The following is a 112,942-nucleotide window of genomic DNA, read 5'->3' on the forward strand; positions in this document are numbered from 1 at the left end:
TCTGACCTCTGAGGGGTTGGGGGAGGGGTCAACGAAGGCGGAGAAAGAAGAGGAGTCTTTCACATCCCCTCGTCCCACTGAAATGTCCCCTCCTGTGTTTCTTATGTCGATCCATGCCTGCTTTGTTTGAAACTTCCCATCGACTCTCGGGATTGGAGGAAAAACCCCGCTTACTAAAACGAAAACAAGGTCAAGATTGAGTGGGACTCACTCGGTTTGGCAGGAGCTTCGTGTCAAACACACACTCCTCCATGCTAAATCTTACTCGTTTGCTTCACTCCAACACAATTCTGAAGGAAATCGGCCGAATCCTGAAGGATCTTGCCTCCTTCTTAAAGAGAACCCACTGGAGAAGCAATCGTTTATAATTATGTTTCCAGCCTAGCTCTGTCCAGGCCTGGTCGCTACGCTAACAGTTGGACTCTGACGCCAGCTTTTCTGGGCCAATCCAAACATTTACATTCCGATGAGGGCTCTTTCAGAAGATCAGCCTTGTATCTGCTTCTTTATTGGAGTGTTTGACCCTCTTTGTTTTTATTACACACAGACCCACATATTAATAAACGCTAAATCTTTTCAGTATCTCACTGGTCGTTTTGCTCTCCTGCTGACATGTATTGCTTCATTAAATGTTGCTTGTAGCTAAGCACGGACTACATTTGTCTTTTGTGTGGTTTTGGTTTCATAATTCGTACATTTAAAAAGTTAAATGCTCGGGTGTGAAACTCTCTTTTAAACGTTGCAGGGGGGGAGGTGAGATATGGCAGTTCATGTTCAAACTTTGGTGAAGTTTAGTGGTGTTCAAGTTATTATCTAGCAGAATTATCTTCCAGATAGAAGCAAATATAATTAATCGACAGCTTTTACAATCTAAAAATATCTGTCAAACTTTAAAACTCACTCCAGTCGAACAACAAGTTCCAAAATTAGAAAACCACCCGGGTTTGTCTGTCAGTTTGCCCAGTAACCAAGCAAGCTACTTAACTGTAAAAGCTAACGGCTAATAACATTTTGTACTTTAAACAATGCAGCATAATGTTCACTCCTGGAGGTTGTGTCTTGATGTGTGGCAAATTAATTAGATAACATTGTCAAAAGTTTAAAAAAATAAAATAATAAAAAAAACTAAAGTTAGGCGGCCATATTGGATTTTTAGTTTGGAGTTGGTAAGAAAACTTCAAGTCCAAGTCCTACTGTAGTATTATGGTACTTATGGTGCGTAAGAACAGTCATTCTGAACACCGCTCCTCTGACAGTCTGAGAAAACTGGATACATTTTAAGACAAATATTCAAAACACATATTAATCTTGGGTTTTGCAAAGAAACTCCTTGACTTTTTCTAAAAGAAGAGACCGTGCCTTCCTGGATGACATTTATTCAAATATTACTGTGCGTCCAAAGCCTAAATTTAAATGGATAATTTTTAAAAATCCTCAAGGAATCAAAGTTGTGTTGCTGCCCATAGATTTGTTTCTTAATTCAGCTGCCATTCGACACAAACGGCAACACACAGCTGGGCCGAACGAGGCAGTTACAGCGCAGAACAAATGCTGTGATTGCGGTCGGTTGTGCCCGACTTGGCGGCGTGCCAACTCGTAAACGTGGGGAGATTTCTTTTAGAGGGCATTGGAGGGCAAGAGGGAACAATGGGGGCGTGGGTGCCGCCTAGAGCTGGGCCCACCGGCCAAAGCTGCCAGAGCCACTCGTGTGCCAGATCGGCAGACAAAGAGGGCAAGTCGGTACTCATCTGGGCAAGGGTCCAGTCCAACTTGAGACGGCAGAGGATTGTTGAGAGGGGTGGGAGAGAATGTAGGCACACGTCTGACCAGAGCTTTTATGCGAGAAGGGGGGCCTCTAGGGACCAAAAGACACAGCGGCCAGCTGGCTCTCTGGAGAGGCATCTGGCATTCTTTTCACAAATGCTCAGTGTTGCAAAGTGGGGAAGTAATGGTATTGCAGGACGTACAACTCAAGCTGCATCATAAAATCATGGATCCTCTTTAGACTCTGTGATTGGTATCATGTGTAACTTCAGTCCCCCCTCACCTCCCCCTCGCACTTTGCTTATTTTCACAGGAAGTCGCAGCTACAACAAGCAGGCCTGCCGCCCTCAAACTTCCATAATTCATTAACCCGGAGCTCAGAACAAAGCGCTTTCACCTTTGATACTCACTTGGCAAAAGGGAGTGCAGCTGAGGCAAAGACTCGCACCCGAAAACAGGAAGAGCAATCACCTCCTTCGCTTCCTGGTGTGCTCACGGCAGCAGAAAACCTGCAAGCACAAACCCAGCTTCACTGCAACTTCATGATCCGTCTCAGACTGCACATTTGAGACTTTTTGGTATTTATACCCTTTAAGCTTCATTTAAATGTATTGAGGTTGTATGAAAAAGGCCAACCCAAGACAAAATTAAGGGCAACCAATTGCCTTCAAAAGTCACACAGCTAGAGTGTGGAAGAAGATGAAAACTTTTAGGCCTCCATGTAAAATGCTGGATATGACAGAAAAATCACACAATATTTCCACTATGAAACATGATGATGCAGTAAGAATCTAGTTCTATTGGAGAGACAACGGACAGAGCCAGCAGTTCTCCCTCTAGACGGACAAAATCAAGCAAAAGTAGCAAAGGAATGGTTGGTTCAAGGGTGTCCAACCTTAGTCTGAGTCTTTCTTCTTTGATTTTACTGGCGATTGGCAAACAGCTTTTGGTGCGCGTTACCGCCACCTTCTGAATTGGTCTGTGAACCAGAGTTGAAACCTTCTATTCTACTGTAAAGTTCTACTTATAATGCGATTTGACTTTAAACAACGTGGAGGACGATGGTACTGCATGTGCTGATGTCACGGAAAAAAACGTATTCACATGTGATTCTTACCTAATGGAAACACCGCAATTGCAAAGTTGTGTTTTTCCAACATTAGCGGAATATCGACAAGGTCTTGCGCACATTCGTAATGGAAACCAAGATCTTGTCCTGCACCTTTTAGATGCACCACAATTCAGAAACACCTGAATCTAACAAATTGCTGATCATCAATTGGCCTCATCAGAACCTGATGACATGTAGGAGGTGAAAATTCAGCCATTTGGTTGAGGTGTGTGTTGGTAAAGGTATCTCTAGACTACTGGAGTTGGAAACCATTCACTTAAATCAAACCTAGTCAATATCCAAACCTAAATCCAACCGAGGATCAGTGGCTAGTTCTCCATCCAAGATCATTGAGTATGAGCTAAAAAACCCAATAAAATACAATGAGGTTGAGGTGAAAACATAAAAAAGCATAAAATAGGTCTTGGGGTATGAATACTCAACCTGTTTGTTCGCTTGAAGAAAATCAGGTCTTCTTATCTTTATTGATTGGGTGTTGACCTCTGTTGCTCACACACTATCAGAGAGTCAGTCTGGGGTTATGTATGATTCAGTAGAAAGGACGATGTGTCTGCGGCAGTTATTTTTACAATGATCAAGCAGTAAACAGTTGGCCTGAGATGTGCAACACGCTCCGACAAACAGAAACTGAAGCTCAACCCATCACATCAGCTTCCCCTCTGACATTTATTTTCACCACAGGCCCCTAACGAGGAAGCATTAATGCTCTCTAGGCCGTAGCCCATAAAACCGAGACGTGTTTGTTGTTCAGTCTGAGCATCGTCCCTGCCATGTTTCATCGCTATTCAGACAGCTGGTTAGCACTTGTTGTCAAATCACGTCGCAACTTCTCTCCGTTTGTTGCCAGCTCCAAAAACCATTTTTAGTGCCACTTCTTATCGACGTCTAAAATAACTGGTGTTGTTTGTGGTTTGGAGCAGCCCGACTCGGATCGCTTGCCTCCAAAAACAGCGGCTACAGTATTAAGTGAGGGGAAGTGAAGTCCTTCTCCTTTTGAGGCGACCGAGAACACAAAAGGCCTTTTCATGAGCCACATGCGCTGAAAGGCCTGCTGGGGCATTCAGGAGGCCGGAGAAGGCAGGCTCCAAACTTAGCCGCGGTCAGAGCTGATGGGAGTCAACTTTTAAACTCTAGATCAATTTTCTGAATCCATATAAGGGTAATGAATCTCATGGTTATGTTGATCTCTGTTGGGAAGCGTAGCAAGGTCAAAGGTTGGCCGAAGAAAGTTTGAATAATTCAAAAGTTTTTAACTCAAGACCGCAATCTCTTTAGAGGTTCCTCAGGGCATGGAAGTTACTTTTTCAACTTTTTCTTCAAAACAAAAAAAAAAAGAAGACATATTTAATAGTTGTATAATCTGTGCTGAGCTCATTGAGACACAACAAAACTCCAAAAATGCCACAGGAACTGGTGAGGGGAGGTTCCTGATGTCTGGGTTGTCCTTGATGCTTAACCCAGAGTGAATCTGCTTTTACTTCACAAAACTTAAACTGTCTCATTCGCCGTCTGTAACTGTCAATGCAAAACTTTGCATCCCCTCAATCAGGCAACACACTGTCTAGGTCTAGGCAAAGGCTGTATTTAATTGCACACATTTTAGCATCGTGTTGTGATTAAAAAAAGCTTCATATATATAATATATGATGAGGTAAAACATTTCACCTACAAGTAAGAAAAAAAGTCACATTATTAAAATCTTTTGGCTCCTGTAATAATGTGCATACGAGTCTTCAGGGGGAAAAGATCAGGTTTATATATGTGTGTGTGTGTGTGTGTGTGTTTTCCATATTTATGTAGTCACTGGCTGAAATTAGCTGTTATAAGAGAGTAGCATACACTAGCTAGCTACTTAGCAATAGATTCGGATTTATTAGTTTGTCAAATCTGTTCGTTTTTCCTAGTCTTTGTCTTTATCACTTATCTTAAAAAAAAAACATTTTTAAAAGTTTGCTAGTAAATGTTAAGCTAATGCTAATGCTAAAGAACTAGAAAAAATGCTAACGATTACAAAAATGTATCCATCAAGTTTTTCGCCAACATATTTAGGCCCAAATAAATGCTTTGTTGACAATTTCTTACATTTTTGTATACGTTCTTGTTTTCATTACACATTACTTCATTATGATGAACGGATATGATTTGTTGGAGTCACAAATCCAGATTTTATTCTTTCAATCAAAGTCTATTTGTTGTTTTAAAATGGTTGGGAACAGTGTGGTCAAACAAATATGAGCTGCAGACTGATGAACAAGAGGATAACCTTTGTAAACAACTTCTTCATGTTTTCATTGAACTTCGTAGAGAAACCGTCGCTAAAAGCGACATGAGGCGATGACAGAAGGAGAATTTCTGGTCGTTGCCCTGCTTTATGCCACATAGTTGCTGTTGACCCTGTCCAGCTACCTTTGGCTCCTGGGTGACTCATCGCCATAAAAACGACCAACCTTGCCAACAAACACAATGCCAAACAAATATGAGTCTGGAGGTTAAGTGGAGAGTGGCGGCTGTCGATCTTTGCACACAAACACATTTCAAAGATCTGTTCACATGTCCTTTAGCATTTAGCATGAATTACTGAAGCGTGTGGCGACAACAGCCTAAGAAGGTGTTGTGAAACGGCTCTTTGAGAAACAATGTTTGAGTCATTTTCATATGATGTAACAAAAGGAGGAAGTTGAACCCAGAGTAACGCTAATCTCACAGTGTCAGACAGACAATAATTTGTGCTTTTTTTTGTGTGCAGTAATAAACGTTCCTTTAGGCCGTGAACAGAGAGGCGCTGTTAGAAACTAGCAGCAGGCGCTGGCAGTAAATTATCAGCGCTACTCCACCCTGATAACACAGACAGAAACTGGCAACTCTACTGAGAAACAGTTTTCATTCCTGGTTTAATGTGTAAGCAGCAGCAGCAGCAGCTTGAGTCAAGAGTCCTGCAGTTTCCTGTAATTACACCACAGGAATGTGCAGCTGAAATTACAAATAAATAAAGAAACGATACAGGCTCCTTTCCGAATCCAAATCATCAATCAGCGTCTGTGAAACAGCAACACTGTGAGATGAAAATGTGTCCCGAGGTGTTTCACCTGCAAATTTCAAAAACCACCCGGAAGATTGGAGTTATTAATCACTGATTCTGCAATAATCCATCTATCCATTCATTCCTTTTAGTTCAGCAAACCACAAAATCCACTAAACATGATCCATTTAAATCTAATTTTACCTCAGCCCAATATTTTTATAATCAGATTCTAATTCCTTAATAGTCCAACAAGACATAAAATTATGTTCATTAATCAGATGTAGTTAATTATAAAATCCCCACATTATCATCACTTTATGGCGCACTATTCCAGTGTGAACATTCAAATGCTTCCCCAGACTTGCCAAGAAAATAAAACTACTATTCTATTATAACAAGACATTTCTTCCATGTTGTAAGTAAAATCATTTCCCATCATGTAGCTACTACTTTTTCATCAATATAAAGGAATTGTTGACCATCTTGCTACAAATTCATGTGTAAGTCAGTTTTGTCTTTTTTCAAGCGTACTGAGATATTAGCACAAGAAACGAGACCAAAAGTTCTCGGTGATATTTTGTGTTCTTAAAGTGACGTTGATACATATTCCAGACTGTAATTTCCATAACTGTAATTTACAGTTAATGGAAAGCCATAACTCTGTTTCTCAGAAGAAAAGAAAAAAAGACAAATAATGTTGCATAGGATCATTAAAACAAGGATTCTGCAACTTTGTTTTACACCGGTTTTTCCTTCCACTCAACTTTTCATAACAATGCTTCCATGCAGCACTATGAAAAGACAGTTTTTTTACATTTCTGTGGCTATCCCTTCTAACTTTAAGATGTAAAAGGTAATCCATAAAAAATGAGGGCTAAAAATATTGCCTTACATCAGACAACAACTGGGGACTTTTGAGGAAATCCTCTCTTCCTCTCCTCTCCTCCCTCTGGAAATCTCTCCATCTAAACGCCATGTGGGTACCTGAATGTGTCTCCTGCTCCACGTCGCTGAGTAGGAAAGCCTGAATAAGGAGGTCACGGCATGGCAAAGCTTGTTATTACCGACAGGCAGTAATTAAGCAGCTCTCTCCTGGGATTACTCAAGTAATTAACGCTCATGATCAACATTCCTGCAGCCGGGGAGTCCAACTGCTCTGCCCGCCTGGACTTTCACAAAGCTCATGCGCGTTTCGTTCTGTTTGTGTTCATTTTTTGCTGGTAAGTGTCTTACAAACACAGGAAGAGTGCCAGGAAGATTCACGCTTGGCCTGTAATGCGCGTCAGCCTGCTAATGTGCAGATTTCTCCCAGTTTTGATCTGGACCCTGAACTTGTGAAAAGGAGACATTTGGCTGCAGAGTTGAAACACGTCTTGGGTTCTTAAAATGAGCAAAGCGCATTTAAAAAAATGAATATAATTATGAATTTGATTATATAATCCCTGGTGGTTGGCTCACAACTTAACTGTAGCTTCATTTCCATTAGATATATGTGTCAATATTTCACTAAAGTAAAAAAAAAATTAAAAATCACTATTGCGATGTTTCCATGAATAAGAAAGGCGATTAAAATCACACGTGAATAAGTTTGTTCAGACAATAAGTCATTAAAAACATGCAGCATCATCACTATTGGTTTGTGCTAGTGGCAACATCCGGTTGTTGATCACGTGACTCTTAATGCGGAAAAAAAAAAGTTTCCTTGCAGTTTTGCAAAGGCCAACAAAACCACGTTTTTATAATCAGAAAACGCGATTTTATTTTATTTTATTTTTTTCGAAATTGGCCTGTTTCCATTCAAATTTATTTTCTAAATGTCAATTATATGGTCAACGGAAACACAGTTTGTGATTAAAAACAGCTTACAGACAGGTGGACCTGCCTGACGACATGAAGTAGGCGAAACGATCTTAAAGAGCAGCCTTTTGACATTTATCATTCTGGAAAGATTTACAATGTCATTCCTGAGGCTTTGGGGCTCCAGTGAAGCACGATGACGACCATTTCCCACACACAGAGTCAGAGTTAATGATTCAACCACTGCAAAAAGACGGGGCAAAAAAAGGCCTCCCAGGAGAGAGAGAGAGAGAGAGAGAGAGAGAGAAATCGGCTGACCAAAAACGACACCAAAACACAGTTGAGTTAAAGCAATTCTGCAAAAAACAATGGGTCAAATTTGTCTAAAAGGATGTAAAAGACTAATTTAAATGAGACAAAAAGAAACATCACAGCACTGAAAGTGCTGAAAGAAATTATTCATCCATATATATATATATATATATATATATATATTACTATTACTATTATTATTTTTATTTATTTATTTATTTTGCAGAAATGTCCTGTGTGCAGTGCGGTGAAGACAGAAAGCAAAAGTGTGAAGCATTTCCAGCGGAGGAGCTGCAGCGAGGCCCGGATCGGCTGCTGCTGTGGGGGAGGAGGAGGCGTGGAGACGCTCAGCTCCGGTCGCCAGCAGCTCCTGCCGGTCTGAACTCGGCGGGTCCAACCAGGCGACGCGCACTCGTGTGACCCCTCCCCCCTCCCCCCTCGCCTTCACATCCCACGGCTCAGTCCAGCCGCACAATAAATAAATAAATAAATAAAACGTCTCCTTCTGCTCGTCGTCACTCCTGAGAGTTGATATTTTCCTCTCAACAAGTCAGAGTGAGTCAGGCTGACACAGGATGAGCTCTGCTGTCTCTGCAGCTGCATCGATTCCTGCGTTGGGTAATGCATTTAGAAGCAAATGGGGCGGGGGGTGTTGTTCAGACATCATCGATCAGAGCTCCACCTGGGGCCAGACTGGCAGAGCAGCTCAGTCTGAAACATGGGGGCGGGCGGCACACCTGCTTTGTTCTCACCCTGATAGCCAGGCTGCAGTTTAGCTGCTTGGTGTTGAAGTTGGTCTGCTGAACTGTGCAGCAGGCTTTCAACTAAACCCACAAAGATCTGATGTAATTGCTATTTATGCAACTGCATGCTATGCATGCAGTTTAAATTGACAGAGAAAGAGAGAGGGGGGATTTCTCGCTGCTTCTCTGCTTCCTGTCTGCTTTCTCACAGACATGAAAAAAAAGAAATAACAAAACGGCTTCTGTGAGTGGTTTTTGTTTTTTCTCACCTTTATTTTATGTCAGAGCAATTTGTCTCTTTGCTCAGGAATGCGCTGGTTTAAAAAAAACATTGAAATAAATAAAAGAGCAGTTCCTGCTTTCCTGCAAAGTCCGGATGGGGAACGACAGGTTGCTGTAAACACCTTGCACAAAAAAAGAAGAAAAAGTGTGACGAAACGTCGAGCAGGCCTGGTTTTTTTGGGGGGGGTTTTGTTGCAGGAAACATTTTGTAAACGGCTGATTTCAGAAATCCATAAATTCTCTCGTTGAAACCATTCTCTCATGCGGCAACCAGAAACTTTGGTGATTTAGGTCACAAAGTAGTTCCATAAAGTTAGAGGGGAAAGAAAAATGCATTCTACCCCTTGTACTCTGACACACCTGAATAAAATCCAATACAAGCAACCGAAAGTTTGAGTTCACCGAATTGATTAATCGGGTCAGGACAATTATCTGCAACTTGGCGTCGGCAGTATCATGCTGTGTTGTTGCATGATACTACAACAACACAGGAAGAAAACCTAAAACCAGGGTGAAAGTTCACCGTTCACCTAAACACACCACGAGAGCTACACCAGAATAGTACAAAACAACACATATTCAAGTGCCAGAATGGCCTAGTCAAAGTACAGACCTAGGTGAACTCAATAATGTGTGGTAAAAATGTGAAAATTGATGTTTACAGTCACTTTTCATCCAATATGATTGAGTTTGCTCATGGAGACATTCGCTAAAAAGCCGTAGCTAACTCGTTGACTGGGGTGGCTACAGCAAATGCATGCCACACTAATCAGATTGTATTGGTCTCTCATATGAAAATGGCAACAAACAAATTGAGGTTTTTGATTGACGTCGAACAAAATATGCGTAACTCCAGGAATAGTGTTGCAAAGCACTGCTGGTCTAAATAAAACATTATTTTTGATCATAAAAACTGTGGACGGTTCGTTTTACAATGTTTTTTTTTCCCCCTCGAGCTCAATTAAAAGATTACATCCAACTTCAGTTTCAGTGGGAGTCCCCATCTGCTTCAAGAATCATATCGCATGACAGTCCGAAGTCTCGGGCTGAACCCGACATCACCATGTGTCGTCTGAAAAAGAAGAGGAAGCAGCAGTGGGGGAGCAGCTGGTGACCTCTAACACAGCAGCCGGGCGAAGAACGGACAATCAGTCGCCTCTCTCTTTGTCAAGCTAGATGTCCAAAGACAGCAGCAGACACAGAAAACAAAAAAAATAATACATAGACAACAGACAGAACAAGGAGATATGCTTCAGACAGGAAGCTGAAATAATGGCACAAACATCCATTTCCTGTTTGGGTCTGTTTGCATGTCTCTGCGCCACACTGGTGGACAAAGACAGGCGAGGATATTATTAATGCCAATGGCCAGGTGTTAGCATGCAGTCAGACAGCAAACGCAGCTCCAGAATGGGCGGTTGCCATGGAAATCCACAGCAGACGCAGCGTTTTGTCTTTGTCAGAGAGGGATGGATAATGAAACTGAGTCCTGGAGGAAATGAGAGGAAGAGTCAGGGGGTTGTTTTTAGGGATGAAGGCCACTGCATGGAGCTATTTGTTACCATCTCAAGTTGGCCAAACTATTTTTTATATCATTAGCTTGGGAAAGCAAATGTCAATATGTCAAAATGACGAGGATTTTTTGTGGTTTATTCCAGCTTCAATATCTTTTTTAATCCTGTCTTGTCATCTCGAAAAACAATTTCTTTTTCAAGATTTACCTCTTTTAACCCCCTACAACTTAATAGCAGTATATAAAAGCACAGAAGACGCTTTTACACAAAGTTATCTCAAAATACAAAATTTGATGATTTCTCCAATTTTCAAGTGAAAGAACCTTTATTGAACGTAACTACTTAATCTCAAGATAAAGCACCTTATCTTAGAGAATTATTGGGCATTTTCACAAGATAGTATTTCGCTAATTTGACCTAGCAACACTTGTTAGCACCGGTCACGTTTGGAAATGTATTTTTATTATATTATGTCGAGGAAAATCATTATTAAGCCTTTATTATGGTTTAAATATCTTAATTTCTCAATAGAACATTTATTTTTGTCTGTGGTAAACTTGCTGCTAGCTTAGCGGCAATTTAAAGTTGACTTTACAGGTCAAAGATGAACATATCAAGGAATCTCAAGAAAACTATTTGTTAATAAGATTAACACATCATTAAAATATAGAGATATTTTAGACAGAAAAAGGCAGTCTTGCTTTAAAATGTATTTTCATAAAGTTATCTTGGAATAAAGCATAATTTATGCCAATATTTTTACATAAGGGAGATTATTTTAAAAAAATACCTATTCAGATTTCTAATCATCTTTAAATAATTGCCTGCTTTGGAGTTAACTGTCTCATCTCTGAGCTCTTATTTTGAAATATTTACTAGATTTAAGTGAAGAAGCATAACAACATAAATAGCTCCATCATCTCAGGATAAGGAGATAAATAATGTATCTTGAGATATTGATATGAAAATATATTTCTAAGCTTGTCCTTTCTAAGTGATTCAATCCAGCAGATGTTGGAATATTTTAGCATAACCAGCAACAACAACAACAACAAAAATGTCCCTTTTTTAGGATAAAATGTGGTCAAAGGAAAGTATTTTCAGTGTCCACTTCCTTTTTATAAGAGCTGAAAGACAAAGACGCTACATCCATTAGCTGCCTGGTAATGGAGCTGCATTAGTGGAAGACTTCCTGTCAGCGACCATTGATAAATCATGCTAGTAATAAAGAAATGCCTTCACTGGAGAAACAATGCTGGAGGGGCCAGATGGACAAAAGCATCTAAATATAGACAAAACATTCGTAATCTCCCGGGTGTTAGAACCGCGCCAGAGGAACAGGTTTGATGCTCGCCGGGGAGACCGAGCATCCGACCGCCCAACCCCAGCAAGGCGGTGACTCAGCAGCAGCTGTTGCTATGGGTTACCAGGCAGGAGAGGCGTGGGGATCGGCTCAGTGCTGACACATCCGACCCCCACCAAACACCACCTCCCTGCTCCGGCTCCACCCTATCAGCTGCTCCCCTTGAAATCCACTTTCTCTGGAAGGCTGAGGAGAGAGGAGGTAATCCCATCTGGGAGCGTGGAGCGGTCTGCCTCGTCCCTTCGCCACTTCCCCACTGACCTGCACGGCTACGCTGCTCTTCCCTCCCCCAGTGAGATTAATGCCTCATTAGGAGCATCTGATTTAACAGTAATCCACTTACACCAAGATTCGTTGACTAGCTAGTTTTCCAAGTTCAAATGTAGTTGAAGGGATTGAAACTACTGTGTACATTTGCGAGATTTTGACTTCAATACCGACATATTCTTGACAGTATTGGCAGTCATTACAAAAACAATTTGCTCTGCTGGAGCTCAGTCCTGTTAAAACACCCAGATGTACTAGTACCTCTTAAAGCAGTGATCTCAACCTGCAGTCCTCAGAGGCCAGAGTCCATAGTCTTACAAACTTGAATCAAATGGCTAAACTGCTTCACTGACATGCAGTCCAGCTCTACTAATGAGCTAATATTGGAGCCAGGTGTGCTGAAGCAGAGAGACATCTAACAGTTGCAGGACGTTGAGCTATGAGACCACCGTCTTAAAGCAATACCATGCTAATGTCATTAGACCTCATAGCAAGTGGCTAATTCAGGAGGAAGGCAGAGTTAAGCCCCTGCAGGAGACACCCTGCATTCTGGGTCAGGCCAGGATATAACGACCAGGTCAACAGGTGTTCAATGCAGAGTTGTCTTAAGGCCGGGTTCCTGAGACCTACTCTACCTCCACGACACCAAAAGCAAATTAATTCTTGTTGCAAAGCCTCTACAAAACCAAGGCATTGCAGACATTTGGTTCAAGTGTTGAAGGGATAACTCTGCAATTGCAAAAATGCTAGCCCTTGAGGATTGGACTTTGGCACCTTACGTTTAGCTTCATTAGCACTGGCATAGCATTTAGCCAACAAGATTTTTCGGGGCAGTGAATTTCCTTGATCCCAGGAAACAAGGCAGGCTTGGTAGATGTTACTCAACCTAATCATTTAGCAGTAAATTTGAAAGTCATGCAAGCATTTTGACAATGCAGGGAGAAACCTCGAGTGTGTGATGTAGCCAGAATGAGCAGTCAAGAGTTCATTTTAGTAACAAATTCTTTTTATTACAACATTTCACGGTTTTCCATTTTCTGGCAATGGTTTGTGGCAGAGTAACATGACTGCTGGGAAATTTACAAAACTCCAAAAGAAGTTTGATTAACAGTTCAAAGCAAACACAGAACCAGTTACCCAAACAATTTCCTCAACAGAGACAACTCGGGGAGATTGCAACACAAGCGCTTCCCTGAATCGCTCAGAAAACAAAGAGGGCCCAAGTATGTTACAATCGGACCGCGAGATAGGTCCATTTGAGCTTCTCCTAGATCAAGATGAAATCCGTTATTTTAATCTGTGTATGTATACATACAAAAAAAAAAAAAAAAAAAAAGTTGTGACAGTATCAATTTTTGGGCATTTACATTTTGGCCAGCGTACGAACAAAGTTGTGCATTTCCGAAAATTAGAAGACGAAAAAGAAAAAGAGCCCGACGCCTCGGCTTTGGCGCAAAAGCAGCCACACGGGATGCTGGGTGGTGATGAAGGTGCGACGATGATGAGCTTCCTGGAGCGCAGACCACGCCCCACAGCCCCACGGCCCCCCAACCTGCAGGTCAGCATTGGCAGTCTCGGTGGCGTTTGGACCAGATCAGAGCCCCCTCCTCCTCTGTTACAGGCCAACAGAACGGAGCACGAAGGTGGGAACTGGGTAGGGGGATGAGGCTGACAGAGGCATCATCCGTCCACATGGCTGTGCAGCTTGGTTATAGTCGTCGATTCATAATTTCGGTTAGAGTTATACAGCTAAAAGAAGTGACTGAAAACAAGGCAATGCAGGAGGAGAAGGGGGTGTACAGCGCATGACGGGAAGGGAGGGGCTTCATGATGCTTGCTTCTCCTGTTCAATGGCTGTCAAAGACAAAATAAAGAGATTTAGACAACCTTTCCTGGCAGCAAATCCTAGAAATCAAGAGTCCAAAGCTAGAGCTTACTCTCTTTCGTAGGCAGGGGGTTCTTCTCCTGCGTCTCTGTCTTCTTCAGCTTGGACTTGTCGAAGCTGGTCACCTCTGAGATGTCGGGCTTGTCACTCATTGTTGCAGTTAGTCTAAGAGAAGAGGAGCAAAAAAGAAAAAAAATATGGAGAGTTAATTTACAGCATATGCAAAAAACCTGAAGGGGGCGTGGGGGGGAAAGGAGCTTGTTGGACATTAATGACGTATTTTCAAAATCCTCCCAAGCATGCGGTCTTGTTTTTTTATCAGGAAGAGGGGGAGGGAAGAAAGGGCGTTGCCTGAAAAAAAAAATCTCAGCCAGCGAATATCACTTTCTCAGCTCGCTCCTTGTAATGTCCACGGAAATTGACCGCCTCCTTTTGTTCGCCTGCGGCTCAGCAAAGCCCGATTTCATCGGCATGCATCCCCGCTGCCCTGCGCACACAGCTCGGGGATGTTGCACCCAAAGGAGGCTGGGGAGGCTGGGGGGAGGGGGAGGCGCACAATGACACCGAAGCCAGTCTTAGTCTGGCATTTACATAACAATGGGAGTTCCTATGCTGCGTAGACTGGGAGGACTGACGGGGAGTAGAATGAAAAGCAGGGAATGCATGTCTTTTATTTAGAGTCCAATTTAAATTCAGAAGCGGTTTAATTTGAGCGCGGATGGCAGCTGTGCAACATCCGCAAATTCACCAATCACGTACTTCTGGCGTCGGGGTCGCAGTCTGAGGGAACCACCGCCCAGATTTTCATTCAGCTTCCCCTTAAATGAACAAAAAACAAAACAAAAAAAACTTCGACTTCACTTTCTGTCTTGGTTTTAACAGAGAAAGCTGGAGGGATTTCTAAACAGGAAATAGTCTGCCGCACAAGATAAAAGCAGCGGGTTGATAACGGGACTGAGCGCGTGCAGCTCACGCGCACACAGAGCAACAACAAAGAAAAGCAGACCGTGCGCAAGACAAAGCACGAATTAAGCTTTGATGTCATATCATGCCAAATGATTTTTACCGAATTAAAATGTAAAAGTGCAGCCAATTAAATACGTTTCCTTCCTAATCCAGTTGTATATTGCCTAAAAAAATTTTTTTTTTTAAATCCTTCCTCTGCGTCTTCATCAAATTCCAACATTAATCCCACCGCTTGGTTCCCCATAAACGCTGCTGGAACCACATAGCGGGGACAAAGATGGGCGAAACAAGCCGAGAAGAGGCGCTTACCGATGTGCTGGCTCACTGATGAGACTTCTGTGCTCGGTGGGTTGCAGTAGTGCTGGCGTCTTTGCGCAAGCCTCTCATATACTCAGAAATATGCTAATGACGTCTGACATCACCAGCTTTCCTCCCCGCTATTCGCTCGCCGTCGCCCTCCGCTGGACGAAAGGGACGCTCTCCAAAAAGGGAAGCAAAAGGGTAAAAGAATGAAATGAAAGTACGTGAATTTAATATTCAAAATGTGACCCAGAATGAGACAAGAGACACGCTCACTTTATGTCATCCGTTATACTGAGGTGACTTATTAGTGTCAAAATATAAGTGCTTAAAAATGTGACCTTCCTGATGTTTGGCTCTTTCTGCTAAATTGTGAACACTAGGCGCCACCTGGTGGCGATGAGGCGTACATTTCCGCTACACACCCTAACAGTTGGGGTCGCAGAAGAATTAAGAAATCTTAAGCAAAACGTTTATCCCCAAAACAATTTATTTATATATTCACACAATTATATATGTATAAATGAAAACTTTGTATTGTTAGTAGCCCACACTCCTTTTTAAAGCAGTTTTAGTGCTTGATGCCTCTAAACATCCCTCAGAGAAATACAGGCAGAACATGCATGTTCCTCATATATATATATATATATATATATATATATAAATAAATAATTCTTTTATGTGAGAATTATCAGATCAGTGTTAATAAGAAGTAGGTTTCAGATGTTCAAGAGGGATTTCAGTAAACTAGAAGGAACTTCAAGTGAAAATTAAGATAAATTCCAGGTGTGTATTTAATTGGTTTGTTAATCAAATATGAAAAAATGTTTGCAGTTCCACTAATTTCTAATCAGAGCCGATATAAAGGTTATAGAGCTTTTTTCAGTTTGATCATTTCCTGCAGTTTTTGACATTCTTGCAGACGCCAATCCATAATTGCAATCAGTTTTGCACCTTTATTAGTTTTGCACCGTGCAACGCCACTTTGATGCAAATATGTATTCAAACTCCACTTCCACACAGGTGCAAAACGAATTAGCCTAATTCATTTCATGTTTCGTAGACTTAAGGGAGGATTTACTTCTGCTGACTGCTCGTGTAAAAGAGAAAAATCAGACCCAGTCGGGATCAGTTTGCAATTTTCAGAACTTTATTATTAAAAGAAACAGCTTTTCCTGTGGTACATAAAAAATAAAATAAAATTAAAAAAAATCAGCACATTTCTTTCTTTTAAAAATCACCTTTCAAGCCGCTTTCAGGCACACTGTGAAACCTGCCTTTACTCACCAGAAGTGACCCGTTGCTGTGGCAGCAACGGCGATTTACAGCAAATAAGTCCCGGATTCTTAAACACTATTAAAAAAGCAAACAAACAACAAAACAAAAAAAAAAAAACAAAGCTTTGGGCTTCATCGCTTCTCATGACCTTTATTTGAAAGAGCAGGCAACTCGCCTGCCGCACCTCGCGTTAGTTAGGAGAGCATTTTAATACAATCAGAAGGATTAGATCAGAGAGGTCATGCTAACGTCATGACAGCAGCTTGCATTTGTTGTGGCTCGTAAAAAAGGATTAAAAAAAAAAAAACTGATGGCAGAATATGAATACCTAATTAAGTCAGACTGTTAGCGAGTTAAAAAGGTTAGAAGGAGACGCTTTTAAATGTTTGCGTCGCATGCCAGTGAGGAATGCACGACTGAAACTGGATTCAACAAGAAATAAAAAAAAAAAAAAAAGAAATAAGATGGACCACTTGGTTGAAGTGAAACTTAGAACTAACAGGGAAATCATAAATACAAACTTGGTCTTGTCTGCTGGGTGGAAATGTCACTGACGATGTGTGTGTGTGTGTGTGGGCGTGTGTGTGACCGTTTTGGGAGTCACACGAGCGAGGCCGTTCGGCCAGAAAGTGCCAGCCAGAGAGGCCTCGTGGGAGGAGAAACGCAGGAGGATGAGGAGGAGGAGGAGGGCGGGGTGGTTCTTCCTCACAGAGGCACGTGGCTGAAGAGATACGAAACCGATTCGCCGTTGTGGGTCCTCCTGATCGCCTCGGCCAGGATCATGGAGATGTCGATGACCTGGTGGGAAGCGCAGGAGAGCCAGCTCAGTTCTGCGTAACACTTTCTAAAAGCTTCACTTCCTCCTCTGATGTGTTCACTGGGGCTCCGAAAACTACAACGCTCTCAGTGACATTCAAGCACCGTTCAAGAATCCTCAAAGTAAGTATTGAAACGTTTCCAGCCCAACTTTGGAGATACAAACAACACGAATTAACTTGAGAAGACAGTTTGGATTCACCATTAATGTCTTCTACAACCCACAGCAGGGATGAAGTGAACTAAAATGTAACTAAATATGTTGTCTCTCTCAAAAAAAGCAAACAGTAATTTGATTTTAAAGAAAATACAAAAAGTTAAAAAAACAAACAAACTTTAAAATCACTAAAAAAATATATTCTCAGTATGTTTTCTGGCTTTTATCAAACAGACACAATTCTAACAAACCTAAAATGAGAAAGATTTAGTCTGATTTAACAGACAAAACTACATGTCTTTATTAGGTGTATAAAAATATCTGGTTTCAGCAGGAATTTACTCTTTCCAAACTTCCACATGAACCCAGGTTTCAGATATTTGCAAAAAATGTTGAAAAAGACACTGGTTGGTATGGGTAAGACAACGACGTTATTCACGGTGAAGCAAGTTCTGTAACGATATGGACTGAAACGCAGCTCAGAAAGGAAGAAGTCACGACTCCAAAAACTAAATTTGAACATTGCAGCCTGATTCCAGCTGGAAAATGGATGCAGACACAATGGTCCGGTTGTCTGATGAGAATAAAACTAAACTGTCTGACCTCAATGAACATCGTTACATTTGGAGGAAAAAACCTGGGAAGTACAGATGTTAAAATTGGTCTTCTAAAGGGAAAGAATGTCATCATACCTCCAATTTAGTTACAAAGTTGTTTAAGGACATAAAACAGCCAACTTTTGAGAGGTCATCATGAACCAAGAAGGGAGACTACAAACGAGTCTATGAGGAAGATTGGTGGCAAAAGTTCATCAAACGCAGAAAACTTGTGGAATGAAATCCAAATCGTTTGACTCAAGTCGAGGGAATCAGTAGGTGACGTTAAGAAAAAGCAGAAAAAAAAAAAAAGTAAAACGCCTACCTGTATCTTTGGGCACGCCTTCATCTTCTCCTCCTGTGGGATGGTGTTGGTCACCACCACGGCCTCGAACGGCGCGCTGTTGATGCGGGAGATGGCCGGGCCAGAGAAGATGCCGTGCGTGAGGATGGCGTAGACCTTGGTGGCGCCGGCGTCGATCAACCTGATGGACGACAAACCAACACGGCGCCTTTAAGAGAGACGTTCGGGGCAAGCGGCGAACGTCTTGAGGACCTGAATGGGAAGGGGGAGGGGGAAGGGGGGACCAACTTGTCGGCGGCGTGGCAGATGGTGCCACACGTGTCGGCCATGTCGTCCACCAGGATGGCCACGCGGTCCTTGACGTCCCCAACCAGAACCATGCGGTCCACTTCGTTGGCCTTCTTCCTCTCTTTGTGGATGAGGGCGAAGTCCACGTTGAGGCGGTCGGCGATGGACGTCACGCTGCACGAAACGCAACCAGAACCAAACAGAGCGACCCCCAGGGTCTGTTAATCAGCTGTGCTGACTCGGCGACGCCGCCCTTTGACCCTGATGTGTCTTATCAAATCTGCTCACCGCTTTGCTCCGCCAGCATCTGGAGACACGATGATGCAATTCTTCCACTCAGGAATGTTTTCTTTGATCCACTGCAGGACGGCGGGCTCTGCATACAGGTTGTCCACGGCGATGTCAAAGAATCCCTTCAGAACGCAAAAAACCCCGAAGATTATTGTAGAATTTAAAAATCTAAACTCATTTTCTAAGATGAGTAAAAAAAAATAAAATAAAAAGCTTTTTCATTTTGGAGGGTCTAAACTAGTGTTCAGCTGAACAGAAGGCAAAAATGACTCGCAGGGCTGAAAAGGTTGCTGACCTTTGACCCTAACCACTCTCTTTGCCACCCATTTATTTCAACAGGCACTATTACATCGTCACCTTTCTACAGATTCATTTTGTCACTCACTTATTTAGTATTTCTTCTATGTGTAATCTGAAATATTTTCTTTTAAGTAGAATATAAATGCAATGTATTTAACAAGTTATTGATTAAATTAAGGCCAGAATTGAGAACAAAGTCAACTTTTCTTTGTTTCTAGACCTTAAAATTTGAAGAAACCTGTGGAAAGAGTGAACACTTATAGAAAGTTAAAGAAGAAGAGGAAGAAGAGCTTTTTTCTTGTAAAAAGAGGCTGAGCAAACTATTCCATACGTGTTAATACAGATTTGAGTTCTGGAAGTCTTTTTAAACTGAGCTACAATTTAAAAAGTCTAAATTTTGTTCACATTTGCTCGTGTATTTTTTAGCTCTTTACACATGTTCACATGTTCATCTGGCAGGTTGAGCTCACACACCTGGATCTGTGAGGCGTGGAGGTCCATGGTGATGATGTGGTCAGCGCCGGCCACCGACAGCATGTTGGCGACCAGCTTGGCCGATATGGGCGCTCGACTCTGAATCGAGACAGGGAAAAAAAAAAGAAAAGAAAAACCGACGATCAGGCTGTGCAGACGCTCTGGGTTTTTGAAGCGTGCCAGCACCTGCACAACGTGCTGCACAACTTTTTTTTTCCTTTCTTTTGGGAGTCGCCACTTCGGCGCTGCGGGGGAATAACTCTCTCGGCTCTGCGGCTCGCCTGACCTTGTCCTTCTTGTCCTGCCGGGCGTACGGGAAGCAGGGGATGACGGCGGTGACGCGGGACGACGAGGCGATCTTACAGGCGTTGATCATGATGAGAAGCTCCATCAGGTTGTCGTTGATTTCGCCGCAGCCGCTTTGGATGATGTACACGTCCTCGCCGCGCACGCTTTCCCCGATTTCCACGCTGTCAGGAAATTAAAAAAAAAAAAAGTAAAAAATTACACATTAGCAGCATTGCTGTTTTCCAGGCTGTTTGAGTTGCCGGCGGCGCACAACCGGTGATTAATGTTGAACAACATTAAACATTGGCTGCAACAAAAAGCAAACAGAGGAATAATGTGCAAAATCATTTCCAGGAACTCCCTCCGTTCCGCCGCTTCGCTCCTTGACCTTTGGGGTCACCTGGTCAGACTGGCGCTGCAGCAGAGCGGAGCTGTGAGAAGGTAACAGCGCAATCTTTGTGTTTTAAGAGCAGCAACAAATTTAAAGTTTTGTAACTGTTTCCTAAATGGATTTAAGCTCAGACTTTGTCTAGGCCATTCTAACATGCTCAGACTCAAATCTCGTGCAGGTTTTCTTTCAGAATTCAGCTCTGCCTTGCCACGACAAAATTTCCCCATCTCCGCTTTAGGAAACATCGTCAACTTATTTTACTGTTTACCCTGAGACAACATGATCAACAAGTGACCCTGCGAACAAAAAAAAGCTACTCTAACTGCTTTGTTTGCCACAAGTCCATGCTGGAATGAACGCTGCAGTGGGGAAAACACTGCCACGGTGGAGCGCCACGAGGCCCAAAAAGGTCATCCTTCCCAGCAGCGTACAAGACCCGAAAGAACCGGGCTAAAGCCCGAGCAAGAATCAGAAAGGTTGGAAATTAATGAGCACGGATTGTGTGCATGTGAATCTGACCACAGTGGAGTTAAGAGTAATTAACCTCCCTGACGCAGAGAGGCAATGCAGCAGGGAGCTGCTGGGAGTTCTGTGATCTGCTCCCAACCGTAACCCAATCACACCTGAGCGCCTGGAAAAATGACTGTAAATGAATGATTACTGCACACGTTACTGGACTGAGCCTGCACCAGGTTTACGTGACAATTTCAGCGTCGGCTCCCGACGACTGAGGGGCAAATACAACTTAACAACTCTTAAAGTAATATTTGCTCCTAATAACTTCTAAAAATGTAAAGTTGACAAATTTTTATAAATTATTTTTGCATATTATTTTATTATGAAACATAGAAAAGCTAAATAGCTTAACTTACTGAATGTATTTTAAATGTCTTTTTTTATTAAACTAAAATTATATTAATTTCCCTTTGGGATCAATAAAGCACACATACATTTGCATATTGTCTAGTGAATAAATTATTTACTAATTTAAATAATTTCAGATATTTAAGCAAACAGTGTTTGCTTTGTGACAATTTTAATTGTTTTCATTTTGATTCATGACATTGCAGGAAATTATATTTCATTTTAAGGAATTATTTGGACATTTAAGGAATATTTAGTTCTGCATTTAACATACTACTGAATAAATTGTTGAACTACTTTAAATAATAACATAAACCTGTTTTCATATGATAAATATGGGCGTTTTCTATTTTATTTACGTATATCTTCTATGCTAACGACGTAAACGTGTACTGGGTTGTGTTATTTTTGTCTCCGAAATCTAAGAATAAAAAAGAACATTACAAAAACCCCGATATAAAGCAACAATTACATACATATGTACAACAGTACATGAAAAATACTGCAACACAAATCAGTCAGGCTAAACAGGAGAACGCCACACGGTGTTGTGTCCAAATTAGTACACCCCAAAAATCGAGTCCAGTGTCCCAAGTTGCAATGTTAGCTTCTTAGCTAACTGTGAGAACTTTAGCAAGACCGTGAAAAATGAGAGACAAAGTCTTGTCACAGGCAGCAGTGAATACGCCCAACTATTATTCAGAATCTAAAGTCAGACTTTCTGCTTCGTTTGAACTGCAGGCAGGTCAAAAACATAACAAAACACTTAAATATGGGCTTTTGTCCGAGTATAGGGACACTAGCATTAGCTTGCTCTGTTTACATGAGGCTACATGTTAGCCTTGAAGCTAAGCTACACACACGTGATAACGGTGATGGAGCACCGTGCGAGACCAACAGCTTGATTTTAACATGCAAAATGACTAAAACAAAGAGGGAAACACAGTGTTTGAATAAACCGCGGACCCACCACGTCTCCTGGTTACTAAACTTCTTGGTGATCACCTTCCCGAGCTCCAGTCCGAGCCGATCAGCCACTTTCTGGGACAGGTCATGATGGGAGCTCCCGCTGAAAAGCACGATGTTAGGCATGTCCTCAAAACTGAGGGATTCCGCTGCAGACGCGTTGAAAACAAAAAGGCGACGGAGATCGCGGAAGCAATGAGGGGTCTCTCCCCACAGGGTGATGAAGACGGGGGGAAGTAAAGAGTGCTAATGTTGCAGCTTGAGCATGGCACAGTCGCAGCGCTGAGGACAGACCGCAGAGAGGAAATATCAGGTCCGTATTTGCATGTAGAAAGGAAGAGCTCGCTCCTCATTGGACAGTCACTGATACACGCAGTCATTATTTACTATACATGTTATGGCAAGCTTTGTAACATATAATTAACCCACACCGCTGTCTGTAATTCATTTGACAGATAACATTAGCACGCTTAATCATTAACATTAGGTATTAACGAGATATATCGGGCTAAAAATATTACATTGCTGGCATGTGAACTGAAATAAATGTTGACCATATTGTATGGTAAGAAGTCTTATAATATTATAATTATAGGTAAACTCCCACTTTGTACTTACATGTTGCCATTTCGTCCTTTCAACTTCCATTTTGTACAAACCATTTCATCCCGGATTACTGTCAAATATTGTCTATCAGTTCAGTTTTCTTTTCACCAATTAAGTTTGTAATCATAAAAATGCAAAAATCTAATTCATAATTTAATTCAATATTACATCATGTTATAAATTCTTTGCATTACACTATTTCTTTTTTATAAGAAGGGATGTAATTAACAGATTTGCCAACTTGCACCATGACGACAGGCATTTTAAAACAGTTGTACAATAAGACATAGATTTGTGCAGTTTGCCGTATCATAACAGTGAAGCAAAGAAAAGGTAAATTTGTTTAATTGTAAATTGCGGTTTGGCTTGGAAGATGAAATTTCACATCGAAAGAAATTTATATATTAGAAAATACTTTGAAGCTAAAAATCCAAGTAGAAAAGTTTGAGATTTCTCTTTAGTACAGACCTCAAAATGTAACATGGCTGCCCAGTGTGTACAATCAAGTGACAGCTGCAGTAATTGTAATAATTTGACCGATATTTTTCTGCACAGCAAAGTGAAGTCCTATCCCATTTATGGAATAGTACCCAAAAATATCTGAAATATTGATTTTTGATAACAATTTTATCTGTTAAATGATAAAGGAGCTTACTTAGTGATTGAAATTGATCTAAATGTTTTTACTGACAGGTTAGCACTCGTTTTGTTTGTTATATTTTGATGCTATAGCATTTTTATTAATCAGTTAATTCTACATCACTAAAATGCCTTTTTGTATGTATTTTTTATGATCACTTCAAAAAAATAATGACTGCTTCCTTTATCAGCTGAAACAACTTTTCAGAGGAGACAACTTTTCCTGCAGAATTAGAGGAAAGTCACCAGACTGTGTTTTGTAATTAGGTTTTCCACTCAAAGAGAAGTCATCTGAGTCTTTTTTTGAAGTTGTCATGTGCTGGGAAGCTTCTTTTCTTTGTCACATTATCAGATCAACAGAAAAATCAGAAGTAGAAGATATACTGGAGTTATCCCACGGCAGGGATCGATTGCCCGACAGCATTTTGTGCTGTTGTGAACTTTGAGCAAAACTGGGAACAAGATAATTCAAAGTGTATCTCTTTAAATCAATTCTGCTCAGACTTCTTGCTGTCAATGCGCTGCATTCATGAAATAGCAAAAAGAAAGCTACTCAATCAAAACATTTATCTGGTTTCATAAAGAAAGAAAACGAACACACAAAAAAAACAACACAGGAAACATTCGTAATTTTCAGAAATATATTCTATAGATGATGTCAGAGATGAAATGTCTAAAGCGTAGGTCCCAAAGAAAGAGAACATTTTTCATCAATAGAGACAAACAAACAAAAAAATAACTTTTTTTTTCTCATCAATTTACATGTAAACCAAGATTTGCTCTTGAACCACAGTGGTTTATATATATATATATATGTCTATATATATATAAATATATATAGAACTGGTCGAGGTGGGTGTGACAATCAAATGGTGATGCCCTTGGTTTTCCCAAACTGCCTTCCAGACAACATCCGTCATTTGCAAAAATAAAAACGAAAAATAAAAAACCCTTTGAAACGAGAGCGTTCTTTGGGAGTCTCTTCTTGGAGTTGTGAATGTTGCGGAGGTTTGGCAGAGCACGTCTCTCTAAAACGCAGTCCATAAGTGCTGAATCGTGTGAAAAATATCAAATGCTTCTCAGCGTCAAAGTCTTTGTAAATCGTTCAGCCAGCGGAGGCTGGAGATAAGCCTCCCTCGCCCGGGAGGCTTCATCTTAAAAGTCCCTCCAGTGTTCTTCTGTTGTGCAAATACAATTTTCTTTCTTTTTTTTCTTTTCTTTTCATTACATAGACAAGCAGGCATGCTGACTCACAAACCATGCAAAGAGTTAAAGTTGGTGCGAGCAGACAGCAAAAAACGACGACGAAAAAATTGGGTTACTTAGGTTTCTACAAAAAAATAAAATAAAATAAAATAAAAATACTTAAGAGAAGTCAAATTAAACAGGTAACAAGTGGAATGTATTGTCAGGCTCGAAAAACATCAAATCAACTTCGAATCTTACAAGTTTATAAAATTATATCAGCTTAAACATGATGGGCGTCTTTAAATTACAGCTGAAACCGGATTTGTTTAAACTGTTTGAAAACCCATTTTTCCCTCATCGTTTGACATTAAATCAACCTAAACCTTTCTTGTTTTACGTCACAAGAGAGTAGCATTTTTAAATAACAAGCTAAATGCCAGACATAATCAAATATTTTGTTTTATTTTCTCAAAATTGAGACGCTTGCACACGAGTCAGGTTCAAGCTTTGGATGTAATTGGAGGAAACATTTCAAAAATCCTTGAGTGACCTCAACAAGTCGACCAAATATCAGGATATGGACCTTACCAAGCTCCGCCCACAACCGACCCACGTGACCGCAAGTCTCACAAACAAAGCCTCGCGCCCTTGTTTCTATGTAAACATGACTCCATTAATGCATCATTTCTACCGGATTTTCACAATATATCAGCTACTACATGGACAGAGGAACTAACCAGTTCATGTCATCATCTGGGAGGAGGTTACTGGTTTCTCAGTCACAAGCTGGTTGCAAACCTGAGACCAGCAGGTGTCAGTCAGTTATAGTAGATCTGAAATTTGGTTTGATGACGTCAATATGAGAAGCTACAGGCTGATAGGAGGAACCAAAGAGCTCTGAGAAGGTAAAGGCAAATCTTCTGAAGCTGGGATATAATTAATTTAATTTCACATAATTACCGCAGTAGAAGCCATTTGTTTGTTAAAATTTTATGAAATATATTTGTTCTATTTGATGTTTGTTGTGAATGACGTAAACTCACAAACGAACGAGGTAATTAGTCCAACGTTTAGAAACTACAGCGGCTGTAATGAGCCACAGCAAAGGTAAACAAAGGTAAAATAACCTGAACAGGTGATCAACACAACTCCATGACCACAGAGAATGGGCATCAACCAAAGAAAAGCGGCCCCTCTGGTAAGGTCCATTTTTGTTCATTTCAGAATTCAAACTAATAAAGTCAGTGTCATTATTCAGGCATTTAGCAAATGTAAGTAATTTAAAACAGAATAATTAGTCGGATTTAATGCCCAAAGGTGAGAAAAAAACAGCAACGTTTCCTTTTTTTTTATCCAGCGTATGTAAACGTCTGGTTAAAGCTGCAGCAAGTCGGTTTCTCCTTCTTTGCCGTTTTGTGCCGCGGGGAGCTACGTAAAAACGGCCTTGAAACGTCTGCGCGGACGGCGCGGTCACAGTCAAAAGGTGAACGTCGTCCGTGCGCGGGAGGAGGATGAACTGATGAGGCAACGAAGTGATGAAACGAGTCAAAAGTCAACTGCAGTGCCGTGCCGTGATTCGCCGGAGGGCCGCTTGAAAAACAGTGCAGTCGATGACGAGTTAAATACGCTGTTTATACACCGTACTAGGATTTTTTTGCTCACAATATCATAGCTGTCATTAGGTAAGAGTACATTTATAAAGTTTCCATATACAAATCTCCTATAAACAGTACATGTTATAAATACATAGTTGATGAAAATGCTGAAAAAGGCTTCGGGAGCCGTAGAAAGAAAGAAAGAAAGAAAGGAAGTGTTGCTCCTCGTTTTCCATAAATACAAGAAAGAATAAACAACAATAGCACTAAAAGTACATGAACGCAGAACTATATCTATCCAGAAAAAAAATGGATGAAAACAAAACACAACAAAACCTATGCATGAAAAAAAACAAGACGTTAGAAAAATAATCTTGCACGTTAAAAAAAAAAAACGGACTCGCTGAACCGAACACGTTTCTGATATCATAAGATCGACCACATCGATGCGGAAACTCAAACACGTAGATACAAACCGACAATACTTGGATTACGATCAAAATATATTCAGTTAAATTTACACGACTGATGTGAAGCTCACATTAAGGTAGTTGCCAACCTTTCGATCAGCACACGTAAAGAAATGCTCACCTGATCCGAGGCGGATTAAATCAGTAAACGTTGGACCGGGTATTGGGAGCTTTGCCGCCCCCCTCTATGGTACCATGTTGGCCTGCCAGAGCTCCGAAAGGCACCGCTTTACATGATGCAATACTTTAAAAACAGACAAACGACCATAAGGAACCAACAAGAGTGCTTTGATTTGCCAAATATCTTCTGGAAAAGCTCATTTCAAACTTATTTTGGGAGAATTTTTCATGTTAACTATTTTTATGCTGTGTGGGCAGGTGCCCAGGGCGGCAAAAGAAGGGGAGTGGAGCACCAAATGTAAAAAAAAAAAAAAACAAGAAATGAAAAAGTTTTGTATTGCTTTTGTTCATTGTTTCATGGTTCCAAACATCAAAATTATCTTTTAATTGTTGTAAGAATGCAAGCAGATTTATGATGACATTCACTTAATCAGAAACTGATATCATTTGCCTGTGTGATTTAAGATTAATAAAAAAAATTTTTAAAACTCCAGATATTTTTTTTCCCCTAACTGGCATCATAATGCATACCATAGAGGGTTAAAGGGCCAATACGTGAAATGTTGTGTGTCGACTCGCCCTTTCCATGTAAGAGAACGGTAAAAATGCAAACTCATGCTTTGGCTTCTTTTTTTTTTTTTTCCTTGCTCGCCTTTCTCTTTTGGGCAACATTCGTTAAAATCTGCTTAAAATGCATGCTCTGCAAATTGTTCTGCAAAAAGCATTGACTCTTAAAGGGAGGCTACATCAAAGGCTAAACTGCTGTGAGAGTTCGCGACCCGATTCCTTTTCTCAGTGTTTGCACCGTTGTCTAAAGAAGCTGGCAACTACCTTTTACAAAGCGGTTTCTTTCTCTCTCTCTCTCTCTTTAAACTTTTTTACAGAAAAATAGATCCATCAAAAAAGTAAAGTAACTCTTCAAGAGAGGCTGTCGGAGACATAAATGTCATCTCCGTCACTTTCAAAGTAAACATGCTGAAAGATTGTTAGCTTTTTTTTTTTTCGTCGTTCCTCCCTCCTTCCCCCGTCTGCTTTCTCGCACCAATTCCTTGGTGGGAGAAACGGTTAAACTTAAGGCAATCTTTTTCCTGAACAATCCTGAAAACAGGCGGACCCCCCCATCCCCCTCTCCAAGGCACTCCTCTGACTCATCAACCTTCGACGGTGGGCTGCTCCAGCGGGCGACCGTCTCAGCCGTCGAAATCTTTTGCAAAAGCCTTTCTCGAACGACGGCGAAACAGGAATCCACAGTGAGTGCGGCATGTTAAAAAAAAAAAGTCCTCCCAGATGCCGCGGCGTTCCCCTTGTTTAGTGGGGAATGAAGTTAAGAGAAGAAACAAACACCCTCACTACCCCCGCAACCCTCCCCACACCCCTCCCGAGCTGCTCCAGGACGGCCGCAAACGGCCGCTGTCCCTGCTTTCTCGACTGAATGCGGTCAGAGAGGGCAGCTGCGCAAAGCACCGGGTGTGACAGCACACCTTTCCTTTCTGCGACAAGATCCGATCTCGATCAGCTGCCGTGATCGCACAGTCGGCCGCTGTGGGCTGACGCCAAGGTGCGAAGACTGACAGAAAAAACAATGAGTGTCTCTAAACGAGTGCCGCTAAGCAACGCCGTTAAGTTTTGTTATTTTTTTCCCCCATTTCAGTTCAGTCCTCTGTCTTCTGATTGGCTCCCTACGCTGAGGCTGAGCACGCCCCTCTCCCCTTCCCTCGTTTTAGACCGAGAGATCGCCAATCAAGGTGACTGACGTAGTGAGTGGGGTCGAGGGCGACTAAATGAAGGGGTCAGCCGAGGCTCTTCTCCGGAGAGGTCAATGGCAAAACTGCAACGCCCTGACGCCTGCCTCAGTTACAGCGGAGCCTCCTCCTCCATGGGCTCCTCCTCAGTCCTGCTGGGAGAGAAAAAAGTCAGAAACTACACTCATATGCAGATGATCTCACGTTCTTCATCAAATTCATCCACTGACCAAGATACAGAGTTTAAATGTGTGTGAAGTCAGAAAATGTGCTTCTATGCATGATCTCATACTCTTCATGAAATTCATACACTGGATAAGATGTAGAATTTAAACAAGGATGAAAAGGACAGTAACTTCAGAAGGCGCTGTATGTTTAGATAATAAGACACAAATTCCACAAATGTCCAACTAAAAGCTATAAAAATAGCATTTTGTGATTTTCAAAGCTTATATTAAAAGGAATTTGTCTCCTAAGCTCTCTCAGGAAGCTGCACCTTTGATCCATTGTGTTGGTGTTGGCTACAGACAGAGACGCCATGGCGCTAACGGCCTCGGCCTCCTCCGAGTCGCCTCGCTTGGCCTCCAGCAGAGAGAGTCCCAGCCGCGATGAGTAACGATGCACCGAGCGCCAGTACTTGCCTGAGATGGAAGGGAAGGACAGGACAAAATAAGAAAAAGCGGGGAACGTGTCCCACGCATGTCCACTCTGGTGAAAGTCAATGTCCACATTGACTTTCACCAATGTGAAAACCAAAGAATAGTGCAGTTCTAGCAAATATACAGTCATAACACGGTTAAAAATATGAAAACTTTCCCACTCTATAACCTGAACCTTCAAAGTCCTACAAACCACTTCCATATCTGCACTTTCTAATTCTCCACTCAGAGTGAGAACTCTGTCCATCAGCAGCAGAGAATCTTGTGTGTAATCCTCCGTGTTTTGTAGCTAGAGAACATCTGTGTGTTTCCCGTGGCGGCGCTGTGTGTGTGTATGTGTTTACATGACCGAGGCCGAACTCACTGTGAGTCTCTATGACTTTCTCCAGAGAGCGCACTGCGTTGGGGTTGGGCCTCTGCTCCAGGACGGCCTTTGGAAGTGGATCTAGCTGCACGTGACAAAAACACACACAACATGAAAACAGAGCATGGAAACATGAGGATGGAGCGAGTTTCCACCAGGGGTCAGTCTGGACAGGAAAAGCACAAGGGAAAACCAGGCTTCGTCCATTCCCAGCAAATTCCCGCTGTTCTGTTTACTCCTGAAATGCTGCTCCAGAAATAAATCAACACTGCACGTTCAGTAAAATATGAGTATTAGCTTTCCAGCTAGGAAGAAATATTTTTTAACGCATTCAGAATAGCGCAAAGTGGTCGAATTTTTCTATACAGGATTTGATTTTAGTTGATAGTTTTTCTCACTTTCTTTTCTAAAAATAGAAATTAGAAATGACAGAAAGTGTTTTTTGAGACAGAGTGTTAGTGCCAGGCTGTGTTTAGTTATGTCATAGTTTTATTAGAATAAAGACTCAATTTTACTAGTACCTCTTAAAATTATAAGAAAGTTGCTTTGATTTGAAAAAACCTAGAATTGTTCATTTTTTGTAGTAGTTTGACCCTTATGTTTCGTCATAGAGTCGACCTAAATTCAAAGTCCAAATAAATAGGAGCAATAAAATAAGACGGCGTCTCTGGAGAGCATTGGAGAAAAAAACAGATCCAGATTTTCCATAAATCAACTATTCAAAAACCAAGAATAATCAAAAATCAATAAAACTGATCTAATGTCCAGCCCCAGTTCAGAATCAAAACTAGATGCTAAATTTAGGAACTTCTTACCTCTTGTCCAAGCAGGGCGGCCACGCAGGCCTCAGAGGCATCACAGATCGCAGTGAGGTCGTGACCTCCCTCCAGCGCCAGGACCACCCGGCCTCCAGCGAGGGTCATCAGCTGTCTGGTCAGATACCCAAAACCTGAGCGGCAGAACCTTTAGTCAAATATGCGCATATTGAGGGTTTCTGCAGGTTCATTAACTTAAGTTAAGACTTTTTAAGAACATAATGAATGGAATTTAAGACCTGCATCTCCATCGAAATGTAGAGACTTTGTCCATCCAACTGGCAATAAAATTATGCTTACCATGACAGACAAAAAAAAAGCCAGCTAGCTGTGTATGTTAGCAGTGAGTTAGCGTTAGCTTCAATCGTCTCGAGTCAGAAAAATACTACATAGAATAGTTCTGTCAAGACATTCTGACATTTAAGGCCAACTTACCTTTTTTAAAATATACTTTAGACATTTTTAAACTTTATATTTACATACATTATTTTAAGACTCCTTAAGGGTTTGCACACACCCTGATATTTATCAGTCACATGCCAAAAAAAAAAAAAAAAAGAAAAATTGGATGCCGCTGCACATTATCCTACTGGTGGGTGCAGCTGGTGTTTGAGATAAAAAAAAGGATTCAAACAATCTTTTGCTCACATTTGGAGGTCAGGGTGTAGCCGCCCAGCGGTGGGGGGTGTCCCTCCACGGCGTCGAAGCCAGAGGAGACCAGCACGATGTCTGGAGCGAACTCGTCGGCTATTGGCATCACCACAGACCTGGGAGAAGGGCGGGGTTGCGGGGGGATTATCAAGCTGCACAGCTCACACTTCAAGGTCAATAATCGAAACAGAAGCAGTGAAGAGGTATTGATTGAGTAAGTTTCAGTTTGAGAAAATTTTGCTTCAAACATCCTGGAACACAGTTTAATGATAACAAAAAGAACCCAAAGCATAAAAATGAGTCAGATCTTCCTAAATGTTACCTGAAGGCAGTCAGGTACTCTGAGTCTCCCATGGGGGGGTCCAGGCCTCCGGTGAAGGCCACGTTGACGTTAAACCCCACCCCTGGACCGCTCCCCACCTGAACAGAGGAACCAAACAAAAAACGGTGACAACCTCCATTATTTTAACATCTGATAACCACCAAAAGAATGTATTTTTTCTTACGTATTAAAATAATAACTTCCATTTTACTGTCAGTCCTACACTTTATATTTTATATTCATATTTATATTCATATTTTATACTGTATTTTATTTTATTCTGGAGTAACCTCAAAACACTGGAACCTCAAAATATTGTCCTGAGCCGTATGCAACGAAATTTCGTTCTGTATACAGCCTGTGCATGCAAAACGACAATAAAGTCAGTCTAAGTCTAAGTCTAAGTCTAAATAAATTAATCATAAGTAATAAAATGGACAAGTTTTGTCTGCACTGCACTGACTAATTAAGAAATGGTTCAGAATAAAATGTTTAAGAAAAGATTTAGTGGGATAATGATTCAAAACATTTGCCCAAATGTTCTGCAATTATCTAAAATATCAAACTGAGAAAACAGGAGAATCTTCTAGTGATAAAATTTTAAATTATTAATAGTTTAAAAAGATTTTCAGTCACTAGAAGAGGTTGAAAAACTCACCTCATCGGGTGCTCCACTTCCTGGAAAAAAGTTGCCGTCGTCGTAGCGATGGATAGACATGTAGAGGACATTAGGGTCGTCGTAGAAGGCCTGCTGGGTGCCATTGCCATGGTGAACATCCTGACGTTAGAGAGATAAAGTGAGCTTGTTCAGTACCAAACTAGGACCAGGTTAAAACAAAAATATGCGGTTGCTAAGGAGACGAACCCAGTCCACGATGAGGATCTTACTGACGCTGAGTCTCTGCTGCAGCAGTTTGGCCGCGATGGCCACCGAGTTGAAGTAGCAGAAGCCCCTGAAACGGCAGCAGAGGCAGCAACCGTCACAAATCCACATGCAAACGCACTTCAGTGCTACATTGTCAGGTTTACATGGCAACGTTTCGCCTTTTACACTTTACGTGCAAATAAACCCAGCGGTTAGTGTCGCTGTTCTCCCTGCTGCTGTTTGTGTCTGCGATAAATGAGCGCCTCTGGGAGGTGCGTGTGGTGACGGATGTGGCCTTACATGGGGGTGCTTTCCTCGGCGTGGTGTCCAGGAGGGCGGACCACCGCAAAACCGTTCTGGGAAGAAAGACGAAGGTTTGTTAAAAACAGCAGAACTGATTGACGCAAATAGATAAAAACCTGCTGCAGATGAATTCACATCCCTCATTCAGTCAAGCTCCAGCCACAACATTCTGGATTTTTTATAGGCTTTTATGTGCTGGATCAAAGTTTTTGGAAAGTTTTTCATGATATATGTACTGTATATATGTATTAAAATAACACTTTTTGAGGAACACGGAAAACGCTCAGTGTGTCGGAAGAATTAACTGGATCCCTGTAGTGAAACATGGTGGTGGCAGTCTCATGCTGAGGGGGATGCCTTTTGTATTTCTGTTGATGGAAAGTAACAACCTATTTAATCCATCTTTTCCCAAATTCACCTCTCTTTTTTTTAGGGGGAATTCCATTTTTTTTCTTTTCTATCCTATTCATTATCCCCCCCATTCCCCAAAAATCAGGTAATTATGGCATGAATGAAAAAATTTAATTCAACAAATCAATAACTAGAGGTAAGCATTTCTTGTTATTCTGAATCACAAATGAAACAACAGAACATTAGTGCTTCTGAATCTGAATTTATTGAAAATCATGCTGTGGGCCGGGTAAGAACCGTTTACCTTTAGCTCTCCGGTTGCCACCTTGAAGACCAGCTCCACGACGGAGCCGACGGCGAGCCGAGCCGCGCTGGACGAGTGGACCTCGTTCCAGATGGTGTCGCTGTCCACCTGAAACACCAGCATGCACGTCAGACACGCCTGTGGGGAGGGGGAACTTACGGGAGACGAATTCGGTTGTGACTGACCCCCACTCCTCCGCACGGCAGCCGAACGAACATGGGCGTTATGGAACCTGTTGATCGGGGAGGAAATGTGGGATTAGCAGAAAACAGCAGCATTTTCTGGTTTTAATGAACAGAGTGAAACTCACAGTCGAGTTTCTGCCGGAGTGGGTTGGTTCCGTACAGCAGGACGTGGGCTTCAGAGTGGACCGTCTGCAGCTCCTCCAGAGCGGCCTTCCTCCCACGGATACACTAAGCAAACACACACGGTCAGACGGAGAGGCGATCGCGGTCCGACCGTCTACTGGAGTCGGGTTCCAGGCTCACCTCGCACTGAGCTCGGAGTCCGGTCTCCTGCAGCCGGGACCAGATGCTCTGGATGCGCCCGGCGTGCTCCGGGTGGCTGTTGGTGTTTCCACACATGCACTGGTGCTTCTGCATCAGGGAGTCATACACCAGGCCTGAGGAGACGCAAAGCTCTGCAGTCTGAATGTCAAGCACTTTCAAAGACTTTCCAAATCAACTTGAAATTGAGGCATTTTCCAGAAATTCAAGGATTTGGTCAGATGTGCTGACCTGTGGTGAAGCGAGGCTTGACGGGAGGATCCTGCGTGGGGACGCTGATGGGGAAGGACGACGCCGAGGCCGGAGACGACTGCGCCCTGGACAGGGGTCTGTGTCCAGGGAAGGACATGGACATGCCGGCAGCCTCCATGGACGCCTGGTAGTTCCTCAGCTGGTGGATCCGCTGCTGCTCCAACAGCAGAGCCTGCTGCTCACCCGGCAACGCAGAAGACAAGCAGATGTTAACAAGTTTTAATGTACTTGCGCACCCGATTTATCTAAACAAGTTTAACTTCTTAATGTTAATCACACCAACTATTTTGACCTAAACGCCTCTCTCCCACGGACTGTTACCTAGTTCACAGCAGAGTTACGCTGTCTTGTACTGCGGACGGCAATGAACAGTCACAAATGTGAGTGAAAAGATGAGTGAGGTTTTCAGACTGGGTTGCTTAGCGGCAAATTTCACTTTAAAAACACACCAAATTCGAATCCAGTTCTCGGTTCCTTTGCTGCATGTCTTTCCTCCCTTCTCTCTGCCCACTTCCTGTTAGATTACTGCTAAATAAAGTCCACTAGAACCAGAAACGTCTTAAAAAATACCTCAATGGACGCTTGGATAAAATCGAGGTCATATGCAGCCTACTTATTGCAATAATAAATTATCATTCTTTTGAAGCACAACCTGCTTATACTTAAAATGTCTGAAATATGTTTGAAACAAACTTTTATTTTTAATCATTCTGAATATGAAAACTTACAAGACAGAGATGCTTAGTTTGAGACAATAAACGATTTTCTTAAACATTTCACATTTCAAGCTTACAAAGTTCACCGTAGTGATGAGAAGTGTGAATAATCTGATCAATTTTTTAAAATAATTTTACCGTACTACTGTAATTACAACAAACCGCCAACAGATGGCGGCCAAAACAAATGATTTATCTCTGATGTTTTGTCGCGTGGAGGATCCAAAGCGATATTTTGGATGTAAATTCATGCTGTACCTGTCTGAAGAGCAGCTCCTGCTCCCGCTCGCGGTGCTGCTGCAGTGCCTCCTCCTGCAGCTCTTGCAGCTCTTGCAGCTCCTGTGGGTCCGGCGGCTCCTGCTTGATGGTGACCCCCGGTGGCAAGGCCCCGGCGTCCTGGTGCTCCCTCAGCTCCTCCTCCGTCTCCTCCGGGTGGCTCTGGTGCTGCCGCCCCACGGGCGACTCGCCCGGCTTCCCCATCATCTATGGAAAACATAAAACAACAATAAAAAAAAAATCGGTTTCATAATCCAACAAATCCCATCCAGCATGAATCGAATTGATGAATCGTTTCCTTTATCTGAAGCATTCTGCGTTTAACGAGCTTAATTTGGATTACGCAGTCAGCTCCTCTGAAGCCTCTCTGTTTCTAATTGGATGTGAGTGGCCTTGCTGACAGGACACCGAGGCGACATGTCTCGCTGATGAGAGGCATTCCACACTCGGAGTCGCGCCGCTCGTCATCGACTCATCCCGCTCCCCACTCCACCCGCCCGCTGATTCATTTTCCACCGACACGGACCACTCAAAGCCCCGATGGCTCTCGCCCAGCCAGGACGTGGGGTGTTAATGATATGGACCCTTGCGAGAAAGACAAAGTGGGAAGTTTCAAGCTAGGCCTGCAGGTGTGTGTGTGTGTTCCCAGAGCTACAAAGCCCTCGGGTTCCAGGGTTTCATGCCAAGGGGACAGCATTGACGTCAGAGCATTCATTCGTCCTCTGGGCTTCTGCCTGAGTCTCCTTTGCGTCCAAACAGACATCGACGTGTCCCCGACGAGAACCCTTTGTTCCACTTACTCAGAACCGGTTCAAACCCAGGTCCAGTCCCCGATCGGAACAACCGCTGCCAGCTGTAGATGTTTTCTTCAGTTTCCTGTCTTTCAAATCTGTGTAAATCTATCTTTTTTTGACCATAGAGTTAGTATAGAATTCCTTAACGATGTTTCAACACTCCTTGACGACAGGCTTTTCTGCTTTTTTCTTTACAAATAAAAATTTGAAAAATGCAAACAATTACCCGCTGATGCTATTTATGAAGGGACGTCTAGAGCAGGGCTGTCGAACGCGCTTTCATTTCGGGCCAAATTAAGATCCTAAATGTTCTTAAAGGGCCAGGTGTCCCTTTAAGGAACTTTCCGACTTGTTGACATGTGAACATTTTTGCTCAGGCGTTACGGGTATTCCCAGTTTTCTCTTTCCATAAGCATCCGCTTCGCTCTGTTTCTACATGGGTAATGCATGCCTGCTGTTCTTCACAGACCCCGTTATGAACTGTGATCACAGATCAGAAGAAATATTTCTCCAGACGGAAACGGTGCTCTGTGATGTTCAACGAGGAATGGCTTCAGTCTGGGCGTGCGACCAAAGCAGAGTTATGGAAGGATGATTTTTTATTATTATTATTTAAGTTTCTTGTAAATCTACTATGCAACAAAGGTATGTTTGGCAACAGAAGTTGATACTTGATATCCTGGATGTGTTTGCTTCTTATAGGTCAAAACAACAATAAAAACAGCAAAAAAAAAAAAAAAAAGAATTAAAATACATCTGGTTTCAACTAAATAAAGAGATGTTAAAATAACTAGATTGATGCATATTTCATCTGGACTAAATGAAGGCAAATCCATATTTTCCTTAACAACAGAGAAATGTTGAGGTACAAATAATCGGTGTACTGGCGGCTTTTCCAGAGGTGCTTGTGTGGAAAGCCGCTGCTGGAGAGCCGGGAAGCATCTGCGAGGGAAGGAGAAGGAGCGGGGGAGGCGGAGGAGAGGAAATCCCTCGTTTCATCCGCACACCTCTCCGGCTCTCCACCGGCGAATCCTCAGCTCCGATAGGTAAGAGCCGTCAGGAGCGACCGACTGCTCACTTCCTCCCTGCCCATATGAGGCGCGGGCTTCCGCTCCGTTGCCATGGCAGCCAACACTTAGCTCGCACCAACCACAGTCACAGAAACATGAATGCGAGCGTTTGCAGATATAAACTGACACACAAACACACACGGGTTTTGCTATACGTGTCGGCCCATACCTGCTTCCACCTACTCACAAACAGAAATACTACAGAGAAGGAGAAGAGGAGGACGCCGCATTGGCTGAGCTGCTGGCTGCTGCCTACGCAAAACTACAACACCCGGGCCCTCCGGAGCTGATAATTATCTGTTTATTTCGCCGCAGTGTCACGTCCAGGGGCTGCCACCGGACTCGCTTCCACCCATTCACTGAATATTTCAAACCCCGCTTTGAGGTCTTTTTTTTTTAATACGTTCAAGATCGGCAGACGACAGCGGAGGGCCGATGAGGGGGGGAGGAGTGGTACCTTGTTGAGGTGGAGCTGCTGCTGCTGGAACTGCTGCTTGTGCTTCTCCAGGAACTGCTGGTGCTGCTGCTGCACCACCAGCTGCTGCAGGGCCAGGGCCTGAGCGTGGGCCTGGGCGGCGCTCCCCTGGGGCAGCGGCGCCGACTGGGTCCGCCCCAGGGGCCGGTGCTGCCGCTGCAGCTTGGCCATGGAGGCCGATGACATGGACATGCCGCTTACGCCTGGGGACGGATACATACACACACACAAACACGGTGGGGCTTAGGGATTAGATGAACGGCATAATCTGATCTGAACTTCCTGGTGAGAAATGTTAAACTAGTAACACTGACAGACTTTTATTGACGAAAAACGGATCGGATCTGTTCAGGAAAACAGTTTGGACGACAAAATCTGGGATTATGTCAGGATTCGTGAAGGGAAAAGTTAAATGTTTATACAGACTCGACTTCTGTTTGTAGTTTAAATATATAAAATACTTAAGGTAGGATGGAAGGAAGGAGGGAAAGAAAGATGAGAGCAACAACAATGAAGACGAGTAGGAAGGAGGGAAGAAGGAAAGAGAATATAGAAATAATGATGGAAGGAAAGAACAAAAAGGAAGGAAAAAAGAAAGGAAGGACAACATTTTGGCTCTGGAAAATGGGTTAAAGTCTGTTTTTAGTTTTTCTAGATGAGGAAAATGCTTACATTACATTTTACTGTAACAGATGTGGAAAATGGTTTCCGGCTTTCCTGAGAGATAAATATTCAAATCAACCTGAACGCATCATTCTGTGGAGAAACACAATCATGGCAGCATCATGCTGTGGGGATTAGAGTTGACACATAAAACCAGAGACTGATTAATCATTTCATTTCGAGGTATCAGAGTAAACGTGTCTGAACCCCCGTACTCTTTGGTTCTCCTTGCACTGATTCCATCAACATAGATGATCTGCCGCCGCCGAACCGGAGGCGAGTGAGCAGATGCACGCGTGAACCCGAACCAGCACAGCCATCTGTGCCGCCATACTGCAGCGGCTCCTCCATCGCGATCATCCGAGCCCAACGCCATCTCTGGGCGCGGGGGGGGGAAGCTCTAAACCTTAATGGGGGCCGCTAAATGATGCGAGAAGTTTGACTACTGTGCAGATTTGTCCACCGCTGCATCACCAGGACGCAGAAACCCCGCCAACGCGCAGCTGCCGGAGACGGGAGGAAAACAAGAAACGACGACGGTTTTCTGTCCTCCAATCTGTAATTTCTCACATCAGTGGTCTTCAACGTTTTTTGTTTTTTCTTTTTGCTTTTTTGTTAAAGAGCAGAAAACAGTCCTGTGTGCGTCTGTGTGTGCGTCACAGCTCTTTCAACACTAATGCCTGCCTGAAAATAGAAGCCATGTTTTTTTTGTCTGTGAATGAGCTGATGGGAAAGGGCACACAATGCTCCCATGTCACACTCTCATAGCATACGCTGACATATGAAAGGAACTCATTAGTTTGAGCAAATGAATGGACGTCTGTCAGCGAGAGAGGGTTACATCCCCTCTGAGTGCAAGAACGCCTCACTTTTTATTTTTAATTTTTTTTTTAATGGCTTGCTGCTTTCCTTCATGTTTTATTCAGTTAATGGCAATTTTTCCAGACTTAAATTGAGACATTTTCTCTAAATTCAAACATCCGGGATATTTGAATGCACACATTTACCAACAAGCCATGAAACAAGATGATGTTGCAGCTGACTTCCTGTTCTGCAGTGTACTCGTTTCATGAAGAAATCAAATTGTGACTTTGAACACCAAAAACACAGAATGTAGTTTAGATAGAAACACATGTAAAAAGCACCTAAATTTTGATTTAAACCAGGTTTCCTGCATATTTCCAGACATTTTCGTTCATCTTACATAATACATAATAAGGAAGTTCACAATGGACTTGTGACAAATATTATTAGGGTGATTTGAAGGATGACAGACTTGAAGGATGCAAGGAAGGAAGAGGACGGATGGAACAAGACAAGGATGAACAGGGAAGAAAATTGGGAAAAAAAGGGGCGAGGACACAAGGAAGTCAGAACAGAGGTAAGGAAAGACTGAGCAAGGAAGTACAGAAGGAAGGCAGGAATAAAGAGGACACAAAAAGATGGACAGACACAACAAAGGAAGAAACGAAGGACTAAGGACAAATGTTCTTCCTCACAAGGACAAAGTGAGCAAGAACAAAAGGAAGTAGGAAAGAAAGAACACTAAAAAACAAGGACAGAGATAGGGTAAGATGGAATAAATGACAGAAGGAAGAAAGGAAACATGAATGAAAGGGTGGAAGGAGAAGTAAGAAACTAAGTAAGGAAGGACAAAATTAAAAAATGAAAGAAAAGGAAAAAGGATACAAGGAAAGTAAGAGAGCAAGGGTAGAGATAGAGAAAGCTGATTGGATACAATTAAGGAAGAAAGACAGAAAGGAACAGAAGGAACGAACCAACTTTTAAACAACAGGAGAGAGAATAAAGTCTGGAAATCCAAATATTTTTCCAAGTCCAGAGCTGGAAAGTTGTAAAATCAGATTCCAGAAAGCCTGCTTTAATGTGTTTCCCAAGTCTGGAAGACCTGGAAAACGTTCCATGTTTTCCAGACTTTTTGACTCGGCCTCACCTGTCACCAGCGGGCTCTGAGCGGGACTCTGCTCCATCAGAACCATGTGCTGCAGCAGGGGGCTGTGAGCGCCGTGGCCGCCGGACCCGCTATCTGCAAGGTAGGGGCTCAAATGGCCACCAGACAGAAAGGGGGGGCTGAGGGAGAGGGCTGGTTGCAGGCCTGCATCCTGAGCGGAAGTCACCTGGAGGAGAGGGGGAGAAAAAAAAAACAGATGCTAAACTGCAAAATAAACACATTCATGGATGCAGAGTCAGATGGCTGGCTGATTTCCTCCTTACGTTGGAGGCGGCGGTGGCGGTGGCAGTGGCCGGCAGCCCCAGGGTGATGTTGGGGAGGGATGGCGAGGTGTAGAGAGACAGCTGGTTGATGGAGCCCTGATCGCCGCCGCCGCACAGCCGCTGGGCCAGAGACGCCTGGAAAACACATTTACCCAATCTGCATCATGGATATGGAGAAACATCCGGCGCACAACGGAAAACAGACACCATGATTCTGAATTACTACAAGGTCATTTTATTGATTAGCTGAAGCTTCCTTGGTGGCAGCCATCTTCTTTGACAAGCGTGTTTTACACCATCAGTTTGTATGCACCTGGAATTCAGGTCGACTCTACGACAGAATGTTAGAGCCAGGCTAAAAATATTTTTCTACTCCAAAATTAAAGTCGTACAATAGAGTTCAAATTATGCGAAAATATCACCAGAATATTCTTATAGTGTTGCAAAAACTCAGTCAAACAAGAATAAAGTCATAATGTTGGGAGAATAAATCAGTGATTTTAAAAATAAAAAAAACTTTGAAAATCTTGTAAAGTTATACTTTGGCATCAGTTTTACAAATAAGGAAATTATATTTTAATACTCTTAAAGGTTTATCATGTAACTTTACGAAATACATATATTTTTTTTACATATTTTACAAAGCTGTCACAATGTCGTGACAGTTTGATATGAAACAGATAATCTGTGAAAAGATCGATCTCCTCCACCTGCTCTCTACTATCGCCATCTGACGAACTGCACCGCTTCCAACCAAAAACAACCAATCAGAGCCAGGAGGAGGGTCATGGAGCTGTCAATTATCGTTGTGTACTTGCTGCTAAATGTGCTAATGGCGGAGAAGCAACATACCGTTGCAGGAAAACTGTTTATCTGCTGTCAGCGATGGCCATGCTAACAAACCTGAGTATTTATAAGCAAGACAGAAATGGGCATGAACATAAAGAGGAGTGATTGACAGCGCTAAGACCCGCCTCTTGGCTCTGATTGGATGTTTCTAGTAAGTACTGGGAGAAGGCAGACAAGCTTGATTTTTTACAGATTATTTGTCTCAAATCAGACAGACAAATCATCTCAAATTGAAACATATCATAGTTTCAACAAATATGTTAAAATATATTTATTATTAAAGTACAATACTGGAACTTTAACTCTTAATTTTAAGATGTTCTTCTTATTGTGCTAATTTTACAGCTTTATTCTCGTACTTGAACAAAAATTGTCCTGGCCTGGTCCTGATACTCCGTCGTACAACTCACAGAAGAGGGATGATTGAAATAAAAGCCACTTTTAACAATATTTTCAGTCATTTCTCATTTCTATTTTTTTTCTCCTTTTTTGTAGAAGAAGAAGAAATAAAAATCGACTATTGTCAGATCCAGTATGGAAAAAAAAATTAAAAATCAATTTTTTTTCTTCTTGTTTTATACACTGCAAATAAAGACAATGGGTGTGATGTACCTCCATGTTGTTGGAGATGGACACAGTGATGCCGTTCTCGTTGGGGATGTTGTTGGAGCTGTTGTTCGGGGAGCTGGGGCCGGAGCCGGGGGCGCTGCTGCATGCCGAGTCTGAGACAGGAGGAGGAAAAAAAGAAGAAGAATCAGCAGGAGTTTGGAAAAAAAAAAAAAACGGTTTGAGACAGCAGGATCCTCGCCACCACCTCCTCCTCCTCCGCCTCTCACCCGCCATGTCGAGGGAGCGCTTCTTGGCCGTAGTGATGGGACTGTCTCTGCGGCGGAGCAGCGGGCTGCTGCGGCGCTCGCTCACTTTCTGCTTCAGCCGGGAGCGCAGCTTCAGGTTGGGCTCCGAGGCTGCAGGGACAAGGAGGGACCAACATCTGTCACGTAGCGTTTTTAACACAAAATAATCTGCTGGTTTCATTTAGAAAAACCCAAAATGATGTATTTTCCCCCTTAATGTGCATGACTGGAGTCAGAGTAGAAAGAAAGTACACCTTCTTTCAATTCCGGAACATAATAAAAATCAGCAATTGATTAATTAATTATTTTTTAATCAGATTATGATCATTTTAAGAGAGAAAAACTAAACTACACCATAAAAACACCTGTCTTGTAATTTCTACACTTGAGGTTAGATTAAAATAATCCCAGAACTCAGTGAAGACCGGTTAAATGCATTTGTCTCAACTGCAACTGAAAACGAGAATGGAAAACTGGGCGAGAACAAATGAATCCAAACTTTTCATGCCTCAACAGAGCTTCGAACAAAGCACTAAGCTTGAGAAAAGGTCGCATTTTTACACAACAATCTCACAATCTTCCAGTTTGGGCTCCACACACGTTTCTGTTATGGAGCACCTTCCACAAAGCTGCCCTGTTATTAAAACCTCTTTGCAAGACAAACTGTTACACGCCGCGTTCATTTAGCCTACAACTCATCCCTCCCAATTAGATGCTTCTGAACAAGCCAAATTCATATTTTCCCAAAGATGAGCTAAAAAGCAATTAGCTCCAATTTGGAAGCCGTGTCTGACTTGCCTACATGGCATTTTAGTCTTTTGTCTAGCCTGTCACAGACTTGTGAATGGAGACAGGGAGAAGGGAACGGCATGTCACCTTGGCCAGGCCTCCGGCCACTAATGCTCTGTTTACTTTATCCAGACGCTCATCAGCTTGGAATCTTTTCATTATTCATTATCTAATTTTTGGATATCAAACCCAAAACTCACAGGATGGCAAGACTGGATCCATCTGCCACTGAGACCTCGCAGGAGCAGAAAACTCCGGGAAGCTTGGTGTTCTGTGCAGGGGAGATGTCCTTTGAAGCAAACACTTGCAGATTTGGTCCCGTTTCCAGTGTCAGGTAAAAATAAGTGTGATGAAAGGAGAGAAGTGTGAAATATGAAGTGCGAAGGGAGAGAAGGATGGAAAACTCTTTCCAGTTGGAGTCAAACCAATTAATGTAGACAGAAGTCTGCTTTGGAAGCCAATTTACTACGACTCTAGTAAAGGGTTGCAGATCACATCAATCAGACTTTTGAACATTTCAAGACGCAACATCTAAATTTCATCCAGAAAGACCCAATGAAGGGAACTTCATGCTGCCAGGCAACAGCGAAACCAACCGTGACGCCTTGCGGTTCACACTGATCTTTGAAATCAAGTGCAGGTTAGGGAATGTTTCTTTGTTTGTGACGTGGCATATGCTCTTCAATATGAAAAAGACAACAAACATACCACGATGGTGTTTATTGTCTGGGAATGTCTGCAGAAGGTCAGCTACTCAAACAACCTCTCCAACCAGAAGGATTAGCAAGGAAGAAATGAACTCTCTAAGAGCGCGTTCACACCAGGCCTGTTTAGTTCGCTTTAATCCAACCGTACTTCGTTTGTCTAGAAGGTTTGGTTTGTTTGGAGAGATGTGAATCCGCAATTCAAAAAAGCAAACTCTGGTTTGCCTAACCACCTAGGTCTGTGTTTGAATTCATATATGAATGCCAAGCAGTTTGAGGACCGTTTCAAAAGCAGGAAGTGAACTATAGCCCAGAGCATTCTGCAATAAAAACAAATGGCGTGTTTTCTTTAGCCAAAGACAGAAGCGAAATCTTACAATCACTAAAATCCCACACTATTCCCTTTTTATTTACATTTTCGTGAATAAGGAAGTGTGGCTCATGTCTTCTTCAGAGGTTTTTGTGTCGTTTCCTTCAGTGGTTCTTGGTGCAGCGCCACCACAGGAGAGGAGGTGAACAGGTTGTTTGATCTGGTGCAGTGAAAATGTAACAAATGTTATAATTTTGGTCTCCAATCGAACCACCCCAAGGCTCACTTTTGGGAAGTAGAAGTCAACAAGTCTTCCCAATTAGTTGCTAGTTGTAGTTTTTTCTGTAATATTATCACAAATATAAACATGTGGAGTTTGCTGAAATCTGCCAGGACACTAAACTGGAATCTTGCAGTTTGGTCAGATGAAGCTGAGATTGAGTTTTTCCCAGGCAGTTCAATGAATATACGGAGAAGCACTACAACCCAACTGTTACCTAGGGGGGAGGATGTGTGATGCTGTGGGCTGGCTTCTTCTCCAAGGACCGAACTCTTACATACCAAACTAGGTTCATCTATAAGTATAGATTGAAATTGTTCGTGGATAGTCAATGATGCCTTTCTGTTCAGTGATAATTAGGTCTAGAACTGCTTCATGTTAAAGCTTTGCTGGTTTGAACATACAAAGATAGGTTAAAGGCTTTCAGGGGAAAGATGTGCAACTAGATCCAAACCCTAGCACACACTTTAGCAGACGTAATTTCTCCCTGAATTTGATCCCAAAACTGCGTCCATTAGCATGCGAAAGGAAAAACAAAGCCCCGGGACTGACAGGAATAATAATTAGCACCCGGTGAAACAGAAGCGTTTGGTTTCTGTTTTCCGGCGGAGTGAAAACACATTTGAGAAAGAGAATGATCCGGTGTGACAGGAGCCCCAATGATCACAGCAAAGATGTACTCAAAGCCAAGTGGAATTGATCCAGAAAATGTCAATACTCGTGAAAAGAGGTTTTCTCCGTTATCTGAGAAGACTGGAGAGAAGACAACACAATGGGATGTTTATGAAAATGCAACTCCTGCCAAACAATGTGCTGCTTTTTGGAGACAGTAGCAATGTCAGTTTAATTAAAGCTTATAGTTAGACAGCCCTTGGTTAGTCTGAGCTATCTGCTTTGGACTAATAGACCGTTTTCTCCCCTCATTTCATCCTGCTACTCGCCATTTTTGCACTACTTGGAATTACAGCTTATAACTTTGTTTTTTTGCTTTAGATAGAAAGTATGGCAAGAACAGCAAATTTGGATGAAGCTACTGCTGCTATTAACAATGCATACTTTAAGTTTTTCTTTGAAAAGAAAGTACTGCTAACGTAAGTGATTCTGTTGATGGACTTACTGCTGACTAAACCGTGTATCCTCATTGTATTAGAAAGTACACCACGCTCTGTGCTTCTGTCTTTATCCGTCTGCATTTGAACTTATGGTGTTTATTTCACTCTTGATTTTAACTTAGCATAAAAAGTATGGTTGTTCTAGTGGTTGTTCTCATACTGTTGGGAGGAGTTCTCTACTGTCACCACGTGTTTGCTCAAAATCGGGGACTGCTTCAAAGTTAACAACTGAGTTGATTATCTTGTGAGTTACTTTACATTACTTTGAACTATTTGTTGTGAATGGCCCTTTGTAACTAAACTGAACTGAACCGTGTTTAGCTGAGGGATTATTTTAAAAAAATAATTATTTGAAATGTATAGTACCTTTAGGCGCAACAAAAATTTGCAAATACTTGAAACACCTCCTAAAAAAGGCTTATAACTGACTAATTTAATCATTCAAACTCCAAATATACCTTCATATGCATTAATACAGACGGTGGGAAGCATCTTAGCTAACATCTCCAGTGTTCCTTATCTCCACCACTCTTAAGGGAACAAACACCAGCCTATCCAGTAGCATTGCATCTAGTTTCCGAAGATGCATTTTATTTTGAATTTTTGACATGTGCGATTTGAAAGAATATCAGCTAAAAAACCAAATTTGCAAATACTGAACCGCAAATAGGTCCGCTATATGTTCACGATAATTCTCCTTAGAAGCGTGTAGCTACATCATATCACTCCACAGATGGCCTATTGTTGCCGTCCTGTCAAAATGGGCCGTAGAGCGTAGTCAGTAAGCTCCACGTTGTGCACAATCAGGGCGCAGCATTTTGCTTTGCATTTTTGCATTGTGCAGCCCCAGGCTCCCTATGTGCCATTGTATCCATGTGGAAGACGGGCTGCCCCAGTTCGGGGTAAAATCCACGCTTGCTCTGCCAGGAGCAGTACGTTTAGCTGTGCCTCTATCAAAGGGCGCTGTGAGTCTGAGGGCCTCACGCTTTTCCACCTCGTCTACGTCTCTCTGAGGCATCACTGTGTGTGAGGGCGCGGGCCACACAGGGCATTATTCATGTGATGCTCTCTCTCGTTCCTCGCTGTGTGATATGTAGGGGAGGTTAATGGGTTTGGGCCTCTATCTGGACGATGGAAGTTTTTAAGGAGCCCCCCTCTTGTCACGCAAACACTTTTCCCGTCCGAAGAAACTTTAGAAGCCGCGATATCGGCCATAAAGCATCCACAACCTCTCCTGTCCTGCAGACATGTTCTAGCGACGCGCCACTGGACGACGTTCCTTTTCTGTTTTTATTTTCGACCACCGCTGGAAGTCCTGGCTTCCAGGCTTTGACTTTTACAACCTGGCGCTGATATAAAAGGGCCTCTAAACTATCCCGAGCTGGGATTACCATAAGCAAACTCCACAAAGCACGTCATCGCTGCGGGCAAACATCAGAGTGGCACAGGTTCTCCTCGCTCCCGGCAGCCGAGCACAATCTCTGGCATTATAAAAGCGGAGCGGCGACGTTCCGAGACCGTTCTTTTCCCCCTGTAAAGCAGGTTCATTTTATGAGATCATTGTGCCACATGATTTATTTTAAATCCAGCTTGCCATCTCTTGTTTTCGGTGCTATAATCTTCCATTTCAAAGTCGCTGGAAGGAGATCTCCATCCTACCTGCCCCAGAAAATTCTCAGTGTCCTTCACCCTACTTTCCCTCCCTTTTTTTTTTTTTTAACTCTCACATTATTCCCCTCACCCTCCCTGTCCTCTTGCTCTCCCAGGTTGGAATGTGGCTGTGTGGGCCAGTGTCAACTGCGGTCTGTCCGCAGTCGCAGCCAGCGGCTCAAAGCCTTGGAGTAAACAGGGCCCGGCTGCAGCCGCCTGCCGCTGTGCTAAGTGAATAATTGCACTGTAAGATGACCGCCGCTTCGCAGCTACACCGCCACAGCGCGCCGTTCACACGTCGAGTACCCGCACACAAAGCTACGCTTATAAACACAGGGAGGGAGGGATGGGGTGAACAAAAACAGACGGAAAACAGCTGGTTTTACTCTGCACCTCAAAAAGATGTAAGGCTGTGAGCCACAAGCAAATCTTTTTTTCCAGTGGGGCATTAAGGAGTATTTTAGCCGCTTTACAGAGATCTGACAAGATCTGGGCAGGATCGAAAAGAAAACATGCGGCTCAATGCGACGCTACTGCTACACCATGAGTGGGCAAAGCTCAGCAGTGGTTTTATCCTTAAAATTGTATGTACAAGAAAAGATGAATTACGGTGCATTTTCACCTGTTTTTCCTCGCAGTGTCCCACTTCCACCTGTTTCTGGTTCTTTAACGACCTACAGTAGCTAATAGAAGATTAGGAAAAAGACGCCACAGCTTAGCTAACGTAGTATGCATGTGGTGCAGAAATGTTTTTATTTTTTTTACCCCTCAAGGGGGTCTTTTGTGGGCTCTAGAGTCCCTTATATGAAAGTAGGCTGACAGGAAAGGGGGAAGGAGACGGGGGAGGACATGCAGCAAATATCGCCAGGTCCGGGAATCGAACCTGCGATGGCCGCGTCGAACTCAAGGCCTCCAAACATGGGTCGCGCCACCCCCCACGCCACCGCGGCACGCCCAGTGGTGCAGAATATTGCAGCTAGTTTTAAGGAAGGTTTCTGTATTCAAAAGTCAACTTCAGCTGCGGTGAGGAAGTTCATTGGAAGTTTTTGTTGAGTTTGAAAAAAACAAAATTTGATTTCAGTTGCAGAGATCAGAGTCTTACCGACTGAGAGCGATTTTTGTTTATTCCCGAGATTTTAATTGGCCTATTTCATCTTTTCACCGAAAGCCTACGACACGTACAAAACTCATTTCAGTAAACATATTAAAGCGTAAAGCATTCACTTTCACAGGACAAGAAACAAAGTACATCACAACTGTTTGATGCATTCTTTACAGAGAGTAAAAAGGTTTGGTGGAATTTTGAGTTTTGGTGCATTTAATGAACCTAACACATCAGCTGTTTTTAGTCATTTTTTTGAATCAAGTAAAAACTGGAAAATGTGATTATTGGTGGGTTGGTTGTTATTAGAGATTCACAATATATTGATATTTACATTGGTATAAGTCGATGTTTGTCATTTTTAAAGATATTAGTATTGGTCCTAACCCTACACAACATGTAGATGCTGTGTCAATGTCGGTCAATGTTGATATCAGCCTAAATTTTCGTATCAGTGAATCAATAATTGTAATATATTATGTTTCTATACTTGGTTATCTTAAAAAGAAAGCATAATGATGCGGCAATCAGCCAGTAATCAAAATAACATGATTTTCAATTGATTGGCTCAACCATTAGCAGGTCAAATATGGAAAAAAAGCATAAATGCAGGAAGAGTAAACACCTAAATTTTTTTTTATTAAAACAAAATTAACTAAGATTATTTTATAAACCTAATATTGAAAAGAAAAACCAGAATCGACCAAAATCTGAAATAGCACGAATGATAAGGAATCAGTATCAGCCACAAAAAGCCCGATCGGCGTATGCTTAATGAAGATTGGTCAAAGAGAAATAAAAGTAAGAAGCTCTAAAGAGAATTTGAGTTTATTCTCAGATGTCTGTTATTAGTAAAAAGTTGAAAGTATTTCATAAACCAAAGACCCAAACACAGAGCCCTGTGGAACCTCAAATCATAACCATTACACTGTAAGAGATCACTGTCCCACAAAAACTTTCCATCATGTTCATTAAGTTCGTTTTGCTAAAATATTAGAACTGTTATCCATTTATGCATCAAACTCCAGATTGACAAACATTTTCCAAAAGCTCTGAAAGAATTCTGGAAGGACATCTTTAAAATAAATCAGGTAACAAAATCATGATTCTCTTCCCACTTAACTTTCTCTCTCTGTTGTGCTCCACTACCACCTACACTAACTCTTTAACACTCTCATGTGGGTGATGCTGGGAGACCCTGACAGCCTAATGTGGATCTGATTAATGGAGCAGACCTGTGATGCTGTCTAAAATATGCCAGACATGAGTCTGCACTGCAGCTAGCGGCCGTAGCGCTTCTGTGTGAGCATGCATGCAGCAGATATGCCGGCCTGCTCCAGTGAAACTAGGGAGTTGGCAAAACAAACAAAAAAACGCACCGGTCTTTCGCAGTGGGAAGTCATCCCGAGGGTTGTAGACGCCCAGCACCGGGTGATTGTAGGTGGACACTGCGGTTTGTGGAGGCGAGCTCTGGTCCAGAGAGCTATGTTGGGTTTTTCTGCAATAAAAAAAAACAAACAGAAATCATCAACAGCGTGCGGGTTGAAAAGAAACCATCTCGTCCTCGTGGACCTAAACGATTAAGGCGTCATGCAAATCGCTTGGCAAGGATGCAGACATGTGTCGCCATCTGCTCGCTTCCTACAGTACAAAGTGTCATTTGCAGGAAAAACTTAAGCCGCGTTTGGATCTGGCCCAAATGCATGTTCCTGACAAGAGGGTACGCAGTTGTCTCTTCCAGAACTCAGTGGGAGGCTGAGTCCAGAGTGAAGGAGTTTATATTTAAGTTAGGAGCAGAGGCAGAAACACACAGACACTGTATTACGTAACAGTATTACGTAACATTACTTATTCTCTCTACTGTATTTGTAATTTATGAATTTAGTTGTGCCATTTCACACAAACAAAACAACTATATAGATGTAGAGGTAAATAATTTTGGAAAATGTAAAATTCAAACCTCACAGCTGGCAGAAGTTGAAGGAAGACAAGTCATAAACCAGAGGCCCCAAAACAGAGCCCTGTGGATCCTCAGATCACAACAACATCCCAAAAAACATTACATTAACTGTTAAACCTTTAAAAACATTTATTGAATTTGTATTTCACACTCAAATTAATACATTTCCAGCATGAGATTACGATGCTGAAAAAAAAAGTTAATTCAAGGCTTTTTGCCCTCATTTTATTTCCTTCAAAACTGCAATTTACAAAGCCGGTAAAAAGCAATATTCCAAATTTTATTTGATGAGTTTTTTATTGAGTAACAAGTATAGAGTATTTTTTTGTCCTTTTGCTTCTCAACTGTGGATAAAAATCAGAATTTCTTTTTGCATGTCGTGTCAAAAATCTCATTTGTCTCATGACATTTCTCGGCTATATTTATTCCTCTGAGACGTCAGAGAAGAGGGAAGATGTCGCGAGGACCACGCAGGCGGTTCTGAACCGTCTTCGTTTAATTTCAAATGTGATATTTTCTCACTTCAACCACGAATGCGTTCTCAACTGACACAAGCACAAAAAGGTTCAAGACTACAGACCAAAAAAAAAAAAAAAACGGTAACAAGAGGGAGATGAATAATCTCACCTTTCACCTGTGGTTTTACTTTGTAAAACAAGCAGAAAAGCTAAACCTGCACTGATATTATTCACTGGCGTATCTTTCAATCTACCGATGTATGCTTCTACATAATGAACACTTCAGTCGACGCAACTTTGCTGTGTTTATGCTCACTCCGACTTGCAGCAAAAAAAATCGGAAATAGCAAGTGTGCACACCTGCAAAACGGATCGAGGAATGCTACAATTAACTTCAAGGACTTTCAGCCGTCATCAGGATCCAATATCCTCCTCTCACTTTAACGTCTGTGCATGTTTGTTTTCTGTCTCTAATCACTCAGTGAGACCCAAACAGAGCAGGTAGGAGGACAGGAAGCATGCGTCATTACTTAGCTGTCAGTCCATTGTTTTCTGCTGTTTCCAATCAGGTGATGGTTAAGGAAAAGCCGTCTTACCGGTACCAGTAGGGGGCGTCGTTGGGGAGGCTACCCTGGTTGAGGCTCCGCTGGGCCAGCGCCTTCTTCTTGTTCAGGACGAACTCCTGCAGACGCATCTTCACCTCGGTGCTGGCCACAGCACCTGATGTACACAGGTAAACACAAGATGCAATGAATTTCTTGTATTTAAAATTCATCAAAACTTGAGATCCCTCCTAAAAACATTAGTAACTATTTATTATAATATTTCAAACACCAAATACATCTTAGCAAGAGTCTTAGCAGTAACTGTCATCTAGTCTTCCTTATCTCCACTCTATGGCGTTCAGCCAATCAACGCCAAGTATTATAAATGGAACTCTTGGATTGGCTGCATCGCAAACGTTAGCCAATAGCGTGAAAGTAGCATTCCGGCTAGGTATTTCGGCTTTTTATCAATTGTGTTTTGTTCCCCTAAATTTAATGAAGAAAACACAATCTTATTTATTTGGTAAAATATTATTTTATTGATTTAAAATCAGTTGATTTATCTATTTGTGAAATGCTGCAGACATGATGTGGATTTAGGATTAAAAACAGACAATCATCAGCGTAGAAACCAATAACTCAGAGGCCTTCAAAACGGGAAATTTAATAATTGTCACATAAGAAATTAAACAAAAATGATGGAAAACTCATTGGAGAGATTTGAAGACACCATCGCCACACATCACACTCATACAGACACACACGGGAGAAAACACTGCAACCCTCTGACTCCCCGCTTGCCCGATCCCTGGACATTTTCCATAGAGTGTGAGAAGGCGCTCTCTCAAGGACGCCTGTCCATTTGCTTTCAATGAACTTGTTGAGAGAAGGTAATAGCTCGGCCATGCCCGCGCCAAGGCCACCGGGCTATTACCGCTCGTTCACCGCTACAGAACGCGCCGCCTCTCCGAGTGAAATGGAAACGCATGTGAGGCAAACACAACAGTTATTTCAACCTTGGAGCAGCTTGAATGAAGAGCTCTTACTGAGACTGGCTGCCTGAAGCCTGTCTGACATGGAGAACTATTTGCGGAGCTATTTAGGTGTGGAAGTGTCTAGTTTTGCTTATTTTAGTGCTAAAAGACAGAATCTGTAACGAGAGGTGTCAAATCTTTTAATGAAGTTTCTCCTGCTGCTTCTAATCTCACCTCACTTATGGTGCTTTTGCGATAATTTCGCTAATTGAAGAACCACAACCTGAAGTTGTACTCATCACCTCTGAGACAGAAGCACCATTTAGTTACAGCTGCAAGTCTGTGGAGTAAATCTGAACCAGATTAGCAGATCTAGAAACTAAAACCTTTGCCTGTTTTTCTTTGCAAAATAGCACGAGCTCAGTCAGATCGGACGGAGAGCATCCGTGAACATCAGTTTCCAAGTCTGGACACAGATTCTCAATTGCATGCAGATTTGGGCTTTGACTAGGCCACTCTAACACCTGAAATTGCTTTGTGTTTTGAAACATTTTGCCATGTGAGCCAAAAACATGCACACACAATTTTTGAAATATTAATACACACAAAATACATTTTTATTGTAATTCAATCTCACTTTTTGAAGAATAAACCTAACATGAAATATTTAAACAAGACAAAATTAATTGCACACAATCTTAAAAGTGTGGCACGAATTTGTATTTTTCTCACCTGAGTCGGTGCTGTGTTGTTGTGCTGAGTATTGCCACAAATTTGCAGGAAGATGTAGATTTCGACTTTAACTATGCCATTAAACGCATGATACATTTACTCTTGGGTCACAAAAATGTAATTTGAACAATTTTAAAAACATAAAACTAATTTCATTGTGGCTATTTGTACATTTTTATTTTATAAAGTATCCAGATTTTTTCACGTGAATTGATCTGCAATCATCATAGATCTGAAACATTTAAAACAATGGGTTTTTTTGCAGGGGTTTATTGTTTTCTAAAACTTCAATTGCAGTCCTTGCGCGTCCACAATGAAATACAGAAAATATCGAGATCTAATGTGACACAAAGTGAAAAAGCTCAAGGGTTGTGCATATTTTTTGGCACGAAAACTTTCGTAAACATCAGGCGTCGTTGTGGTTTCACACGCAGACGGGAAACACGCGGTGTCGGAGCGACTTACTCTCCTGGCCCCGCTCCTTGTTCTTCAGCAGCTGCAGCTTCTGCTCCCTCTGCTGCTTCTCCAGCTCCTGCTCCAGCCGGTGGTTCTCCATCTTCCTCTGGTGCTCCAGCAGCTCCTGCTGGTGCTTCAGGGCCAGCAGCTCCTGTTGCTGCTGCACAAAGAAACATCAGAAATATTGTGAGTTAAAAAGAAAACAAAAATGGAGAAGTGTTTCTCGGCTTCGTAAGACCTTTTCGTAACAGCCTCACATGAGCTCTCTTCAGAACAGATTCAATTCGCTCTGCCTTTCTCACTTTAAAAAAAGTATTTTCATTCAACTTCTACTCTCTCTGAAGTAAATAACTCTGACAGCTGTTCAAAGCCATAAAATTAAACCTCTGCAATTCCTCTAAAAACCTCAGGCCAAAAGCTTTAGCCTTTAAACAAATATAAGCAATTTAACTGGGAACCAGGCTTTAGCAAAACACATAATCCAATCTGCTTACTTCCTCATCGTGCTGTTTTTTCTTTTTTATTTAAAAAGGCTCCAAGAGTAAATTTCTTTATTTTTCCGCTAAGAACCAATCTGTGGCCTGACAGCTTGTCCTGCAACCAAAAGGTCAGGAATAAAATCAGCTCCAAAGCTACAATGTGCCCACAATCGCCTCCTCTTCATCACGCTGAAGGGTCCTTAAAAAAATTAGACCCTCGCTGTGAGTCACTGTGCATAAAAGCAGCCAATTAAAAAGCATTGAAATGAGCTTCTGCAATAAACAATATGCAGCTATTAGAGACTTGCATGTTCCCTGATAGCAGAACAAGACAACCTGAGGAAGCACAAAAAGTCTTTTTCAAATAATTCTTTAGATTATTGAAGATAAAAAAGGTATATAAAGCAGCCCCACTGTGAGAGGAAGTAACCTGATGACTATTTGGGCCACAACTGACACCAAGTGTAACTAAGAATTCATTTTTGCGGAGGAATTTTGGTCGACTTTTCTCTGCAGAATGAACTGAGCCATTAAAACGGGTTTGACGGACATGTTCAAACTTTTACTCTGTTACTCCAAAACCTTCAGGTTTTATATTCTATCAATAAAGTGAATCATTTTTGAAAACTGAACTTTTCTTTCTTTTTTCACAGACATAACTGTAACAAATTGCAAATTTATTTGATAACTGTAGAGCATCACAAGCTTAGTCAAACATGAAAAAACAACAAAACTTTAATTTGTTCACTCAGTGCAATTGGGAGGATAACAGCCAATATAAAATATTGAATAAATAAAATAAATAATAAATGACCTTTCTGGATCTTGGGTTGCTTGAGTTGGTTTTGGGTTTTGTTCATTTCTGTGTTCCTTAGTTCTTTATCTTTGATTAGGTTCTGTTTTACTTAGAACCTAAGTTCTTCTTAGAGTTCAGTCCTTCTTAGTGTTTCTTGCTACGTTTATTTCTTGTCTCTAGTTATTCCTAGTTTTATTGTTTCTAGGCTCTAGTTATTATTTAGTGCTAGATTTATTTCCCATAGGTGCTTTCCCTCGCCCCGAGTGCCACTTTATCTCTCTCTCTCCTCACACCTGCAACCTGTTAGCTCGATAATTAGTTAAGTCTTTGTTCAGAATTTAACCTCCCAGTATTTACACCCAAGCACTGTGAACAAACAGTCCTTGCTGGATCCTCCAGTCATATCCTGGTTACTTCCCCATCGATACTCTGCTTGCATTTTGTTCCTGGTTCCTGTTTTTGTTCTGCTCTGGCTCCCTGCGTTCCCTGTGATTTTTGTAAGTTTTCAGTCCATAAACATTCAACATGATCCATGCTCCCCTGTCCAGGGTGTGTCCCGCCTCTCGCCCATTGACAGCTGGAGATAGGCACCAGCACCCCTCAGAACCCCAATGGGATAAGGGTGTAAGAAAATGGATGGATGGATGATCCATGCTCCCAGTCCTGTCTGCTGCACCTCTGAGTGCGCAGACGATTCTCCGTGAAGAGCTGAGGAACACGCAGTCCCTCCAAGCTTGTTTAGTTACCGACATTTAATCGGTTCACAGAAATGGCACGTAATCAGCTGGGTTCCAAACACTGTAACTGGGCATTCTGCGGCAGGGACGTGAAACTGTGTTTACGGTGAGGCCAAATCAAAGCCCTGAAACAAGGCTGTGAATAAATTAGTGGCTTGGGGCCGAGAGGAGGAAGAGCTCTCTGGAGCGCAGCCAGCCATCGCTTTTTGACTTCAAACCGAGGTTGGGAAAGAGAGAAGAGGGGTTTTAGTGGGCGGGACCTCCTCGCCCACATGCACACAGGACACTTACACACCCAAAACCCCTTGTGGCTCTGCCGACCAGAGCCATGCACATCCTTCCCTCCTGAGAAACAGCTTGTACAGGAGATTTCTCTGCCGTCCGCAAACGTAGACGAGCGAGTGCACGCAAACGTTTTGATGAAATTTAAGAGGATGTGTATGTTTTCAAGTTTTCTAAGGCAATTCTGTGTGTGTTTTGTGTTTGTGTACGTGTGTGTGTGTATGCCCGGTGAATAGAGGTGATTGAAGCTGGGGGCTCCGCGGTGAAACCGTGCGTCACGAACATCTGAGCTGTCCCGCCGCTTCAACCGCAAGCCAAGAGGACCCTTTAGATGGCAGCGCCCATTAACCAAAGCATCACGAAAACCGAGGCAGGACTCTGTGCTTGGCAGGTCATAACAGGGACGGGCTGTGTGCGGAATTTTAAGCAAGAGCGGCAAGAAGTACAGGAGAAAGGAGAGCAGGATGTGGTTTTAAGGGAGAAGATTACACAAACGGTGTTGATTTGTCTTTAGCGTCTAATTTTGTTGCTTGGCAAAATCTCCAAACAGTGACACGGTTTTCATTTTCACTTTGCGTCAACAATTTAGCAGCTTTTAGTTAAGAGGCATAATTTGAGTGCATTTCTTCAGTTTGCGGGGGGAAAAAACAGAAGCAATAAACAAAAATGCACTGTTCAAAATGGGAAAGACAAGAGAAGACGCCACTTGGATATTTACTAGCAGCATTTATGAGGAATCCATAACTATTTTCTTGCTGTGTAAGTATGATGTGATCATGGTCCCAACTATTCAAAATGAGAAAGATAAGAGAGCTTATTTTCATGATGAGCACTACTGCTAGAACAGGGTCTGTTTTGGTCATTTTGGTTTATTTAATCACAACTTTCTAGATTTCCTCAGTGACATGATTACTCCGTCCAGTCTTTATACCGTTTGATTTTTTGTTAATACATTCTGTCTGCCCTGTTTGGTTGAATAAAGGTTACACAAAACATAAATAATTAAGAAATTTATGAGTAAGGAAACAGCAACAAAAACCCGCCCCCATCTTTAGTCATAGCCAAGATAAAATTAAACAGGAAGTGTTATGAACAGGTTAAATGAGGATGAGTTTATTCACTCGAATGTACAGTAACAATTATTATAAGTGACATAAAAGATTTTTAGAGTAAGGAACTGAAGGAATAATCTCAGGTTCAGGTTATGTCACTGTACATTATTTAAAGTTTTTTCTTAAATTAAGAGATAGCAGTAAATATAGAGGGTGTTGTAGCTATTAACGGTCCTACCCGGGATACACAGAGCATTAAATGGTCACATCCAATAACAAAGAGGGAACCTGTCACCTTTTTAATAAAATAGTTCTGCAAATAACTGCCTTGCAAGGGGACGCACAAAGGTAATGTTTCTCATAACTATGTCCGAAAGAAATATTCTGTTGCTTTAATGCACCTTTTTGGTTTCATGGTTATTGCTTATGCATTTCTTTCTGCCACACTTTTTCTTTCCACTAAACTTTCCATTTCTTTAGCAGTGACTTTTAGTACCTTACCGTCCTGGTGGAGGGTGCAAATGTCATAACTGTAAAAATGAGCAAAAAAAAATATTCCTAACATATCAGTTTGACATGAATTTAGTTATTTGAATTTTTCTATTTGTTGAGATGCAATCAATGCAACACTGCTGTTTTTATTAATTAATTTTGGGTTGTTTTTACTTATTACATTTTTTAAGCATGGCATTTAAAAAAAAAAGGATGGTTAAAAAATTTTAAAACGTTATGAAGAAGCAACACAGATTGCACAGATTTAGTAATAAAACAGAAGTACAATGTTAAAAAAAAGCAAACAGAAATTCCCAAAAAAAGGAAAAGGATTTAAGGAAGTGTGAAAAGAGAACATGGGAGGAATAAGTGAAAGAGAGTAAATACAGGAGGAGGAAAGGAAGACGTTAATGGAAAGAAGAAGTTAATGACAGGAAGGAAGAGGCAAAAAAAACCAAGAGATCAGTGATGAATACGGGAAGAAAGAGTGTGTAAAAAGAATGATGATGGAGGAAGAAATCTTTTTTTTTTATTTTACAAAAAATCTGAAAGATTCACCACTTTTTTTAATTTAAAAAAGTCATAAAAGCATGAACGGAAAAAAATGTCAAAGGCAGCTAAAATAAAGAAGCAATATAAAGTCAAGCTAAAGATTTATCTTCACTCCAAACAAACCGAGTCAAATCTATTTTAAGAAAAACAAATACTGCAGAATCCCGCCGTATTAAAACTTTCTCTATTTCCTCGCTCCTCATCAACATGCGACGCCACAAAGTGATGCATGCTTATGTGAAAACGAATGAAATTTGGTACGTTAGAAGAGCTGAAAGACAGTAGAATCCACTCCGTTCTAATTAAATTCAACTCCAGCTTTTTAATCATTTAAAGGAAAGCTTCACACGTCCATTTTTCACACTCTTCCTGCAGCCAGACACATCTTTATATTGCCCTCATCCATCCGAGGAGTTAAAGAAAATGAAGCTAAAGTGCCTTTCTGTTTCTGCTCCCACTCGCCGCTCGAACCGAAGCCCTTTAAAGCTGATGAGGCTGCTCTTAGCTGCTGAGTTCAGTCTGCCGACTCCTGAGGCTGAATAAATTAAGAGCCGTCTTCGTTTGGTTTGGGGGAGATTTAAATAGCGACGATGTACAACCTGCTGGTTTTATGTGGAATAATTGGACTAATTTAAAACTCCATAGGTTTTGCGTCTTTTCAATGAATTTCTGCGAAACGGGTGAGCGAGGTGTGTAGAAAGAGGGGGAAATCCTCTTTTAATGCTGCTCCATAAATAATGCTAATTGTAAATGATGTACCTTAATGTGCTCCTGGAGCTGGGCCTCATGCTGGCGGGACAGCTGCTCGTGCTGCCGCTGGAACTCGGCGATCAGGATCTGCCTCTGGATCTGCTGCTTCTGCTTCAGAGCCAGCAGCTCCTGCTGCAGCTGCTGCTCGCGCACCGAGGCCGCCACCACACCGCCGCCACCGCCACCCGATCCTCCCAGGGAGCTGGGGGAGAGCTGGCCTGGCGGGGAGAGCGACGACACCTGCTGCTGCTGCTGGTGGTGGTGATCAACGCGCAGGTCCATGGGGATGGCAGCAGGGGGCAGACGCAGGGGCAGCGCAGAGTTAATGTCCACTGAAGAGGAGAGAAGAAGAAGAACGATCAGACAGGTGGAGAGATGGAAGGAGATAAAATGGATGGATGAATGGATGAGTGAATGATGGATGAATAAATTATAAAACGGTTCGACAGATGGATAGACTTATGAATGAATGATAAAACGGATGAATGGGTGGATAATGAAAGGTTGTTGTGATGATGTAAAGCCTTTCCCATTTTCTGCCTACTTCATGTTGCCAGGGAGCTCCTACTTCAGCGATTTCTTACTCCTTATCAAAACTGGGTGTGTGAGTGAAATTTAACTTATCTCTTCACAAACTGCGTCTAATCACAGGTAATTCCTGGTATAAGGAGGAAAATTACTGTTACCTTAAAGGCAAGGCTGGTTTGAATCACCCTTTTTTCTCTTAATAAACAAAATCAGAATTTGAACACTCCTTTTCCACGAGAGGAAAATTTAAAGTCCTGCATTAAAACCCATATTACTGAAGATTTTATTGATACATCTCACACAAAAGAAATGAGCTCCTCCAGGAGTGTTTTATATCAGCGAGGCCAAGTTTCCTAAATAGGATGCACTCATAACGTCATGTCAACAACAGAAGCACATTCTGACGCCAAAGCAAGACAAGCGGAACAGGATGAATAACCAAAACACGGCACAAGGTTAAAAGACACGCTAGCAAACATGTTCCTCTTCTTCTGCACGTCGTCGTGTGTTTTCATACTTAGCACGACTGCAAGGTTATGAAGCTGAGGGCGGATTAATCAAAGTACTTCAAGAGAGCTGTTTAATTAGTCTACCTCTTAGGAAAATGCCCAGAAGAGAATTTTTTAAACTTTGAGATTTTCATTAATTAACACAAAAAAAGTCTCCCGTGTTTTTCATGCTCCTTCACTTTTACGGGAGGAATATATGTTAGATTTAAAAAAAAATTAAAATACAAGACTTGGCTATTTTAAGCAGCACATTGGATGGACTGCTTGTAAAACAAGAACGCAATAAACGGATAACGGAGCTGTAAATCAGACCGTCGGAGTAAAGCTCTTGGATTTAGTTGCCATTTCTGAGAAAAAAGTTTATCTTTAATGAGCATCACAAATTAACTCCATGCTTGTTCCACGTGGTGAAGTAACATCAGTTCCAAGAGAACTATCTTTAAACTTGGTAAAGTCCTGATAAGATCTATTGGGAAGAAAAAGTGCTGTGCTGCTCCTCCACACGGCGCTCGCCGACCCATCCGACAAAGCCTGCATTGACACCCCCCGCCCCCCGACTCCCATGCCCCAAAACCCCTGGCTCGGGCACAGGAAGCCCACCAATCCGCCGGCTTCCTACCAATAAGTCTGGACAAATAGGAGCCGATTGGTCTGATTATTTGCCTACAATGTTTGCGGAGAGCCGGGGATACTTCACATTAATGAATCGGCAAACAAAACATCAGCGGTGAGATGAACTGACCAACACTTTGAGTCACTTTCTGCTTCTGGACGTTTCTTGTTTGATGCATTTCCCCCCATCCTGAACATCACCAAACTGTAACTGCACATCCAAGCAGCTTTGCTACTGCTAAGGCCATATGGCGCCTGTACGCTGAAATGCTCCACTCTCACTGTGTGCAGCAGATGAAATGCCCCCCCTCTGTGTGGTTATTGCAGGAGAACAGCACAACAACATGCAACAGGGTCCTAAAGGACTGCAGTCATGTGGGGGGAGATTACAACATGTCTCATAGGCTGCTGCTGGGACTAATTGAAAGGGAGCCTGCAAGACGTGGCCCTACGATCTGGCACGTGATGAGAAGATGAGAGAAAGGAGAGCTTTATAAGAAAAGAGGAGCTGTGTGAAACTGTGAATCGGTAGATTTTTCTTTTTTAAACCCTCTGACTCATTTAGTCTGCGATAGCTTTACCTGAATCTGCATGAGTCACTCTGTAGGTTAAGGTTGGAAATCAATGGCCGATCAAAAATCAATAATAAAAAAAAAAGGTCTGAAACTATCAATTTTAGTTGACTTCTATAAAGAAACCTTAAAATAAAAACAGCTTTGAAGAGATGAACCAAGTGGAATGTTTTGGCCGATTTTTGAGCATATTGTTATTTCTTTCTTCCGGATGCGAGAACAAATTAATTCTTTAAAATCGGAGTAGAAGCAACGTCACACTGTGTGCGAGACATATCTGTTCCTGTAAAGAAGGGATTTACTACCATAAAGAAAATGTAATGACTTGGAGTTCAAATTTTAAACCGTCTGTAGAACTTTGTGTCGGAAAAGAATTACGTTAGCGATGCTTTACTAAAAACAGTCTTCATATGCATTTCCAACAGAATGTAGCTTGAAGGTTTGCAAAAGTTTCCAACATTTTCAAATCCAGCATGTTTCACAGCAGAGAAGTTGAACGTCTAAAAGGATTGAAGCACAGTTGCTGAAGTCCTGCTCTCTCTCGCTTTCTCACAGCCTAAATAAACATGTCTTAACAGTTTGCTTTTACATAGCTTCATAAACTAGTAATACATTAGTGCTTCCCTACCCTTACCTTCCACACTGCAGAGCAGCATTCTCAGTGCAACTTTGTAGAGTTTAAATATGATTTGCTCAAGATTAGGAAAAAGATCTGTTTTCTTTTCTTTTCTTTATTACTTTTTGGGTCAAAAGATGCCAATTTTGGTCAAACTTTGACCTGCTACCAACAATTATGTTTGATTTATCTTTAAGTTCTACAACTTTAGAAATGAGAACTCCATTTAAAATAATAATGTCTTGCTCTCTCTTGCTTTCTTGCAGCCTGAATTAACATAAAACATGTCTCGGCATATTTATTTTTAAAACACAGCTAACAATGACTTTTCTTCACTTCTTTGCACCATGGTAGGAGTGTTTCAAATATCTGTTTCCTTTCCAACAGGCCAGTCACTGGTTAGAGCTGATCAAGCTTAAAGTTACCCGATTTCAGTAGGCAGCAATTTTCGCGTTGCCTCTCCATTAAAGTCTAATATAGCTCTACCTGATTCTGCATGAGTCACTCTGCAGATTAAGGTTGCAAATCAATGCCTCATCTGAAGCCCTTTAGGGACAAACAGGTAGAAAAGCAAAGCAATCGGAAATATTGGTTTTGGGGACGACAGGAAAGCAGAAACGAGGAAGGATGGGTTAGACCTGTACTTGTCAGAGCTGCGCCGCAGCCTTCTCGGTTAATGTGAATCCATAACTCACTTTACCCCCCTCCCCCCCAAAAAACCCCACCGGCACAAAATGTTCAGGGGTGGAGGGGGAGGTGTTTCTGAAACGATGCACTCATCGATGGCGACGCATGCGGATCCGTAAACACACCTCGCTCGAGGTCTCCGCCACCCTGGCGGCGCTAATTGCTCACCAGATGAAAAGCAGGAGCTACAGAAAGAAGTCAGTGGTGTCGTTACCCATCTTTGTCCTCTCCTCCTCACTGATGCACCCTCCTCCTCCTCCTCTTCTGCTCTTCTTCCTTCAGTGTGTTATGGGGGAATGACAGCAGCGTTCGTCTGACTTGTCCTCATGCTCTCTGTCTCCGTCGTCCCCTGCTCCGGTCTTAACCTGATGGGTGTCTCCCTCCCCTCCCGTCTCTCTCCTCCCCTCGTCCCCGGCTTGCCCAGTGGTGACATCACAGGGCAGTCTCAGGCATGCAGCCTGTTTATTCTGCAGCTTTTCCAGGAACCAGCGGCTCTCTCTCTCTCTCTCTCTTACACACACAAACACACACACACGCAGCACTCCCTCTCTTCACCCTTTCTACTCTTTTTGGCTCGCTCAACCCACTCTCCCTGCTCCTAAGGCCGAGGAAATCCCTTTTTAGACTCCCCACCTAACCCCCCCACTTCTCCCACTCACTTCACGCAGTTCCCACCCCAAACTCAAAATCACAACAACCGCCTCTCCCTTTTTTTTTTTGTTTTTTCTCCTCTTCACTTTATATTCCCGGCACAGAATTTGCCTGCATGTCCCCCCCCAAAACAGATAAACAAGCAGAATGGATTCAAGGTGAAACGGAGCAGGGGCGTTTTCCCACTCCATTCTGTTCGCAGCGACATGCTTTTGTCAATCTGAGGTTTAATAGCACCTCTGACAGAAAGTTTTGAACCTTCTGGTGTGACGCATTTGGAAGAAGCTGTCGGTCTTCATAATAAACTGTGCTTCTGATCTCTCTTGATTGTTCATCCGGGGCTCGGTCAGCCTACTGTTTAAAGAAAGCACAAACAGTATTAGGCTTAGCGACTCGCTGAGCAAACTGTGGGCCCGAAAGCGTGGCCAGAAAAGCACGATCAATCTCTCCCCTTCCCGCTGCGGCGGAGCTGCGAATGTAAACTAACTTTCTCTGAGTCCTTTTTACAAGTAAGCGAAGCCAGAATCGTTGCAGAGACAATGCCAGGTTGAAAATAACGCTTTGAAGGGACAGTTGTGGATTTGTTTCACTTTAAAACTGTCAGTGCTGCCTCCAAAGTAACCTTTACAGCACAAAACGGCACAGCATCCTTTGCATTTGTGTTGCAAAACATCTCTCCAGGGTGGAATTGGTTGTGTTTTTCCACGCAGGAGGTTAAATTTATATTATTTTACAACCTGGCAAAGATCATTTTTATTACCATACGATAATGTCTGCTGTCCTTTCTTTATTTTTATTTTTTTTACCACAACAGTAAAACCACACGCCAACAGATGACCAAACCGAATCAAATGGCGGAAATCTTAAGATTTTTCCTGATCAACCGTCAACAAGCCCATGCCTTTAAACGACAACAACAAAACAGGACCCCAAACTCCATTGGCCAAAAGAGAAGCTCCTGGGAATGACCTGGCTGCTGCTCGGAAAAGACCCGTTTTGATATGGGCCCTGTCGTCGCGCACTGACGTCAAGCGTGTTCCTCCGTTTACTGATGCGAGTGGGATAAAGGATAATGTGAGGGGCCTTCGCTGCCAAACCAAAACAAAGACGGCGTCTCAGGGGAGAGCCGCGTGAGCTTCCAGGGAGTCTTGCGCAACGAAGCCGGTGTACCTGTTTGAAAGCAGCTGGGTTCGGTTTCAGTTTGTGGGATCTAAATAAAGGCTCCCCCTTTGATCTGCAGCCTGATTTAGCTCAGACTTGTCAGCAGAAAGCACACGTTTCAGTTTGGATGGGAGCTTCCTGCCGCGTAACTAAGACATTCTTTCTTGTTTTCATATTGGGCCACAACAAGACCATGAGTGTTCTTAAAGGTTCGGTTGTGCCGGAATGTATTGATAAAACCCGTTTCAGATTGTTAAAGGGACGGCATCACGTAAAATCAACATTTTTTCAGCTTAACCTCCTGTTATAATGTTAGTCCCTCATCAAAAACAGACCTGGAGCGTTCCTTTGATTCTTTAATCCTTTTATCTCCATGGCAACCATTCAGCTGTGCAAAACACCTGGCCTTTAAAACACAGCTTCCCTTCAGATCTGCAGTTTTCAAGCTTCTGAACTTCACTCAGCTTCTTCAGACTAGCCAGCAGCAATTAGCAAACACCTGGTGGAACTGAACAATAGCTGATCTCATTATAGGAGCTACTGCTCAGTGCAAAGCTGGTAAAAAACGTTGTTGAATAGTCATGTTGTGATAACTTCCTGAAGACGGAGCTTCTGAAAGAACTTTTTAAAGAGACAGAAGCCCAATTTCAAGGTGTTAAAATACAAAATCAAATTTCTTTTACGTGATATTTGATATAGACAGCGTTTCTATAACTGGATGCAACTTTATTGTGCTATTAAATGATACTACATGCCTGCACAATATAATAGCACCTTTCTAAACTATTAATAAATAGCTGTGCCTGTGATCAACAAGTACTTATTAAAGTGGCATAATATTGAACATCTTTTCAGTCCCTCGAGGATCTTTTGATTGTTGTTTTTTTGTTTTTGCAATAAATATCACTGATTTGTGGTTCTAATTTAGAAATATTTGCAAGAAATTTTGCCATATTTGCACTTATGTTTGACGGTTAATGTAACTTTTTGTTACTCGCCATACCAATCACCAACTAGGCCCGTCAAAAATAAGCAATAAATCAATTGATCACATGATAAATTAAAACGAGCTCAATGATTTCCATTTACATGATGTATGCTTTTCTTTTCTCTCTCTCTTTCCACAAAAACTGGATGACAAATGTCTTCCGTCTGCTGCTTTGGTGTCAGCTAGACCCTTTTTATCTGTTGTTTCTGTTGTTTTATTTATTTATTTTTGAATATTTAAAATGTCTTAGAATACCAGTGTTAAATGTTTATTAGAATTTAGAGTTTATTGATACTTGAGAATGAGTTCTTGCATTATTATGGTATTACCATTGTAGTACTTGAAAATTGTTTCAAAAAGACGATATTATCGTTTATCTTAAATCGTCCAGCAAAGTTTGCTATCGTGACAGGCCTAGCTCGCATCACTTCAACCAAATGTGGAAACAACAAACTCAATTATGCATTAGTGCAAAAAAAAAAAAAAGAGTTAATTTTGGAGATCACGGAAACATAAAAATTTGAGAGTGTGCAGATAAAAATGATTTTGATTGGATTGATAAAATATTACCTTGAAGGTTCTGTTTATACGTCTCTTTGGAGTCTATAAGGCCACATTAAAAGCTATGGTGGTCCAGATTTGGCCCCTGAGCCTTGAGTTTGACACACATGATTAAAAGCATCAAAACTAAGAACATCCACCATGACAGGAGGCGTTTCTAACCAACTGGCTGGCACGAGAAAGCAATCCCCGACTCGTCGCCGCCTTAACGATGTCAGGCAACGTCTCTGCAGCGGCGCTCTGTAGCAAGAAGGAGGGAGGCGGGAATGGGAGCGGGACCTGGAGGCGGCGGTCCCTCCTGGCCTCTGCAGCAGGGCTCTAATGGAGCGTGTCACAGCTCGCTGCCCGGGCTGACGCAGGAGGAGGAGGAGGTAGAGGGCGCCACCTGAACGCAGAGCGGTAAACCTGCTCTCCCTAAAGCCAGCCGCACTGGAGACGCATTTATCGCATGGGAGCTTCCTGTAAGTCAGGGCTCGGGCAGACGATCACGAGCTCCAGCTGCCGCACATCCGACGTGGAGGAAGCTCTTTAAACAATCTGTGCTGCTTTGTGTGAACCCAAACTCAGGTGTTTACTTTGACTCGTGTAACTCCCAGCAGGTGCAGCAGCCACAGCTTTGCATTCCAGAAACAGAGCGCTGTCGGTTCGGACACCAGCATTACCGGACGAGTGCGACCACAAACGCATCAGCACTTTTTTATAACTTTAATGTTGTTGTTTTTTTCTTTACAAACAATTTATTGCAATTTATTGCTCCAAAGTGTCATGGCAAAGTATCCTTTTCTGAACTTTTTCAGCCAATGTATAAATGCAAAGGTTCAGTTTTAACTTATGACTTTTTAAAGTGGATGGATGGTTGGATAAAAAGATGGAAACATTTTTCCATCTTCTCTTCTCTATTCCTTCCCAAACCAGGAAAACTCTTCACCCTACATTTTCCCGCCTGTGTGAGATTAAAAAAAAAAAAAACGCTCTCAGGTCACAACACGGAAACCTCGGCAGCTCCGTATCCAAGACAACAGCTTTCCAGAATATCTGATGAAGACGCTCCGGTGGATTTCAATATTTCATCACCTTAGCTGGAGGCGTGTAGAAAACAAGCCGGTCTACTGCTGATCCGACAGCCCGGATTTATGAATCGGACTCTCCTCTGGCTGAAAAAAACAAAAATGTGCCCAGCAGCTTCATCTTCCTTGCACCAGTTTCTCCTAAAGATTCCTGCTCATTTCTCAACTATCACTATCACCCATTTATTCTCAGGAATACATAGAATTCATCATAAGAGACCCCTTTTCTTTTTTTTCTTATTTTACACTAAAAGGCAACTGCGGCTGCAAGAAAAAGTCGTCTCCGTTTGTTTTGAGACCCAAACTAAGTCAGGAACTTGCAGCAAAACACCAGCGACCTGCACAATAGCTTGTTTTGCTGTGTATGTTGGCAGTTTTTGGCGCTCCGGATTTTCATTCAGCAAAATGGCACAGAGAGATAACCGACTGCATAAATAAAACACACGAGGAGTCTGTTGGAGGAGTTACAGCGTCGGAAAATGGGAGATGTTTTTTTTTTTTTTTGCACATTAATAGTGGAATCACATCCAAACACACACATACATACACACACAGAGAGAGGGATTAGGGATTGTCCAACCTGTTGGGATGTGGTTGAGCGCCGACGTCTTGAGGACCTCGAGCGACTGCTCCTTCCCCAGGATTCCCTCTGTGGGAGAAAGAGAACATTCTGCTTCAAATATGGTCCGCAGCATCGAGTCGAGGGGGGGCTGGTTGCCGGCGACGAAGCGACTGCTTTAAAAAAAAAAAAAACAGAGAAAGTAAGGGGGGGCTTCAGGTCATCCAAACGGCTGGGAGCACGTGCTGTGGCGCCGACGCTGCTGCTGCAGCCTGATCCATGAGCGGCGAGGAAGAACTAGGAAGAGGAAGGTGGAGGAGGGAGGGGTGGATGCTTTGGACCGGAGCGGAGCGCTCAGATAAGCTTCGATTCTGAGGGATGCTGAGCGCGCTCATCAGCGCTCGTGTGTCGGTTTGGTGTGTGTTTGATAGCGCCTGTGCTCGGCATAGCAAATGTGGCTAACGGCGGCGGCGGCAGAGGAGAGAGGGATGTAGAGAAGCGGGGAGGGGAAGGGGGAGGTAAAAATAGCTCACCCTTTTGTGTATAACAGCACATGCAGAGCACGCACGGTGCACACACATACAGACACAAAAGGTGTGTGTGTGTGTGTGTGAATGCATGCATGCATGTCCGTGTGTGTAGGCTGTAATTATAGTGGCAACATGAAAAGGCTTTTGTAGCTGCTGAGTCCTGGGAAGACATGGCTATAAAAAGCAGAGCGACACGGAGGATGAGGAGGAGAAGGAGGATGCATCAGGGATAGAGGGGAGGAAGAGGAAAGAGGAGGGGTGGAGACCGAGGGGGGGATGGAGCAAAAAAAAAAAAATCACAATGAAAATGAATATTTTTAGTAACCATAAGCACCTGTTTCATATATATTCCGATCACAGACGTCTGAGGGGCGCAAACGTGCAACTACTCCTTTTGGATTGGAGGTAAATATTAAAAAAAAGAAAGAAAAAAAACATGTGAAACCCCCTCTGGAGGATTAAAAGAGCGGAAAACAGGCGGCCAGCCTCTCCGTCTATTTCTGGAACTCTCTCTGGAATAGCCTCGCACATACACAGGCTTAATTAGCTGCGAAGCTGGAGCAAGCGTTTCGCTGCGGATTGTGCAGCACCTCGCATGAGCGTTTTTGGCCTACTTGAAGCAACCCCACATCCACCCCCAAATCCTGCAAACACAGTGCATCCAGAACGCACAGGTGAACCCTTCGGTCCCAGTGTGGGCAGCTGTGTTTTTTTATTATTTATTTATTTTATTTGTTGAAATTTCTTTTGCAATGGAAATGAGGTGCATCTGCGTGCAATGACACCTGTGGCTTTGGAGTAAATCCACCCTACTTTTTATGCACAACTTGGTCGGTTGCATCTCGCGCTTAGGTAGAGGATGGATGCGTTTGCATGCGGCTGCCTGGAGGAAGCGGATTGGCTTTTGGTGCAAACCGCGGAGTCGCATATAAGAGCTGTTTGCCCACGGATGGGAGGATCCATTTCACATTCTGCCAGGTTGCAGCCTCAGGCTTCAATGGGTTTGATTGGACAGATTATGTGATAGAACAGAAAAATCTTAAGTACTTTTAGTCTAGTTTCTACTGCAAATCTCTCAGTCCACTTGAAATAAAGCAAAAAGGGCTTGTAGGTATATTTTCAGGAAGATATATTGATTTAAATCCTTAGTACTGATGAAAAAAGAACTGGTGAAATAATATGGCAGTGAGACTAGTGGTTTTTCATCAATACTAAGGAGTTATTAACTTAAAAACCGAAAAGCTATTTGCAAGTTGGTTTTGTCTTATTTTAAGTCTACTAACATATTTGCAGGAGAAACTAGACAAAAATACTTTTATCATTAGCAATTTTGTGTTTTTGCAGTTTGTATTCATCCCAAAAAGGTTTTCTCATCTACAAACGGAGGTTTTTGCCCATTCTTCTTTGCTAAACCGCTCTGATTGGATGGAAAGCGTGTGAGAACATTACATTTATGTCTGACCTTTGACTGGGCAAAAGAATATGCTTTGCTCTAACCAGTAATGGTATAGTTACTTTGAAAAAGTAACTTTAATCGGATCACTGATTACTCCTTGAAAAAGTAACTCAGTTAGATTACTGACTACTTGATTTGGAAAGTAACTAAGTTACATTAAAAGTAACGTTTTTAGTTACTTTCAGCAGCTGCTAACAACAATGCTGTGAAAATGACATTGATCTTTGCCGATACATTATTGGAAGCTATTTTATAATGGTAACATCAACAATGTGTCTCCACTGATAAGGTTGAACTGAAGGGGAGACTTTTTAATGGTTACAGTACAAAAAGAAAACGTTAGTAATTTGTGCAGTTTTTGTGTTTTCCACTATTGTCTGGAAAACTCTAAGAAGGATTTTAACCCCCCCCAGCCTCCAGATTGTGCGTTACGGCCCTGCGTTTGGTGTCAAAGAGCAGCGCACAGAGCTCCTCCTGCGGCTCCACAGTTCAGATGGCTGCTGCACAGATTTGTGACACTTATCTTAATATTAATAATTATAATGGTGTTTAGTTGCACAACTTTACGGACTCGTTCATTCGTGGCTGCTTTCACGTTTATTGCGCTGTTCATATTAGTCTCCATGTTTCCAATGTTCTGGATAGCTCGACGTAATTGACAGGTAATATATTAACTTGACATTAACAAAGACACAGTGGGACGGATCATCCAGGAAATGATGGACAGGGAGAGCCTGACTAAAACTAACTGGAGGTCAGACACATTCTGGGGTTTCTGTCTGCTTATTTCCAAGCCCAAATGAGCAACTTCACGTTCAAAAACGAGCCCAAAAAGCTCAACCTGCGACTTATTAAATTTGCGAGCAACTTCAGAAAAAAAAAAAAAAATCCACAGCCGCTTATAATAATCAGACTTGGCAGAAACTCAAAGTAGTTCCTGTTTTTCTACCAATAAAATGCGCATCTCCCTCTTCCCACCATTGTTTACGTTTCTGTCGCTGTTGATGCTGTCGCTTAGAAACGGCGATCACTCGACAAGACGCGAAGAGGAAATAAAATGAAATTCCAAAAGAAAATAGTAACGCAAAATGATTTCGATAAGTAACAATAGTCTGACTACTGGATATGAAATAACAATGAGTTCGATTATTTGTTACTGAAAAAAGTGGTCCGACGTCAGTAACGCGTTACTTAGTAACATCACCTGCTCTAAACCAAAAAACCGTTTTGGTGGATGTTTCGAGTTGTTCCCTTCACAACAGCCAAATAGAAGGCAATCTAATTCCGGACATGGTAAACACAGATGAAAACAAAGGCTGAAAATCGCATCACATCACACCGCCACTCTTGGCATGACTACACATCCAAACAAACTTCCCTACTGTAGGTGCAGTCATCGCTCCATGGAAGGCCGCTGCTATCAGTTGTGCGTTGTTTTTGTTAGTTTTCTTCGCGTTGTGATTTTGTGACAATACTGTCGGCTACCATCATGGCTGAACAAACTTTGAAATTGATCCATAATCGACTCCATCGTTGCTATGTGACAACGTTCTTCTTCTACGCATTCGGGTCACTGCGGGACTCATTTAATTAGCATGAATGATCATGCAATAAATAAATAAATTTAAAAATCGGAATTGAACAACAAGACTTGGTAGTATAGTCGATTAATGTAGCTCCATCCATCTTATTATCAAGTGTTAACAGTTTTTCTGTCCCCAGCTAAAGAAATCATCTCCCACAGCATGACTCTGCCACCGCCATGGTTCAAGGTTAGCTTCCTTGCCACTCCCTCCTCGAAGGCCAGATTTGAAGCGTCCATGACAACGAGTCGTGCTCCTCAGGTTTCATGGTGATCTCTAACAGACCTGAAACAAAGCTGGATTATTTGGCTGCTTTTTATTGAGTATTGGAATAAAGAGCTGTGAACACAAAACACTTTACAAAACCGTCGCTCCACTTTGCACTACTTTGTATCGCTCTGCTTGCTATACAAAATCCCAGTGAAGTCCGTTGGCGTTCGCGACCGCAGCGAAGCAAAACGTGGGGCAACTCTACGCCCCACTTTTTGGGGCAAAACTGTGAATAGTTTCGCAGCAGACTGAACACGAAGCCAGAAACGGCACAAACAAGAGAAGACGAAACCTACAACAACAAGCCCCATCAATCTTAAATGCAGCCTAGTTCCCCGGCAGCTCCCCTCCTCCTCTCTTATCTTTCTCCCACTCCTTCTCTCGTTCCTCCTATCTTCTGCTCCCAGTGGGGTAGCATCGGGAAGACGGGAAGCTAAAAATAGCCTTCGCTACCCTCGGGCGGAGAGTCAGTCATCCCAACCTAATGCAGCTACTTCCCCCCCACTCCGTCAAAAACATGCTTTCTTATGATGAGCAGGGAGAACAAGAGGGTTGTGTTGGGGGACTTGACCCGGTCTCTGCTCGGCCTTGTTGAAAGAGGCCTTTGTTACGCAGCAGGAATGAGAATGAGACGTCTGTCCACAGCAGCGCGGCGTTTACAAAGAGGGACGGGGGACGGAGAAAGGGAGGAAGGAAGGATGCTCCGGCCTCATTACATTCAGCGCACTTCCGTTCTGGCTGCTTCGTCCAGGGTGACTCCGGCGAGCAAGGTGAACCAGACAGGAACAATACGATTAATCAAACACGCCTCTCCTTGAAGAGCCCTTTTCCTCCGGGGGCGCAAATTCGCTTCCCGAGGGCACCGCCTGACGTCACGGCGACTGATAAAGGAGAATGGGTGACCCCTGTGTGAGCCTCCGCCGGTTTGCATTTGGAAGGAAGCAACGGTCTGACCCTGGTTTCATACTGGGGAGGAAGAAAAACAACAAAAAAACACCAGTGATGCAATTTGCCGTTTCCCTGTGCCTCTCTGTGAAAGCCTGCGCTTGATATAAAGACAAAACGTAAAAAAGAAAAAAAGTAACTGGAAATCGGTAATTACACTGCAAATATCTGCTGCGCGTCCGCTGCAGAGGAGAAGTTCAAGCAAAACTAGTAGAGACGGAAGCGTGCGGCTCAGATTTATGAATCTAATATGGCTGTGACATTTCAATAGGGGGGGGTTGTGTGAAATTTATAAGCGCATTCATAATTTAAGCTGGCGAGAGTGCGGCGCTTTCATTTAAAAAGCTGGAAATTTACGAGCTCAAGCGGGACTGGGCGAAAAAAAACCTGTAGTTCTCCTTCGTTTAATGTCTCAAACATAATTTTTTATTTGCTCATTGGAAGCCAAACATTTGCGCTGAAGTCTCCAAAATGCACCCAAACAATTTAATCTTTAAATCTTTAAAGGGTTTTATGTAAGATTTGAATACTTTACTTATTCCCAAGCAGATGAGGTAAAACTCAACGCAAGTAGAAATAAGTCGGACGCCATTTCCAGCCTTTAAAAGAAAGAACTATCAACTATGAGGTTACAAATGTTGAAATAAATGGATGAATTTTCCGTATATTTTTCTTATTGGCATAAAAACCATGGAGAATTCCAGTTTGATTTATCCCAGCTAATTGGTAACAGTGCCAATTATTCCAAAAAAGCCTTAAATTGGCATGAAAATTACTCATATTTCTCCTTTTAAGATATTCCACAGTCACAACTACTGCCTCAGTGTCTTATGTGATTTAAATTAATATATTTTGCTTGGCATTTTTGCCAATTATTCTCATAAATGCCAGCAAATGAGAACGACAACCAACACATCCAACTGGCAGATTTCCCATCTGATATCTGCAATTATGTGCTGACCTTCTACTTAAGGAAAGGATATTTTAACTGATAAACTTTGTCAGTATGTTTTATGTACTTAAAGAAAGGCAAAACCATTCAAGGAAATAAGATTTGGTTTGTTTGAATTGATCAGAACAGAACATCTTAACAGTTTTCTTTAAATGTTGTGAAATATGCACAAAATTGAAATTTTAAAAGATCTAAGGTATTACTTCAGATTTTTACTTTAATCTCATATACTTAAAACTTAGCAAAACGCAAAGGTGGGACTGATTGCCTTACTGTGTCACTCCAGATGTTTTGGCTATTTTTAAGCAGTTGTTTGTTTAGTTGCAGAGCTGATGAAGTCGCTAAAAACCCAATTTTACTAATGTAAAAGTTTTTCTTTTGTTTAAATCTTTTAATCAAATGATTGGAAGCAGATAAAAAAAAGCTCTTTTTAGTCTTATTCTGAAAAATCTCTTACTTCTTCCACTTCTTAAAAATGGCCTTCTATTTAATAAAAGAAAAAAAAAGTGTTTTCAAAGCAACAGCTTTTTTTAAATTCATCATCTCGTTTTTGTCTGCAGAGCGCCTCGTATAAATAGCCCATATTTGCTCAGTTGATTTCCTAATGAGCATCCGAGATAATACCACAAATGGTTGCTAGGAGACCTGTGATGCAACTGTAAAAAAACTCACGAGCTGTGCCTATTGCCTTACAACAACAAACGCCCACGCTATCGCAGTTGCTCATAGTGGCCTTGTACCTACTATCCACTCAGAGTAACAGGTGCAACATTTAATATCTGTCTCAACTTTCGCTTTTTTTCTCTCTCTCTCTCCTCCCGCCGCCCCCGTTTTCTACTAAAGATCATCTTTAATCTGCTTGCGTAACTTCAGCATCTCCCTGCTGGACGGGGCAGACATTCATACTTTGCGTACATCGCTGCATGCAGCACCATGTCAAAAGGCACGGGGATAGGGTTCCGGGGAAGCGGTGTAAACCATAATTGCCGCCGACAGCTCGCTGGCAGAACACAGTGTATCCCGTTTCTCGGCTGGGTCGAGACAAAAGACACGGGGACAAAGGACGCGTCCCGCTGCTTTCATTAGCTCATGTTCACTCTCTGCTGTCTTTGTCCCAACACCAATTAAAAACAAGGCTTTTCTAATGATTTGGGGTTGAAATGCCATGATTAGGTGTTTGTTTTTGGGAGACGGGGGGGAGTGGGGAGGTTGGGTGAGGCCGTGCCTTGCTTGCACAAGGACAAAGGGGGGCTTGTGCATGCCGTTTGGACAAGAGACCCCCTGGGGTTGTCCTCTGATGGACGGTTGATCGTGTTCAGCCAAGTCGGTGGCACATGGGAGGACGGAGCGGACAAACTGTCTGGCTGGCTGGAAACTCCTCTCTCTGGGAGAGGGAGGGGGGGGTGGGGGTGCGGCATTGTGGGAACACGCTGCAGAGTATTTTGCAACCTTTTTTTTTTTTTGTAATTTGGCTTTTAGAGAGAGAAACAACATGTCTCCACAAGTGAAAAAGCTGAGAAACGTGACAGTCAGGGTTGAAATTACCCACCGCGAGGCGTGTGCACCTACCACGGCGGCTGCCACACACCGAAACAACATTTAAAAAAAGAGGGAAAAAAAGGCCAGAGTTTGTGTCATGCATGCCCTCGTCCTTCGTTTTTAGCAGCTCGATGATGAAGGGGAGAATCAACATGATGGGGGGAGGAGGAGAGGGAAGAGAACCAAAAATAATGATTGTTTGTGCACCACATGCGCACGTGCTCATATCTGGTGTGCGTGCTGCTAAAAATAGACTCAGGGATAAGCCGGGCCCTTTTTATTGCAGTGAAAGCTTTTAACCCGTTCGGCCCCGGATTCCGCCGGCCTGATGTGTGATCGCACGCAGCTGCAGGAGGGGATGAAGAGCGGGGGGGGGTTGGATCAGTGAAAGGTGCCAAAGTGGAAAAAAGGGATGAGAGAACCGTTGTTTTAAAGGAAAAAAGAAACAAACAAAAATTCCGTCTTACTTTCCATTTCCCGAAACGTTTCCTTAATTTTACAGAACATTTTTGTGATAGACCAACAAAACGTAGCGCTTTATTGTGGTTATCCTAGACATGATGGCTTTTGTTACACAACACTACACACCAGAACTTACAAGATATTCTTATTGTTGGAGTTAAACAGAGCTCTGAGAGATGTGTCAGTTTATTTTAGTGTATTAATGTAAAGGGGGTTTTACTCATAATAACGCACTACCCTGTGTTGGTCTATCTCATAAAATCCTATCAAAACACATGGGTGTTTGTGTTTGTAGTGTGAAAAAATGTGATATAGTGGGTGTGAATAGTTTTGCGAGGCGCCGTCGTCGTGGAAAAGCTCTCATCCTCCAGCCTCAGACCGCTCTCTAAATCTCCACGCCGCTACCTAATAGTATCTGGCAGGTGTAATAAAAAGCAAATCCATAACATAGATGTATAGCCATCTGGAGATCTGTGTGCATACTGTATTGCGATGTTTGTCAAAGATGTGGGTAAGATCCAAAAACAGTACAAAAGACAGATAGAAAGGGGGGGAAAGAGAGAGAGAGAGAAAAATGTGGCATCAAATTATTCTGGAGAGATTAGCAGGAGAAGCAGCTGGCTGCCAAAACCGACAATCTAATACTTTTCAAATAAAAATGAACGCTAATAAATCTTTCTGTCCCCCCGCCGCAGCGAGACGTCATCATCCAAGATTGCCAGGCTGCGGCGTTTCAGTTTGGGAGTTTTACTAGCGCGTGCCCTGATAAACCTACAAGATTAACATTTGGTCACGACAGCAATTACCTGGAAATTATTAAGACACGCCTCATCTTTCTTTAAGAAGTGTTTAAAGGGAGACCCGTAAGGTGAACGGCGGCACTTCCCTCGGGTCGGCGCTTCCTCACCGGGAGGGAAAAATTGCCACGCAAGGGTGAGAGCGTGCGTTAGTGTCACCGGTTGGCCTGGAAGACGCTTTACGTCAGCAGCGGTCCCTCTGCATTTCTGAGAAAACTCCCCGCTGACCAAATGGTAAGAGTTGGCAAACAGTTGCACACACACCAGGAAGATGCTTAATTATCTTATCGCAATTAGCCAACGAGACGAACTTTACAGCCGCTGAAAGCTTGTTTCACTCCTTCAGTCCGTTTCCTTGGTTTCCCTCCTCCTCCCAACAGTCGCCAATTACTACACCTCTTCTACCTTTTGTGATTTCTATTCTCGGCATAAATGGCAGAAATACTCGCCGACTTTATTCTCGGTCAGACGCATGGGCTGCAGGTTGTCCCTGGTCTTGCCACAGCAGGTTTTGGTCTCTGTGTTCTCGGGCCTGGATTCCTGTTATTTTTAACAGCCTGCCTCCAGGCGTGTTTGCTTTGGTTCAAATTAAATGTAAGTTTATTCATTACGCCGCCTCCCTGCCTCCTGCCTGTCAGCCCGCGCTTGGCTCCACATCCACGTCACACCAGTGAAATTTGAGCATGTGAGAAATCATTTAAAAACAAACAAAGTATATTTCCTTACTCAGAAGGAGCAAATATACATATAAAACAAAAGTTTTGAGTGTAAATTTTACAGTTAAAGTGCAAATTTGATGGATTAAGAAGACTGAAAATGTTGCTGTAAATCAAACGTTCTTCAGCCAAGTACTTAATTAGGCTTGTTTACTGATCTGCAGCAGACTATTTATTTTACCAATGAGTGTGGTAAGGTAGAGGGTGTTGCCAACATTGGTTTCAAAACTGCGGGTCATAAAAAAGAGGGGGTTTGGGGGGGCGAGTATTTTATTGCCCTTATAGAAGGAAAATAATCCTACACAGTTCACTGACAGCTTGAGATTTGAAGAGAAAGCTCTCAGTCGCTGCCATGTCAACGGAAGGACTCTAAAGTGTAGGAGCAGTAAAAAAAAAAATAAAAAATAAAAAATTGGCTGGTGCCTCCAAACCGCTTTTGTCATCTTTTATTTGAAATAATTACTTGGAATTTTATGTAAAACAACCAATATATAAGATTATTTGCAAAGAACACTTACAGTTGCAAAATAAGTAACTGATGTACAAATGTTGGTACCATGAGTACCGGTGAACGTAGCGTGGCTGTGAAGCCTTTGCGGTGATCTGAGGTCCTGAAATTATAGATTTCATCAATCTAGGAGTTCAAAAGTTCAAATCATCCAGACGGCAGAGAGAGAAAGGTTTGAGATTATGTTGTTTTTTGGGGTTTTTTTTACTGCTTTGATCAGAGATGGGCAGAGTACCCCAACATTATACTCAGATAAGAGCAGAAATACTTTGTAATAAATTGACTCAAGTAAAAGTAAAGAGTACAGCGTGATAAAAAAAACTCCTAAAATTATATTTTTTCAACAAAAAGTTACTCAAGTAACTGTGTAAATGTAACTAATTACTTCCCAGCTCTTGCTTTAATCCTTGCAAACTACTCAACATTCAAACTACTGTACTAACAATTGCGAGACTTTAACCCTGACTGTTGCATTGCAAATGAAAACATTGTCTTAGCAAAGCTGGTTTGGTGGAGTTAAAACTAGAGAAATGCATCAAAGTAGGGAAGAATCCTTCACACCAGAGTCCGAAGGTATTGCCTGTGCTATAATACAAGCAGCTTTGCTAAGCCATAAATATGTAGTTGCTTAAAATGTCTAAACCCAAGAGAGAACAATTTAATCTTGGTTGGCACTAAATCATCTGGTGCTCCTTGTTAATGTTTATTTTAGACGATTGTATATTCCTGGCTAATTTGTGTTGTTGCTATATAAACTGGTACTTGTAACCTAGATACAGCTGAGCCTTCGAGGAAAGGAGCACTGTGTCAAGTTCGCCAGTTCAGAGCCGTAAACGGCGCTCACGCCCACGCAGGCCCGAGCACAATAAAGTGGTAAAAAAAATCTAATCTGAACGTTTATGTCCCGCTGCAGCTTGATAATGTTCGAGGAATGCATTAATCTTTAATTTTCTTTCCCCCCACACATGCAAAGATTTAAAGTTCAACCCTTTCATTCACAAATACAGACCATGGGAGCTACTTAGCAGCTACTCATAGGCCTCACACTGTGTGTGACTCATACGCAGGCCCGGCTTGTACTCCAGCGGTACACCATGCAGCCTTTCCTGGAAAGCTAGCTCACTTCTGACTAAAGCAAATCACTGGCAGCTAATGGTATCACCTTCCCTTTTTAGTGGAGCTGCTCTGACACCTGAGGGCTGCTCTCTTTGAATCCTGATTTTCATGTTAGCTCGCTTTTGCATGCATCGTTTTCACAATCAAAACGTGTGGTGGAGCTGCTTTGGGTTTTTCTGGGGGGGGGGGGGGGGTTTCCTAATACCCCACCTGGCAGAATCTCCCTTTCATCTGTGCTGCAGAAATTTACATCTACTATTTGTGGTTTGTTCTGCATAGCAAACAAAGACTCCTTCCTTTTGGAGATCGGGCCAAAAACGGCATCTGCCAACAGGAACTGATAAGTCTGGGAATGAGAGGGAACACCTACAGATGTAACTAGAGTTCAGTCGATTCTAAGTAAAGGACAATGAACAGCAAAAGAAACAGTTAAAAGTGTAACTGAGTCATAATCCAGTCAATCATTAACAAACAACTCACACACACTCACTTCTTCAACTGTTAATGTAAGCTCCTTTTTGAAGAACAAGTCCAGTTCAACCTCACTCAGCAGTATTGAGTCAGCTGGGAGGAGACAATCATTATCCACAGTGAAATAAGGCTTGAACAGTCATGGAAGGCCAATCAGTGAAGAAGAAGCCACTGCTCCAAAAGACACATCAAAGACCAGATTACAGCTTTCTAGTGAACTCAGGGACAGAGGCTTTTCTGTTTGGAGATGTTCTGTGGTCTGATGATGCTAAAACAGTGTTTGACTGTGGAAGCTTGCAAGCCTGATGACGTCATCCCTATAAGTGGCACCATTATTTTGTACACTTTTTAAAAACCTTTTAAGACTATTATGAACGAAATGTAAGACCTGTATAATGACAAAAAGGGTGGAAGACATTTATCCTTTACCCTAGCAAACTAGCTAGCAAGAGTATATTAGCAGCTAGTTACCGGTAACCACCACCGCCTGGAGTCACAGAACAAAGTGAATTTAAGATCCATGATTAACGTTGAGCTAAATTAACGTTTGAAAATGTATTTAAAACGTTTTAATGATGAATGGACACTGTCTTGTGGGAATGTTCCGCTGCAGAAGGAACTGATGCTCTTCAAAAATATAGATGGCATCACAAAGAATAAAAATACTGAAGTAAAAATCTCTCCGGCAATTAGTTGCTAAATTCTTTTATATATACAGTGTTTGTCAACATCTGGTTACTACTATCATCAAAATAAATGTACAAGCATTTTTGGGGGGCCATTTTTATTCTGCCACAGGTTTGTGCTCAAATATAGCCTTTAGCTACTGCAATTCATCTTCAGCATGACATTTACCCAAACACTGATGTATGTTTAGCATGTAAAACAAATGTTGTAGAGTAATATAAACAAAATCTGTCTGTATACAGAGAAATCACTCCTGGGTAAACACTGTAGGCCAACTAAAAGGTCTTATCGGCCTGACCCCTTTTGTTCCCAGAAACGGTAACGTGACAAAGCGCTTTGCATTTCCCTTTTCTGGGAAAAAGATTTATGGTAAATGATATTTAATCTAAATATCCCAATGCTTTTGTAATAAAGAAAATGAATAAGTCCTGGATAAATAAAAAAAAGAAAAAAAAAGTGAGCTGCAGTAAGCTCATTTACAGATTACAGAAACGGCACATAAGCAGGCAGGCATGCTCAGAAACATCCAGCAGAAATGCAGCTAAAGGAGGGGAGGGATCAACACACACACACACACACACACACGCAAACTCAAAGGGATTTAGGACGAGTTGTCAGTGTTCCTACAGATTTTCTATGTAGAAATTCCAGACTTTTCCACACTCAACTTTCTAGAGTTTTGGGTTAGGGGGTTAGTTTTTGTGACATAAAGAAGGAAAGGTAAAAGGATGGAATGATGGAAGAACAAAAACAGAAAGTAGGAAGAAAAGACAAGAGCAGGCAGTAGTACACATAATTTTCTCATTCTTTTCTTTTCCCCATCCTTCTCCAGACCTGGAAAATCTTGAAATCAAAGTCCAGGTTTTTCCAGACTTCTCCCACGAATCCCCGTTTCTGTGGATGAACGTGACCACAAAGCTGATGTGTAAACACAGTGAACTGCTTACCTTGCGCTCCCTTCTGTCTCACAACATCCCCACCGCCGAAAAAGTAAGATATGGAAGACGTCTGACAAGTGCCTGGAGGTCACACTTTTGCACATTTCTCTGTCTTTGGATGTCTCCTGGCTGCCTCCTTCTGTCTCCCAGTGTGTGCACCAACATCCAACAAGTGTGTCTCCGAGCTGTCACTCAAAACGAGACAAGCAACACCTCAGATCGACGCCCACGCCTCAGCAGCTCTCCGAGGACCAGGATCGTCTCCTCCAGAGGCTTTTCGAACGCGGCTCAGAGAAATATGAATCACCCTCTGCCCCCCCACCTCCCCGGCCGCCGACGAAAGGATCGTTTTTGTTTTAGTCGGAGGTGAGCGAGCAAAGGGTTGGCAGGTGGATCCTGGATGCCGGGAAGCAAAACTGTGGAAATAAGGCATCACGGAAGGGCAGCGTGGGAAATTAGAAAAGAGCTAAACGTTGTATTTTGACAGCGAGCAGGGTCGGTTTCACTTTTCCGTCGGCCGCCGCGGCTCCGAGGCCAAGCGGAGAGCGAAGCTTCCTGACCCGTCTTCAAGGCAGGACGCCGATTCAATTTCACTCTTTGTGTTCTTTTTACAGACTTCGCATAAAGGGGAGCTGTTATTTCAGAGCATTTTGGACAAAAAAGCGAGAGCTGCAAGGGAACACGACTTAGGCGGTTTATTTTAAAAAGACGAGGTTTTTCTTACAGTTTTGTTGTTTTTTTATTGTTACTTGGGGTCTAATGTTACCTGTATTATTAGAAATGTGGGAATGTGATGCCTACAAACTAGTAATTTTGATGAAACGTTCGGGCTTTGAAGGTCTTCCCGAGCATGGCTTTAATCAGAAATGCAAAGGCAGATTAAGGTAAAACTGAGATAGTCTATCTAGAAGAAGCTAATTATGATAAAAACATCTTCATCCTTTGTTAAATCAGGAAATTATTCATGCAGCATATTTTTAGGGAAGATTAATTACAGCCAGAATGATAGAACCTGTCTGACAGCATGTGAACAGGAACACATCACGCCCCGACCTAAAGAAATTCAGGAACAGATGAACAGTCTAAAATTCTGATGATTCGACGTAAACTTTACAGAAACCGTTTAAAGGAGAATCATGTGACAACGTGTTTTATTCTGTGATTTTTTAACATTTTAAATGGAACCATTTAGGGTTCAAAACGATTCATCGGATTAATCACGATTAATCAATTATTTAAATAATCATCAACTAAATTAGCAATTAGTAGTTGATTAATCGCGAATTGGAGTGTAGAGATTCATAAGAAGAACATTTGCTGAAAGACTCACACTGAGAGCTGTAGTTAAACCTACTGCATGGTAAAATTTACACATTTTGCACTGAAGATGAAAAATATATTTGTTTGTTAATATGTCCTATCCAGAATTTAAGTGGCATAACCAAGTAATGATTAGTTTTATTTTTAAAAAAGGAATTATTCGTTTATTTGCATCTTTTAATGTATTTCTAATACTGCATAAAAAAGGGTTAAGTAGTTAAATGAAAAAATTGTAAAAAATGTTTATCTGATTAATCAATTAATCGTCAGGATAACTGATTACTGGAATAATTGTCAGATGCAGCCCAAGCAGCATTTTAAAAAATAACTATGATTTTTCTATTAGAGCACATACTGTAAATATGTGTCAAAACCAAACAGTTTAGTACACCTGTGCTGACGTGGATCCGGATAATCGTCCACATCCTGCACATATTAAACCTCGCTGGCAAACTGGCCAGTCTACAGGGAAAACATTTCACTCTCCAAGCTAACTGAACTGGTCCCAGTCGGTTCCTGCACACTTAAACAGAGCTACAATGAGAGGAACTGATGCAACACTACTGTAATCGTGGACCGGTGCAGCGTTTCTGAGACGTGTCGCAGGAATTTTAAACATCAGCATCCTGATACTTTCTCTGCTGCTGAATGCACATTTACTTATTGCCATTCCTCAGCTGTAAACTGTAACATGTATTAGCAATAAATGCCTAAAAATACTGGCTTTTATTTGAAAATATGATCATAATTTGCAATACAGCGTCAAGTATTTCATCATCTCCGGTTGTTCGTGTTTCACCTTAAGAATATATTAGTTGGTTGCAGGTAAAGTTGTCGAGGTGAGTTTTCTGCCTCCGCGGTGAGTTCAGGAGACGTTGGAACGCCGAGGGCACTCACATCCCTCCAGGGAGGCCTGACGGTTGCCTTGGCTGTGGTATTTAAACTGCACACACTCCCAGGTGTGCAAAGTCGACACGCTGGACACCATCAGGTAGCGCGGCGACCGAGGCAGCTAGCGAAAGTCTCTCCATCTGCCAGCGGGTCATGGAATCGTTTATCAGCTCACTAAAACGCAAGCCAAAGCTGCTGAACGGGAGCTTCATTAGCCTGCCAGGGAGTAAAAGAAGAGCCTCGCCTAATGAGACGATGCTGTGGACCTTCTATCACACTCCGGAGCTCATTCATATTGAATTGAGCTTATTAGCTGCCATAAGACCAGATTAAAATGTTTTATTGCGTTTTAGTGAGTGGCGATCCGTCTCTGTGTATAAGCAAAACGTGGCGGGGAGCCAAGCGCTTGTTACTTGACGTGCGATGGTTAACATTTCATCAGGGGGCTCGGAGGACCCCTATCAAATGTTAACCCACCTGAGAAGCGAGAGGCTTTTATTAACTCTATTTTAATATATAAAGTCCCCTGCAAAAGTATTCCTACCCACAGTAAGAGTGAAACATGGTGGTGGCAGTATCATGCCGTGGGGATGATTTTCATCATGGGGGTCAGAAAATGTGATCAGAACTGATGGGAAGGTAAGTGTAGATACATTTGAGGCAAAATACTGGTTACTAAAGGCAACACTGGACATTGGGAGAATAAAAAATAATAATTTCAAATAAGAATCAAGATACTCATTTGCTGTGATTCAGAATCGATATTAAATTTCCTAAAATTAATTTGAAAAAAAGTTTTAAAAAAAGTTTACATTTTCTAACTATATGGGACGTCGCCGTGCAGTTGGTGTGGGAACGTACGCAAATGCGGAAGATACCAAAACACAGAGGACAGTACAAAAATGAAAGCAAAAGAGACACAAACAAACCTGTTGTCATTGAAGATAAAAATACGAACTTGTTTTGGTTTTGCTCGGTTTGTAAAATGAAAATTGAGCACTCCCGTAAATGTCTCACTGAGACAGCCTCAACAAGAGACTAAGAGAAAGGTTGCCAAAACAACCAAAACGGCACGAACGTGATGCAACTTGGAACAATTCCATTTAAGCACGGATTAATGTTTTAAAGGACAGTTCAATGTCTCCGTTTGTCATTCTGTCTTCCAAAGCAGATTGGAGTAGAAAGCACTTTACTTCATTCCATTTACCATTTGATGGCACTAAATGCAGCCACAGCTACTATAGAAGGGCTTACATCAACAAGCAATCGTGTACCAGAATGGCCTAGTCAAAGCCCAGACCGAGACTAAGTGAGAATCTAGTGAAAGACTTTAAATATTGTGTTCACAGATGCTCTCCATCCAGTCTGGTTGAGCTTGCGCTGATTTCGGAAGAAGAATGGGCAAATATTTCCGTTCATACATATTTAATCTAATAAAAAGTATATTTAAATTTGTGATGAGATGGGTTTTTTTTACATTTTATGTTAAAAACAATATGGCTAACAATAAAAAAAAACTTTAAAAAATGTCGTAAAAAAACCCATCACCAAAGAACTGAAAAGTCTTACCTTGGTGGCTGTTTGATGTCATCTCTGTCAGGTTGGTGTCCACACAGTTCAGCAAATCGAGCAGCCGGCTCGTTGTGTTTATGCGTGAGTGTTTGTGTGCTGCAGAACAGAAGTGAAGGGGTGGTCGTGTGTGTGCGTGTGTGTAATGCAAGTATTATTCACAGGGAGGCCGTCATCCTGCCAAAACTAAGGGCGTCTGGGAGCATCCGCTTAAATGTGAGCTCGGGCTGATCCAACACTCCGGACGGTCGAACAGGAAACTGGAAGCAGGCGTCCAGCAGCAGCAGCAGCCAATCTCCATTAGCCTAATGATGTGGCTACTGCACTAAAAGAGGCAGCGCGCTGTCTAGCATCAGCATCAACCTAGGAGATGGGACAGAAAGGACAGCGTCGTTACTGCTTCTATAAAAACAGTCGGAGCTTTCCTACTGTAAACAAAAGGAATCGGCGTCCAACGTTCTCCGTTTTCCGTCGGGTTCTTTTTGTAAAATCTGCGTCAAACACGAAGCCGCTGCTGATTTAGAGAAGAGTTAAAGGAGGGGAAGAGTTTAGTTATGTTTATTGATTGAAAAATGTTTCCTAAAACTTTCAGCACAAACGGGCACGAAATTGTGAAAGGGAGAAAAGAGCATAATGTGGCACTTTTCTACGGATCGAACTGAACCTTTACTTCTCCACATGAGTTTTAAAAAAGTAGAAAATGTGGCTCTGTGTCAGTTTGCCCCTTCACCAATTTGTACCTCGCAACCACATAACACTGAGTTTGTTTGTTTCTCTTGGTGAAGAATTATCGAGATATATATTTTTTTGTTTTGAAATCCATCCACTGTCAGGTTGATGGGACTGTATGCTTACATTTTTAAGGGATGAAGTTTTGTGCTACACCTTCTGTCCACCGATTTGGGTTCTGATCCTCATTTTTACCAGTTCGCGCTAATGAATCGGCGCAGGAGACTACAAGTAGATTATTTAAAGTTGGGAAAAGCAATGGTGACCAAGTGAGGAAAAAGGTCACCAAGGGTGGGGAGATTCTTGCTGTTTTATTGAAGGTAGGAAGAAGAAGAACAAAGTTCCTTCTCACCACAACATTTCATACTTCATAAACAGTCCTTATAAGACACCATAATGATGTATTTGTAAGTAACAGTTGATGACAAAAAGTTCCTTATAAATATGTTGGAGAAAGTGTTTTGTTTTTTGAGGATTTTTTTGGCTCTAGTGGCCCTCATCTGATAGTTAATTGACAGGAAAGTGGGTAATGAGAGAAGGGGAAGACATGCGGCAAAGGTTGCCAGGTTGGGAATCGAACCTGCGACAGCCGCGCGAGGACTAAGGCCTCCCATACGTGGGCCGTGCTCAACCCCCGCGCCACCACAGCAAACCCTGAGGAAGTGTTTTTTAGGTGAAATACACTGTAGATGCAGTTCACCAGAAGTTTTGGGGTACAAAAGACCCAAATTGCAACTATCATCCACAAAATGTGACTTTTTATTTTGGAAAGGGTTCTGCTTTGTTGTCATTGATAACAAATAATTGTACTTTAATGTTCTTTGGGAGGTAACGGGGGAACCTGAATGCCTTGAGCCCAAAGCTTAAGTGTCAGATGTAATCAGTGGTTAACCCTGAAGCACCACAGATAGAAGGGGTAGAACTGCCCTGAGGGGAGGTTGGTGTGGAGGTGGGAGAGGGGAGGGGTAGCGTGGATGTTTACTCCCTGGCAGAGGGTCTCCGAGGCTGTTCGAAGCAGGACATGCACATACGTGTGTGTGTGTGTGGATGTGTGTGCATTAAAGGCTGGGGGTTGGTCTCAAGACGAGAGGGGCCAGACAGTACAGCCGCAGGACAAATTGTCCCCCCGCCCCTCCTAAAAAAAAAAGTCGGTCACTGCACAGTGCACGCACACTTTGTGATGAAGGGGCAGAGCTGGGAAGGGGAGGGTCTCGGATCCTCAATGTGTGTCGCCGGGTTTTAGGGAGAAGCTGGGTGCAACACCATTCTCCCAGGGTATCTCATCTGTCTAGGGAGGGGGGGCATTAATGCGAACGTCCGAGACCATTGTCCCCCAAGACACGTTGGCTTGATGCAGGGTGACAGAACTGGGGAGACATGCCCCGCAGCCCAAAGTGTGGCAATGACGGAAAAGCACTCACAGAGAGCAACGCAAAGCTGGAAAATTATCTAAATATTACAGAGAAACTGTATTTCTCCATGAAAAACATGAATATAGAATAAAACTTCAAACAATAACGATTATAAGTTTGACAATGATTGGCTTATGAGACCTGAACCTGTGCAGCCATGTCAAATCCAATAATAGAACTTCCTTTTATTTAAACAAACAAACCCTCATTTAGTTATATTTTAATCACATTTTGGTGAATAACAGGCACAGAGACGCAAATCGTTTCACATTTTGCTCTAAGTTTTAACTTTTTTTTTATTAAAAAACCTAACTGTATCAGACCTTTATCAGATGATATTTTGGTTTTCAAAAGAAGAGAAAAGTCAATCGTAAAAAGTTCTGATGTTTTATATTGACAGAAAAAGTCCAGACGTCCTTGCAACACCCAACAAATTACAGAAACTTTACTTTAAATGATCTGCTGTCAAAGTTTATGAGAAGAGGTGTGGTCAGAACGAGAGGTTTATTTGTTCTGATAGTAACTTGTTTTGATAAATCATCACATGAAGCTAAAATATCTCAAATTAATTAAAGTGTTTTTTTAATACGTTCTCTATTACTGTAGTCAGAACACTTTCAAAATGTGTTTACACAAGTTACAATTCAATATAGGTTATTGGACATAAAAGCGATATTAATATCCGATATTGTTCCAAATCGGTGCATGTACTGTTAATATGAGATCTGGTGTTTTTCTTTTATTCTTTTTTTTTTATGTGGAAATAATTGGTCGTGAAATCTTGTGCAATTAGACCTTACCATCAGAAATATGACCAGTTATGATAAAGCCAAGGTAACGCTACCTGCCTCCTGCTAGTAGAGATTATTTATTTGAGTCATAAATCATGCCCTGAGAGTAAACTGTGAAGAACCAACAAACATTTCTGTAAACCTTTTGTAAGACTGGTACGACCCAGTAAGTAGACCACACCATTTCTTGCACAACTTTTTCGTTCATGAAATAAATTTAACAGTGAAGCTACGTGGATGTAGCTTCACTACAAAATAGGAAAGGAGAAGAAAGCAGCACCCTAACCCTAACCCATAATAAAAATACTCCAGGCTCTGGAGTTTTTTTTCAATACACTGTACCTCCATTCCTACACAAACGCTGCTATTTTGTAGATACAAACAAAGAATCTTTCATTTCATCCTACATCATGTATTACACACCTGCAGCCTTGATGTCAATTATGTGGATAAACATTCATAAAAATGAGAAATAAAACACATTCATTTGTTTTATGCACTTGCACTGACTGACAAAGCTAAGGATTATAAATAATTTGAAGAATAAACAAAGAGTGAATTTTAAAAAATTATTTGCAAAGTAGCTTTTCTTGCAGTAAGAACATGTTAGGACTTATTTTATGAATAGTATGAAACAACCAAGTGCTGAATAAATTCAGTATTTTCAATCTATATTACTGGTTTTTAACATTTTTATAGTAGCTTCTGCAGGTTACCACATGAACCAACTTACAACTTTTTTCACGATAAAATCGAAAAAAATCGATTTTATAGATACCACTGGTCATATCGTGAGGAAATGACAGTATTACCAGGAGGTAGCAAAAGCCAGAACCAATGTATATCAAAACTAAACTGCTGAATCAGAAAGAAAAAAAATTATCTCCTTTTTAAAATCTATTAAACTTCAACTGTTAATTTATGGGTTCAAAACAAATAAATGTATGTTATATATCAGCTTTAAACGTCAAAATTTGGAACCAGAATAAGCCACATAAGAAAATGCATCGGTGGACCGATAGTAGATGACACAGCTTTCTGTAACCCCATCCCTAAAAACAGGGGGCTCACACTCACTCAGCCTGTTTCCAGTACAAAACACAACTCTCTGACATACAAGGACAAAAAGTCCACTTCCTCTGCACAACATTTGCAGAAACACGAGCAAAGCAGCGCTTTTAAACGCACCACAATCTACAACTCAGATGTTGCTTTAACAGCTTTAACAGTCCGTACGCCCCCATTCACAAAAAAGAAAAAAAGATTGACGCATGCAGAGAATTACCACCGCCCATCCCGAACCATTCACACACAAATACCCGGGCCTGGACCTCAGTTTTACACCTTTTCCATGCCAGCAGCCCGGCCAGAATGGCTCCGGAGAAGTGTTTTCACTCTGTATTTTACGCTAAAGCCCACGGCTCGTTCCTGCTCTATAAATAGCTCAGCAACAATCGGCATAATAAACATCGCCCCTCACTTCCCGCCCGCAACAGCGCAACAAACCGTAGCCGGACAAAAAAAAAAAGAAAAAAAAAGACGGCTTAATTCCCCGAAAAGAGGTGAAATAACTCCTACCGCCTTGAAACACGACTCAGACCCACGGACGGCCGTTGAAATGCAGCCGTGGAAAACGAAAGCGAAGCGGAGCGGTGTGGAAACTTGAGCCGGACATTGTTTTGATGAATCCCTGTGTGTGGATCGCATCCCTGGCGGAGCACCAACATGAAAGCGGCGCTGCTCGGCCACACGTTCATCCGCACGGCGCACAAACCGGCTCACCTAACACTGGCCAGGCGGAGGGCCAGGCGTCCCGACGTGTCTCCCGCTCGGTTAGCCTTTTATTTCTCTCCCATGTTAGAGACTCCGACGGGGGGGCGCGGACGGGGAAAGAAAATTCATCTCCTGACAGATTCCGCCATACTGGATTTTTGTTACAGCCCCAGCGTCACATGGAGCGCCCCTGCATCTACCAGAGGCGGGGTCAGCCGGATGAAAACGGGCCCATCTGCCGCTGTCCAGCGCTCGGCCCTGTTTGGAGATTATCACTATGCTTTTAATTAAAAAAAGAAAAGAAAAAAATACTTTGTATAGTAAAGTGTGTTTTACAATATCACGGAGTCGGTACAAACTTTATTTGGCCAAATATTCCTCAAATAAATCCAAACATTGTCAGAAAGTTGCTTTAGTTTAAGTCAATAACACACCCAGTCATATATTTCTAACGTTTATTTCTATTAATTGTGATGATTGTGGCATAAATGTTCTCGGAAATTAAAAATTTCACTGATATTTTGACCTTTTATCTTAAATGCTGAGCTCCATGTCTGCCAGCGGTGTCGTTGATGGTTGGTTTGGTCTCCTTTTGCCTTATGTCGTTGTAGCTTTTCCTTCCTTTTGCGTTATGTCGTAGCTTTTCCTTCTTTTTAAACAGTTTTTCCTTCCACTTAACTTCCCATTAATATCACTCAATAAAGCCCTCTGCAGCTTCTTTAGCGGTAACTCTGTGTGGCTCGCCTTTCTGGTGAAGGTTGCTAATGAAAACAACTGTTAAGTGAGCAGTTTTTCCTATAATTATTATGATAATTTAACATCTCTGAGGTGTTTTTAAAAAGAATTTTTATGTTATATTCTAAATATTTACCTGTAAGCCACAATAATTGTGTGTGTAGTGAGTTATGCATACTTATCATTTAACTAATATGTTTGAAAAATGTGTGCCCTGTCCTCATGATTTACTGTTAGTATCTATCTAAACCCTATTTAATCTTAAATATGATTTTAAAAATTCATGGTATTAAAGTATTTATAAGAAAACAGTTTAAAGCCTTTTTGATGTTAGAGTAAGAGCCAAGCAGACGGGAGTTGTAAGGGGTTTTTCTAGCTGTTTTAGTATGAAGTAATTCACTGCTGCATTACTGACAAAGGGCCAGCTGTTTGGAAACATTTTGTTGTGAAAAACATAGAAGGTTATGGCGCAGAAACTGAAGGAACTCAACCCATTACGCCGTTTCAAAAACTACAAGTTGTCCTACAGCTGTTACGACATTTGATCAATTTTTGTTTCTAATCTTTTAACACTCAAGGCTAGCGGACCGTGGGAATCTCACCGTGGATAAAGGCAAAAGCTAGAAAATAAGCAGAAAGTGTCTTTCTTTTAAATTCAAAGGAATCTAACATTGTCATTGTTTGTGAAACACAATATCATTCAGGTATTCAGGGAATCTAAGAAATGCCTGCTCACTGGAGTGAAACTGTGTGCTATCTGCGTCACTTTTTTTTTTTTTTTTTTTAGCAAAAAAGTGGACCTGCCGGGGGTGGAGGGTGGAGGGGAAACCCCTGAAATCTTGTGAGAAACCATTTTCTTTTGCTACATTTGCAGATGCATATTAAAGCTCCACCATAAAAGCGGTGGTTTAGACAGGCCTAAGGACTCAATTAAATGCTCTTGGTGCTCTCCAAACAACCTAATATTTCTCCCTCCTGCATTTCAACCTCTCCCTCTGACGCTCAACGTCTTCCATAACCTTCGCCAGCAAAATGAAACAAACATTTTTATCCAATTCCTGCTCATTGCAACACGAAAAGCCTTTCCCACCACCAGCACTAATCCAATTAGCCTTTATTTCCATTACTTTCTATTTGATTTTGCATCTCGGCAGCCACCCACAGGCGAGTCTGAAACACCGTGGCCCGTTTCCGCTGACTCGATTACCGTAATATGCTAAGCAGCTTCCGTATGGGCTGCATCTGCGCGTGGAGACAGTGTTATTATTCAGAAAGCGCAGGTAGACCCCGCACCGCTCTGTGGGAGTTCAGTCTGCTCTCTCGCCCCTCGGGGCTCCTTCCACGGCTCACTGAAGCTCACAGAGAAACGACACGAAGGAGCTGAAAGAGGCAGAACTTCCAACTTCACAATGTCTTGTGTTGACGCGTCACATTAAATCCCAATAAAATGTACTCGAGACAGACCAGGTAGAAAATCATGCTAGATATTTTAGCACCATTCCAGACATTACTAAACAGCACTATTTCAGTATTTAAACTCCCCGTTCCATTTTTTTTTTTTTTTAGTAAAGCAAAAATCTTAAGATCCTGCTGGCTTTGCTTAAGGAAAAACTCACCAACCTACAAAAACAACCCCACCTCCACTGGCATGCACCCTACCCATCATCTGGTACCGCAGCCTCTTCCTCTTTGGTGGCTCAACCTCTCCTCCTCCTTGTAAAGGCTGTCTTGTGTGACTTCAAAACGATGTCTGGTCTCAATAATGGCGGCTCACGGTGTCGTCTTTAGCCGCTTCAGCTCAGATCCAACTCTTCTGGACCTGTCTGCCGTCGCTGGTTCTAAGAATAAATAATGAAATGTTTCACTTGAGCAACTCATCAAGATTTGAAAAGGGCAAAAGGTGTTTTGACTTTTCTCGAAGCTTTGTCTGCAAAATATCACTGCTGCAACTACCAAATAACAGATCTGTGCATATACTGTAGCTGTTTTTGGTTTGAAGATTTGCCAATAATTGGTTCATTTGGGATAAGCAACAATGGCCTGTTTAAACCTTCTTTCCTTTCACCACATCTGATAAGCTCCCATGACAAGTAAACTAGTTTCTTATGTTTGTCTGATTGATTAGGTTCAGTACATAATATATTTATCACTTTAAAATATTCAGCTGTTAGCCTATTTTTAGCTGTCAGAAGAGCCTTCTTCAATGGATCCAAACAAACAAAGTCAATCCAGAGTAGCAGAACTAAACTCCGCCACACTCGTAAACTTTAGATTTGTTTTATATGTAGCTGAACTACTGATTTTTAACTATCAAATAGCAAGCCAAATACACACTTTCACAAAGGTGACTAGAGATTTTCACCATACGACAGATTTTCCCAAAAACTACTGACTTTCACAAAGCTAAGAACCGATTTTCAAAAAACTTACTACAGATTTTCACAAAGCTAACTAGAATTTTACTTAGCGAGCCACAAATATATTACCAAGTACAGATTTGATTTAAATAAATTTATTTATTTATAAAACAGCTGACTGTTTTAAAATAGATTTATAGCTAAATATATTTAGTTATAAATAAATATATTATAGCTAAATATATTTATTTAGCTATAAATGTATTGTTCTTTGGAAACAATTATACTTTACATACAGAATATATTTTGTATTTTATGCAAGATGTGTAGATTTTTATTTTGTCAACTCAAATTTTTAACAAGCTTTGATTTTGTTACTTAAATAAAACGTGCTACTTTTCACTAAGCTTACTATTACAGCTTAAAACAAAAACTACTATTATACTAATAAACGACCTAAAAACGTAAACTTGGATTCCAGATGGTCATTGTTTTAGTCAATCACTATTCCTATTCCGCCTCTTTTAGAAACTTTCCTCAGAGACCAGAGATCAGTGTTGGGGATGGAATCCGATGTTCCTCTGCATCAGCAGATGCAGATCCCTAATTTCGTGATTCTCACCTTCCCTCTTGGTTCCCATCGGAAATAGTCATCTCTGTCACGAGTCGCTCTTTTGTTCGTTCTAACCTGACCCTGGCTTTGCGCTGCTCTGCTGCAGCTGTTTTTTGTTTTTTTAATCAAGGTTGCTCCTCCTTCAGAGTTAAGGGGAAGGAAGCCTGTTGGGACGGTCATATCCATGGAAACAGAAGATTATACTGTAATTTGTGGATGAGCTGCAGAAGCTTCGGTTACATAAGACAACAGGTCTTGGGAGGCATTGCTGATGTTGTCAGTAAGCTCTTTGGGGCTACAAACTACGACAAGTAAAACCGAAGGCCTTCCTCGGGGTTTTTTTACAAGTTTTCCAATTGGAGGGAATAATTTAGAGGTAAATATGTGAATTCTCCAGAATGTAAACAAACAAACAAACAAAAAAAGTACAACCATTAAATGTTCTTTTAAAATGCTCCATTAACAGGAGCATTAAGGTTAACGCTGGTGTCTCATCATTTCCATGTGGCTTGATTGTCAAACAGGGTTTATAGCAGCTGTCCGGGAGCACAAACTGCTGTGGGACATCTGCATCCGTATTGTTTGCGTATTGACTTTTGCTGACGTAGACGCGCGCATTAAACACTCAGACGTGTGCATTTGTGCGGCGATCTGAAGCGAGTTCATTGAGAGCAATGATGTCAAAGCAGGGATTAGATTGGTTTATGTTGCCCCAGAGCTGCGCATTTGCGACTAGCACGCTCCAAACTGCCAAACCGATGATTATGTCGGTTGAACTGTATTTTTACATCCAGGAGGGTATTTGGTACCTACTTTCTGTTTTTGTGGGGGATTATATTCAGTGTGATTCACTTAAAAAGGCATCTGTACCGCAAAAACCCCCCAAAAAAACTGGCCTAAAAAAGACATCCTGAGTAATGACGGTCCAAAAATACACTGTGTTTCAGGCCGGTGGCTGGGGTGGGGGTGGGGGGGAGCAGCAAACCGGCCGGAAAGTTAACAGACGAGCGTTTAGTGCCTGCAAAAAAAAAAGAAGAAGAAAAAGAAAAAGAGCTCTACTGTGATACCACAGAAGACACATCACACACAGGCTGTGGACCAGACCACTTGCAATACACACAAAACTGCCTGTTAGTGGTTTTAGAAGGGAAGCAGTCGTCTCACCCAACACAGACCCACATGAGTCAGATGCAGCGTGCAGACAACACTTGCAGACCTCAAGAGTCATAAAGATCCTTTGCCTTTTGCCCACGAGGATGAAAACACTTGCGACTCTCAACAGTTATAGATTGTCCAAAGCCCATTTCTGCCTTTTGGGTATAGCTCATGTGACATGTTTGAGAGAGGGAGGAAGAAGCAGTAGTGGAGTCTTGTTAAATAAAAATAATAATAATAATAATAATAATAATAATAAGCATCAGCATCCAGGCTTCTTCAAGTTGCGCCAGTTGGTCTAAACCTTTCCATCAAAGCCAACGCTGAGCTGCACAGAGTAATTACCGGAGCCATCTCCCAGGACGTTTTTATTCATACTGCTTGTGAGTGCATAAAGGTGAGGGTACGGCACTCACAGCAGATTAATATGGCTCCAGTAGCTGGTCGGGAACAGAGCGTGTTGTTTCCACTGCCTGTGAAGAAACAGCACTGCGGAGACTACGGCTATTTGAGACATAAACCAGCTCGCCTGCGCGATAAACTGAGAAATGTTATGACCGGTCACTCCTGGTTTCTGAAGCCCACCTAGTGCGTTGTTCCAGAGGCGGCGCGTTAGAGACTTAAAGTGTCTCTAACCCATGAGTGTATAACCTCTGAGTGACGTCGGCTTTAAGGTGAAATCTTTGCATACTTTGTGATCATTGACACAATTGGGAAAAATTTCTCCAAAAAAATGTCTCACTTTTGAGATTTTTCTTTGTCTTCTTCATCCTACTGAACAGAGTACGGTCTTTTTTTTTTTTACACAGTTTTAACTTCAAATTACAATTTGGAGAGATGAAAGTGAGAAAAAAAATAGTTTTAAAGCCTTATGCCTTCCCAACTGATGGGCATTCAAAGCTAATTACGCCAAAAAAATAATGCGACAATTACAGGGAGTGATAATAAAACTAAGTGAAGTACGTAATCATTTCATCTCATTTTAAAGATGAGCAAACAAGACTGAAACCGTCGCCTGCTGATTCTCCATATGACTCATAGCATCTAAAAACAAAAGCAAACAATGCTGATTCAGAAGCAAAGCAAATATTAAAACATGATATGAAACCGACTCTAAAAATACCCTGGAGCTAAAATATGGGGAGGGAATACATACTTAAGTAAATCGATGAAGTAAAGGAAACCAGCTTTAAGACTAAAAATCAAACTCAGACAGCAAGACGGCCCCAGATACAGTATTTCCATCAGCTTCTACCAATTTCTGTCTGCTGCATAAACTACTGTAAATAGAAATGAATGGACTTCCTGTCGTCAGGCTCTGTAGGTGTAAACGCTACTGACCTGACCCCATGATCTCCTAACTCTTGTGACTTTTATTCTGTTGAAAATTAGAAGAAAAAAAAAAAGCTTGCGGCCACAGTTATGTGGCGTTGATGCATACCAGCAGAAAAAGCCCAGCAGCTTACATGTCTTAAAAATGCAAAGTCTTTATTATAACATACTGGTTTTTTTAGGCTTCTTTGGCAGTTCTGGAAACTGAGTCACATGATTTATTGGTTTAGATAGCGACTCCTGACCAGGATATGTCTACTGTCTATAACTCAGAGGAGATACACTTTGTGTATTCCAACAAGATTCACTGCCAGTCTTTTAAAGCCAATGTCTGAGTTTTAATAGTCTCATAATAGCCCCCGTGCCGCTCCACAGGATCGTTCAAAATGAAAGTAGACACCAGTAGTAATGCTTTCACATGAAAATAGGCTCATTTGAATAAAAGTAAAACCATTTGCGAATAACCACATTATTAGCAACAACATGAAGTAGGCTAATAAAAAAACACAACAATGGTTGAGTTTTTCCACATAGGGTCAAATTGGTTTGTATAGTTTTTAACCGTCTTAAAAAGTGAAATGTTAATTTAAAAGCTGCTTTTCTTATTTACTCAGGTTCACTTTGTCTGATGGTGAATTAACTTAATCTAAAACATTTAAATGTGGCAACAAAAGACAAAGTCTGTTGAGGTGGAAAGTACCATAAAGAACTGAACCTACCAAGCAAGTGAAAGCAGCTAACGGTGTTTAATTTTCCAGTGCAGACTCGTCCAATGTTACTCATAAACGGCTGCAGAGTTTATAAATCTGTTACTGGCTGCAGATTTCAAATGCCTAAATAACCTACACACTGATATTTCCACATCTCTCCCATCATGAGATGCTTGTATTTTTCCACGGAAGACTAGAAATGGAGGAGCCTGTAAAACATTTTTTGCATCCAGCATGTGACTTCTGCCAGGGGCGTTCAAGTCCGACCAAAAAGACCTGAAGTAGACAAACTGCGTTAAGTGTTCATAAAATATCCCTGGCACGGGGATGTTTGAAGGAGGGATTAACGCAGGGAGAACCAGCTTCTTTTAAAATGGAGAGCAGCCTTTGCCGCTAATGATGTTTTCCCTGTGGTTTTACAGCCTATGTCTACACGTCAGGAGTGTACAGTCAGACATCTGGGAAGAAAAGTTTTCAGACTGTTCCCAAGGCACACAGGAATCAGAAATCCTGTTTTTTTTTCTTTTTTCTTTACAGAGCTTGGCAGGGAACGGTTAGAGGATTGGCAAAAGGACAAGAGAGAGAGAATGGATCCGTGATTAAACCACTCTGTTATGTTATAGTCTTAATTGTCATTAATGCGTGATGAAATTCTCCAGCGTCTTAAAAACAAACAACACTTCAAAAGTGTTCGAAATTCCTCAGCGACTTTTTAATACCGCGCAGGTAAATTACGGTTTTGATAACACCCCATTATCCCTCCTCCGTCTCTCAGGAGAAGGACTCTGAATGTTAATCAGAAAGAAAATCATTCCAAGCTGCTGTTTGTTCAAGAGGGAGCAGAGAGCTGCTAGAGAGGAGAAGGATGCTAATCAGACACTGAGTACACCAGATAAGCACAATGAGCAATGGGCCCAAATCTTGTCTATAAACTAATAAATTACTTAAAATGAAAGATAATAAAATAAATAAAGAAATGAATGAATAAATAAACACATTATAAGAACATCATGACTTTTAGCACATTATGCAATTAAATCATAAAGTGTACAAATATAAAAATGGGAATCTGCATATCTATAATTATAATTAAATAAAAAATACATGCAACTACTTATATAGCATTGTAATATTACATTTATAGAAAGTAACAATTATTTTAAAGAGTTAAATTATTATGAAATAGTCGATGTAATTATTAAAATTCTCATTTACATATAAAAATATATAATGGATGTATTTTTTCTTTAACAGTAATAATATAGTCATTGCAAGATTTTTTTCCCCCCCTTTCGCTTGGATGCTGAGTCATTAGTTTGTCAACAGCACCCCCTGGTGGATATTGCGTGACTCGGTTCTACGTTGTGTAAATCCCAGAAAAGGACTCCGCCCACTCTGTCCAGACAACCAGTCCCAACCTTCCCTCTAACCATTTCAGCCAATGATAGCCCGGGTTATAAGTAGACGTCACTCGGGCATTTAGAACGTAATTGGTCGCTTGTGTGACTGGAGGCCGACCGAGTGCGTCGTCATTATTATGCGGCAGTTCCTCAGTCTTCAGGCAGCAACATGTGAAGAAATCATGCACAGACAGTTTTTCTGACAATTTACACTTGCTCGGCTAAGTTCTTATATCACATAAAGCGACGTTTATGAGTAAAAGAGCGGCTTTTAGATTCGTTTGGATTCTGTAAGTAACTAAAAGTTAACTTACTTGGTGTATTAGCGCTGGTGTTTTTGCCTGCTTTTAGCCTGTTAGCGTCATGGACAACACAGAGGAGAATGCCATTGAGCTCCATGGAGATGAGGAAATAATTGAAGTAATCGATCTCCACGACACAGAGCCTGGGCCAGGTACTGAGGGAGTCCCTGCTTACCTTTCAGCGGTGGTACTGAGTCACAACTTCTGTGTGTTTGGGGAATGGAACAGGACCACAGAAGTTATTTAGATGCAAGTTTTTCTTGTAATTTGATGGTTTCAGTGTTTATAGATAAGCCTTATTTTCGTAGATGATTTGGCTGACGACTTGGGAGATGTTGACTTTGGGGATCCTGGAAACCCGGAGGACGATAATGAAGGCTGGGAGACAGAGGATGAGATGGAAGCAGAGGCGGAGCAAGATGACAGCGAGCTCACCTTCTCCAAGCACACAGGTAGACCCATCCTGCAGGTTTGTGCTGCATCTACTTGACATCCTACGTTTGTTCAAGGCTCAAACTTTGTCCTGCTGTCCTCCTCTCCCCGTGCCCAGGCTCTGTGTTCTGTGTGAGTTTGGATCCAGCCACAAACAGCCTAGCCGTGACGGGTGGAGAGGATGATAAGGCTTACGTCTGGAGAGTGAGCGACGGAGAAGTCGTGATGGAGTGCACAGGTGAATACTCCTGCTCAAATCTACCTATCCGTGTTTGATACTTATCTATTCATGCATCTGCTTATCATTATGTTTTTTATTTATTTATTTATCCATCCATCCAGTTTTTCTTTCTAATATGTGTCTTGTTTTTTGTTATTCTTACCCTGCAGGCCACAAAGACTCAGTCACGTGTGCCATGTTCAGCCATGACTCATCTCTGGTGGCTTCAGGGGATATGAGCGGTCTAATCAAAGTCTGGAAAGTGGAAATAAAAGAGGAGATCTGGTCATTCGAAGTGGGAGATCTGGAGGTAAAATGCAGAGAGTCAGTTTATCTCTTGTTTTAAGCCAGTTTTTTCCCCCTTAGAGAAATATCAAGAATACAGGATTACATCAATAGATCAACGTGTTTCTGTATTAAGTTGTTGCTTCACCTCTTCCTCAGTGGTTGGAGTGGCATCCCTGCGCTCCTGTGCTGCTGGCGGGGACAAACGATGGCAACGTGTGGATGTGGAAGATCCCTGCAGGAGACTGTAAAACCTTCGAGAGTCCTGCGTGTCAGGCAACCAGTGGAAAAGTCCTCCCTGACGGTGAGAAAACACCAAAACAAAGAACGCCTCACAATATTTCAGTAAGGTTGTAACAAGTGATTAGTGGTGAATATGACAGTCAGGGCTTGATTTTAGACGATTTATAGTTGCATAGACTGAATAAAAAGCAGACCTATCCTAAATCTTAAAACATTATAAGTGTTCACTAAATTAAGTGTTTCTCCAGATAAAACCATGAAGAAAAAACTAATTTACCTTCTTAAGTTTGATGCTGTCAAGTCTTTGGGGAAACACTCTGATGCTGCCACACCTTCCTCCAGGTAAACGAGCCGTGGTGGGTTATGAGGATGGAACTGTAAGGGTGTGGGACCTAAAGCATGGAAATGCCATTTATGTCATCAAAGGTAGGACACAAAGATTGATTACTCAGCATACATAGCACTTTATGTGTTCCGCCCAAATTATCACAGTACATATGTCACCAAGTCAGGAGAACATTTCAATCAGAGATTAAAGTGCATCCTTATGCAGGTCAAGATGGACACCAGGGGGCGCTGACCTGCCTTGCTTGCAACAAGGATGGCTCTCTCATGCTGACGGGTTCAGTGGACGGCTGTGCCAAGCTTGTCAACACCACCACAGGCAAGGTGGGTGCAGCTATGAGCTGGTATAGCCAACATGAAACAGGAGACATCCTCCCAGCAGCTGGTCTCAGTAAAAGCGTGTTTACAGGTAGTTGGCGTGTTCTCTGTGGAGGGAGGTAAGGCAAAAGGATCGAAAGATGAGGAAGAGTCCAACTCTGTCGAGTCTGTGGGATTCTGCAACATGTAAGTTTAAAAATCAGATTACAAAATGTGACATGTTAGCTTCAGCGTCTTACATCTTCGGGGATGTTTGCAGCCTACCTCTCATAGCTGTGGCGTACCTGGATGGGACTCTGGCCATTTATGACCTTTCTACACAGGTGTTGAGGCACAGATGCCAGCATGAGGTGAGTGTGCTTTTGTTTTACTTTAGTTCACTACGTTGAAAATCTCCTCGCTGCCACCTTTTTCTGCCTCTTCCAGGCTGGGATTGTCCACCTGCAGTGGGAGGAGTCTTCATCTGTGGTGTCCACCTGCAGTTTGGACGGAGCGCTGCGTTTATGGGACGCCCGTTCTGGCAACTTGTTATCCGAGTACCGCGGCCACACCGCGGAGATCCTCAACTTCACCGTCAACAGGTATGACTGTTGAAATGGCCTTTGTTTTGCTTCGGAGACACTTTGTGGTCAGGGTAGAAAACAAAGATTCAGCCAGAAGCCTGAAAGATTCACTTCATTTCTAATTGGTGAATCCAGTTATTTGTTTTTGCAAGGATAAAAGAAAAAGTGTCAAATGACCTTGTTTGGCAGCAAGAGTTCATAGCCTACCATGACAGCTTCAATTCTAATTGATTATCAAACACATTGCTTTATTCATGCATGTTAAGGTATATTTGTTGTAACACATTGTTTTTGAACTTCTTTGACTATTAAAGCAGAATAAATGCGACTCCCTCACCTGACGGTATCCTTGTGTCTCCTCAGGGAAGCGTCTCTTGCTGTAACGGCCTCAGGAGACAACCAGGCCAAAGTGTTCTGCCTCCAGAGACCCGATCGATAAAACAAAAGCTAGAGAAAAAGGAAAGAGGAACTGTGTCACAGCAAATGGACAATTACGGCTCAAACTTTCTGTTTTCTTTTACCGGAGAATAGATTTTCTTATCCTTTCGGTATTTTAAAGTATCCTCATGTGTTTTCTTGACAGAAACCTTTAAAACAGAAATCTTCCTGATTTCTTCTTATTTTTCAGTTTGTCAGACTAAACAAATCCACCTACTTGTTTAGTTTAAATGGTCTTATTCATGAATCAGCACGTGAAAGGACAGTGATTTTTTCCCCTGTTATTGTGGTGCATCATTTCCTAAATATAAGGATGTGTGTGGTCTTCCAACTAAATACACCAACTTATTCATGTAAACTCAATTGTAAATACAGACAATAAAACAATATGCTCTCCTCTGGGCAATTTAAACTTTTATTTTCATTCAGGGACTGCTTTGTGTCTTACGTTCATTCTCCCATCTATTTTTGTGTGTTTACGAGATAAAGATGTTTCCTAAAGCAGCTCAAACAAAGCCGGAGGGCAAAGTTGTTGTATTACAGTTCATGGCAACATGGTTAACTGGCAAAAAAAATACTGCACTCAGTTAAATCTGTGACTGTAAGTGCTTCTTTAGCCTTCAGTTTCAGCTGAAATATGTTATTAGATAAACATAAAAGCAGAAGTTGAGTTGATCTGGAGATGACAACCTCCTAAGGGAGGGAGATTTCTTTTTAAAGCTCTATCAATATTAGATGTGGTTAAAGCAAGACTGAATCAGACAATGAGTTTGAAAAAGCTCACATAATGCATTTAGCTCTTTATAATTCAATAGAAACGCAGCACCATGTGCTTTCAGTACTTAGGACATCAGGTTAGGAGGTTTCTAATGTCATTCTATAAATCCCACTTCTGTCTCCTTTGGCAAGTAAACTTAACTTTTAGATTGAACTGATCTGAAAAACTCGGACGGCTCTCAGTAACTGAGACCACATCGAGACCAGCAATGGGCCTGTCAAGTATCTTATCTGCAAAAAGCAGGAGCAGCTAAGTTATTATTTTCTTTCAGTGTTATATATTTTATTTGAAGATATAAAAACCCACAATTCAGTTTCTCTTACTATTTGTCTGTTAGAAATAACCAATAAAAAGGATTTTTAACAAAAAAAAAATGTTATGCTATGACCAGGTAATCGTCCCAAAAATGGAGAGCTGTGTCCAACCAAATCAATGAAAAGTTTGGTGAGAGAAAAAGAACAAGAGAACTGTGGGATAAGTGAAGCATTGGCACGATTTTGAAGCTAAGCCTATGAAGATGTTGGGACATTCACAATGGGTCGGTGGACAGTGACATGGTCCGTCTCATTCTGGTATTGAAAGTTTCCTATCTTACAAGGTTTTTGTTTCATTTGTAAAAATGAAACAAGGCCTGTCGATCCTCTCAACAGACTCGGTTGTTTCTTGTATAAAAATCAGTTTTATTGCTGTTGTAATATTCTAACTTGTTGTAGTAACTGAAGGACTGTTTGGCACTTACTGGAGAACTTCATTAAAAAAAACATCAATCATCTGGACTCGTGTTTAGGTAGTGTTCAACATTTGAGGCTTTAAGCAGCATGGGGTTTCTTTCCATCCTTACATAATTAAGATCCGTTGGGGAATCTTTGTTTGTATAAACATAATATTCCCGGAAGAAGGCTTCTTTGAGTGAGACCTAGGCTGAGAAAAAAAGGATGTTGTTCATGATGACGCAGTAACAACCTTAAACTGCGTCCACAAAATACTGTTTGTTTTGCTTCCTGCTAAAAAGGATGATATACACTCACCAACGTCTTTATTAGGTTCTACTGTTGAATTGATTACCAAGCAGTGAATTAGTCAGCCACACATAAGTTAGAGCATTTAGACACCAGTAGGGACCAAAATTGTGATATTTGTTGCATTTCCAGCTGAATTTCACACTGCACTGTGTCAAGCAATCCAAACCCTTTGAAGGGACTGTTCCCCTCCTCACCTGTGGTGGCGCTGCACTAAGAAACACTCAAAGAAACAACACAAAAGTTTCTAAAGAAGACACCGAGAGCAACAAAGAACATGAACCATTTCTCCTGCTAGCACTAGACTTGCACATTTGTTTTGGTTCTATTTACCCAAAATGCCCTGTGCTATTGTCTGCTTCCTATTTTTGGAGCGCTCTCCAGTTCGGTTGGCATTCACATATGCATTCGAGCTGCACAAGAGTTCACCTCAATCAAACCAAGACAGAGATTTGTAGGCAGAAGAGAGTTCTCTTTTTGATTGAACATTCACACCTCCCCAAACAAACAGGACTTTCTAGGCAAACAAACTGGAGTTGGATTAAAGTCGACCAAATGGGGTTGGGGTCAGTGTATCACTGATACACATTGGTGCATGCTTTACTCCAGAAAGCCTCCTAGATGTTGTTTACCAAACCTGAGATGCCTAGTGTCAGCCTTATTTCTGTCCTCATGCTCTTCCCTTCCGCTTGTCTGTTCAGTTAAAGAGGAAACTGTCAGTGATTATCCTGTGCACAAGTGCTTTTTCCTTGTGCCATTGTACAAAGCCAAAAGTACAAAGGTAACTGACCCAGAAAGGCTGTACAGCTTCCCCTTTTTGAGGCATACATCTGCTAGCATAAACAAGATGTGTGTTTTACATGAATAAATGCATGTGTTTGCGCTACACTCAGCAGAGTCGCAACAGGACACCGGGGGGAAAAATGATACCTGTCAGATGAAGTTTACGCTCACAGTAGGGTATTTCCCTCCACTGTCACAACACAGCGTTTGGACATTAGTTTTCACTTGCTGTCTTGTCTCGTCTCTGTTTACGCTGTCAGAGAGCAAGATGCATTTATTGATTAAATGAGCATTTGTTTAGAAAAGCACTTCTCCAATAACATTTCATAAGGCTGCAGTATTCGGAGAAAAAACTGAGCAAAATCTCATGGGTCCGGTGTCTCTTTCCATGGGAAAAAGTGGATTTTCTGTCTCCTGAACAATTTCTGGGAGGATTTTCTTATATTGTAAATATGTATCCTGCAGAAATAATAACTTTTTTTTGATTTCTAACTCAAGCTACCATATTTTAAATGGACTATTTTAAAGATGTCATCCCCTACAACAAGATTCTCAGAGATTAAAGAAAAAGTAAATCTCATTTTACTAATACTCCTAACTTTGGTTATGTGTTTTGTTTTTAATACAAAACTTAAAAAAACTTAAATCTTTTTAATGTCAATTTTACTCTGATGGAATTTCTTTCTAAGTAATTTGGATTGACAGAATGTTCAACTTTGACCTTAAATCTAACCAAACTGCATATTATATATAACGTACCAATTTTTACTTTGTGTGGACTGTTAAAATATTGATTGTATAAGCTAAGCTTAAATGAATATGTTAAAAGATGTCTAAGGATGGGAAAGAGGAGGCAACCCAGGGGTGGAAATGAAGTTTTTTCTCCACTAGCCACTGTGGCTGTTAGAGAAATTGTTTTACTGGCCACTCAGACATACAATTTATTCTTATGAAATTTACTCTATGAAAACCGATTTACTGACAATAAGTTTGCCATACATATGTACTTATACAGACTAATTTAACATAACAAAGCATGGACACGTTAACAGAGGTGTAAAGCAATAAGTTCACTTGAAGTAATTACTAACAGCAAACCTTAACTACACAACCCTAAAGTTCTTGAAATCATTTCCTATGTTGAACGTTTCCACATTTTGGCTACAACTCCCCCAGATAGTATTAAGTTAAGATTTGCCTAGTGATTTTTTAAACATTTTTAAATGGTTTCAATAGCTGTTCTCTAACTGTTATATTTGCTTTCCCTTACTCATTACGTTTTCTATTGAAATTCACAATGCTATATCCATTAATAAAATCAACCAATGGGCTGTCGCAGTTGATAAAAATTATATTTCATCTACCTTTTTGTGTGATTATGACAGCCCCATGTACACTATGTGCATTAGTCTGAATCCCAGATGATCAGTCCTCCACTGGACAGAAGTTCAAACTGAGTGGAGCTTTCTTTTTTTTTCTGTTCAAATTGTCAACCCGCCACAGTGGCGGGTGCGTTGCTCCAATTTACATGCCACTTCACACTTGTACAAAACATTTGGCCAGTGGCGGGTGCTAATTTCCACCCCTGCGGCAACCAATGCTCCAATTCCAATTGTCAACATCAGCCACTCGTGATAGATTGGTTCGTTATTTGCTTATTTGTTTATTTTATCACAAAAAAAACCTTATTCAAAAAATATTCAGTAGAAGCAGCCTACATGTTTTTCTAACCATGCCCATAAAATCACAGTCTGAATAGAAAACGTTGTTCCCAAAAAAAAAACGTTCCCACTTTGGTTACAAATGTTCACATTTAACTATATTCTGAAGTTCATTTTTCTGTAAATATATTTTCTCCAGCGATGGCTATAGCTTTAAGTCACTTTCAGTGTAAAAAAAAAAAATTCTCAAAAATTGTAATTATCTTCTTTGGAAACCAAGCTTAACTAACCTTATTCCGTTACATTTTTCTGCTGTACACAGAAATAAACCAGAATATGGATTTGATTAATTATCGCACAGCCTGGAGTTCTGGGAAATGCTTTGTCTCTTCCTGTTTTTCTTTTATGTCCAGCTTGTCCTCTCTGTGTTGTGTCTTTTTTCCAAATGCTCCAAATCTTGGGAACATTTCTGTTTAAAAGCATTATCTGACCGCAGCTTATTCATCTCTTCCAGGACTACGTCTGCCCCAAACTATCAGGGTAAGGAGAGGCCCCTGTGTTTGGCTAGCAAAACAGCTCTCCACTGCTCTTCTATCCAACTTCTTGTTTAAATATCAGACATCTGTGACAGCTGTTATGAATTCAGGTGTATACACGTATGTATGTATGTATTTATAAGCATTATTCACCCTGAGGGCAAATAGGAAAATCAAGTAGATGCTAGCTTCAAAAGAAGGCTTTCCCACTCCCAGCAGACTTTTTTTTAAAAGATACAGTATTTATTTGGAAAATCTCACTTGCTTTTGAACAATAAACTGCTTGAAAAACACGATTTTCTGTTTGGCAATGACTTCCATGTTAGCTTGCTGAGCTAGCTTGCTCAGTTAGCTGTAGCAAGCTTCTTAGACTTGTAGAAACTTGTTTTTTACACTTGGGTATTTTAGTTAAACAATTTATATCTACTCTCTTAAAGCTCAGTGTTATGTTTTCCTACATTGTGTGGATGTTGCAACATTTTATTGAGAAAAGTGAAGTTCAGCAAAAAGTTAAGAACTTGTCCATTAAGCGAGATGCAAACCAAAAATCACTATCAAAGTATTCCAGTATGTCTATGTATAATTATGTACAGCACTCAGCTCAGATGTATCACTGCTATAAAACAATAAATAATAAATTTCATGATTCCATTCCTAGTCGTCCAGATCTTGTAGCACCAAAGCAGCCATTACAAATTTTTCTTTCTTTCTTTCTGGAATTAGTTTTGCAACAGATGTAACAAGAAGCATGCCTTGCATAATGTTTAGTTTCAGTCTCGTCAGTACACAGAATATTTCTCAAAAGTCTTGGTGCTCACCAAGATGGGCTTTTTTGGGGGGAAATTTGAGATGTGTTGGTCAGCAGTGGTTTTGGCTTTGGAGCTCTCTGCCCTGTCTCTTTATTATTTTCGAATCAAATCGAATCATCAAATGAAACCCAAAGAGGCTGTTAATAACAGCTAATTCATTATCTAACAATGAGCAAAATTATATTTTCACATAGAACCAGAAGATTCCTTGATAATACATGAGAAAAAGTACAAAATCTAAGTTAGTTGGATAACTGAGGGTTAGAGGGCACTCCTCTTACTGCCAGCAAACACCATTTAGGACAAGACAGCCTCAGGATGACCACTACCTCCTCCTCCTTCTGAGCACACTTCCTCTTTAAAGTAACTGTGAGAAAGAGAGTTGGCTGCTTGTTCTGTCTCTGTCTAAGCTTGCTCTGTGGGTTGTTAAAGCTGCTGGGGTCGGCTGCTCTGTGACTCTCTTTAGCGCTGCTGGCTGTGGATATGATATGCAGCAGAAAAGGAAGCTGAGATTTCATCTCACAAATGATAAATGACTGGACAATTCATCACACAAGGTAACAAAAGTTTAGAATTCCTTCTGGTTTTTGATTCAAAAAGCTTACACAGGCTTCTGATGATCATTTCATAAAAAGGCAGCTTTTCTACAGCATGTTACATATTATGAGGTGAAAGATTACTTTAATTCAGAATGTTATCTAACTGACTTACGATGCTTTATATCAGAGGAAGAAGCCAGCTTAAAATAGAGTCAATAATCTGCTGCATCCCTGACTATAAAGACCTTCTAGAAAGCATAAAACTGCTCTTAACTTGTAAAGGCTAAAAACCAATTTGCATTGTGTGTTCATCTTTTAAAGAGCTTTTAAAAACACCATTTGCTCAAACTGTAGCAGGACTTTGATACCATAAAACTCCCCCTCGTTCTGCTTGAAAATGCACTTTTTACACGCAAACCCTGGAAATGTACAGGCTTGTTTATTTTCACTATCAAAATTATAGATGTTGTCAATATTCTATATATTACTGCTTGCTAGTGTTTGATATAACATTATGTACCATAAGCACAAATATAATCGGGCTAAGTAAAGTTGAAGTGGTTCCAACACTAAAACTGATAGTTGTTGTTTAAGAAGACTAAATGCTGAATCGAAAGATGCAAAAAATTAGTTAGTGCAGTTTCTGTTGTTTTGTTTTTGTTGTTGTTTTTTACCCATACACATTTTTATATTTACAGGATGTTTGTTCACATTTAAAGCTTGAAAGAACTTGGACATTATTTACCGTGATCTCATTTATTTATTGATTTTATCATAAAAAACCTACATAAACAGTGGTAGTTTTGATACCGCAGAGGCAGCTCTCCATTCAGGGAGCCATTTATGAAGGGGCTGCATAAAAACTCAGGAAAACAAATAAAACACCGACTGGAATCATTTGGAGAAGCTGAGTATTTACTAACTAGAAAACGTTTTGTGAACAATTCTGTCATGGAAATAAGCATAACAAAAACGTAGCTTTGAGAAACTATTCAGAGAAAAAAAATTTAAAAAGTAAAATGAATCTCTGGGTAGAGGTCCAAGAAACGTGAAGTCACACTAATGATTACATTTTTTGTTTGTAAATGAGTTTTGAAATAAAAATAAATATATATATATATATATATATATATATATATATATACTGTATATATATAATTTTATTGCAGAAATGTGTTTGTTTTTGGCAGGTAGGGGTTGTAGGTCTTTCTAAGAACGGGAGGCAATCATGCAAAGACCGCCACTGCACATAAACAATATAACCACTAAAAAAAATTATTTTCCAGGATCTGTATCATATACTATGATTTATGAAATTTTCTCATTATAAATTGCTGCATGACATTAGCCTTGTGCTCCTAACACACGCCCTCATCTGATCTCCGCTCACCTCTTTACAAAAGAGACAACAAATAGGGTCAGTACTGTTATAGTTGAGGCGACCTACGACCCCTGTTGCGTGTGACTTTTTATCGGTTTAATCTGCAGCTACAGCAGCTCTTTTATAGAAAGGCACCACAGAGAACATGTGGTGAATATAAATAAGAAAATTCATAAATACTCAGCTGAAGTGGACTCTTGAGCTGCACAGTGATCTGCAGAAAGAACTATTTTAAGTGGCCCTATTTTAAGAATATTAACAACTAGTTCACTTTAAAGAGAAAGCACACTTTTAAGCTCTTTCAGCTCACTTTAAGGTGCAGCAGACAGAAACAGGTCTCTGTGTTATTGTTATTTCCTGCACACCCCAACATGGGTAAAATCCCCCAATACCATGTGGGAGAATATCTTATGGGTCTGATGGAACCAAACTCGGATGAATTTCTTTGGCCACAAAATCCAAAAAGGTGACACACAAAACTCTGCAGATCGCCAAGAGAACATCACCCAGAGGGAAACATGCTGGCTGCACTAACCTGGAGTTTGAAATTAAAGTTTTGGAATGACAGAGGACAAGACGTGACAATCTCAGAGATCTGGAGAACTATTGCTAGGTAAAGTGGGCGAATACCAAAGATGACTGATTCCTGAAAATTAATCAAAGTAGTATTAGTTTTTAGTTTAGTTTTACCGGATAAATATCAGATTATTCTTTGGATTTGAACAGATTCATCAGGGTCTCTAATATATCAGAACAACCTGGCATTTTTAGGAGTTTAATGTGGGGCATTTAAACTCCTAAAATGTCCAACATTTTACGAGTTTAAATCTAAATGATTTGATATCCATGCACACCTTTTGAGGCACATTACTGAGCACGTGTGCATCATCATTACTGATTCGATCTCTTTCTGTTTGGTTTTATTTTTGCAATAAATTCCCCCAGCTCGCTTCCTCTGCTGCATCCTCTGTTGTGTCTTATTACATCCGTTCGGTTGTGCCTCTTACCCTAAAACTGTCATCTTACTTCTTGCAGAAATAGCTGACAAGGTCATACAATGCATTTGAATGTTTGTGCAAACATCCGACCTCAGACAAGTATAGCCATAAACCTTCTGGGTCCCCCACTGCTTAGTTTTTATACTTTGTTTTTGTTTCTAGGGTAGCTGTTTACTGGAGTGTGTGCAAATGGAAGGAGGACTGCTGATTTCACCAGTGATGGCCCATGCTCTGATCTCAATGGAGAACCTCGTTTACATCATCACCGTGCCACTGTCGACCTCTATCATCCTGGCCAACCTGGTCATCATCCTGGGCATCTCATGCAACCGCCAGCTCCACAACACGCCCAACTACTTCTTCCTCAGCCTGCTGGTGGCCGATATGTGCACAGGCGTGGCGCTGCCCTTCATCCCGTTGATGGGTCTGAACCGGGAGCTGAGTTTCAGCTCCTGTCTGGTGGCTCACATCTTCCCAAATTTCCTCTTCTTGGCGTTTTTGTCCAACCTGGTGATGGTCCACTACGAGCGATACATATGCATCGTCGACCCTCTGCACTACAACACCTTGTGGATGCATCGGCATTTCTCCTTAGCGCTGCTTATAGTGTGGGCACCTCCGCTTTTGTTTGCGTCTCTGCCCGCTTTCGGGTGGAGTAACTGGTCCGGACCAGACTGGAATGACTGCTGTGAAAGCGCCGCAAAATTTCCGCCTCTTTCTAACTGTACGGTAAATCTGACATTGTGCTGCTCCTACAGGCGGGTGTTCCCCAACGCCTTCATCTACTTAGAGGTGTATGGCCTTGTTTTACCGGCCATTCTTATCATCGCTGGCATGACCGGACGTGTACTGTGGATCACAAGAGGCCAGATGAAGGACATCTGCCGCCTCCATAGAGCAGTGGAGCGAGGAAACCAGGCGTCAGACCAGGAACAGAGGCTGAATTTGCGGTATACCCGCTGCTTAGTGGCGGTGTCCCTGACCTTTCTGGCCTGCTGGGTTCCCTACCTTATTTACATGCACGTCTGTATAGCATTCCTCATCATTGACACCAAGCAGAACTCCATCACTCACATCGTGTTGTCCTGCATCGGCATCGGAAGCATGGCCGTGGTGCCGATGGTCCTCGGATTGGCCAACAAGCAGTACACGGAACCAGCATTCAAGCTTCTCCAGAAACTCAGAGACAGGTGGAGGGCAAGGGGCTCAGACGAGACTGCAATCTGAAATAATGCTGTGTATTAATATTTATCAAGTTTTTCTGCAAGAATTGATATCAGAAAGAGTTGGCGGCAGCTTATGAGTTGAATTACGGTACCATTAAGGTAATATTTCATAGCACATGCATCATAAAGTCTTTCTAAATGTCAAATAGTGAAGTTATTATCTCGAGTAGTTCCTTTACCTGCAGTAGAAAAATGTCACATGGTCATATGTTAGAAAAATAGTCATTGTCAGAGCAGAGGGAGGCTAACCACTGCCGTTTTTATTCTCGCTCGAACTAAATTAAACTTAACTTGAACTACAAAGCTAGTATAAGAGTTCAAAGAAAAAGCTTTTCAAGTTGTGCACACAGTAAAACACTAAAATAGTGCAAAATGTGTTTATTTGGTAAAATTAACCAAAATTTTACACAAAGAAATCATAACATCTTTAGTACAAGAAAACATACACAGGTTACTGAACAGAAAGTTGTATGTTTTTGGAAAATGGAGAAAAAAAAAGCTATATTTTATTTGTGACATAATAAAGAACCTGCATGAAAACACTGAAATTCCATTTTAGTACTGGCTTTATATTTATTAGCTTTGTTCAGAGCCATGTTTGGCTAAATTGCTAAAAATCTGCTAAAATGGAGAGGGTGGTGAAAGGCTAGCCTTCCACCACTCCTTCCGGATGAATGCCACCCTGGGCAAGTGCCTCTTTCTGCCACCGAGAGCACAACCAAATATGTGCTCACACACCCCAGAAAGCCCAGTAAAAATGATATATCACTAGAAAATATTGATATGTTATTTACTGATTTAGAAAGATGGACATGTGAATAGTTTTCAACTACGTTATTAGGAAATATGTGAATTTTCTCTTTTTTTTCCACATAAATATTTCTCAAACCATCAACAGTGTCTTTAAAAAACTGTATAATTCAGTCCAATCGATTTGAATTTGCATGTATTTATTTAATTTTTATTATTCAGTTATCTTATTTTTTTAATCTATAAATGTAAAATAAAAATAGCTAGAAATCAATTTTAAAATGTAATATGCTATTTTTTGCTTCTGACATTTCTCGTCATTTGTTGAAGCTCTAACTCCATTAAAACACTAAAATAGTGCAAAATAAACTACAAGTAATACAGACTATGGCATCAGCCACCTGTTGTGAGCATTGACCGTTCTTACAGTATTCACGCCACAGAGGGGCGCCAAATCCCATTCACTACGCATGTAAATATTATATTGATTTTTTTCTTCTCTAGTAGAAAATCTGTTTTAAAAACACAACTGAATGTATTTACTTTTCCAAGAGCTTAGCTAAATATAATCTATCTACTAAAGGTAAGGGAATCGCTACTGTTAATAACTTTCAGAAATTTATAAAGGTCTTCAACTATGACTTACCATATGCCTGCAGTGACCTACAACATGGTTATGAGAGTAGCTCCAGTTCATTCTGGATTACTTCATTTTGTTTTGTTTCAATTATTAATTCCCCACTAAATGAATAAATAACCTTTTATTAGCATCCAACTTGGATAATTGTTTCCTTTCTAGTTGAGCAGAAGTTACCAAGGCCCCCTGACCCCACCTTTTAGATGCACTCGTGATTTGAGATGAAGATAAGATTCCCTTTCACAATATAGAGCAGTAAAAACAGAAAATGCCCTGTCCATTTCCTATTACCGTTCACTATAATCTCAGACAAAAAAGGGATTCAGATGTCTTTTAAAGTCTTCAAGTTGCCTCCGGGTGGTGATGGTAAAGCAAAGATAACTTGGAAGACGGAAAAGAAGAAGAGCACCGGGCCATCTAAGGCAGAGCAACAGAGGGGTCTTGCAAATACTTTTCCTTTTGCATCATAGAAATCTTCATGTCGTTTTATCAGATGTTTCTTCATTTAGCCTAAAATATTTGTGCGTCACCTTAAAATTATGCAAGAAATATCCTTATCGCAGGAATCAAGTTCATTTAAATTTTACTTGAAAGCATTTCTGCACATTTTTCGTGTCATAATTAATAATAAACAAGGACAAATTAACAGCAAGGAGAAACTTCCAATGGGAAAAAACTTAAAATTGGGCAAAAACAAATGTGCATCGCCCAGCGACATCACTGTCCAAACAGAGGTTAGTGTTAAAGAAATGCTTATTTTCACCATCTAAATCTTTATTTTAGAAGGACTATTTCCTCTGTCTTAATTTTGAATACACTGCTGAGTTGTGTAAAAGAAAGAGCGCCACCTATTGGATCCAAACGTGTTCTGCCAATTTTTTTAAATTTCTCATCAAACAGTCACGAATGAAAAGCAATCAAGTGGATTTTTGTTTAAAAATACACGACGTAAAGTTAAAACATGCTTCTTCTTGTTTTTTGGTCCAAATAAACTAACTTTAGTTTGATTTTCTTTTCATTGCTATAATTTGAAACACATAAAATCACCAGACAAGAAGAAACAGAAAAAAACCTCCTGCTGTCACATTAATATGAAGAACTTTTTTTTCTTCTGTTTTTACAATTGAAATTAATTTGGCTGTTTAAAACAAAAAAATTTTATAGCACAAGAACCTTGCGTTGTGCCAGACAAATATGCTCCACCTGGTGACAGCGTAATATCAAACTTTCTTCTGTATATATTCTCAGTACTGTTGTGTCGTAATCTAAATCTTGAACTTTAACGTCAAATTTGATAGAAACATCACATAAATGCATCTGTGTTTATTACCCATACATCAGTGTTGTACAGTGTAGAAATACAGCTTTGATTTTCGCCATCTGTCATTTCTCCCTGCTGAAAATATTTCCTCCTACTTCCATCAGCAGTGTTTATCTGTATTCTGGTATGCAGGCTGTGGAGGAAAGATGGATGCAAGGGCAGCCGCGAATAAATCTCCAAGACAAGAGGGGATTTGGCCAGGCAATAAGAGCATGCACGACAAGAAGCTATGAGTTTCCAGGTTCCAGTTACAGGGATAAAATGCTACAAGTTAACTGAATCAACTTGTAACATTTATAGTTCTCACAATTTAATTCTGATGCATAGACATCCTCAGAATTAAAGCGGTCTGAACATTTATTAGCACCTCTACTGATGATATTTAAAAATATATCAGAATAAATTCACAATCTATTCAATGAAAATAATGCAGAACAAAAACTATGTTAATATCCAACCTTGAGTTTGAATTCACTACTTCAGTGAAGAAACAATTTCACCTTAGCGAATAATATTTTTTTTTGTCTCAACTCTTCAAAATGAAAAATAGAGAAAATCAAACAATATAAGCCCCTTTACAGTTTAAGCTGATATTCAATGGGGTAAAATTGTCAAATTATTTATTGATAATTTGACAATTATCAATAAATAATTGTCAAATTTATCTTCTCCAAATATAAATAAATAAATAAATACAGTGAAACTTTGCTCGAAACATGGGCAGAACACCTACAGATCAAATAAATAAATATGTTGAGCTCACCTCTGTTGTCTTCCTGTATTGCCGTCCGTCAGCTGCCCTCGTGTCACAGGTTCCTGTTCCCGCTAGCTGCCACA

General features: G+C 41.4%; 5 protein-coding genes across 6 annotated transcripts; 2 read left to right on the forward strand and 3 right to left on the reverse strand.

Moving 5' to 3' along the window:
- Positions 1-13,180: 13,180 nt before the first annotated feature.
- Positions 13,181-15,495, reverse strand: LOC114140476 (thymosin beta-12). Its single transcript, XM_028010383.1, has 3 exons — positions 15,357-15,495; positions 14,134-14,246; positions 13,181-14,050 (listed from the first exon to the last, which is right to left on the reverse strand). Exons 2-3 carry the CDS (start codon positions 14,231-14,233, stop codon positions 14,022-14,024), a joined length of 129 nt encoding a protein of 42 aa, XP_027866184.1. The 5' UTR covers positions 14,234-14,246; positions 15,357-15,495; the 3' UTR covers positions 13,181-14,021.
- Positions 15,496-16,475: 980 nt separating this feature from the next.
- On the reverse strand, positions 16,476-22,682 carry LOC114140474 (ribose-phosphate pyrophosphokinase 2). Its single transcript, XM_028010382.1, has 7 exons — positions 22,365-22,682; positions 20,138-20,321; positions 19,852-19,950; positions 19,075-19,199; positions 18,787-18,960; positions 18,520-18,679; positions 16,476-17,423 (listed from the first exon to the last, which is right to left on the reverse strand). The coding sequence occupies exons 1-7, from the start codon at positions 22,484-22,486 to the stop codon at positions 17,331-17,333; spliced, it is 957 nt and encodes a 318-aa protein (XP_027866183.1). The 5' UTR covers positions 22,487-22,682; the 3' UTR covers positions 16,476-17,330.
- Positions 22,683-26,408: 3,726 nt separating this feature from the next.
- On the reverse strand, positions 26,409-89,032 carry LOC114140844 (histone deacetylase 4-like). Of its 2 annotated transcripts, XM_028011104.1 has the most exons (27): positions 88,229-89,032; positions 83,515-83,877; positions 66,786-66,854; positions 58,263-58,585; positions 53,123-53,273; positions 51,003-51,126; positions 49,368-49,486; positions 42,024-42,152; positions 41,800-41,909; positions 40,339-40,473; positions 40,058-40,241; positions 37,426-37,646; positions 35,087-35,311; positions 34,092-34,287; positions 33,843-33,976; positions 33,665-33,767; positions 33,540-33,586; positions 33,355-33,462; positions 32,697-32,752; positions 32,397-32,484; positions 32,190-32,309; positions 31,532-31,629; positions 31,207-31,325; positions 30,559-30,692; positions 29,744-29,828; positions 29,217-29,361; positions 26,409-28,872 (listed from the first exon to the last, which is right to left on the reverse strand). In XM_028011104.1, exons 2-27 carry the CDS (start codon positions 83,534-83,536, stop codon positions 28,833-28,835), a joined length of 3,285 nt encoding a protein of 1,094 aa, XP_027866905.1. In that variant the 5' UTR covers positions 83,537-83,877; positions 88,229-89,032; the 3' UTR covers positions 26,409-28,832. The 2 variants fall into 2 exon arrangements, with proteins under 2 accessions (XP_027866905.1, XP_027866904.1); XM_028011103.1 differs by lacking the exons at positions 83,515-83,877; positions 88,229-89,032 and having other exon boundaries at positions 26,409-28,875; positions 66,786-67,189.
- A 7,611-nt stretch (positions 89,033-96,643) lies between these two features.
- On the forward strand, positions 96,644-100,085 carry aamp (angio-associated, migratory cell protein). Its single transcript, XM_028011717.1, has 11 exons — positions 96,644-96,975; positions 97,132-97,275; positions 97,374-97,493; positions 97,646-97,785; positions 97,920-98,064; positions 98,346-98,429; positions 98,557-98,672; positions 98,758-98,852; positions 98,926-99,016; positions 99,093-99,247; positions 99,593-100,085. Exons 1-11 carry the CDS (start codon positions 96,885-96,887, stop codon positions 99,666-99,668), a joined length of 1,257 nt encoding a protein of 418 aa, XP_027867518.1. The 5' UTR covers positions 96,644-96,884; the 3' UTR covers positions 99,669-100,085.
- Positions 100,086-105,647: 5,562 nt separating this feature from the next.
- LOC114140313 (G-protein coupled bile acid receptor 1) lies at positions 105,648-110,522 on the forward strand. The gene is made up of 2 exons (XM_028010089.1): positions 105,648-105,810; positions 108,334-110,522. Exon 2 carries the CDS (start codon positions 108,361-108,363, stop codon positions 109,396-109,398), a length of 1,038 nt encoding a protein of 345 aa, XP_027865890.1. The 5' UTR covers positions 105,648-105,810; positions 108,334-108,360; the 3' UTR covers positions 109,399-110,522.
- Positions 110,523-112,942: the final 2,420 nt, after the last annotated feature.

The sequence above is a fragment of the Xiphophorus couchianus genome, chromosome 24, assembly GCF_001444195.1.
Source record: "Xiphophorus couchianus chromosome 24, X_couchianus-1.0, whole genome shotgun sequence".
NCBI lineage: Eukaryota > Metazoa > Chordata > Actinopteri > Cyprinodontiformes > Poeciliidae > Xiphophorus > Xiphophorus couchianus.

Coding starts and splice junctions, on each gene's coding strand:
- aamp (XM_028011717.1), top strand. CDS start 96,885: ATGGACAACACAGAGGAGAATGCCATTGAGCTCCATGGAGATGAGGAA. Junction 97,276..97,373: donor CACCTTCTCCAAGCACACAG/GTAGACCCATCC, acceptor CCCCGTGCCCAG/GCTCTGTGTTCTGTGTGAGT. Junction 98,673..98,757: donor TCAACACCACCACAGGCAAG/GTGGGTGCAGCT, acceptor GCGTGTTTACAG/GTAGTTGGCGTGTTCTCTGT.
- LOC114140844 (XM_028011103.1), bottom strand. CDS start 66,900: ATGCTGCGGACCATATTTGAAGCAGAATGTTCTCTTTCTCCCACAGAG. Junction 31,326..31,531: donor GAGTACCTGACTGCCTTCAG/GTAACATTTAGG, acceptor CCCTTCTCCCAG/GTCTGTGGTGATGCCAATAG. Junction 28,876..29,216: donor ACCAACACAATGGATCAAAG/GTGCAGCTTCCT, acceptor TTTCTCTCCCAG/CAGGACTGAGGAGGAGCCCA.
- LOC114140476 (XM_028010383.1), bottom strand. CDS start 14,233: ATGAGTGACAAGCCCGACATCTCAGAGGTGACCAGCTTCGACAAGTCC. Junction 14,051..14,133: donor CCCCCTGCCTACGAAAGAGA/GTAAGCTCTAGC, acceptor TGTCTTTGACAG/CCATTGAACAGGAGAAGCAA.
- LOC114140474 (XM_028010382.1), bottom strand. CDS start 22,486: ATGCCTAACATCGTGCTTTTCAGCGGGAGCTCCCATCATGACCTGTCC. Junction 20,322..22,364: donor TTTAGTAACCAGGAGACGTG/GTGGGTCCGCGG, acceptor ATTTCCTGACAG/CGTGGAAATCGGGGAAAGCG. Junction 18,680..18,786: donor ATCTGCCACGCCGCCGACAA/GTTGGTCCCCCC, acceptor GTCGTCCATCAG/GTTGATCGACGCCGGCGCCA.
- LOC114140313 (XM_028010089.1), top strand. CDS start 108,361: ATGGAAGGAGGACTGCTGATTTCACCAGTGATGGCCCATGCTCTGATC.